We start from the raw sequence: 144179 nt of genomic DNA on the forward strand, positions 1-144179 counted from the left end.
TTGAATTATATGTCAGAAAGTAAGAATATCCCGTCTTGGCAATTATAATCATCAGGGCCACTTTATCTTGATACACATTTCAGAAGAAAATTGTATCCCTGTAAGGGAGAATGTTTTAAACACAGCAAAATACAAAATTTGTGGAAACCCCACTGTGTATGCCTAATAACTGCTATTTCAAATGTCTTGTTCAGAGAAGTGACTGATGTCCTAGAGCTAGTATTTGTAAAATTGCTGTTTTGAAGTGATGACCTAATGGTCTTGTCTCCAGGGAAGTAAGAGCCAGTCTTGAATATCTGATAAACATGTTCCAAAGATAGACCCTTTTTTCCCCATGCAGGTGAGGCGTTCCTCCATCTCTTCTAATGGTGTAACATATTTGGCACTCGTTGCTCTTAATAATCCCTTACAGGGTGGATAAAAGAAAGGTAGAGAAAAACTTTTTAGTAAGGCCCAGTGATGCCAATAATTGAGTGACACTTGAGGAATGCCAAGTTCATAGCAAAGTTTGCATGTAGAGTCTTGATTTGAATGTCTTGATGCAGGGCACAAAGTGAGAATAGGTGTTACACTTGCAAAGCTGGATGAGTCAATGCCAATTCAGCAACCTCTTTGCAGAGTTCAAGTTTGGGATGGGCCCAAAGAGCTCCCAAGTACATTAGCATCTTGTACAAAGTTGCATTTGTTCTTGAGAAGTGTGGTACAAGCCCAGCATCCTTCAAGGGAGAAGAGGCTGATTGTTTCTTGGGACTAGGCTACAATTTAAAATCATTAAAGGAACCCAAATAGGTGTATGCTACACTGAAGGTGGTTGTCTGTTGCTCTGAAATAATTGTGCTCAAAATTTACAGTATGAGCTTGGAAGCAGACATCTGGGACTCCAAGAGATGAAGACTTAAAAACCAGTATAAAGGTTGCTGAACTTGTTTGAAGATGTTCTGTTTCCTTCAGTCTAGGCTACGTCTTAGTTGAATAAACTACACTTCCTTAATGAACAAAAGGAATTTTTTTCTAAAGCTACCAAATGTAAAAGCTTGAATCAGATCTGAAGGTAGGAGGCTGAAGAAGGAATGTGATACGGTAGAATACACTTGGAAGTTTTAGTTTGCCAGCATGGTCTCTACTTCTTGAGTTGAAAGAGAATAAATCTTTGTATGTTGTTCATTAGTGCTCAGAATATAGAGGATTTGTTTTCATAGCTCTTGGTCAGAAAAAGTTACTTCCTCTGGAGGTGTAAGCATGGTGAACAGCATCTCTGAAGACTGTGGGAGAAGGGAACATACCTGAAGGTAGAAGTAATGTGAATATCTCCTATTATGGAGATAGGTGCATGTTCTGAGTTCTTGGTGAAACTCAGGTGAGCAGCTTTGAACTAAGACAATTTGGACTAAATGTACTAAATTCATGTCTGCTCACTCCCAAGGCTGCTCCTCCAGATAATAAATGATTTCAGTTTGGTCCTTTCTACTTTCATTTTGGTCCTGGGCTTCAGGGAAGGAGCATGAATTACTACTGCATACGTAGCCTGACTTCTCCAAACCTAACAAACAGCTGAAGACGGAAATGGAGAGGGGAGCACACAGCTGGGCAGTGGTCCAGAAACACACCAGATACGTGGGCTTTTCAGAATTTGAGACTAGCTGATACTCCCAAGTTTCTTGATGACAGTGTATCCCAGAAACACACTGCATGTAGACAAAACACCACTCTGCAGTTATAGCTTAATATTTAACCTACAATTTACCACATCTAAGCTGAATGGTGGTCAGTGGAGAATTTTCTACTCATCCTTGATACATGGTCTGCTAGGAACCTGGATGATATTAGAGAATCCTTTCTCTGTCTTATGAAGCAAAGTCTACTTTCTTCAGGAAAAAACCTTCCCTCTTGCATCTGAACTGCAGTGACCCCAGCTTGAGGTCTGTCTACAGCATCCACGTTCTTTGTGTTGTTTTAGGAGCTATGTTAACATATCTGTTGACATCCCAAAGACCTCAGTCTTCACTTGCAATTTCTGGGGTGGTGGTGGTGAAAATACTACAAGCTGGACCTTCAGAGAACCTCCGAACTCAAGATTGGACTGGAAGATTTGCAGCTTCTTAAGGGGAAGAAAGTGTTACTCCTTAAAGTTTGATGAAAAGGATAGTAAACTGATTTTCATATTAAAATGCCCCTTTATTAATATATATTTTAAAATATGTATTTGTGAAAGAGGAGAAATGTACTGCTTTGTGTTTTAAGCAGTTTATTTTGTGATTTTTTTTGTACAAAGATAAATCAGGTAGCTTATATGGTAGTAAACATTTTAGTCACAAATCAGAAATTAATTTATTGAATTTCAGAAAAATAGCAAGTGAGTGGTAATAATAATTCCCTATACAGTATCAGACCTTACTAGCTCCAATGCCTTTCCTGTCTAGAATGCTAGTTATTTAAATAAAGCAGAAAATAAAAAGCAAAGCAGAATTTTAATGGAGTTTTGCCATGCCTAGCAAAGTCTTACAAATAGTCCTTGCTTCTTGATTTCACAGTTTGTGCCTTTTGCAGACAGCTCAAAGTCCTCTTCCCTTGCCTCAGCATGCACTCTCCCTCCCCAAAAGACATTTGAGGGAAATTCACTGTGCAATGGCCAAATGTGCACCAGAACCAGTATTTGCATTTGCAGAACATCTGGAGGAACCACAAGTAGCTGTTCCTTGCCACTCTGGGAGAGGGACTGTGGCATTCTGTTCTACCAAGGTGTGTCTGCTGATGGGCCCACAGAGGGATCATTGCTTCTGCAGAAGCACCATTAATGCCAGTGCTAGAAGGGAAATGCTATATAATAATACATTGCTTTTTTTCTATCAGATATACCAACATTTTGGATGGCAAAAAACATTTGGCATACCAACAGGAAGTTGGGCATGTGTTCAATAAATGGCATAGATCAGCTGTGAGCTAGAAGGATTGATCAATTATGAGCTGTAACGAAGCTTGGGCTTGCAGAGGGCATGGTACTGAAGATCCACTCCTTAACCTCTCATTAAAACAATAATGTTCCTCTTGGAGTGGAGCTCTGCCATGGACCTATATGCTCCAGTTATACCACAAAATATGTAAGATATGGGCAAGCTGCCCATGTGCTCCAAAAAGCTATTTTCAAAAACTTAAGACTCATCCTTCCATATGAGGAGGAACTGTCCAGGTGCTCCCGTAGTACCACCTTGAGCATTCTGCCTGTTTGCACAGAATGAGATTTGTTTTGCTTTTGTCATGTATTCAGTATTCTTCCTAGGGAAATGTAACACGTTCTCTTTAACCATTATGTAAATACTTCTTTTTTTTCTGGACATCATTTAAAAGGAAGAAAATATCAGATTGATTCTGTACATCCTCAGCCAACAAATGGCAAACAAAATATCCTGGTTATGCAACTGGTTCTGTAACAGTTCCCATGAAGTGTCTGATGGAAAGACTTAAGTGCAATTAACTTTTTCAAGGTGACAATAATTTTGTTTAACTTCTACCCTATGCTGCTTTTACATACTTCATATTGTTGGAGAAACTGGTTGCTTGAACTAAAAATAACTCTATGGAATTCTGACCTGACAAAAACACTCAAGGCATTTACTGCTGTGTCCACAGAAGCTAAAAGCAATGGGCTCCAGGATAGCAGCTCACCAGTCACCAAAAGAAGCCTGATCTCACAGATCTCATCACTGTATCTGGGTTTACATGGTCACATTAAGTATCCTCAGAAAGTTTTCTTGGATACAAGCTGGCTTACAACAGCAACCCGTAGTTACAGTTAGTCTGTTCTCCACTTTTAACGACTTCTGCTGGTTGATTAGAATTTCCTGAGTACGTGAAGGCTTTAGGTTAGGACTTTTTTTCACTGTTTTTCTTTTAAGGTGGAGAAAAGGAATCCATCATAAATGAGAGTTGTATCCAAATGAGGGAAAAGGATAATAAATCTTCATAGACAAAAATGTTAAAATACTCTGAGACAGGACAAAAAAAAAAAACAATTTAAGAAGGCACTAACTCTAATAAAAATAATTTTGAATGCTATTTTGTTAACAGTTTTGTTCCCGGTGTTGCAGCCTGTCCCTACTAACTGCTACATAACAGAGGAGATAGTAACATTGGAAGAGGAGAGGGGAAACAACAAAGATGATAGAAGGTACAGAAGTGCTCTTATGTGAAGGACAATTCACTGGAGCAGGAATCTTAATTTTGGAAAAGACAATTTTTTCTTGTTGACTGGAGTATTTTGCTAAAATGATAAGCAGCAATTGTGCTGAGTAGGGAGTGATCTTTCACCATCTCTAGTAAACACAAGAATGTTTGGAGAGCTGTATCTTCCCTCACACAAATGCAAGTGGTGGAACTCCTTGCTGCATGGTTTTTATGGATGTTAAAGTTCCTGATTCTTCAAAAGCAACTTGAAACTTAGGAAATAAATTCTTTCTCAGGATATCCCCAAGATTATGAATCAGAGTAAAAGAATGTTCCAGGAATTTATTATTACATTCTTGCCATGCTTTTACAACTTTTTCCTAGTATCCCCTGATGGCCATCATCACAAACAGGATGCTCCCCCAGCCGAACTTTGGCTGATCCAACACAGTTGTTCTGTGAGTCCAGCATGTATCTATGATGAAAAACTTAACTAGCTTTAAATTCTTCAGGTCTCACCATAGTTTTGAGGCACAGGTGCTGCAACGGTTTGCAATGATTTAACAGAAACACATTTCATCTAACAGGGATTATCTTGACACCTTTTAATTCAGCTGAAACAAGGGATCCTGGCTCAAGTTCATCCTCAAACTCCCTACTTGAAAATTTTCCCCATTTGGGAAAATGTCAGCAGGAATTCCCCTCATGATCTGACAGTTATTTTCACATTGTGTATCCATGGCAGGGCTTTCTTTACCCCCATAGTAAGTCAACAGCTTAATTTTAATTTTGACTGAGCTCGTACATATGTGCTATGGCATTATTTTAGCTGTATGCATGAGTACAGCTCCTTATTCCTTTCACAAACTTTTTCTTACAAATTCTTAACATCCATCTTGACATTCCCCCATTTCTCCCTGATCAGCCTAGGTTTTGCAAAGGAATTAGGTTTTCCAGATCTCTCCTTTGCACGTATGACCAATTGACCTACTCCACTCAATACTTACGGTGCATATCCACAGACCTTGTTGTTTTTTGCTCTGGTGAATCAAGATAAAATTTCTGTGGACTACAGTTTTGCCAAATGTTACCACAAATAATAATATTAATTTCTTTTAACATGTTTTTAGTGTCTCCTGTATACATTTATTTCTCTTTTTTGTGCATATTCCTGCGGGCCTCTTATTTCTACTGTGTTGTAGTCACCTTCTACACCTTGCAACTTACTGCTCTATTTTTTTTCTTTTAATGTCCCATAAACAGTAGTATATGACTGAACAAATTATTTTCATCTCTAATACTTAAATTCTCTCCAGTGTCTTGTCTGTGAAAGAATTTCCTCAGAAAATTCCTTTTCATGTTAACAATTGGAAGAAAAGCTCTCTATACACCCATCTGTCTCTGAATCTTTTTACTTTCTCCCTAAGGGTTACAAGTTCTTCAAGGCAAAACTGACTCTAGAACATTGCCTGGTTTTTGTTCTTTTTTTTCCCAAATAGACCTTGTCCCAGTGAAATTCTAACACACTCTGTGCTCCTCAGCACCCTTCTGGTTTGTCAAGCATTGTTCCTGTTGGGCATACTAAACTGACCCTCTGCAAACTCCACTTGAAGTGGGTCCTTTTACTTGAATTTCTGTATTGAAACAGTCTCCTTGTCTTTTTTTTGCCCTGCACGTCTTTATTTCGCCTGGTATTTTTAGTCCTAAACACAGCCTGGTAGGTATTTTCATGTTTTCTAACAGAAAGACTGTATTTTACAGCCTCTTAAAAAAAAAAAAAAAGATGAATTTTGAGTGGTGTGTTACAATTGAAACTTCTTAGCCTTTTCCCTTAAATTTCAATTGCCTTCTAAATCTGCTTCTAAACAAACAACACAACTTGTCAGTCTGTGTCATTCCCTGCAAGTATGGAGACCGGTGATCTTCTACAAAGTGTTTTGCACATTTTTTCTTAAATCATTTTTCCCTCCCACCTGCCATTTTGCTCCTTCCTGCAGCAGCTGAACTACCCCATTCTTCCAGAAGAAAACTTGTGAGGGATTTTACCTAGAAATCCAAAGCCCCTGTTGCTGTATTAAGGAGGTACTTTTGGGCCCAAGTCATCACTTCCTCACCCAGTTTGCTTCAATCTGGTCATACTGAGGGTCAGTGTGTGCAAATACAAGAACCTACAACTACAGGCAGCACACATTCCCATACAGCTGGCAAGCATGGGTCTGTGAGTGAGGTGATTTTCAAATGCCATAAATCTTGACTATGAACAGTTTATTAACTCATTAACAGACAAATGAATATTACTGTATTTGTAACAGCAAAGCTAATTTTGCTTATCAAAGTGCTTATAATTATTCTCCTACCCAAACCAGAAATGTGCAGCAAATGGTCAGCCATCACTCTAACCTGAAGTTTCAGTGTTCCTTTAAAGGCCAAAAAGTATTACTAAAGGGCAGTTTTCACCTTATATTTGTTGCATACACTTGGATCATCTCAGGTGGAAACTAACTGTTGGTGGAGGCCTTATTTAGGCTTCTTGGACAGGGCCCACGAAGTGAACAGGGACTTGTGAGGAATAATTATAAAGGAATATTAATTCCTCTTGTTGGGTAAATATGAAGGATTAGAAATTGTAAATTAGCCTTGGCAACTGTATCCTTGAAAGAGAGAACTGTGTAAGGCCTTGAAAAGAGCAAAACCAGACTTGCAGAGTAAATTAAATGCGATTAACTGGTGAGAATCTGTATATTACAGTTCACTGTCTGGCTGATTTAAAAAAGGCATTTTTTAAGGAAAAAAAAACCCAAAACCAAAACCAAACACTTTGGTCAATACAGTCTCAGCCTTATAACTGATGTTACTTGGCCGAGAATTGTAGTTTTGTATTTCAAGTTGTTGAAAATCTGCACTAATATACTTCTTAAATGCCAGAATAGGCAAGCTTCTCCTGCCATCAAAGATAACATACACTAAATCCCAAACCAGGGAGAACTGGCTCCACAAGATGACGTGTGTGATCAATGAAAGATCCTTTTACATTTTAAATACTAAAATAAAACCTATCTTTCTAGAATAACCTGGTCCTGGACACATTACTTCAGAGCCCATCTCCAGATGCATGCTTTTCCCTGGCACTTCTCCACTTGACCACAAAACCTAAGAATGTATGTGAAGAGAGAAAGACTTGCTATTTCCAGAGAATGGATAAAGTTCTTATTTCTCAAACAATTTTGAAAAGCTTGATGTTGCCAGTACTTCCCTTTTGTTCTTCTATAGTTTTATTTTGTTGAAAAACAAACAGACATCAGCTGAGTCTTTCAGCATACCAGAACAATCTAGGGGCCATGGTGACACAGGGTGATGGGCAATGCCAACAGTGCTGTCTCCAGCAGAGCAGGATGGGGTAAAACAAATTGTTGTTGTGTCTGCGCAGCAGATGTAAAGTCTGTAAGCTGAAGGAAATTGCAGAGCTTCTCAGATAATGAGGTACAATTAGTGCCAGATGTGAATGTGGCAATGTAACAGTAAATAAATGCAATTCTGAACAATGAAGCTATAAATTAAAGAAACTTTACCTGAAGTAGAGAATGCAAATGGAAGCAGAAGTTTGACTTAAGCTTCTGCTGGTTTGCTGTGCAAGTCACTTCCTGTGTTACAGGTATGTGATGCTGTGGCATCTTCATGATATATTGTAAGAATTACAGATTTTTGGAAATTAGTCCTTATTAAAAGCATTGCAAGATAAGTGACTAAAAATCACAAGTAGTAAAGCTGAGGATAAAGTAAGCTGATAACAAAAATAATACATCTTAGGAAAATTAATTTCCTCTGAACAGACTGTATGGAGATTTGCTGTGTGAATGCACCTTGGTTTCTTCTACTAGAAAATGTGGACTGACATGAAATAATACTGTGCAGAGACTCTTAAAGAAATTCAAGCTGACCCTGGGCTTTTGCCAAATGCTCTGAGAAAGGTCAACATACTGCAGTCGAACAGCAGCGTTTCACCTACTGGAGAGGTCAAGGGAAGTGTTGCATAAACTGACAAAGCATCCGAGCAAAGATTCTGAAAGCTGTTTTCGGATTTCAGTTTCTAGATACTGACTCACCCTCCAAATACCAGTATTTTCTTACCAGTGTAGTTGCAGGGATCTCTGTGAAGATTTATAAACACGACCCATCTGAACAGATGTATTTCATGTGCCCAATGTGCCTGCGTGGGGTTTGTGCAAATGGACATACAAGGCAACAGCAACTTCTCAAAACAACTAAAAGCAGACACCTCTCCCTGAGTGGGTCTGTTTCCCATTTGCCACTTAGAAGGCCCTTTATCAGTATGAATTCCCAACAGCTGTTATATTTTGCCCATTGAACTGGTATTCCCATAACCAGTAGTATCTTATTAACAGAGACTGGAGTTTCGTAACGCTGAGTAACTCCAGAGCTGCTGAAAGCACTCCAGCGGTTTGAAACTCGTGACTTACAGTGTAACTGGAGGTGTTATTCGTGTGAAGTTGGTTTAAATCCTTCTCACTAGCGATAAATTATATTCCAGAATTCCCCTCTTTTCAATGTCTTACTCTTGTACACTTACTGATGTTAAGGTGGGCTCTTATTACATTTCCTACCCTGTTCCTTTTCTTTACAGCCAATTACGAAGCTTTGAGCGGTGTTTATAGGGTTTTAGTGTCCCGGTCACTAAATGATTTAGTTCAGTCATCATCCAAATATAGAGCATTTAATCAGACGTAGCACTTTCTGTCCGCCTGGCGCTGGGAACCCCTCGTTGTCCAGAACCCAAGTATTTATAACTAGGTAGGCTCGCTGTCATCAGAGCCCTTCTATTTACAGTGCCCAGCGCGCTGCGTGACACAGCACAGCTGCGGATGTCCCCGCGGGGCTGCAGGGCCACCCCGCCCGGCTGCTCCGGCACGCCGCTCCTCCCGCTCCGCCTCTCCCCGCCCCGCCCCGGCCCCTCGCTGCCGCCATCACGGGGCGCCGGTAGCGGAAGCGGCTCCGCCTCCGGCCCGGCCGGCGGGCAGCGGCCGCCATGGGGGGCGTGAGGGCGGCCGGGCGGCGGCTGCTGCGGCGGCTGCGGGGCACCGAGGGGCTGCGGGAGACCTGCCGGCAGTACCCGCTCTCCTGCTGCCTGCTGCTGGCGCTGGGCACCGCCACGCTGCTCCTCAACCGGTAACCGGGCGGGCGGGGGCCCCGCGGGGCGGGCGGCGCGGCGCCTTCTTACAGCAGTGTTTGCTTCCTGTCCTTTTCTTCCTACCCTCGAAGGTACTTGCACGTTCTCATGATCTTCTGGTCCTTCGTGGCTGGCGTCGTCACCTTCTACTGTTCCTTGGGACCGGACTCCCTGCTGCCCAATATTCTGTTCACGATAAAATACAAACCCAAGGTAAATATGTCTGTGATGAGTGTTGTGCTTTCTTTAAATGTAATAAGAATTTGTATGGAATGGCAGTTTCTGTCTAATCCTAGCTGTTTTCAGAAATATTGTACATCAATACAGCTCATATACTCCTGCTGACAGGTGTTTTGTAGCAAAAGGTGATGATTAACACTTCGGATTATTCCCGTGTTTCTGCATAGTCCCATCAAATCCACCTTTGGCTGCAAGGCCGATTGTTGGAGTGTCCGTAGATGTTGTTTCCTGTTCCCCTCATTGTACATTTTGAGCATTTGAGTAGCAGGCAGTGGAGAAATAATGTTGTTTGTTTGCTCTTTTACTGGGGCTTTTTCTTTCCTAAAGATGCCCTTCCTTTGGCAGGTCAGTGCTGAGTCTTCTTTGCCAGTGTAATCAAAATTCTCTAAGCGGTATTTGAAAGAGAAAAATACTCCCAAAGCAAATTGGTCTTTTCTAACTTGTAATGATTTAATGTGGACTTTCCTAGGACTAAAAAGGTATAATTGCAATAGTTCAAGTCTATGAGTAAGGCAAGTTTTGCAGAAAACCCAACTGTTACTCTGTTATTAGACCGATGATTGGGGAGATGAATAGAGATGTGAGATATCTGTGTCCTGGGACTTGGTTTCAGCGGAAGTGATTTTTCATTTTGGTTCAGTTGTTTTCACATATGATGCCTTGTTACCTTGTTTTCCTATTGGAAGAAAAAGTTTGTCTTCATTCAGTTCTCTGTAATAGCATGCTCTAAAAGGAAATTCACAAATGTGTTGGTATATTAATAGAGTCATCATTTTGGCAAATGTAAACTTGTCCAAATCTCTTAGCAGCTGGAATTGCCGGAGCTGTTTCCTCATGGTCACAGTTGTGCTGTGTGTGGCAAGGTCAAGTGCAAGAGGCATAGGTAAGTTACATCTGTGGCAGTGGTAAGGTTGGTGCTGGTGTCATTTTGCACATCACAGTAGGAAACTTGCAGTTGCGTATTGTTACATAAACTTTTCCATGCTCTCCTACAGACCTACTTTGCTTCTGGAAAACTATCAGCCATGGCTGGATCTGAAAGTGCCTTCCAAGGTGGATGCATCACTTTCAGAGGTAAGTGGTGGATCATTTCTTTAGTACCTTAAGGTTCTGTGGGCTTTTAGTACTTGTCTTTTAGACTTTTTGCTTCTGGTTCAGGAGGTGGTTCAGATGTACCTCCCAGGTATTTTAACTTGTTCATGTAAAAGTTAAATCAAAAGAGTGTTTGCTGGGAGCAGGGAGGCAAGGTGACCTGCTTTTAAATGTGGACTGCTTGTGTAGCAGTGCGCCTAGAACATAGAAGAAATGTCTGTGTATATGGGGAAAAGTATTGAAAACAACAGTTACAGTTGAGCAAGTCTGAGTCTTGAAAAGTTAAGGATTTCAGTCTGCTTAGTTTGGAGTAGAGGGTAAAAGTTGATTTGCTCCAGCTACAAAAGTTCTGTAATGAAGATGGTAATTGGATGGTAGGGAGCCTACAAGAAAGATGGAAAGAGGCTATTTACAAGAGCATGGGGGAAGACAAGAGGGAATGGATTCAAACTGATAGAGTAGGTTTAGATTAGATATTAAGAAGAAATTCTTCACTGTGAGGGTGGTGAGGCACTAAAGTTGCCCAGAGAACTTCTGGTTGCCCCATACCTGGAAGTGTTTAAGGCCAGGAGGGATGGAGCAACCTGGCTAAATGGAAGTTGTCCCTGCCTATGGCAGGGGATTGGAACTTGATGATCTTTAAGGTCCCTTCCAACCCAAACCATTCTATTAATCTATTTAAAATCATCAGACAAAGCTGTAACAAATTTTGTCTGAAATAAGAAATCAGTGAATTTACTCAAAGGAGAATACCATGTATATCTTTTTTTAGTAAGACTGTAAATCAGGAATTTTGTTCTAATCTCTTTAAAAAGAATTATTTGAAGAGCGGTTTTTCTTTTTATTTCCTTGATTGGTAATTGATAAATATATTGGCAGCTAAACAGATCAGCTTTGTTGTGTTTTGAAGCTAGGAAAATATACTAGCATGTCTGTAGCTTAATATCCATTTATTTAGAATTCCAGCTTTGGAGTTCTGTGGTAGGAGGATGAACAATTAGGCATGGCACAAGTGAGGATTTTTGTGTGTTAGTTCTTGTAATTGACAACGTGGTGTATGAAGTCAAAGCCATGTGTGTCTGTGGTACAAGCTAACACTTCAGTTCAGCTCTGTGAGGTGTTGTCCCAGGCATGGCCCACTGCAGGAGTGAGAGGAGAATGAAAACTTAAGGGAAGGAAGGGATGGACAGTTGAGGAATATTTTTAAAAAAGAACGCGTAACAGCTTGTTGACTTCCTTTTGTTGATTGAAGTGACTTCCTCTGTGATTTCAGAAGCAAACATTTACTCTTTTAAAGTTACTTAATCTATTATCTTTTTTAATAAGTTTAAGTGTATTAAAATGACAATAGAATTTCAATGGACTCTTCCTTTAATAATAGAATGTAAAATAAATGCTTCTGTGCATTCAATATTTTTAGGCTTTAGGGTACCAAATAGCTGTGGCAGTCTACCAAAGGATGTGGTAAATGCTGAAGAATTGGAAATTTTTCTGTTGAGCTTAAATGGGAATTCGATTCTGAAAAAGTTCTTTGTAGTATCTCTTTGTAAGTGGTATAAATAGATACCATAGTTATATTCTTGGTATTTTGTATCTGATCGGTGTTGCTGTAGTTCTGCTTTTACCAAAACAGTGGCCTTTTCTTTGCTGTTGCTTTTACTTCAGTGGCATGTCCCAGGTCCTGCTTTATTTAGCACTGCAAGCATGGGTTTTGTGTATCTATGCCATACTTCTCATTCCTTTACCTCCTTTGTGTTCTTAACTAGAGGGAGGAACTAGGTCTGGATTCTGTACCTTCCAGGGAGAGTGGGCCAGGGTCATCCTCTGTGATGGACCCAAACAAGTAGTCTGAGCCACCTTTTTCCCCTGTGTAGGACAGATATTATTTAAAATGAGAAATCTCATTGCAGCTTTTCTCTACTGTTTAAAAGGGCAGCAAGGGGTTCTGCCCACACCATATTCCTCTTGACCATCTGCTCTGAGGATGCAGCAGGTAATGCTGGCCTGGAATTGGATAGCCTGCTTCAGGCTGGAAGGAGAGACTGCTCTTACTCTCTTTTGTAGGTTAGTCATACATTAGAGAGAAGCTGATACAATGTGAACTGAATTAAGATTAATTAGATTCCCAAGGAGTGCAGAGTGCAGCCTGTTTCTAAAAAGCAGTTTCTTCAAATACTTGGAATAATTCTGGAATTTTTAATTATGTTTTAGTTTTTCTAGATTTTTTTTTGCAGGTTGAAGAATTTTGGCAATATTCTCATTACCGAATGTTTCTAATTTGAACCAAGTGTATAGCCTTTAAGCTTGTGTTTTCAAGTGCTTTCAGAATAATTTAATACGTGCTCAAATCAGAAGAAATCCAAGTTTTCCTCACAAGTATGGATTTTTCTCTCTTGGATTGTTATGACAGTTTGTCTCATTTTGCAAATTCTTAATCTTTTGCAGCCTTGTTTTAGTCTATCTAGTTGCTGGATGTGTTTAGAAGAATAACAAAACCTATGCCTGGACATTCCTCCCCGCATTTATATTTCTTCTTATAGTTGAATGCTAAACTGTCTTAACCATGCATCTGTTAATATTTTATAATTTGGGCTGTGTCCTGCACAAAAATAAGGCAGTGACCCAAGTATGATTTTGTTTCCGGTTTCTAATCCATTTTGCATTATGTTAGTTTCTTCACTGTTTTCTTTCTTTTTGAATTAGGACATGGTATCAGTTAGTTTTATATTGTATGTAATCTAGGTGCTACAGATTGTATAGAGGAGAATAGAATTCTGTTTTTTCTCTTAATGAACTCATCTTTTTCTCTACAATCTCATTTTTGCTATGTGGGAGATGATTGCAAGTCAAATCTGGGGAAAGTTGCTGAACTACTCTTGATCAGCATAATGAAAGTAATGTCTCACTGGATCAAGGTGCCGCTGTCTTTTGACCTCATGTTTGGTGTTTTTTTTTTTAATTTCTTAAGTTCTCAGGTTCTTGACTTGACTTGATTATGGGACTAGATTTTTTCTTTGTTGCTTTCTAAAAGCAAGATATAGACAAATGCATGACAAGAAATCAGTTATTGCCTGAATGTGCTCTTTGCCAGTCTTGAACTCTTGTAGCAGCACAATGGGCTGCATGCTTTCTTCTTGCAAATCGCTTGTTCTACCCTCAGGAAGTGGTCTCAGCTATCTAGTTAGGCTTTGTAATTGTCTGTCTCTTAAGGCTTTGTAATTGTTACTGTGGTTCATGTACCAAATCCTTGCTCCCTTCTATTCTAATTTGGCCCGGTAGTTCTGACCTGCTGCTGATTCAGTCATCACTCAGCTCCACAGTTCCTCCTCCTGACAGCTGGGGTCAGTTGTGTGGCAGTCCCCAAAAAGCTTGTCTCAGCAGCAAAGGCAGACTAGCTTGCAGTATTGCAGTGCATGCTAGAAAATAATTTCTCTCTCTTTTTTTTTTTTTTTTTTTTAAATTCAGCTGCTGCTTACATTGCTACCTGCTGCCTTTGGTTTTACGCTTGTAATCTCTTTCCAGTTCAAAGCTGCCCACGCATAGTAGAGCCAGTCATTTTGCAAAATGCTTGAAAAATAGGTAGGCTTTAAATGAAATGACTCATCATTTGTATTTAAAACTGGAGAATAATACTTTGCAGACGAGGAAATGGCTTATCATTAGCTGTCATTCTTTGAGGTGTCCTGTCTACTTTATTGGCATGTGTGTAGTATGAGCAATTGAGCCTGAATAATATTTTTGTTGTTGCTAGAATGGAACTGGGTGCATGTGTTCTGCTTTCCCAATGTTTTATGAAAGTGCGGTGGATGATGTGACAGGTTTTTTTCTGTCCAGCAGAATCACACTGCCACAGTCTGGAATGCTGATAGGGTTCAAGGGAAAGCAGTATGGACTGCACGCCTTGAAATCCAGTTAGTGGCAGTCAGTGGCTTATAATTTTTTGAGTTCTTGTATTTTGTAGTAGAGATGATTTCATACAGTAGCTTTCTTTTAACTTCTGTACAGCACCTTGGTGCAATGGATCATCATACTTAACTGCCTCTGCCATGCCATGTGTTTAGTAAATGTGCAAGTAGGAGCTGCTTTCTGTGTGTCCACACATTTTTTATTAGGGCGATATAGATAACTTGAGCCCTAGTAGAATGTGTCTTGCTTTCTGATATCTTGACCAGTGCTAAGTTAACTCCAGTAAAAAGTGCATTTTGAGTTAATTGTCTGTGCATGCTGTCTCAGTGTCTTTGGCTAGTGGGATTACCTTCATTGTTCTCTGGAGGCAATACCATAAAACCTGGTCTTACAGTGTGGCTGTGGAAGAGAAACACTGGCAAGTCTGTGAAATGGTTCAACTGGAGCTCAGTTACTACAGCATGGGATGAATCTCAAGGAGACTTTATCTTCCACTTTTAAGTGGGAACGGTCATCAGGTCTTGTACTTTTTTCCACTTTTCTTACTTACTTAATAACCATGGGAAGATGAATGTCAGAACCATGTGTGTTTTGCTTAGGTAAGGATGAGGTCTCACTGTTGGAAACAATTCTTCTAGTGCCTTCAGAGCCCTCTGGACTGTAGAGGAAGACAGGGCCGATCAGTTCTGTTACCACCTGATGAATTGAAATTGCAGTGGCACATTCACAGAAATCTTGATGGACAGGCTTTCAGTTCCAAAGTAGCAGTCATGAATGAAGAAAGCTGTTTCAAGAGGAATGCATTGCATTCCCTTTGAATACACTGTCTTGTGCTTGAAGGCTGTGCAAGTGCACTTTCCCCAAACAGAAGGTGCTCTGCTGCTGTTGCTCCTTATGGGGAAGCACAGAGCAAAAGTGCAGTGAGACAGAAAGAGGCTCCTTTAGACATATTTTTTCAAACCTTTCTGTAAGGCACTTCTTTTGAAGAGTGCACATTGAGCCTTGAAAGAGGTTTATTTTATTGGAAACTCTCAATGAACAAAAATAATGTCACAATACCTGTGAGACTAAGATTTCTTGGGAGTAAACTGGTGGCTAATGTAGTGGCAGTGCTATCAAGGCATCAGGGAAATTGGTTTAAGTAGTCTAATCTACTGCTCTTAAGTCCAGTGGTCTGTGATTGCTGTCTGGAGCTGGATGTGATCCCCTCTCTGGTGTCTGAAGAGTAACTTCTATAGAAGATTGTCTGGGATTTCCTAATCTCTTCTAGACTGGGAATTAAAGCATCTGTTGTCATTTCCCTCACCCTTCCATCCTGCTAATAAATGGAAATATGAGACTGGGGGGTGGGGATGACACAGGACAACATGATACAACATTTAGCTTACCCATCAATCATTAACACATGATGGTATTACAGTTTCAAGATCTATTACTGCTATAGCACATAAGGGTAGGAGAAAAGACATGGATGACTTTGTGTGGTCCATAACACAGACATCTAAAGTTATCCCAAGCTGCAAAACGTCTCCAGAGAGAGGGGGAAAAATAGCTGAAGTGGAACAATTGGAAAAGAGAAAGTATCTTATCAAATGTTAGTGGGTGATATTCTTACTAGTGAAGATAGAAAAAGAGTATTCATGAGTGGCTCAAATCTGAAGAGTTGAGAGGAATTAAAAAGGCCATGGTGTGTTTTTTATTGAGTATGCTTTTGTAATCATGAGAGGAGTAGAGGCATGTAGTGCCCTGAAGATAGTGTAGATTTAGTAAGTCTTGAATTCTTGCAGTGCATACACTGTGAATGAGTGCAGCAGCAGATCTTGTAATATTCTCCTGAATGGCACTTGTGTATCAGCTGTTACGTTCAACTTGCCTTTGAAACAGACTTCACATTTTTCTTTGTACACAGTGCTTTTGAAAAACCTTTCCTTCTACAGAATGTGGCAGAGCAGCCTCACATAGCACAGGTACTCTCTCTTACTACCCTCATCAGCATTGATGCTGTTGGGGACGAAATGATCTCTAAAGCACTGATTCAAATTAATGGCTGCAATGGGAGTAGGTAGTATGGGTGAAATCTTGGGGCTGTTGTGAAGGAGGAGAAATCTTAAGAACTTAATTTTATCCTTCTGTCTTCTCCTCATGATTTATTTTTTTGGTACTGTGACAATTTTCCTTCTCTTCAGAAGTTTTCATTTTACTAATCATGGTGCAAGCATTATAGCTTGCACCATGGTAGGTGCAAGCTATAATATAGGTAGGTGTAAGGAGAGGTGTCAAAGCTGCAGTCCTGTGAGCAGTACACTTGGTGTATATGGTGGTGGCAGCCCTTTGACTGAGCAGGGACTGTCACCTCCTCTGCTCCTCTTCCTTCTGTCACATTGAAAGCCAAGCTGAACCAGGGTGTGTCTTTGAGGAGGCAGCAATAGCAGTGGTTCATTCTGATTAACGCTGGCATGCAAAAGGCAACCACAGGCTTGACCTGTATGGAACAGGTTTGGTAGAAGAGATTCTCCTGCAGTGATCCATGTAGGGGGAATATACAGGAGCTAGGAGCATGATGGAAAAGGCCATCGGGGTACACAGTGGACAAGGACTTTGAGAAGTGCTCTGATTAGGACTTCAGGAGATGGCTGAACCAGGCTTTGTTGAAAGCTGTGATACAGGATATAGAGAAAGACAGATGGCTTTCATAGTCATAATTGCTTTTTATGACTTCTTTTGCTTTCTTTGAGAGTGGTGAGCATACAGACTAGACTGTCCCACCTTGAAGGTGGAGGAGAACTGGATAAGGTGAAGGTTTGGGTGGAAAAGGATGGAAGTGTGTGTAAGTGTAGTGTGGGTAACTGTGCCTCTGGGACACTCCATGCTACGTCAGAAAAGAACAGACACTGATCTGAAAAATTAGGGAAGGGGTGTTTGAGGTAAGATTACATGTTTCATAGCATTTGCCTGACAGTGGCCACAGCACTGGGCTCCATCTCACTGATAGTACTTGCGGCAGATGATTCTTGCTGATATCTGATGGAACCATCACTTTGATGTTGTTTGCCTAAAGTACTGATTACGATGCAAAATGGTTGATCTCACAACAAGACCACACCTTACATGTTTGTATGCTAAAGTTCTAAGATGTATGAATTACGTCTTACGAGTTTTGGAAGGTGTTCATGTTTTTAACTCTTCTAACAGGGATTTATAATAAACTGTTTACTTTGTAACATGGTTGTCTTTGTTCTGCACAGGTGCTTGAGTTGGTGCTGGAAAACTTTATTTATCCGTGGTACAGGTATGAGCTTTACTGAAATGTTACTATTTTTAATACCGTAAATATTTGTCAACCTAATTAAGAAATTGTCATCTGAAAATAAACATTTCTGTTTCCTTAGCGAAATACAAAGCATACTTTTAAGTGCTACAGTTTCATAATTTTATTGTCTCTTAGCAGAGTACAACAGACCTTTTAATAATTTAGGTATGATAGAAGTGATTCTGATTTCATCCTAAAAACACTTTTAGGTTATCTATTTTTATATGTTCATTTTGTAATAACTCTTACTTGGAAATAAATACAGATTGATGACCATCTGTATAAAAATTCAACCCATCGCCACCTCTGGAATTTACTTCCAGATGAGAAGCATACTGATCTATCACATTGCTTCAAAAAAATAAATAACTTCACAGGGTTTTAAAGAAAAGGTATTTTGAATACTTGTGGCCAACTTTTTGGAGATCATCTTGTAATTTTCTGAGTTTTAAGACTATCAACGATTATGTCGCACTCTATGAATAGATTAATACTGTGTAAATAACTTTAAAATAGTGAATAAAGAAAATACTTTGGCTGATTATTTTTTCTGTGGGTTTTTTTTTTTTGTTTTGGGTTTTCTGCCTTGTACTTTTATATATTAATTAGTGCTTTGCAGCACTTTGTAAGAAAGTATTAAAATATTTCTAGTCGATAATATTGGCATTAATCTTTTTAAACAACATCTTGCTTTAATTCCAAAGTTGACTTTTTCATTGGATGGAAATGTTCGGTTTGTCCTAAAAAATGCTTTCTTTTAATTTACTCTGTGTTGTTGGGTTTTTCTCAGTCTCTGGGATCTAAAGTTTTCTGGGCAGACTTCTTTGCCTCATGGGTTTTTGATTGTGGCCAATGCATGTCTCGCCTTTGTGTGTTGAGTGCTGAAGTGTTAAGCTTCACTGCTGATGCAAACAGCAGAGGGAGCTTTAACACCATATGCTGCGAATGCAAGCTGGAAACCTCAAGGTTTTAAACTTCCAAGTAACAGAAAATCAGGGCATGTTCTATTGAGTTGTTTGATAAAGTAACAAATGTAAGGCAACCATCTCCTGTACTGCATAAATAGAAAAGAGATTTTTCTTCTCTGGTGGAAGGTGTCTTCAATGTCTTTGTCATGGACTGACAAGGAAACTTGTTTCCCACCAATTACTTACCTCTCTGACACCCAAGACAGTGGAAGTCTGGAATATGTAATCTGGTGGGGATAGTAGTATACTATATGTATAATATACAGTTAGAAATGCAATGTAAAATATGCTTGGTATGGAGCCAACCAGCCTACATTCTGCTACACCTTGCTCTCTGGTGAGCAGTATAGGTGCTCCTGCATTGTCTTAAGTTCTGCATGGCTGCACCTCTGGATTTTGAACTAGCTCCATAAATTCATACCCTGCTGATCAAATCTAACAAGCTTTCTGTGAAACTGAAATATTGGGAGTTCAGTGACCTATGGTGGGTGCAGTGATATCCAAGTAATTCTACAGGAAGCAGCTTGGTCCTGAAAGGCTTACTGGTTTCAGTTTAACAGTAGTAATGTCAGATCTGATCCTATTTTAGTCTAGACATTCACATGTTTCCAGCATGGGTTGTGGAGGGACACCTGAACTGTGTCTCTGTGCCATTGTTTGAGGTCTGGTTTGGAGAGCATGTCACTTCTGGCTTTTCCTACTCTAGCTGTACCTGCACAGTTTGCAAAGCTCACATCACCCAGAAGAAAGGATTTGTATATTCAGGACATCCTTTTTTTCTGAGCTAATAAACCTCGACTCACTCAGGTTAATTCTTCACATAGCCTCTGCATCCAGGCTATCCTTATTTAGCAGTGTGGCTGGGTAAGCACTGGCAGGCAATTCATACTTGACAGATAGATTGGTAAAACAGTTGGCTGTGTTCCCTTGCTGAAGCAGTCTGGGCATAATTTCTTTTGCTAGCTGCTCTGCCTTTCAGGTGAATGGATTTTGTGGAGAAGCTAATTTTTTAAATTATTTATTTTTTTAAAAAATTTGGTTTTTGTTTTTGTGCTGTGCCAATTGATGCTGTCTTGGACATTAGTGGTACCAGGATGTATCTCAGTCACAAGCTAGGGCAGTGTAATGTTTACCAGAAGGGTGTGTTGCAAAATAAAATCACAGATTTTTTGCTTAGGAATAAAAGTGCTATAAACAGATTAAAGATATTTTATGTTTGTTTCATTAATAAACTCTGTAAGCATTTTTAATTTTTTTTAGGATAAAATTTAGGGGCAAACATCCTTAAATTTGCATCACTGTAAGGGAATGTACTTAAAGTCCAGTGAACTCTACTGAAATAGGTGTGTGTTTTTGTTTGTTAAACACCTATGTGTGTTTTTGTTTGTTATTTTTCAAAATATTTATGCTTGTTGTATTTATTTAAGTTTTTCTTCTACTGCATCAGAAGAACAGAGCATAGTTGTAAGTAATCTTAAGTTTGCAGAGCTACAAAGCACAGGTGTGAGTCTATTGCTTATGCCGTACAGCAAAATAATATATCTTGCTTATACCAACCTCATTTTCAATAGGAGAGTTTAAAGTTTGAATTAGTCACTCTGTGCTTACTAAATATTTTTGGTCATTGAGGGTACTGCAACTCCAGTTCTCTCAGATTCAGACAGAATTCAGTAATTACCACATTTTTGTAATACATTGCTATGAAAACATTTTTCTTTGGTGGCAAAATCCAATGTTTTCACATACGGAACGGCTTCTATTTTAAAAGCAAGTAATGCAAGAAAAAGTCAGGATTTTTGTTGAGTTACAAACCATAGGTTTACATTTTTATTAGCTTGTGACTTACTTTCTACATCTTCTTGAAAGGAGTTAGCCAAGTTTTGTAAGAATAATTGACACACAGAGGAAAAAAAATCACTTTGTTATTTGTGTATGATTTTCATTTATCAGTGGATATTGTAAGACGTTGCATGCAATAGCAGTTGGGTGTATCTCTCTTGAGACATTACACTCTCTAACTGTTTACAATTAATATTCCTAAAGTTCTGGGAAAACACAGCCAGTTTTTAAAATGCTTCCAAGTGAGTTATTTGGACTTTGCACCATGTCACTGGAGATTTGACATTTTACAGGTTCATGATGTTTTTTTCACCAGTCTTTAGTCTGCTGGTGATTAAAAGAACGTCTCTGCAAATCTATTGTGAGAATATGTGGCATAAAGTCATGTCCAAGTAGGGCCAGCCAAGATACTGGTTATCCAAGTGTCAATAAAATAACTTCTGGTCCAAATGACTTCATGTATCTTGTTGTCTGTCAAATACTAGTACTGTCATAATACAGTTTGTTTGCTAATCCCTTGGCAATGCTAATCCCTTTGGCAGTGTGGGTATTTTCTAACCCTATTGCTTGTAAAATGTCAGCTGCTGATCTTAAACCAAACTTTCCCCTGCAGTGTTCTTATCTGTATGTAATTAGCTTTTGGAGGATGGTTGTGTTTCTTATGCCAGGCTGTTTTATTTGAGGTGTTTTTTTCATGCAATTAGTTGTGCACTTTGACTCTTAGGTCACTAGTATCTCTAGTATTTGCACCTTATGGTTCATCTTCAACAGGACTGTGAATGCCCTATAACCCATGCTAAAATTGCTTTAAAATTTGGATGCTGAATAATGTAAAACGTTTTATGCATAATTTTTTTAAAATGTCATGTTGTTGCTTGTAGTGATATTTTTTAAACACAAGTAATCCTTCTGCTTAGTACATATTCACTCATTTGTTACCAAAAGCTGTGATGGCTCTTGCCTATGGCCATTAGGTAAAACTGGATGCAACTTCCTTTGTTTTGTTATTATTCAGCTGTTATACTGCAGTTTTACCAATATATCAGTCATGCTCTAAAGTTCGTGTTAGTAACTGGTAGATTTTTGGTTTTTCACTTGTATTTTGTGGAATGCTGGCATCGTGATCTCTTTTTCCATTCAGTTCAGTTGCAGTTTCTTCATCTAAGACTTAGTGTATTTCCTGTTTTCGTTCAGTTTTTTGAAAAAGTCATGGAGTTAGGTATTTTTCTTCCTGAATCATGTTTAATTATTTTTACCATGATTTTTCACTGAACATATTTTATTGCAGCAGATGGAAACTGGCAAGCCAGATAAAAAGTTTAGATGACATTTTGACATAGAGATTTGTAAATCTATTTAAATTCTTCGTTTCCAAGCAGAAGCCACTTTAAATAATTTGAATTTCCTTTATGCCGTTAAATTAGGATGTGTTTACAAATGTAGAAACTATGTAAGATTTTACTTGGTCAAAATTATGCAGATAATGTATGAGAGCAGGAATTGGTATATCATTTCAATTTCCTGACATTTTTCTTAAGCCATTGTGTGCAGAGACACAGTGGGAATTCTGTGTATTTTCCTCAAATAGAAGACTGCTGACTCTCTGGTAGCTTTCATGTAATTTCAGTTCATTCTAATTGAAGTGTCACTGTTGAAGGTTCTTATGCTTTTAATAGTGCCAAATGTATTGTGGTTGGATTAACAGAAATGTATTTTATTCTGTTTTCTCACATGCCACGCTTTGCAACACTGCAGAAATATTACTGATGATGAATCCTCAGTGGATGAACTGCGAGGGACAATGCGGTTTTTTGCATCTGTGTTAGTTCGGAGAATTCACAAGGTAAGGTGACTTAAAGGTGTTAGTGTTGGTTTTCCATCAGAAATAATTGACCTTCACAGATGACTTATTCCAATCCCCTGCCATGGCAGGGGCATCTTTCACAAGAACAGGTTGCTCAGCCAAGTCCCAGAGGATGTTGAACACTTCCAGTCATGAACCTTCAGAGATGCTTTACAGCTAGGAATGGGATAAGCTTCAGAAGGAGGGAGTAGATACCCCAAAGAGTCCCTTGTGACTCAAACCTTTCCCCAGTTCTTGCAAATGAATATATTTTTTACACCAGTGCAAGGCATTGTTAAAACTTTGTGATCTTTTAGCTGTGTTTTGGTGACTTAGTCAAAGTGGAACCGTTTTGAAAATTACTGAAAAACAGCTGTTACAAAATGGTGAGCTGCATACCTGTCTTGCAGCTTCTGCTTGCTTGCCTTCTTAAAATGCAGACAAGGTCCTTACATTGTCTGTAAAGAATAGACTGCCATTAGTTGACCAGCTTACCATAAGAATTAAAACAGATACCATTTTTGTATTAATGCAATTCTTAAGGAACATTCTAAATGCTAAAGATTAAAAGTTTTTATTTGCTGTGTTTAATCTATTAGCACATACTTTTTTGTATGTGCTCTCTTGTTAACAGCACAACTCTTTTCTGGTAAAGTGCTTCAAGCCTGTTTCACAGGAACAGCTTCTAACTTTCTGGCTGTCCTAAGCAGAAAGGGCTCCTAACTCAATTTCCAGAATTAGTCAGTGCTGGCCTCTCTGTTGGAGCCACTACTATAAATGTGTGTCTTTTTTTCCCTTCCTTAGTAACAACAATATTTTCTGAGCTACAAGTTGCACATGTACCCTGTCATGACTTATTAACAGCCTGATCCTCTCCTTGTTAAATATCAAATCCAGATGACTTTCTTGTTTACTCTAAATCAGGCATGCTGCTTTTTAAAGTGAACATGTGGGAAGATTAGGAAATATCCATGTATCCAAACAGCCATTGTATGGAGGTGTGAAAGTGGAATAAATCTTTCAAAGTGAAAATCTGTTCCAAGGTCTCAAAATTTGGAGTTGCAATACATTCTGGTGTTAGTTGCATTGTTCATGGATCCATTGTTGATACAGAAAGTGATCATGTCTCCTCTGTTGATCATGTAACAAGGTATTTAATTGGGTTATCTCAAATGAGCTATAGCATCTTGAAGTAGAGTGTTAATTTACCATATCTGCCCTTGACAGTGAGGATTTAAATGTAATATATTCAATTCTCTGGGTAGACAATATGTGCAACAAACACTCAAGATGTGTGCCAGTACTAAGCACTGCTAGGGGACCTACAAAATAAAGTTAATCACAGAAATGCATACATTGAGGAGAAATTCATCACCATCAGTTGTAAATAAAATAGTCAAATACCTTTGCCCAGCAGCTGTACTTTGTTTTGGATTTATTATTAAATGCTTGAGAACAATGGTTCTGGCTAACAGAGATAAAATGTCTAAATTGAGGAAGAATTGTATAAGAAAAAAGAGGCTATTTTTTCTATTTTTTAGACCATATATATTTTCTTTTGCCAAAGAATATTCTACTTTTGAATTGAGACTTAAAATTACAAATTGCTTCAGTGAAAAGAATGATTTTGTTTTCTGTTTAAAGCTGCCTAGGTCAAAGCATGGTTGTTGAATGAAGTAACAAAGACTTCAGGCCTGTTAATTATTAAATGTATGCTGAAATGCTTCAAATCTGGATTTTCCTTGCTGTGGACTGGTTATGTATTTTGAAGGGAAAGGGAAGGTTTTCCCTTTGTGTAGTGTGGTATAGATAGCCCTGCATCTGATTGAAGTTTTTGGCAGAAGTTTGCAGTGTGTACTGCAATGTTGGTAACAATTTCCTTGGCTGTGCTCTTTGTTGAGTTACCTCTGCAGGAAGAAACACTGCCCTATCCCTGTGTTCCGTAGGAAACTCTTAATTTCTAGGAATTACTGTTGGAATGTGAGGCACAAAAGACAGGGTTTTCCATTGATAAACAGAAGCTTGTCCTTTCTTCCTTGTAAATAGGAGCTGACCTTACTTTTAGGCAGCTCTAGTGAATTGTGCTGGCTTGTCTGGGCTGGCCAGGTCAGGTCATAGCTGTGCACCTCAAGTCTTACAGGGGAGTATGCAGGAATATGTAACATTCTCATTGTACAATTGAATAAAAACACCAACTTTTCTCTCAGCTCTGGTAGCCTTTGCAATTGCATTGTCTCTTTCCTTGTCTGGCAAGATACTGTATCAAGGAGGGATTCCTCCATCGGGAAAGAAACTTGTTCAAAATTCTTAGATTTTGAACATTTACAGCTGTATGTTTTTGCATCTCTGAGATGTCTCTTGCTTAAAATAAAGAGCATGCCAAGTGTAAATCACTTTCTAGATGAGTTTCTGTGAAAACTGCTACTGTTGATAAAGAACAATCCCTTGAAACGGTACAGGCTGGGGACTGACTGTCTGCAGGGAGTAGCTCTGCTTGCTGCACAGGCCCTGACCCCATTGTAGGCTGTGAGCTGAATATGAACCATCAGTGGCAGCTTAAAGCACCACCAGCATCGTGGGCTGTATTGACAGGAGCAGAGACAGTCAAGCAAAGTGATTATGTGCCTTCACTTGATGTTCTTTGGATGGCATCTAGGATACTGATCCAGTTTTGGGCTCCTCTTTACCAGAGAGTGGAGCAGGTTCAACCAAGGGGCCACCAAGGTGATTGGGGCTGGAGGAGATGACTGTGTTTAACTCAGGAGGTTTTCAGCGCCAGGTTGGATACAGCCCTGAGCACCCTGACCAGAGCCTGCTTGGAGCAGGGCTAAGACATCCCGAGGTCTGTTTGTGCCTGAATTGTTCTATGATCTTTCTTCCATTTTTGTAGCCATCAAAAAAAAAAAAATGCAGGACCCTAATACAATCCTTGATTAAATCATACGTGTCTTTTGTTTGGCTTATGGTCACATGGTTTTGTTGTTGGTACTAATGGTCTTTTGACTCTGCAACTCAAATTGTCTTTTGGTTCTACCATCACCTGGGGGTGACACTTTTTCTGCGTGTGTGTAGGAGGGTTTCTCTTTGGTTTTAGTCCTTGTGGACACAATTGCAGAGTGTTAAGGCACACAAGTATTAGAAGCAGAGTATAGTTAACTTCATGCTTTTGTTGAGGGTCAAATCTTGCCATAGAACTGGGCTTCGTATGCTGTGAGTTGGAAGTCATGCTGCCTTAGTGTATTTATTGCAGTGAAAAAATCATAATGGGAATAAGTTGACAATAAACGTGTTAACAGCGTCATTTATGGCATTTAGTTCTATGTGATGTTATATCCTTTGCCCAGAAGAAACAGCAGACTGTCAGCTCCTCTAGACAATTTGTGGATTGTTTCTTAATGCTTCATTTTATGGTTCAAACTGGAAAATATAAGCAAAGTAATATGTTTGATAGTTGTCTGTAATATATTTTGGGGGGAAAAATAGGACAATTTTGGTTTCATTTTAAAACATTTCTTTAGGTGGACATACCAACTGTTGTAACAAAGAAGATGCTCAAGGCAGCAATGAAACACATTGAAGTAATAGCCAAGGCCAGGCAAAAAGGTAATGTCAAGACTTAATATGTTGTCAGTTTCAAAGGCCAAGTATGGATATTTCTTTATGCACGTTTGAAATTGTATTGCTATGTCTTTTTATCCTTATGTCCTTTTTTCAAAAAAAAGAGGTCCTTTTGCATTTTTCTTTTGGTGGTTGCAAAGGCAAGTAGGGAAAAAGTTACAGTATGTGTTTGTACTCTCTGTTTTGATTTTTATTGGCCCACGTTGAAAATACTTAATTTTTATCTCTGTATGGGAGTGAACAGGAATGTGGGTTTTGTATTCAGAGCAATCAAGATCATTTAGCAATGCTTCTAGAAGGCTTTCCTTTATATTCCAGGTAAGCAGTTAATAGATGAAAGGGTTTGCACATCTGTGCACTGTACCTGGTACCTTATAGATAGAATGATTTCAAATCTGCATTAGTGAAGTTGTAATATATTGAAAAGTTAGGTTCATGTTTGTAAGCCATGGAGAGACTTTGAGCAGGAACATATTTATTATCCAAGTAAGAATATCTTCACAAGCCTGGTGTAAAAATTATATTTAAACTGCACATTGAAGACATATTTGGATACACTTGCTGTTATTTTTATTTATTTTTGCTGGCTGTGTTCCACAGTGCTGTATCTACTAAATGTGGTTTCATTCAGCTTTTAAATGTAGATGTTTACTTTAACTGGAGTCATGAACTTTTCTTCTTTCCCTCAAAATGTCTCCTTGATATCCATAAATACATGCCAGTGGTCCTGTGAGTAGTGTTAATGATTAAGATGAATAATGAGACATAGCGTAATCACATTGGATGTCTTTCATGGCACAGCAGCAATTTCAAGATACTAGATAATCTTGCAGTGCTGTTTACGCCAATTTTCATGTTTCCTCTGATTTCTGCCAAGGAGTTGGAAACACTTCAGTGGCAAAGAACTGTATTTTAAATGCACAGCATTGAAAATACAGCCATTATTTGTCAGTGTTTTAAAGGAAAATACTTATTTCCTAAGGCAGATATGTGAAGTAGCAGCTGAAAATTACTTTCAGTAGCACTTTCTAGTAAACATTAATAAAGCAGTAACAATACATGGTTCAGAAGCATCTTTCAGACCTTGCTTTGGTTGCTAGTTGAGCCTAGCCTTTTCTCTTTATTTTCTAAAGCCTTTTTCAAATGATTGCTTTTAGGGGGCATTTCCTTTTCTCCTACCCTTGTTACCCTTGCCTCTCTTAGTAATTCTTATTTACACAGGCACCTCCACGATTCATTACCTGTCCATGCCAGAGGGTGCATTCCTCCTGTCTGCTTTTAGTGACAGCAGCTAGGCAGATTTATCAGGTGATATGTATTCCTGCATCCCCCACGTCAGCTGATACCACTCGTGGTTTTTTGGTGAAGGCCAAGCCAGCAGGCTTCTCTCATATGCTGGGAACAAGGTTTAACCTCCAGGATAACTGGGAAATACATTACATACCTCAGCTGTGCCAGGTGGTGATGTTGGCACGAGGCTGTGCCACATTGCTAGTTCAGCTACGTGAGATTTATAACAGCTCAGTTCTTGTCTTCCAAGTGATCTGAAGAAATATAACATTGTTGCTTCTAATTAATGTCTACAGTTTTTAATCTGGTAAAGCAGGTATTCTTTCAACTCCACTGTAATTTAAGAGGCAGTACTCTTGCAGGTCCTCATGAAGGTTTTGGCTTGATTTATCCCGTGTTTAAAATGTATGTTCTTTCACATTTGTTTTCGAGTGTTCTAAGCAGGAAACAGATACTACAGGATTGAGTAAAAGTTTATGTTGATTTCAAATTGTGTTGTAGGCCAAAAAGATAGGAGGTCATGAAGAAGGTCAGGAAAAAGGCAATTAGAGGCAGACTTTGCACAATGCAGGTTTTTTTAAAATCCAGATGCTGAGTTCTTACGTTTATTATATGTGTATATATAATAAATAGAATAAATGTAAGTTTATATTGTTTTATATATATTTGTATATAATTATAAATGAGAAAGCATTCTGGATACCATGCAAACTGCAATTGTTTGGTGAAGGAATTCTTATTTCAGTGTGTGGTTTTATTTTTACGTATCTAGGCTTCAAAGTCTAAGCCAAGGTTCTTTTGTAAAGCTTCAACATTTTATCCTTTTGGCAGTTGCATATGTACTAAAAATACTAACTTTTAAGCTCAAATGAAAAGCAATTGCCTTGTGTTTCCCAGTAAGAAAAAGCTGAAGCAACTCTGTAATGCTATTTTTTTACTTTCAGTAAAAAATGCAGAATTTTTGCAGCAAGCTGCTTTAGAAGAATATGGACCAGAGCTCCATGTTGCTTTGAGAAGCCGAAGAGATGAGCTTCACTACTTAAGAAAACTTACTGAGCTTCTTTTTCCTTATATTTTGCCCCCCAAGTCAACAGAGTGCAGGTATATAAATTATTTAGAATTGTATTTTTTTAGGTATCTGCATACTATGTAGTACAATAATTCTGGAAAGTGAAAGAATGAACTTCGAAGTCATCTTCCTTCTTACGCCATTGTTAATAATTTTTTTATTTGTCTTTAAAATAGCATGTTTGTGGTATTATTTAATCCTAAAATGTTTCCCAGTAGTATATGACAGCATTGGAAATTCTACTTAGAAATTTATGCGATCAAATACTGCTTTGGATTTTTGTTTTCTTTCTTTTATTTTCTTTTCAGATCCCTGGCTCTTCTGATTAGAGAGATTCTCCCAGGTTCTGTTTTCCTTCCCTCAATGGATTTCTTAGCTGACCCTGTAAGACTTTGGAGCACAAAAATAATCTTAATTTGTTCAAAATTACTGTTTTCCCAATAAGCATGTTTGGTAAAGCAAATGATGCACAGTGACTTACTTCCTGTGCATTTTGACTAGAGAAAAGAAAAAGGAATCTTGTGGCCAAACAAATTGTTTTGTTTGTTCAGACAGCTAGATTGAGTGTTTAACTCACGGAACTGACTAAAATAACAGTATTTGTATGGTCTCTTAAGAAATGTATTTTTCAATGAAGATCTACAACACCTATCAAATGGGAGAATGTTGTGCTAGTGTAAACATCTTCAAATTACTATTGCTACATTAAAAAAGGGCTCAATTACTTGAACTCTTAGCTGTGTGGATATTTATAGCAGGTAAAGTAAATCAGCCTTTTATGCAGCTGTATTAAAAACGATATTCTCCCTTAATTCTGCAAATAAGGGGGCATTTATTTCTGAAGATGCAACACTGTCATCTTTGTTTTTATATATGCATATATTTTAATTGGCAAAATTACAGTGCCTTATGCAGGCATCACCTGGCTGCAAACAGAAAGTACTGTAGTGTGTAAGTATTAGTAGCTCGTTAGATCTGCACTTACAGTAAAAATACTTTAAAGAGCATTCTTCTACTGGATAAAGAATGTTTCTGTGCAGGTCTCTTCAGAAATTCCCTGATTTGTATACTTGAGGAGACCATTGAAGGTCAATTCTCAAACATGTATTTCCATGCTTTGCTTTTTAAAAAGTATTTAATATACTCAGGTTTAAACATGGGTATAACAGTATTGAAATTATTTTAATCTATTTTGTTGAGTTTCTTTAATGTTAATTTTATTTGTTGTGTTGTGTTTCTTGCAGGACACTGTCAACCATTTGCTGCTGATCTTCATTGATGATAGTCCAGTGAGTACAAAGTTAAAACAGTGGCATTTTGTTCACCCATTAAAGAAGCTTTCTTACCCAATTGTCATTTTTTTTCTGCAGCCTGAGATAGCAACTGAGCCTACTTCTTCATTGGTTCCATTTCTTCAGAAATTTGCAGAGCCAAGAAATAAAAAACCATCTGTAAGCAGAAGCAACATTTACTTCCTTTCCTGTTTTGAATAAATGTTTTACTTTACCTGCTGATTTTGTTCTACCACTCTTTGCATTATTTATGTACTCGCTGAAAGTTTGAAAGTTGGCTGACTGCATGTTTAACCTACTCAGGTACTGAAACTGGAGCTAAAGGAGATCAGAGATCAGCAAGACCTGTTATTTCGTTTTATGAACTTCCTGAAACAGGAAGGGGCAGTCCATGTGCTGCAGTTCTGCCTGACTGTGGGTAAGATTACAAATGTGTGCTGAAGGTATTTGATGATCTAGAAATCATGCTAATAGAAGACTACAATTTGCATTTGGGTAATTTAGGAGGAAAAAAAGTCCTTCTTATGTCAGGAACAACTTCATGTGTTCAACACATATCCTTACTGTGATAAGGAATAATTTGGTTTCATTGCAATATATTTTTAGTAATAATTTTATTAACAAATCTGAATTATAATTAATAAGAAGGTATCACCTTATTATGTAGTATTTTGAGATGTCTTATGTTTCTTTTAATTTTGAAGTTTTGCAAATTACTTACCTACTGGAAAATGAGTTGATGTTATAGTGTGCATCAAGATGCTATTTGTTTGCCAGACTGATCAAGAAATGCTTTTTTCTTTTCTTCTCAGAGGAATTCAATGACCGAATTTTGAGACCAGAACTATCAGATACTGAAAAGATGTCTCTTCATGAGGAAGTACAGAAGATTTACAAAACTTACTGTTTGGATGAAAGCATTGACAAAATTAGATTTGACCCTTTCATTGTGGAAGAGATTCAAAGAAGTAGGTTGGAATTTGAAAGGAATAATGTACACTGGAATTTAAACCGCGTTCTGTAATAAAGTGGAAACAAATTTTGCTGAATATCATCAATCTTTTTTTGCCAGTTTTAAAAATTGTTTTCCCCTTGCTATATTGTACTTAGTCCTTGTTTTGTTAATTTCTATATTTTATTTGTAAGACTTAGAGTAGCTTGCAAAGTAATTGCAAGTTCTGACCAGAAAAGAACTTGAACTCCAAATGCCTTTATGTATATCTTTTTATATTCATACTTAAATTTTTTTTATAGTTGCTGAAGGTCCATATATGGATGTTGTGAAACTTCAAACTATGCGGTGTCTTTTTGAGGCTTATGAGCACGTACTTTCTCTGCTTGAGAATGTTTTTACTCCTATGTTCTGTCACAGTGATGAGGTAAGTGAAAGATTTGAAGAGTAATCTTAAAAGCAAGATGGTATTTTTTTTTAGGATATGCTATTTACAACAGTCATGTGTATTTGGAACTGAAAAATATGGTTTCATTTTCCACTTCAGTTTGCATTCCAGAGCTGGACCAATCTCAGTAGGCAAATAGAATTTATTCCAGTCCAACATGACATCACAGAATAAAATAAAAACTCTTCATTTTTTGATGTAACAATTTGTGTATATCATAGCCTTTACAAATTCCTCTCCACCCCTTCTTTTATGATTGCAAATCTGGTGCAAAAGTAATCTGCCTGATAGACATAGAACACAATCTCTTTGTTTACTTTTAAAAATATAACAGTATTTAAAGGTACGAAAGTTGTATTTATGTTCTTTCAGCATTGTGGATTCCAGCAGCTAGAAGTCCAGTGTCTGTTTTCAAGGAGAAATTTACAATGTATTTAAGATTGTTGTGTGATTGGGTTCTAAATGCCACCTTAAGAATTCCCCACTCTGGGCTGACTTTAGCTGCCTAAAGCCTTCTAGTTGGACACACTTCCATCACAGGGATGAGTCTGAATTCATGTCCCTTTCAGAATTTTGTGTAAGTCAGGTTGTGTGTTAAGCTTCTCGCATTTACTTGTGGCATAATGTATTGATTTGTCCAGGGAGTGGGTACTTGCATTGCTTGGCACTATTCTTAATAAAAAGAACATTTCTCAAAAATTGTTTTGATGGTCATCTCTCCCACAATAGCTGTAATGCTCCAAATGCTTGATTTTTTAACAAGGATGAGACATAAATTTTGGTGCTTAATTTTTATTTCTGTTTCATGGTTTTAATCTCAAGATTATGTAAGGTTAAATAAGTAGTCCTAGGCTCATGTATTGATTATTTTATGGTCTGCCCTTTTCCAGATTAAAATTCTAACTGCTAGATTATGGTCAGCTTGGTTTTTTTACTTCAGTTCTTGTTTCCTGAATTTTGCAGTGTTGTTGCATAGTAGCCTTTACCTCAGCTAATCCAGTGTTTTCTTTGATACCTTATTTGCCTGCTACAGTACTTCAGACACCTTTTAAGAGGAGCAGAGTCACCAACCCGCAATTCAAAGTTCAACAGGTAGGTAGAATTTTGTAAGTGTTTTTCTTTGGTTGTTAGTTCAAAGCATCAAAATATTAAACCATAGGAATTTTGCTACTGCCTGATACTAATTTAACTAAAATTTTAGCTGTACTTTTTGTTTCTTAATGAAGAAATTACATACTGAAGGTGCAAGCAATATTATGCAAGATGTCTCTTCTCTTTGAAGCATTTTGCGTTAAAGAATTTAAAATGTGATTTAGATCTCAACATTTGAGAAGAGGGAAGGAAACAAAATATTGTGCAGTGTGAATTAGATAATGCAAGAATAAAGTGGTGATTTAATTGACTGTGTATATATAATACCATTTTAGTGGTGCCAAGCTGCATTGTCTTTGAGTTCAGATGGTACATGGATAGTTACAGTGTACCCTACGTCTAACCAGCCTGGTTATTCATTGGGAATCTCCTCTTATTGTGACAAGGAGGATTTGTCATTTCTCCTAAATCAAATGTGTTTTCTGGCCCCAAAATCTATTGCTGAAAGGTAGCTTCAGAAGCTTTGTTTCTGGGCTTGGGCCATATACTTGCTGACCACCTTCAGGCTCCTGTGGAGGAGAAGAGGCTCTCCTCTGGTAGGGATGGGTGATCTCTCACTCTGGGCTTGGTTTGGGTTGATAAACCTTGAGGTCTCATAATTTCTTGTGTTTCACTTTTTGTTGGATGGCTCTGACAGTCGTGGACTAGCCCAGCTGAATTTCTCTTATGTCCTAGCCAAAAGAAGAAAAACTTCAGTGAGACAGTCTTTAATTTGGATAGACTTTTTCTTGGTGTGAAATAAGATCCACGGTACTGTGCAAAATGCTGTTTGTCATCTTCTAGAGGAGTAACAGTGATTCATCTCACCTTTTCTGCTTTCATTAGAGTTATACCTCAGAGCAAACCTCTTGTTTTGCAGCCTACTGTGAGATTGTATTATTGGGACATACCTTTCTTCCCAGCTCTTGTTCTTCAAAAATCACATGATTGTTATCTTTATTATGTCTCCATTGGTGCCATCTTCAATGTAGTCTTTACAGTTTTTGTAGGTCCAGGACTGGAGCTTTGGTGTAGTGCTGTCTCAGATTGGTGCTGGCAAGCTTCTGCTTCTTAACAAAGAGGTGTGGAATGAAGGCAGCTAGTCCAAGCTGCATTCCTTTCCTACATGGTATTCCACTAGGAAGGGTGACCTTAAACACACTTCACCTTCTGCTGAAGATAGCTACAGGGTTTCACCTAGACCTTTAAATCTGCCTTCTGGTCTCTTCCCCATAATTATTCATGTCAGGAGTTGGAAGCATCCTGTCATACTCTTCTTAAATTTAGTTAAAGTATGAAAACCTGTAGGTCACCTTCTTGGTGCTTTGCTTTTAAAAACAGAAAGGGGGTAATTACAGGCCATCTCTATCCAAAGTTTTTGAAATGCATCTCTGGCTACAAAATAAATAAATTTTATTTGGGGACTGTTGCAGCATTTTCTCAAACAGCATCAATAGCATTACTGAAAATGTATCTGGTTTATATTTTAGAACAATTTGAATGCCTTCAGTATATATGCTGATTTACAATACGAGATACTGTGTGTTCCTGGAGTGGTGCCTCAGTGACTGTTTCCATGAAACAGAGGTCCTATATGCAAGTAGTTTGCCTGTTGCTTTGGGATTTCCCTCTGCAGAATTGTGTACAGTCACTGCCAAGGGGGTGGGGAAAAAACAAGGTTACTTACAGAATTATTCCAGATGTTATTCCATATATTTTGTCTTGCCTTCTCTTCCTTATTCTAGCATTAGTTCCATTTGAAAGAAATTACATGCAAAGATGAGTTTTGTTTCCTGTATCGTTGATGTGCTTTGGTATGGATACTGTGTGTGTATTGCACAGGTACTGCTGGTTAAAAAATAACATCAAGGAGTAGGTATGAAATCCCAGTGGAATGTGCATGGGGGTAATGTGTTGAAACATTTCCCTTATTGCAAGACAAGAAAATTACAGTTTCTAGAAAATATAGGTGGGAACGTAGGAAGAAGTGACTATCTGTGTGATTTTTGGTTTGAATCACTTCTTTGAATGTACAGAACAGTCATAGCTTTTTGCATACACACAGGACAAATAACACACTGTGAAAACTCCCAAGGCAATGGGTGGGGAGTGTCAAGTGATTCTGGAAGGTAAAGAAGTTACATTGGGAGTATTCTAGTAACTTGATAACTAACTATAGTCTGTAACCTAATGTTTAATCGGTGTTGGCAATGATAACTGATGTTCTGAGTTCGAATTCTGTCAACTTAATTTAGGTAGCATGGAAGAGACTACAAGAATTCTCTCTCCCTCTCTCACATTTATGTACTTAGAATATATTACTGCATTATTTAAATGTAGTCTGTGTTGTAGGTCTAACAAAAAAAGAAAAATTACTATGTAGTATAAATTCCCAGATTTCTGGATAGCTGTATATCTTTCTTGATTTTCTGCATACCATAACTACAAACAAATAGACACATCCTGGTTCCTCATATTGGGATAGCAGTGAAATTAAAGCATTTTTCAAGTTAATGGACCAAGTAGAAAAGATACTAATTATTTCAGGGAATGGTTGGTAGTAAAACCCATTAAGTTAAGATATAGTTCTATGCATTGTAATAGTCACCCTCATTTCTGACCTGGTAGGTTATATTTCCAGTTTCACAGTTAACATAACCAAAAACAGTGTAAGAAGTCTTAAAATCAGATCCTTCTGTAAAACAAAATCTAAAATTTTAATATTTTTAGCCCATATCAGTTTGTCCAGAATTCAGTAGCTCCAGTGATTTAAAGTCCTGTGTATGGTGACATTGTTTATAGTTAATTCATTTAAACATCTCGATTGGAATTACTGGGTTGATGTCTGAGGCATTGATTTTATGTACCAGGTTATGTAGAATGTCAAAAATACATGACAGTTCTTAAAATCTGTGAAATAAAATTTTTTTTGAAGATATTTTAATTTTTAATAGTGGCTCTTTGTATACGTAATACAGAGGGGGAGAGGGCATGTATTATTACGTAAAGTAAGTCCACAGCCTTTGGACTACAGATTGTATTGGCCAAATTAACTAGATTCCTACATGACTTCTGAAGATATGTAATAGGAAAAGTAAGCTGCCTATTTGGCACTACAGGTAACTCCAAGAATGGAAGTTGTTCTCTGTAAATTGGCAATTGCTTGTGCTGAATCTCTTGAAAGTTTCGATAACTGATGTTTTAAAGTCAAAGGCCAAGCTTATGATGATGAAATGTGCAGGTAGTGTTCACATTTCACTTTCTTAGGATTCTAGGTCAGGAGCTCCTAATTGTGTCACCTCTTTTGTTAATCCATGGTGATCATCAAAGCTGATTTGATTTTGTTGGGACAGGTCTGTCAAATTTGGATTTGTTTTGGGGTTTTTTTGTTGGTTTGGTTTTGTTTTATTTTCATTTTCTGCTGGGCTCTGAGGTAATTTGTTTGCCTGTTGTTGCAGAAGTAGCCTGAGTTTGGATGACTTACGGTAAGTCTATCTAACACTCAATGAATGTTGTGTGTTAGTTGTGCTGCATCTCTCATGACTTCATCACAGAGCTTTTATAACAGTAATTACCTGTTCATTTTATTGGAAAAGACATGAATGTCTTGTCTGGACTGAAGTGCATTTCTCCTCACAAAAAGCTTTACTCCCCATGTCCTCTTCACAAGTGTTTAGAAATTGCTTAATTACTAATTTCATGTGTTTGCATTACATTAACATTGTTTGCTGTACATTAACGTTGTTTGCTGTTAACTGTCTGTTGTCATTTGTTTGAAATATATTTGCAGAACTTGAAAGTTTTTTTGTTTGTTTTTTTTTAAACTGGTGACTGCTAAAATTTCCTTTACTATGTGTCATATTTCCAGATCTTGTTTGAGGTTTTATCACTTTTGTGCTGGTTTTACCTTGGGCAGCTGTATCAGGGGCGGTCATAGTCTAACACTGCATGCACATATAGCCATTTTATGATTTTTAAGCACTCAAACCCAACAGTTGCCTAATTTAGTTCTCTCTGCAGCCTCTCTTGTGGCTGTTACAGGTTTGATGACAACATATGCTATTTTTTTATAACTTGCAGTAGGTAGTATGTGACCACTCATTAATGCCTTAGTAGCTGTTCAGTGGTGTGTTTTCTCATTATTCTTGCTTCTTTAAATACATGCTATCCAAACTCAGAAAACAATCTTTTCTTTATGGACTTTTCCTTAGAATTTATCAGAGCCATCAGTATGACATAGATTGCTCGTACTATTCTAGAGGGGAAATTATTCAACTTAATTTTTCAGGTTACAAATCGAGGTAATTAGATGCTTTTATATTTAATATGCCAGTTCACTGTGTTGAGCTATAACTTGCTTTATTGTTGAGCAGTAGGGAGTTCTTGAGATACAAATGCAGCTCATTGATTTCCAAGTGCAGTAATATGTTCTCAGCATTTCTCCTGTGTGTAGGGATTTTAGTTAGCCAAAAGGAAATGGTACTGTGACTTCACATGCGTGGTAATATCTGGCTTGTCTGATATATACAACTGGTCTGGTCCTTTTTGACCCAGAGAGTCTCACAACATCATTTGTCAGCTGCATAGCCCTGGCTCATCACCTGCCAAGATCTGTTCAGTGCACTGAATGAGGCAGGTATCCTGTGGGAAAATGATTTTGTAACCATCCATGATTAAAAAATACCATAGTGCACAGTGGACTGCCACGGTCTTTGGTCTGCAATTCCCTGTTATAGAGTGAACAACAATTTTAATTTTTTTAATGTTAGGTATGTGTTACTTTTGGACTGTTTGAAAAAAAAAAAAATTGTCCCAACTTGTTGTTGTCACATCATTCATCAGGAATGTTGGAGCCTATAGACTCTCCACAAAGGACCCTGCTGAGAAAGCAACTCTAGGATGGTGGTCTAATAATGCTATTATATGAGTTAGCACTAGAGGGAGTGGGATACTTTTTCCAACAAGTTTTGGACATACATGTATTTGTTGACAGTAGCAGAGTTGACAAGTTTTAAAAAAACCTAGTCTCTGTTCTAAACTGTCTACCTCCTCTCATCTTTGGTCCTTCATGTCTTGAACCTGCCCCTATCCTAGTCCCATCTCCTTCCTTCTACCTAGCCTTGAGGTCTTTCTTCTCTTTTTGCTTAGCCAGTGAATCTATTAAATTTTCATCCTTGCACCTTTTCTTGGTATGTGTTTTTCTTCTTGCCCAATTTCTTCAGAATGTTGGTCATCCTGTTGCCTGTCCATCTCTGCTAACATCCATGGATTTCTTTTCTGTGCTCATCTAATGTGATTTGCACTCAAGGATTTTTGCCAAACCAGTCCTGTGTTCTCTCCATATGTTGTGGAGAGTGTCCGTGTACCCTTTCATTCACCGTAAGAGACTGTGAAGAGACTCCCATCCTAGTTTGTCATTTTGTACTTGTCCAGTTGAGTGATTGCTTTTTACTCACATGGTGTAATCTTTGGGCTCTGCACTGGGGCTGGAAGGATTGGTTCCTAGCTGTCAGGTTGAGTTCTGCCTCCATAGAGCTCAGTACAGGTACAGGTGGATGCTGCCTTCACCTGGAGCTCGATCAGTATGGGAAAGAACTGCTTTGAGACTGAGTCCTATCAAATCACTGGCCTTGTGCAAATTAATGTTTTTGGTCGAACTCTTGAGAACTGCACAAGTTTTCACAGGGATGATGAAAACTTCCTTTGAGGTCAAGCCAGAAGTCTGAAATACTAACCTTCCAGAAAAGCTAGTTTTGTCTGATTGAGGTTTGAGGTTTTTTTATCCCAGTGTTGAAGCACTTGAACAAGATTCTGGTAGGTCCCCAGTGTGAAACAGCTCAGTTCAGCACAATAATGTGTAGTACAGGGTGTTTAAAAATGTAGTAAAATCGTTCAAATATGGATTTAGATTACAAGCAGCCAAGCAACCTTGTCTTTGCATAGCAGAGATAATTAAGATAGATGGTGCCAGTCTGCTTTGGAGCTGATGATTATATGAGATAGAAAAAGCAAAAGATTTGGAAAAACAGTGGGTTAGTTACACAACTTTAGTAATGTACACAGTCTGTAAAATTGTAAACAGGAAGCTCATTAGTAACATGCACCTGCATGTTTGGAGTCAGCAGTTGTCTGCATGGTTTTACAGATGATGAAGATGCTTTACCTGCTGATGGCTGCTGTTCTCTTTATACTCCCTCCCAGTAGTCAATAGTTTCTTGTTTTAAAGGAAAAAGAAACAGGATTTTTTTGTTCTCTAAAGTACTAATTGTACTTCTAATATCAGTCTATAAATTTGTTCTTAATGTTTGGTTGTGCAGTTTACTGTATTGGTTTTTAACTTGTCTCTCAACTGTATATATTGAATCACCATAAGTAGCCTCAGGCTGATTCTGTATTCAACAGAAACATTTTTCTTTCCAGAACTACTAGCATTTCTATGCAAGAAATAATCTTCAGTGTCAGGACTTGTGTAAGGGCATAAGAATGATAAATATATTATATCAGGAGTGTGCTTCCTGCCCAAGTATTTTTTTTGCCTTACCTTGTGTGTTAGCTTTTGGGTGCTTTGTCATAAGTGGCAAGACTTTAAAAAGTCATCATCTTTCAGTCAGACTGGCTCTTCGAGCCAGGATTTTTCAGTTGCGTCTGCTTCCTCTCATGCTCAGTCTTGCTTCTTGCACATTCCTTTTGTTTGTCTCTACTGTTTAAAAACTGAGATCTATCGTGAATATGTGCTTGTAAAATTCCATTTTTAAGATTCCAAGGATCTATGCTTGGCAGAAGGATAAATATTTAAATACGAGTACATGAAAAAGGACAAAGTTAATGACCTACTTGATGTGCATGCCTGTAAGCAATACCACAGTTTCTGCTGTCAAAACAAAATTGTTTTGCCTAGGTAATTGTTTATTCTGTGTCATGAATTACTAGGATACTATTGTAAGAGTTTACTTGTGGTTAAGCATATGGGATTCCTGTGTCATAAAAGTGTAATCAAGAAATTTTGCTGCTTGATTATTTAATTTTGATAATTGATTTTAATTAAGTGGAACTGTAAATATATTGGCTACCTGTTTATAGAGTCATTTATCTGCAAATGATGTACACTGGCCTAATGAGCAGCTGTGTAATAATATGCCTTGTGTTGTGAACTGTGGCTTCTGTAATTCTAGGACCACACAGAAGAGAGGAGAATCATTTGGAATCAGCAAAATCGGGAACAAAATAAAAGGTGTATTCAAGAGTTCTGCAATGGAGGGAGCTATGTTGCCTAACTATAACTTAAATGAAGGAGAAGATGACTTTGTGAGTAAAATCATTACATTTTACTTGAAGTCTCTGTTGGGCTTGGGGTTTTTTTATTCTCCTTTGCTCATTTGAAAATGTTACGTTTCTGGTGTCTTTGCTGCATAGTTTTCGTGTGTTGCCTTCTGATTAAGTTGCCTTCTCTTCTGTGTATTCATTCACAAGCCAAGGTCACACTCCTAGTTAGAGTGTTTCTGAGCTTGCTGCTTTAGTACAGAGAAGTACCAATAGTAGCAGTGTCAGATATTTTTGTAAACAATGATTTTTAATCTAATTTTGGATAGTAAGGGGTGCATAGGATTGCATGCATGGCTCTTCATCTGAACCCTGCCACAAGACCTTAAAACCATAAAGAACGTAGTGGAGTAATTGCTGTCAAGTTGGTCTGTGATGCAGCATTTTCTCTAAAAATCAGGAGCCAGTAGTCTTTTCTCATTTGTCTTGGGTGTCTCCCTCAGCTGATGTTTTTCTTCCATGCTAAACAGCCATGAATGGAACCAATGGTAGAATTTACTGCACGGGACATTGTTGTCTGAAGTACAGTTGAGGGACAAATGGAAAATTTGGAAAAGGGAAGAGGAGGGAATTGGTTAGAAGCAGAGGTAGACTGTACCAATTAAAACAGAACTGGGGATCTGTGTTTGGATCCTTACAGATTGAAGAAGGTGTTATGGTGATGGAAGATGATTCTCCTGAGGAGGCTGTTACCACCCCAAACACACCCCGCAACCTTGCCGCATGGAAAATCAGCATCCCATACGTAGATTTTTTTGATGATCCCTCCTTGGAAAGAAAAGACAGAAAGGAGAGAATTCCTGTATTCTGTATTGATGTAGAGAGAAATGATAGAAGGGCAGGTATGCAATGTTTTGGATAAATAAAGTATCATTTGAAAGTGAACTCATAATATTCTGGTGTGCTGTATTGTGATGGCTCTTGCAGTGTGTTTGTGTATGTGTTCTGATTTCAAAATAATGGCTTGAAAGTTCTAAGGAAATGAGCTTAGGAGAAAAATTATCACATTTAGCATTTGCAAGCTGAGAACTGGCTCTTCAGCATGAATCAGTTCTATTTAGACTTCCTGCCAAAGTCTGAGATGTTCTCTTTCCAAAAATACTTATCCTAAAATTTGTATTAATAACACCTGGCATATTTTTCTTTCCCCCCACTCTGAACTTTGGAATAATGAACAACAAATAAGTTTTTATATAACCTTAAGATTAGTTCTTAGGAAATGCAAGTATTGTGCTGATTAGGAACCATCATGGCTTGCAGTTAGTTTGTCAGTATCTAGGTAGCAATACATTCATATGGAGTGGAGGAAGACAGCATCATCCTAAGGCTGCATTGATTTGTGCTAGTGAGACTAATAGTTCCACAATGAGCAGGAAGTATTTAAGAGGTATTTAGTGACATCTTCCAGGATTAAGAATGATCAGCATTCAAGATGGTGGTGCAGAGGACTGTATTCAACAAGTAGTATTTCTGTAAATCATTTGGTTAAAAGTTTGAAAATAGATCTAAGAGTCAGCTCTCATAAAAGTTTCTGTACTCTGATGTTTAGATTGCAGGGATCCCATAAATGAGGTGATAATTTCCTTGCTAATACCATATCTGTCTACCAGTTACGCATTTTATGACTAAAAGTACCTTTAAGTTGATGTCACTACAATGGGGGGGCTAATGTCATTGGGGTTTTTCTTATGATAATCCAGCACATGTTTGCTGTTGCTAATTTGTCTCTCAGGTGGCATAAAACCTGGTTTATTTTTAACTTTTTTTTTTTTCCTCCAGTTGGGCATGAACCTGAACACTGGTCTGTCTACAGGAGGTATCTTGAATTTTATGTGCTTGAATCAAAGCTTACAGAATTTCATGGTACGTTCTCCATCATCTGGAAAGCCACTTTTCCTCCGCTGTGATTATCATTCATTGCTGAACTGAAATTTAAAATAGTAAAATCAGTTTTTACTCCATTAGAAGAATAATTTCATCTCCTTGATGTCTTTATTTAGGTACATTTCCTGATGCTCAGCTTCCTTCAAAGAGAATCATTGGCCCCAAGAACTATGAGTTCTTAAAATCCAAGAGAGAGGAGTTTCAGGAATATCTGCAGGTATTGAACAAACATGTGGAGCAAAGAATATTCTAAAACTAATGATGTAAAACTAATAAAAGAATATCTGGGGGGGGGGGTTGTTTGTTTGTTTCCAAGTAACTTTATAGTTAGAGAAAGAGTTCAAGTGGGCAGTGTTAAAGTTTCACGACTGAAAACAGAAATCTCATGCAAATGACAATATCTGTGGCAGTGTAATGCTCTTTGAATATCTTTTTGCTATACAGAAACTGATTTTTAAAGTACTTACACTTGTTTTGTTCCTTCTGTCTCAAAGAAACTTCTGCAACATCCAGAACTGAGTAACAGCCAGCTTTTAGCTGACTTTCTGTCCCCTAATGGAGGAGAGACTCAGTTCCTTGATAAAATGTTGCCTGATGTGAATCTTGGTATGTAATATGCTCCTTGTTTATGCTAACAAATAGCAATACTGTACATGCTGTGATTGAATTCTGAGATTCTGTGAATGATAGTAGTAATGAATCGATAACTCTTGTGAATATGGGAAATAAGAACTCTGCTCCTTCACAGACCTTAAAATTATAGCTTAGAGAGCAAAATATGCTGATACTTCTTCCTTGAAGAAAAAAGACATTTTGAAATTACGAAAAAAAGTGTTGAAGTGGTTGCTCTTGAATTTTTGTGTCAGCAAGCGAGATGATGAAATTTCTTCTAATAGATTTTATAGTTCAAGAGAATTTATGGTATTGTCACAAGTCAAATCTGCATGAGTCAGTATTGTTTGCAGATGAGATGGTATAAACAAGTATAATACAAAACCACCTTTGGATTTTAATTTATTAAAATCTGCTTATTTTATTCTGAATATAATACAATATTTGATATTTCTAATATTATCTGGTGTTAAGATCTTCCCTAACATTAACTGCTTAAAAGAATTTGAGGTAGCAATGTGTGTGATACAGGCAGGTCAAATGGAAATTGAGAAGTTCTAATGTCTAATGACAGTAGCTCATAATAAATCAAAGAAGTAGACTGTAGTGTGACTTGGCTGCAATGTAGCTGTCTCAGAACAGTGGGCCTGAGCTGGCTTCCAGTCACTGTGTGCTCCTGCTGGGGCAGCCTTTCTCTTAGTCTGCTTTAGGAGTTGTTGAATCAGATTTTGGTTCTCATCTTTCAGTTGAAAGGTTCTGGTTTTGTTTCAGGTCTCCATGCTAGAGCCAACTGTACATCCTTTTTAGAAAGCTTATAATTATGGTGCTTACTGTAATGCATTTCTTATCTGAGACTGCTTCACTTCCATAAGCAGCACTGTAACAAGTCTTGGCATTTCAGTTGGGATTTTTGTGAGAATGAGAATTTTTATTATTATTTGATCATTGCACATACTTTCCTGTGTAAATTCCAAATTTAATGACATGTAGATAAGAAAAATATTACTGTAGCTGTAGTGCTTAAAATAAAACTAGTCCTAGACACTTTGATTTTTCAGTATTCAAAGCTGCTGTGCCATATCCTGATAGCTTTATAGGACAGAAGAGCTGATCTTTAAGGCCACAACTGTAACCTGTCCAGTTAAGAAAATTCTGCTCACCAGCATTTTTGAGGCTGGACCCCTCCAGAATCTCTCCAGATTAGCTGATTTTTCCATGGAAAAAGGAGAATCTGAGTTATCTTGACTTCTTCTGTGATAAGTGTTTATGATTTTATGAAGCAGTTAAATACAGGGAATTTTGCTTGTACTGGTGTTGTAGCAGTACAGTTACAGTGTAGTTACAGTGCTATAGCTATTTGTGCTTAAGCCTGTAGAAAAGTTAAAAGGTAGATCTACAGTACTTTATTGTGAGTTTTTTAAAATATTCAGATAATAATATCTGAATTTTTAAATATCTTTTGTTGGAGCATACTAAGCACTAAGATAACAAGCTGATTATGTGCAACACTATTTTCTTAGGTTTTTGTGCCAAATTAAAAAAAAAACCCAACAGATTTTAAAAAATTACTGTGTTTTTAAGCAGCTACTAGACAATGAGACTACTAGACAATGAGTACATAAAATGTAGCAGAGCAAAATGTCTTTCAAATCAGACAGTGATAATGAAGTTTTTGTTTGTTGTTTCTAATTACAGGTAAAATCATAAAATCTGTTCCAGGAAAGCTGATGAAAGAGGTGAGTAAGTCTTTTAGGTTGCCAACATCTCAACTTCAATAACTAATTTTACAAGAGTACTAACTTACAGGCTAGTCAAAACTTGGTTTGAATTTTTTTTTTTTTTTGTGTGTTAGTTTTTATCTTGTAATTATGGAAGTGACAGGTCACTCATGTCTTTTTTTCAGAAAGGTCAGCATTTGGAGCCATTCATTATGAATTTTATCAACTCCTGTGAATCTCCCAAGCCTAAACCAAGCAGGCCTGAACTTACCATTTTGAGTCCCACTTCTGAAAATAACAAGAAGGTACAGTAAATCATGTTCCTTTCCCATTTTACAGAAGTGGGGAGAACTGAGCATACACTTTCTCTCATACAAGGGAGTTGTCTTAGAACTTATTAACTAAGATTATTTCAAATGAGGCTAAGCTGGAAAATGCTGTCTAGGAACACAGACACCAAGGGTGTTCAGTCCAAAGGCCAGACCAAAGGTAGACTGGAAAGTGTAACACTTTCCTACTCCCCAGATTTGTGTGGCACAGACTGCAGCTGTTCAGTTCTGCAGTTTCACTTTTGTTGTGTCACACGAAATCTTTGTGCAGATGTGCAGCCTTCCAGTTCCTGAAGGAAGCCTACAAGAAAGATGGAGCAAGACTTTTACCAGAGCATTTAGTTGACAGGACATGGAGAAATGGAGCTGAAAGAGATTAGGTTTAGATTAGATATTAGGAAAAAAATTGTTACTGTGAGGGTGGTGAGGTGCTGGAACAGGTTGCCCAGAGTGGTTGTGGATTCCTCATCACTGGAATTTATTTAATGCCAGATTGGATGGAACTCTGAACAACCTGGTGTCCCTGCCTGGAGCAGGGGTTTTGGGAGTAGATGATCTTTGAGGTCCCTTGCAACCCAGGCCATTCTGTGATTCTGTGCTGTAAGTGCTGTGCAGTGGTGGGGCAGCTCACTCCAGCTGGTAAAAGTGAATGCCAAATGTCTGTACCAGGCCTGTGTGAGCTGCCTGTATAGAGTGAATGTGGAGATCTGGCAGGCAGCTGAGGAGACCAAAGGTTAGTGTTTCCTGAGTGCCCACATGCGAGAAGAGCATGTTACCTCACAGCAAGAGAGTTCTTCAATTTTTTGGTAAATGGTAGTGAATTTCCAGCTTCTTCTTGTTTTGCCACAACGTTCTTATGTATCGTGTCTGACATGGACCTGTTTATTCCGGTTTCAACATGCTGAACTCTGCTGAGATTACAGTGCATGTTCCCCAGTGCTTGTGCTGCCATGAGTAGGGTATACCCAGGCTCCCTCTTCTTCAGCAGGCTGAATGAGAAATGCCTGAAGGTCTGTCCAGGCAAGCCCAGTCAGAAATGTAGCCACTGCTCTGACACCTCTTCTACACCCTGCTTCCTTTTGAATGTTCCTGGTGCGTGTGTATGTTTGTGTGTTTTAAATATTGGTGGAAAGACTTCTGGTTAAAAGTGCATGGTGAATGTGGGCAGTCAACCCTGGTACAGCCAGGAGCAATTGGATCTCATCCTGTATCAGATCCACTAGATTAAGAGTTACCAACCTGCCTGGTTAAAAAACCAAGTGAACAAAAACCTCTGCTCCCCCCTCCTAGGGGCACTAGCAGGATATCTGGCCATATTTCTGTTCTGAAGGTCTTACAAACAGCTTGATCATCTTCTGAACATACTTTTGTCACACTTCCCATAATAGGTCAGGACTTCTTAGCTGATACAGACTTCAGAAAATTTGCCAATAAAGGCATTGTTCTGCTGGCTTGTGATGGCCTGCCAACAGCAATAAAAACTGCTTTTGGGATACCAGCAGTATAATACATGTTTTTGAGTAGCTACTTGGAAGAAGATGTGGTCACCACTGAATACACTGACTGATGTGATTCAGATACTGCATACAATCTTTCTTCTCAGCATTTTGGTATAGTCCTCTGTACTTTTTAAATGAGCAGAAAGAACAGGGCAGGGTTTTATGCCTCTGGCTGTAGATATTATTCATAGTCATGGTGCTGCTTTTACACACTTCACACCTGTGCTGGATTGTATGGGTGTATGTTTGCATATGCACTTAGCATTGAGTAACTTTTTCTGTGAGGCACTTTATGTGAGCATTCATGCTTCCTTTGCTTGTTTTTCCCAGCATGATATGATTGTACAAGGGATTACTTTGTTCTTAATACAAGCTTTTTCTCTTTCACTGGCTTCAAGAACTTGACTCCCATTATTAATCAATACTAATTCATGGGATTTCCTCATTGTAAGCCTTTAAAGACCATTTCATGGTTATAGTCATAATTGCTCTTTAAGATTAAAGACACAATAATGATGGCACTGAGGTTTGTGTTGATAATCGCAAATATTAACATGCACAGAAGCATCTAAAGCAAAATCCTGTGCTTATCTGAATTGTGACTATAATCTCAACTTCTGTACTAGAAAACCCAATTGAGTGTTTTTCACTTGTATTTCTTCTGAGCCAAGAGTCTTGAAAGTGTAAAATATGGAAGTAGAGGTATAACACCACTCTGTGTTATGGCTGCTGCTGTGCATTGGAGATTGCATTCTGAAATGCTTTCAAAGTGTGGCTCTGATTGAGGAACCATTACTGTTTAAGGTGCCACAGAGATTATCTGTGTATGGAAGTACCTACAGTATTCAGAAGATGGTGCTCTAGTTTGGGGTGAAAGTGGGAATAGCACTTGGAAGTCAAAAGGCTTTGCCCTAAGCTGGCCTTCATGTTAGATTTTTTTTGTAGGTTACCTACCAGATTGCTGTTGATGATTTAGTTTGGCCTCCAGACACACCTCTGAACCTATGTCTACATTGCACAACGGGCTGCTTTGAGTTGGCTCAGAGTGTATCACCTCTGTCAGGTCATGGAGTGTATCTGAGAAATAAAGGAGGCTCTTGCTTAAGTTATAATACTTTAGCTAAAATTTTTCTGCTTTCAGTATTGAGGAGGATGTTGACTTCAGTTTATACAGGGTTTTTTAAACAACATACCAGGGACACTTCCATACACAAGGTGTGAATAATTGTGTGTTCCTTTTAGGTTTGTCACATTACTAGTCATCCACCAGCTCATTAACCAAGCATATTTGCCGTTTCATGTAATTTGTGAAATAACTTGGTGGTGTTTAGTTTGAGTGAACCTTGTGAAGGTAATACCAGCAGCTCAGCACTTAACAAAAGAGAGGGTCTGAAGGAGTACAGGTCAAAAACCTGACTCTTGCCAGATGTCCTGATGTAATTATTCTGAGAGTCCAAAGCATTCTGTTTAGAGACTTGCATGATTCAGACCTTGTTGTGATTTGCAGGTTTTATGGCTTTGTTTATTTCAGAGAGAATTGCTGTACAGAAAGTGAACCACATATAAGCAAATTACTTCCTGTTCCTTGGAATAAGTTTTAATTTGGGAGTGATAAAGAAAAACCTCTGTCAGTTTTTTTTTAAGCATCTTGTCATAAACTTTTGAACTTTCTTGTCATTGTTTAGATTAGTTCGTATAAATCCTATTTTATCTCTAGATTAACTATTTTGGGGATAAGATAATTTAAAATAAACTGTTAAAGGAGATTGCTAGGTATTGAATATAGCGAGTGTCAGGATTCAGAGACTTTTTCTTTCCCTCTGCTGGGACTCACAGACATGGGGGCAAGGGAGGCAAGGACTACTGCCTGGATGGTTTGGACCCTTTTGGTGTGTAGGGAAGAGCCTCTTGGGATTTTGCAAGAATTAGAATATCTTTTGAGAAAGAGGGATCAAGGAGGAAGGCAATAACATAGAAAAATAGAAGGCTAAAGGAATATAACTGAGAAATGAGATAAGTGGACAGAAACCCAAATGTTAGTAACTTAAAAAGATTCATGAAGTTTTTACTATAAATAATCAAGTTGGCAGGGGAAAAAGGTATTTCTCTGTGTAAAAAACTTGTATATTTTGTCCAGAAACCATTGTATTTATTTCAAAGTGGAAGCCAGCAGGAACTTTAGGAAGAGTTTAGTGCCATGGGCTTTAACCCTGTGATTTAAGGCAGATAAACTCCATATCCTTTTAGTAAACTCTCATTTTCAGAACAGGGTGCATCAAGTAAATCAGAGCCTGTGATAAAAGTCTAGATGCACAGAATCATAGAGTTGTTTAGATTGGAAGAAGGTAGTAGGAACAAAAAGGCTCATGAATTAATATCTCAATACTGATTTGTTCTGAACCCAGATATTTTGGTTGTTGTATATCTTGGCAACATGTGATGTGCTCTTTATTGGAAAGTGAAGAATTTGAAAAACAAAACCAGAAACAATGAAACAAAGCAATGCCCCTGACCATTTCTTTGAAAGCTCTGGAAAGAAGCTATTTCTATAAAAAGAAACCAACCCAAAGATCTGGTGGCTATCCTTTCACCTTTGAATGCAATGATTTCAGTCTTATGTTTCTATTTTTAGCTCTTTAATGATTTATATAAGAACAATGCAAATCGGTCTGAGAATACAGAAAGACGACAAAATCAGAACTACTTCATGGAAATGTTGACTGTAGAAGGAGTCTATGACTACTTAATGTATGTTGGTAAGAAGTGATTTCTCTTAATTATTCGTATACTTCATGCCAAATATCAAGTTCACATTCTCTGGTAAGAAATAAAATTCTGTTGTAGGACTGATATGTAACTCAGCAGTTTCAAGGTAATTAATATACAACTTAGTAACACAGTCATTCATTAGAAGACTTTATTGTGGTGCTAAAATGTCATTTATCATTCACCATTGCTTAGTTGCTTTGTTATGTCTCCTTCTTTCTGGATCTCAGTATTATGAGCTTATGGGAGTAGGTCCCATCCCTTTTCTCAGGTCTACCTAGGCTGCTTGTAAACTCTGGGAATTGGAATTATTAAATTTATAAAAACAGCTAAAGGAAATATTTGATAAGCACTGTGGAGAATACCAACATTTTCAGTGCTGCGCTAACAAAACTGAAATATTATTTTCATGCTTGTAATCGTTGGGGTTTTTTTGTTTTGTTTTTTCTGTTTGTTTTGTTTTTGTTTGGGTTTTTTTTGTTTGTTTGTTTTGTGTTTTTTTTTTTTAATAAATGATTCCTTTGTCATTTATATTAGGAGAACCTCATATATGTTGCTCATAGATGTTGCTGTAACTTTGCAGGAAGGGTAGTATTCCGCATTCCTGATTGGCTGCATCATCTCTTGATGGGAGGAAGAATTCTCTTCAAAAATACATTGGAACTGTACACAGACTATTACTTGCATAGCAAGTTAGAACAGCTATTTGAGGAGCACCGGTTGGTTTCTCTGATAACACTGCTGAGAGGTCAGTAATAGCTGTATCTTTGATGAAAAAATACTGCTTTCATCTGATATTTGAAATAATTTCTGTGAAGTTTCTGAGTGCTAATTTTGCAGTGCTTGACTAATGCCAGTGGAGTGTTAAAAATCAAGTGGGCTTGGACTAACTTCAAAGCTTGTTGTGAAAAGATGTTGAGTCAACCATGTTGTCTGTCAGTGATTACAGAAAAAGAATTATCATGAAAAGTAATTTCCTGAGGTGTACAAGGAACAAGAAAAACAAAATAAAGGTGGTTTAGTGTATTAACACAAGTGTTTCATGCAATCTTTAAGTTACTTCATATGTGTTCTACATCAGTCTTTTATGGTTAATTTTTTGGTTCCCTTTGTTATAGTTGGCTCTTGAGACAGCTTGAGTATTCCTGACTTTCAAATAAGGGAAGGGGAAAGAGGCTAAATTTTTTTTAAATAACCTCACAACTGTAAAGTATTACCTTGCCTGCAGTCTGATCTAAACAATGTATCTGGCCAAAACTTGGAGTCAAGACAGCTCTGTCCTTATCAAACCAAAAATGAAGCTCGTGAAAGCCAAAAAAGGAGTGGAGTAAGACTTCCAGAGCCTAAAACCTAAGCTAAAGGCTAACACTGAGCACCTGTTATTTCTGATGAATAGCAATTCCTGTTTTCTCATTCATAGGTAAATTTGAAGTTTTTGAGAGTTCCAAACAGTGTTTTAGCACAAGGTATAAATACTGCTTACAGTTTTGAAAGCACAAGGGAAATTCTGAGTGAGATCATACCTAACGTAAAGTAGGATTGATCCAAACTTAGAAGATAATGCTTTAAAACTTTGAAAAGAATGGAAACAAATTGTGAAATAATGATTGTCCTCCAGACAGGTGTAGTATTCTGGATTTGATCAGGCAAATATAAGCAAAAAGCGTGATCTGATAAGGCTAAAATTCCCTTCAAATCAAGATCATACAAAGAAGTAGCTCGATTTTGAAGCCACAATTCCAGATACATTTCTATGTTAGTGATGTGTAGCTGCCTAAAAGTGTTTGTTTGTTGGTTTTTTTTTTTTCAATATGTGTTCTCTGCAGATGCTGTGTTCTGTGAGAACACTGAGCCTCGCTCTCTCCAGGATAAACAGAAACGAGCAAAGCAGACTTTTGAAGAAATGATGAGATACATTCCAGGTTCTCTGTTTTGTGACTCTGTGTATGAGTGTGGTTAATTATTCAAGCAGATATTTAACCCAAATACTGTCACATTACCTTTCCAAATCAAATAATACTCGAGCTACTGAGCTTTGAGTTGACTGGAATGCTATGTGTAAAAACCCAGCAGTTCAGTTTCGTCACTTAAGTGTTGCTGACTAAAGTTGTAGCATAGTGATTAATAAAGACATGCTGGTGGAAATCAAAAGTTTTATGCATGTACTTAATAATTTATTCATCTTTGGAGTGTTCTATGGTTTGTATTTTATCCAGATGAAAATTGGGTTAAAAAAGGCACATAGTGAAGCTTGAAGGTACATCTGAGCTCACCTTACACTGTACAAACTAGAAAAGAGGGACCCATTTAATTGAAAGTAATTAAAAAAAAATCAGCTTGTAATTCATTTAAAAGTGCATTAGAACAATACATTGATATTGTCAATGTGTTACAATTATTTGGGTGTGCAGCCCTGAAGGAAAGGGAAAAGTATGAACCGAATGTGTTTGTTTTTACATTTACCATTTGAAACAGAAAAAAAATGAACTCTTTCTTTAAATTAAACTGATTTTTTGTCTTGTTAATTACTGGAGTTTTGTGACTGCATGGTAAAGCTGCTTTGCAGTGCTTCCTCATGACTTGTGAATTTTTTTTGGAATTTAATCTAGATTTAATAGGCAAGTGCATTGGGGAAGAGGCTAAATATGAAGGCATCAGGCTTCTGTTCGATGGACTGCAGCAACCAGTGCTCAACAAACAGGTAACTCATAGCATGTGACAAACTTGTCTTTTGGCACAGTATTTCCTGAAGTGAATGTTTGGTATAGCAGAGGAGTCTGCTGTTATTTGGAATTAAGAATAAAATGCTGTCGTTTGCCTTGGAGTGTCCTTAATTTTCTTTATTTTCTTTTAGTTAACTTATGTTCTGCTGGACATTGGGATTCAAGAACTCTTTCCAGAGCTGAGTAAGGTATGTACTAATTCAGTTCAAGAACTGCAGAATTCTTCAAGCTGCTACTGAGTCTGGTCACTGGTGCATTTTTGCTGTTGTTCCCTATGACTAATACTATTTCTGAATTTTGGGGAAAATACATATTTTTCCAATATGTTGAAATGATTGAAATCTGGGTTATTTGTGTTTTGGTTAACTAACTCTTTCCAAATCAGCTCAGGCCCATTTGTTTAGCATGCCACAAGTCCAAGCTGCCTTTCAATAGAATTGGGCAGACCAACCAGTAGTCAGGATCTCTGTGCCTTTCTTTTTGGTTGATTTGTCTCCACTCTATTTTATGCATTTCCCAGTTTAGGAAGGGAATTCTGCATGCAAAACCCAGGTCAAGCTGCAGTGTTTTTCTTGAGAATATCTGTCAGGAGGGTTTCTTACCTCTAGTTTGATCAGTGCCATGTTAACTTCAGCTATCCAGATAAAAGAGAAAGAATCTGCTGGACAGAAATTGCCATATAAATGCATATCATTAGGTTTGGGATCCATATGGTATTTGTTCTTATGTATATCAAACCTTCACAGAATTTTACAGTTTGGTCTTCATGGTAAACAGGAGATCCTCACTAGTTAGCTTGGTAGAAAAACAAGCCCCCAAACAAATAAAAATAAGCCTCTCACTAACAATAAATGTTCCTTGCATGACCCCTGTGTCTGAGAACTGTGGAGTGCCAGCAGTGATTTGTTTTGCATGACAAACAGAAACAAATACAAGATACTGGGACAAGCCAGGACACTTCCATTGTTTTCACTGAAATGAGGCTGGCTCAGCAAGTCTGACCTACTTTGTGCTTCAGCTCTGTAGCTGCCCTCCTCAAGCCAGTGCTCAGACAGCTGAAAACAGGCAAAAGAAGACTCAGCTGACCAAGGGAACAAGGAAGTAGCCTGGGAACTTGAGTGCAGAAAAAAAGACCTGAGTTAGTCCTGCTGTTTTACTCTGCTGAACTGGTTTTGTATCACAGCAGCTAATTATATATACACATATATATATGAACACTGGTCTTTCTTCAGTTGGTGATGGAAAAAACTGAGTGGCATTTAAAGCATTTAAATAGTCTTTAAAGTACTGGTCAGGCCCAGAGGGTGGTGATCAATGGAATGAAGTCTGGTTGGAGGCACGCCAGTAATGAGGGAGTTATCCAAGAGGTCAGTTGTGGCTCTTGTCCTGTGTAACATCTTCATTAATAATCTGGGTGGTGGCACAGAGTGCAAGGCCTGATGATGACACAGAACTGGGAGGAGTACCTGGTACACCAGAGGGCCCCCAGTGTAAGACAGGCATGGACATACTGGAATGAATCTGGTGGAGACCCATGAGGATGATGAAGGAACTGGAGCATATCTCCATGAGAAGAGGCTAGAGAGCAGGGACTGTTCAGCCTGGAGAGGAGAAAGCTCAGCGGATCTTAGTGATTTATGTAAATACCTGAGGGGTGGTACAGAGAGGGCAGAACTAGTGGTGCACACTAACAGGACCAGAGGCAACAGGCACAAACTGAAACACAAGAGTTTCCTTCTGAACATCAAGAAATGCTTTTTCGCTGTGAGGGTGACCAAGCACTGTCACAGGTTGCCTGTGGAATGCTCTTCCTTGGAGATACTTAATAGCTGTCTGGACATGGTCCTGAGCAACCATCTCTAGGTGGCTCTGCTGGAGGTCTAGACCAGATGACCTCTGGAGGTGCCTTCCAACCCCAACCACGCTGTGATGCCATAACTGTGTATGTTTAATGGGGAAAAAGCTATTTTTCTTCAAAAACAAAGCAAGAAAAGATTATTTCATATAAATCAAGACCATGTTTTCTATTAATCCATTCTTTTTTCCTGTGTAACCGTGACATTGCCCAGCTGCTCTGTAGTGTTTCATAACCACCTGCTGAGGAGGGACCTCTAATGCTGCCTTTGCTCCTGGTGAAATGGCAAAGTTGAGGTGTGGACTCTCCTGTCCCCTGTGACTGAAGCTTATGGGGACAAAGGGAGGGAATCACTGGCGCAGATTTCAGTAGAGGAAAGGAAAAAAATACTTCAACTGGGAACTCGAGCTATTTCCTTATTTCACATGTACTGAGAGCAATACAGAACAAAGTGCTGCATCTTTGATAGTTGGCAGTGGGACCTGGTTGTCAGTGTAGCAGGACTGAGAGGGGAAATGCAAGGTGGAGAGGGTATGGGTGAAGGAATGGCAGTGGTTTTCATCCTGAGCCCTAAAAATATTTTCCCTACATCACTGCAAACAGATTGTGAAGCCACTTGGAAAGAGAATTGTTTCTTCCTAACAACAGCAGTGGGGAAATTTAGAAGTAATGTTTGGCTGGTTCCTACTTAGCTATCTGTTGTATTGGAGAGGAATCAATCCAATGCCTGTTCTCTCTGTTCAGCAGCTACTGGTCCTTTTTGAGTTGCTTCATAAAAAAATGTGTTTGTAGTTACAGTGAAGAACAGAAAAGTATTTCAGGCCAGTCAGCTTTTAAAGGGGAAACAGCATCCCAGAAGTTTTGTTTTGAGCACTGCTCCTTTGACAGGAAAAACAATGATGGGAGAGATGGGAAAATTATCCTTAGTGGGGATGTCAGTCTGCTTCCCACTCTTGAGATTGGTATCTCGAAGGTATTTCCTGCTACACGTACCAGTGCGGATATATGCTGGATCACTTGATACGTGCAAGTGAGCAAGCTCCAAGAGCTGACAAATTCTCTGAGATAGTGTAGAGCCTGTCCCTTGGGAATCTATCAGACAGGATACAAGAAAAAGGGACAGCTGAAAGGGAAGAAGCAGTCGTAGCAGAGGAAGGAAAGAAATCCAATTGAAAAGATACCTCTCCAGTACCATTTCCAGTGCAGAAAATTGCTGTGTTAAGAAAACTGTATTTAACAGTTGGTAATGGGGGAGGTGAGGACTTGTAGAGAAAGGAGGAAAACACCGATTTTGAGAAATATTATTAAAACCCATTAGCCTTTCTTTCTCTTAACTCTTGTTTCAAATGGATGCTTTCAGATATCATTAATCCCTGCAGCTTAGTTCAGTAATTTCTGTATAAATGCACATTATCAAACTTAATAAGTAAATTCTGCCCTCCTTCCTTTTTTAACAGGGTCCAAAGGAAGCAAGCTCTGTGTCAAGTTGGATGTGAATGGACACCCAGTAGGATCTGCTGTGCACTGCTGTAATAGACATGTGACATTTTAACATTGACTTGTATATTTTGTTGTAAATAACATAAAATTAAGTTCAAAAAATATCTTTATGCAATAAAGACATTAAAATCTAATACCAATTGCAAGTAAATAAAATACCTGTACTTTTTATTTAAAATTTGATTTAGCTATTATCAGTAAAAGTTAAATTAATTTCACCAAAATCTCTCAGTGTATGAAATTACAGGATGACAGCAAATTAGACAGCTGGGCAATCAGCCAACTTATGCTTTGCTAAAAGAGCAATTACTGGATGTCTGCGTGAAAGGATATGTAGAAAAATGGTTTGGGAGAAGTTGCAGAATGCTCCCATTAAGTTATTTAAAACTGTCTTAACAAATATATACTTTTCTTAACAAAAGTATATGATTGAATCTATTGTATAGAAATAGTCTCAGAACTATCTTTGGCCTTTGTCTTTCTTTGAGCATGGAAAATCACTTTTTTAAATCTAGTCTTTTTCACACCTGACCTTCAAATCTAAAGCCCTCTTAAAATAATAATGGATGTGAAAAGTGGTTTTGACTTTTAACTTAGCCTTTCTTTTTCTGCAGTTTCTTATCTGGGTTTGTGAGGTTTTTTTGACATCTCTTTACAGGCTTAGAAAAGAGGACGGGAGTCTGTTCACAGGATTTTAAAGAAATTATTCAGATAAAAATGTGTGGAAGATTTTTTTCTGTAAATCCTAATTTGTTGGCCCAGCCTTTATAAAAGAGATTTTAAGAAGTGACTTTCACGCATGGATTTTTAACGTTTTACTTGCAGAACAATACAGATACTTTAATAGGCATTCCTTAATTTTTCTTTTCAAATACTCATTTTCTCTTCTTTTACAAACAAGCCAATTTAACGCAGCATTGGTGTTCTTTGTCAATACAATTTGTGTTATTTGTCTATATTCCTATTGCAAACCTTTCCCTTCTGTTTGTCAAAGGAGGGTAAAAGTGCTCTCTCCTTTCTGGCTCTGCCAAAGGAGTTGTTGCAGCTCTAGAAATTGGTGTGCAATATAGCTCTGTCCCTCAGTGTCCTCTCTGTTACCAGTTTTCTGTTGATGGGGGGAAGACCATTCTGTAAATTAACAACTCTGGGAGGAGTAGTGACAAATCATCAGTGCCAGGGCATAACTCATAGTGTGTCAAGGTCAGTTTGTCACTTGTCTCCCTCTTCTACTACCCCTTAATGCAGCTGTGTAGTCCAGAACTCTTCATGCACAGCCCTTGAATGGATGTGGAAATGAATGAGGTCTTGAAATTTCAACATACTGAATGTTTGTCTTAATGTACCTTCTGCTTGAAATCTGCTGGTGCAGTGAATGGAAGAGGCAAGTAGCTTCAGTGTTTTTCAGAAAAACATAGCAGGTTTATTCAAAACACTGACAATCAGTTTAAAACAGCGTTAAACAACTCTGAAACATGTTGATGTCAAAATTCTCAGTGATCATAGAAAAATAATAATTTTTCCCTCATTTATAAGAAATAATTTCTTGATGTAGCATGAGAAATGTACACTTAGCATTTAATCTGATTTCATACTCATTAGCCTGTCTCTTACAATTATTTTTTAAAATGTGGCCTTCCCACAGAAGAGGTATGATCACAGTTGTCATAAAGCCAGGTTATGCTGTGAACAGCCCCATTACCTGACTGTTTCCAAAGGATGCCAAAAGTGCTGCAGGACTCAATGTCTCTATCTGACATTTTCTTGGAATGTTGCTAATTATAGAGTAACAGGCATGAATCCTGTGCTTTGTTCTTTGGAAGAGATAATCTAACACATAGATTGTGTTCTCACTCTAGATAAAGTCCCAAACTGGTCATATTTAAGAGTGAAGAATACTCCATTTGTTAAAATTGATCAAAATCATGTCAAGCTTTCACTGCATCCTTTATTAATGGAAAATATAAGTGTGATGTTTCTTTTTTAAAAGTAAAACAAAAACTTTAAAATTGCATATTAAGTAGACCTCATTATTTTAATAATGAGTTTAATCCAGCTCTTTCAGGCATTGATGTAGGTATGATAAATATGACTGGAAGCAAAGTAGAGAGATTGAATACCTCAACTGAGTGGAGATCAAAGAAAGGGATATACATATATAATAAATCAATTTCTAGAAGCTTGTTTCTGTTGCTGGGATCAGGTTCTTAATTCACTATCTAAGGCAGCTAAAAGAATTTGACAATTTTGAAGTACCCCATTTCAGTCTGTTGTTGTTTTATGATTGAGCAGTAAGTATTCACTGGAACTTTGCTTTTTGACACCTGAAGCCAAATTGCAGGTACCTGCTGATTCTGACCAAGAGAAGTCATGGGTTCTTCACCCTTGTCCTGCAGAGTGCTCCAGTGGCACCACCAGGTTAGAGACAATGGAAGGGGCTGCTCACTGCTGCCATGCAGCAGCCTCACTGCTCAGTCAGTGTAAGGTGGAACAGAAGAGAACAGGTTTCTTTTCCCTTCATCAGTATCATCTCTCCTCCTGTATTCCTCCAAACAACAAATCAAGTGTGCAAGAATGCTACAGTGACCAATACAGAGATCAGGGTGAGACTTGCTTCAATAAGACTTCCAGAAGAAAATTTTATTCGACCTTCAACTGCTGGGTAAACTCTCTTCATTCTCTGGAGGTAGTGGGAAACAACCTCAATATCAGGTTCACCTACAGAAACAAACAAACAGTGTTCTCTGCATCAGCCAGGCTCTTAACCAAAATTTAAGGACTTGCCTAAATTCCAGTTTTAACTCAAGAATCAAATTGTTTGCTATGGTTTGCCATTCTGAATCCACACATACCTGCAGTGGTTTGTAGCAAGAATTTTTTTTTTTTGTATTTTACTTATATTTTACAAGCAAATTTTCTTTGTATTGTCTGGCTTGTTTTGTTTTGAATTTTTTACAATGGTATTTTCCAGTCAGGTAGATTTAGAAGTTTCCCACCTGTTTGGAGTATTGAGCTGTAGACCTGGCAAAGGCTTATACTTTTTCAAATTTAACTTTACTTTTTTTAGGAGGTATTTCTACTCTGGGCACTGCTCTGTGCACACAAAGTATTATATAGGCTTTCTTCAGAGACTCTTTTCAGTCACTGCTGATGCCCATGCAATAAGCCCCTTCTGATCCAAGCTTTTATAATCCTGAAGCATAACCCTCCATCTTAACAATTATTAGTTTTACCCCTCTGTTGTACTGAAAGACTTTACCAGAACCTTACAGGTTGTCCTCCTTTCATTATTCCTGATGATTTGTCTCTCTGTATTTACTTTTGCATACACAGACATTTAATGGAAACTATAGTCTCTCTAAATTTCAAGCTGTAGGCTGAGCTTGTTTTGAAGCACCAGTGCTACTGAGAATCAATTTTAAATTGCAACACATGTAGAAACAAAAAATTAGTCTGTAATTGCATATTGAAATTATTGCATCATTTCCCAAAAGAAAAACTTTTGGGGTAAAAGCATGCTTTCACCATCCACAAGCAGAAAATACAAAAATAAAATTCTGCAAAAATATAGATGGGCTCCTACAAAATATTTTTTTAAATATAGCACAGAAATAATGAATTTTAATATCAGATTTTTTTAAGTTTCCCTTCATCCTACAAGATGGACAATGTCAATTGTACAAACGTGGAATTTCTAACACTTAACATGAAACTTTAGAGGACCTTAAGCCAGCATTATAAAAGACTTCCAGCTCTGTGGTGTGGTGTCTGTGGCTCCCTGCTTTCTGCTGCCTGCAGAACTCCCGAGGGTCCCTGGTTTTGGCTGGGCAGGCTGATTCCCTCAGAGCAGGTTGGTATTTTTCCCCTCACCCTGTGTTGCTCACCTGAGCTGCATGTCCTTTAATAGCAGAGGTGATGATTGTGACTTTCCAAATACTTCTGTACAGTGGAAATTTAAGGTCTAAAGAAAATGGCACCTTTCTTTTTGATGCATTGTTCTGTAATGGGTACAAGTGCAAGGCAGTATAAGATGTACTCTCCATAGTGTGTTTTTTGCTGTTTTTCTGGTTTACCACAGTCCCAGAACTGCTCTTTGAGCACTGCTGAATTGATAAAGATGTTTCTCTTCGAAACTTTTGTGGTTTAACTGAAAAAGAATAGAATTGCTGCCTACAACCAAATCTGGCAATCCAGAGCTGTCAGATTAGAAGCAAATTTAATCATCCAGTAAAGGAAAAAAGTTTGCGGTTTGTACTATAGATCTTTTAACTTGTGGGAACTGTTTCTCTGCTACCCTGTTAGTGCCCATACTTACCTGGACAGTATCCCCCTTACCTTTACTATATCCCAGATTTTTGTCTTTGAGCATATGGTAGCCATCTCCTCCAAATAACATATAGGATGGCAGAGTCACATTGTATATTTCATCCATCTGGAGTGGGACATAGGCTGGGACTCGGCAGGCTGTGCAAAGCACTTCTAAACTAACAACTCTGCTTCCTGGGGCTCTGGAGAGATCGTAGACCACGTGGATGCCTACAAAAATACACATTGGAATGCCACTTTGTGCAGTGCATGTTGAACACACAGGGCTAGAAGCAGCATTCTCCCTCACCTTCAGCTGGTTCTGTGCATTACTTTCTGTGCCTGAGAGTTGTATTGTTCTGAATTACACCAGTTAATGCCCTGTTTTCTTTGTGCACTATTCAACATTTATGCAAGAATATTCAAGAGAAACAAGAATTGCTGAAGCACTGTCCCACCTCATTTACTTATCTGATTGTCTGTTCTCATCACTACTCCACAGAAGGAAATTACTAGTCATGGGATTGGAATACTGCAAGATAAAAATACCTTCCCTTATTTCTGTAGTTGCATGCTTTCTCATTCCCCTGGCCTGTTGGCTGAAATTACTTTTTTTAAAGGCCAACCAGGTAGCCAGCCTGACACTTGGTAGCTGTTCTGGATAATAGGCACTGTCCTGAAAAAGCCAGACCAGGGCTGTGTGCTGCAGTTTCTCCTCACTGTAGGAGAAGCAACATTTCTCCTTTTGAGCCTTCCTTGATCAAGGCCAGGGGAGAGCCAGGCCCCCAGAGCTACACTGCCAAGAATCTGCAGATGAGGAAGCCACTAAAGCTTGTTCAAAGCACTGAGGCTCTTCCAACCCTGGCGCTCTTCCTGCTCTGGATCTTCCATCCTGAATCCTTTCCAGAGCTACTGATTGTCATCTTTTTCTGCAAGGAGGCAAGCAAGCAGAGCTTGCTCCTGTTTTACCATAGAGGTACCTAAGAATGTGGGGACTTACTGGTGAAAGTAATGGGTTGTGTCTGTGGCATAGGAGGGATCACATAGTCGGGGTATGTGGGAGGAGAGGTATGGAGGGAGGGAATGCATCAGCTCCTGCCTTTGAAGTTTAGTTCTTCTGCTAACTAAACAATAAAATCTGCACTATATCACAGAGAGACCAGGAATAAACATGACTGTAGCCTAGTTCACATCTGGATAAACATATAGGCAGCTGCAATTAAAGATATGAGAAGATTTTTAATATTAACTGTTCATCCATAAAATATTTAGAAATTCACTGGAGCAATTCCATAGCCCACTTGGACAAACCCTAAAACTGTCAGCAATCATTAGAGAATTACACAAAACTACTTTGGTAAACTGAAATTCAGCACAGCTATCCAGTTTGGAGTTCCAGGTAGGCTGCCAGCTAAGAACTGAAAACTGGAGTTTGTTGTAGCTGTTTATAGAAACAGCTACATTTAGGGCTACATTAAATTATATTTTGTTCTAGTTAATTGTGGCGTTAAACTAATGGCAGGTTACAATTACGGGTTTGGGAAGCTTGGGAACACTGTCCCTGCTGAAGGGAGCAGCAATGGCCTGGGTGCTGCAGTAGCTCAATTAAACATACACAGGATAAACAGTGTCTGCTGGCTGGCATGTGTGAGGCACAGGGCAAGGATGTGTGGCCAGCTTGACATTCCAGTCTTAAAAAGAGGTTTCCAGATGTAATAAGAGCGATAGGAGGGACGGCTGTTTTGGAAAACTGAGAAGAGAAGGAAGGAAGAAAATGTACCTCCAACCTGCAGCAGCTCTCCGCTTCCTTTTCCGTATCTCCGCACACTGTGCTCAAAAGCTTCTTTCAGAGTGGAGCCTTTCAACCTCACCATATCAAAACGACCTCCAAATGGCAAAACAGACAGCAAATCTTCCATGGTAATGCTACCTGAGGGTAAGAGACTTTATTCACTTCTTGTTTGTTTTTTTTTTTTTGCTGTTGTTTACAGAATTATTTTGGGATTGTTTAACATCAAGTTTTTGACATGGAACATGGCAAATACAGCTTAAGAAAATAAGGGCTGGTAGAGGTGAGAATTATGTGTTGTCCCAGTCAAAGAACCTGCATCTTTTACTATCCAGCAAGTATCAAGACCAATAAATCAGAGTTTCATGTAACTGAATGTATTGCTATTCAAACAGAGCTACTGAAAGAGATGACAAATTACCAACCTGAGATGAAGAAACACAGCTATTCATAGTATGTCAGGCAGTTTTTCCAGTTGATTAAGATTTACTTACATAGTCCTACAGAAAGATTTAGCTAAACTGAAAAAGCTGTTTGTTTTAAGCTACATTTATGTGGTATCAGGAATATAAAAACTAAAACCTTAGCATTGAGAAAAACCCAGAATTTACTTACTCTACAGCAGACTACAGAAGGCTCACAGTGACCATATCGGATGACCCTGTACAGCAGGAGACCTTTCTTTGTTCCAAGGCAGCAAAGAGAGAGGGAAATTATAAAAAGCATTGTGTACAAACAATGCTAGAGACTTCTATCAATGTCAGCCTGAGTGCAGTTGTGCTCAGATTATGGATAACCATTTGAGAAAGTTTGAAATAGATTCTAAACATTGTGCAAACCCCATCAAACAAGCCCATAGCTAGCATTCTGTTCAGGCTAGAATAACTTGATTTCTCCTTCTTGACAAAGCTGTATTCAGCTGGTAAGTTTACATACCATTAGTGCTCTGTTCATCAATGGGTGACCGTATCCCTCCTCCATTCAGGATGCACATTGAAACGTGGTTCCATGTCTTTTTATCTGGACGCCCAACATTCTCATAAAGCTACCAAAGGAAAATGTTTAAACAGATTTGATCTTCACTTACTAGAGCCTTGGGAAATGTACATCAAATATAATCTGAGACTGAAAAGAGACAGAAAGGTTTTATATCTTTTTGACATTGCCTTCAGCCCCATTGTAAAATATTTGGTTATTAAAAAACCCAAACAAGTATTTTGCTTTTGAAAAGTCTTAACATGAAAAATACTTTTCTGTACTGAACTCTCAGGCTCTCAGCTAGTCTGTGTGTCTATGGCATGGTGAGGCAGGCCAGCTGAACAAAGGAAAGATGATTTTTGATTTCAATGACTGTGATAAAGATAAATGATTTAAGCATATTTGGAAAACTAGGAAGTGAAGAGGACCTTAAATATTTCTGTGTATTAAAATCACTTAGGGGAAGCATAAATGAATCATGTTGCAGGGAATTACATTTTTTCTGCTTCTCCGTGCCTGGTTTTTAATATTTGGAATGGTCTTGGCTAATTAGAAAGGTGTAGAACAGTGGAAGAATGAGAAATAGGCATATGAGACCAGCAAGTCTGCTCTGCACAGCAATGTGTCTCCAACAGTCCAGTGGCAAGGCTCTGACAAAATGCAAGGACAGGGTAATACTTGCTTGTGACATCCTTAGGATTAAAGAAAATGGAGACTAGATATTTAGTCAGTTGCATAAGGATGGTAAGCCTCCAGTGCTAATCCTCAGAAATAACTGGGTGGAACACGAAAAGGCTGAGAAAATGAAATTTGATAACAGAAAGGATGGGCTGGTTTTGATGCAGGAATGACTATGAGCATAACTCTTCTGTTGCACAGAGAGGGAAAATACAGGAAGCACATGCCAGAAGCCTATAAAATGAAGAAGGGCATGTGGAGTCTGGGTAGGAATCTGTGTGTTTTCTCATTTCAAGAATGATAAAAACCCTAAAAGATTCAGAGAGAGGTGACAAGGATGGTCAAAGACACAGAAAAGTTTCTGCATGTAGAAAGATGATGTGGACTGTCTGACCTGGTAAAGAGCAAATGGAAGGAAATATTTGCGAAGGCTCTAAAATCATGAGCGATGTGAGGGTGCACAGGGAGCAAGTGTTCCAGCACAAGGATCACCACTGCAGCAGTTATGCAGGCAGTGGGCAGCAGCAGGCTGCACACCAAGAAGAACAAGGTCTGTGCAGCATGTGCAGGTCTGTGGTGGAACACCCTGCCACCAACTGCTGGGAAGGCTGAAGGCAGGCAAAGGACAGTGGAGCCACTCTGCAGGAGCTAATCTCTGCTCTCTTCCTCCCCTTCTCCCTCTCTCTCCCTGTTCTTGTTTCTTGCCCTCTCTGCAAGTTCCAATTGAGCCAGTAAATATCAAGACACCACGTCTGCCTAGGGGAATCCCTGAGCTGTAAGCTGGTGGGAGACATGGGCAGATCTGAGTACAGCAACTCCACAAGCTTGTCTAGGACTACACTCTTCCCCCACCGTCCTCACTCAGTCATTCCCCGAGACAAAACTTTGGGATGAATGATCCTGTCATCTGTTCCAGGTGGGTCACTTCTCTGCTGCACCCCTATGTGAAGTGTTTGTGACCTCTGACTTGCAGCTGTGTAAATGCTTTGTGCCTCCAGCTTAGTCATCAAAGTTATGCCCTGAGGCCAGATCCATGCTTGGGTTTGTAACTCACAATCGAAGGATTGCAACTTCCTAGCCCTGAGCTGAGGCAGCTTAAAAGAAGAGCTCACACAGTGCTGTTACCAATTTCACAGCCTTTTCACATCTGAGTTCCTTTAAAGTCCTTTGTAAAATGCCATCTAGGCCTGTCCACCTTCTATTCTGAGATTTTGGGCTACTTTTTGAGACACATCACCAAACTAAAAGGACCTCTGTTTCAACCCAGCACAGACATTCAGTCAGTCTTCTGCAATTCTCAGTCTCTCTGAGGATAGCTCTAAATATTAAAGCTCATGGAACGGGCAGGCTTTTTTTTACCTTTGTAGCTCTGACCTCATCAGCAGATAGGTAAACAAGTGTAGAACTGGTAAGCAAAGAACATGAAGAGAAATCTACATATCTACTGATGACTGCAGGTAGTTGTCTAGAGACATTGATTTAACTAAAGCAGAATTTGACCCCTCTAAGACAAATCATACCGCAAGAAAATCTTCTGAAAGACTACAAGGTTACTTTCTTTAAGCTTGAAAAGTGCCAAAGCATTTGTTCACATTTTTTTCAAACAAAAATATTAAAAAGTCTAGCAGAAAAAAAAAGCAAGAAGCTGCAATTCTAGGAGAACTGTATGCAGAATTCCCAAACATTAATCAGATTTGGAAATTAGCCTATGAAATAAGAATTATTTTAAGGATTGCAATAAAAGCAGTAAGATGAACTGAATAAATAGCTTTGGGGACATATTTAAGTGAAAATTTGTGTTTATTAATTGTCCCTCAACTTTCCCTTTACGAGAAAATTAATTTTCTGGAAACAGTCACTTTAGCGAATGTTTTTCCCTGAAACACTCAAATGAAATGGTGCTGCTGCAGGTCAGTAAAACATTCAAACCCAGGAAGTTTATTAACTTGAAGTGACTTCTTGTAAAAAGACTTTTCTGATGTTGTGTGACTGTTAAAGCCCCGTGGTGCCTCTCAGAACGCAGCAGGGGCTGGTGGCTCCTTCTGGGCTGGCGTGTTCTGTGCCCGGCTGGGTGCATGGCCTTTCCCATCCTCTCCTTGCTTCAGCTGGCACCTTTTGGGCTCTTCAGGGGGACAATTCACGACAGCAACTTGGCAGAAAATTACCCAGGTTTGTTTTCTGTGCCAGTGCATTAAAGTGGCAGCGGAGCCCAGTGAGTAATGAGAGGGCAGGGGGTGAATGCTGCAAGCAGGGGCCGGCAGCAGCAGAAGGGCAGCGGAGCTGAGCTCTCCTCCTTGCTTGAGGAATGGGCTCTTAGATCAGACTGCCATGTCTCTTACACGTGCAGCCCCAAAGCCAGCTGTGAAAAAGCTCTTCCCTATACACAAAGAATAAATTGGTCCTTACCCTTTACAGCAACATTCCTTACAGCCTCATTTCTGCCAGGTCTTTCTAGGGACAGACTACATGTTAACACTGTAGAAAAGCAGGCACAGAGCTTTTGTGCTGATAGTTTGGATCTGGATAGCTCTGGAGTAACCCTTAGATGTAATTGCCACCTGCGGTGGAAACATCTTACCACAGCATCACAAAGCAAATTTCCCATGTTACATTCCTGGAAACGGCATGCCTGGCTTGTACCATTCAGGTAAACGCTAGTTTTTCCTATCTCTTCAGAATAATTCCCCAGGTTTTCTCTCCATTTTTCTACTTCTTCTTTAATGTGCTCATCTGTAAAGTAATATAAAAATGTAAAATAAGAATGACACATATCTCATATTAATGACTCTTCAGGGAACACAAACCTTAGGAAAGAAAATGGTGTTCATGATTCTAAAAGGTTACACTTTTCCCAAAAGCTTCTCAGGCAACATGGCAACTATATTGACGTCAAACAAAGCCTGTAAGGGGAGAAGGCAGGAAGGACAATCAAGGTAATAAGCCAATCCAGCAAGGTTATCTCCTCTGCACTTTTGCCCAGTCCTGTTCTAACCTCTGACTGATGGAGTTTCTATTACCTGCCTTGACACGTGAGAGAATTTTTAATATACAAGTGAGTTTGGCCTTTGGCATATTTTTTTTCTACTATTTGTAATTTTCTCCTTTTAATGTTGCGCTAAAAGGAAAATGAGCTCAAATATCAATGTCAAGGAATAAACCCTTTATAGAAATCAATTCTCTATGCACATCTGTCTCTTGGGTGAAAATTTAGTTTTTTCAGGAAAAACCCCCAAAGATACTTGTATATGCAGATAGATATCAAAACTATTTTATATCAGCTATTAGTTTTAATCAATTTGCTCACACCTGTCAGAAGGAACAATATTTATAAAATAAGACCACCAATGTATCTGAATTTTTACTTTTACTCACTTCAGAGAGAGGATTGTAAAGTCTCTTTACATTGTCTCTTTACATTAATAGGTCACTGAGAATAACATAGTAAATATCTGTGTACAAATAATTTTTGAAGGATATGTTTTACAAATACTCAGACAGAACTTAGGCTGATAAAAGCTCAGAACTTCGTACAGCAAACACTGGAAAAGAAACAGAGACTAGAGAACCAGCCCCAGGTAATCACAGAGCTGACAAAAAAACTTGTTAACAGAGCTCAGATGGAGTTACAAACTAAAAGCAATAGAAAGACTTTCCTCCTCTCACTTCTTTAAATGTTTCAGAGCTGAAACGTTGACTACAATTAACACTGAAAACAAGAAGTCACGGGTTTGTATATTTTATTTGCATGTTGGCAGAGTAGTTGGCAGAGCACTTTAAGTTTTCCTGGAACATTTCCACTTTCCTATATTGCTCTAAACTCTGTTCTGAAGAACCCAGCCCCTGGCAAAACACTGTTATTTAGTCCTCATAATCTTTTAAATCACAATTACAGGACTAGCTAAAACAGGTTCTACAAAGGGGTTAGGTATTGTATCACCTGAACCCTTACAAAAGGGCTTTCAGGGATTTTAAATAGATAAAAACACACTCTGAATACGTGCATATTCAACTGTAACACAGCAGTGAACCCTACACAGAAAGAGCTCAGAAAGAAAGCTGAATTCTTATTCAGTCATTGTATTTAACATAACAAAACCTGAATTGTAGCAGAGTGCTGCAGGCAAATTCAAGTGTCTAGTCCACATACCTTCAGGAAGACTGCTGTCCAGCAGAATGGGGTTTCCAACTGCTTCAATGACATTTCCTTTCTTGTCAAATGTAACATTTAAATAACCAAGATATTTTCCATAAGCATAAGCTTGTACAACTGGCACCTTCCTGCCATCATCTGAGTCAACCATGAATGGATATGGGCCAGCTGGCAGCTCAGTAGAGGGTGGAGTGCCTGCACAGAACAAGCATGACAAGAGGGTCTTCAGCTCATGTGACCTTCAAGGAATTACTACAGTGGCATTTCAAATGTTTCTCAGCCTTTAAAAACCCAAATAGGATAGGACAGAAACAGCAATGACTGTATTGGACGACAAGGCCACATTTGATTGTTCAGTTATTTCGTAAGAGACAATGTTCTTTTCAGGACACAAACTGAAATAACTACCACAGTGTTTTTTAAGTTCTGACAGCACGCTCCTCCATGGCATCACATCACAACAGCAACAAAGCAACTTTTCATTCCAATTATTGCAATCTAAACCTCTCAGTAAAGCAAACATACTGGCCACTGGATGAAAACTTTATTGTTGAGCCTTCATACTATGTTATTCTGCATCAGATAGAAAATAAGGATCTTAGTAACCCATACATCAGACTTCTCAATCTGAAAAAGTCCAAAGTATTTTTATTGTTAGTTCTGTGAATTTGTGCATACAGATATTATATTTGTGCATTCAGATATTATATTGTATATTAATTATATATTATATATTATATATTATATATTATATATTATATACAGATATTTATATTATATATAAAAATACAGCTGATTTTTTTTTCACTGTACCAAACAGCCTCCAAAATTTCAGACAGGCTGCAAACCCTCTGCAAAACCAAACTTGATTAGCATTAGAGTTGTGTGGTCATGGATTTAAAACCATTATCAACCTGCAAAGTCTGAAAGGTGGTTTGATGAAGGACTTGGAAACAGATTAAAGCAAGGCACTGGCAGAAAAAAAAGAGCGCAATTGGCATTGGTTACCACAGCATTTAGAAACCACACAGGGGCAGAAAGTGGCAAAGAAAACTAGAACTGCACAGCACAGCTCTTGCTTCATGGGTACCAGCCTTCTCCATGTCTTCTTGACAATATTATCTGAGTAGTGACAACGTCATCTGAGTAATATCTCTCTCTGCTGTTTTTCCTGTCATTATGTTGACCCCACTGTCAGACGAAGGTTGGGCAGCTCTGGGAGGCATCACATTCTGTGTGACACCTTGACTACAGAGCGCCCTCAGAGCCTGCTGCTTCCACCTCTCCCAAAGGTGGTGGCATTTCCCATCCATATGTTGGTGACAGCTGGGGTGCTGGCAAGGCACGGGCACAGGTGCAGAGGACATGGATCCAGAGGAAAGCAGGCTCTGCACTTCCACTGCTCGCAGTACAACTAGTTTCCTTCCATTTACAGTTGTTTACATAATACTAAATCCTAGGATAAGCAGCATGACAAATACTCCTTCTAGGACTCAAATACGATTCGTATTCCTCTCTAACCCCTCCTATTCTCCAGGGAGAACAGCTGCAACAAACTACAAGCTGAATCAAACTTACCACAGAACTAGATTTTCTACTTTTAGCCAGGCCAACAGAATTAGTTTCTTGGAGTGCCACTTAACTATTCATTTATCTGGGGAAGGATTTAAGAAATCCTGTATCTAATGAGAACTCTGCAGCCTTTATGCATGCAGGAGTTTTGATTTCTTGACCTTCTGTAGTCCTCAAATGAACAAAGCATTAGAAAGTTATTCTTTCTAGGCATTATTTTAGTTTTTATCAGCTGTGTGTGGCTAAGCGCTTGTCCAGAGTCTTTCTCATTTCTTGCTTTCTAAAGAAATACTTTCTGATACTGATACTTCCTTGAAGGACTAATTATCACTATGACATCATTCCCTTGTAAAATAGATGTGTTCCTTCTGAAATGCAAAGTCTATTCAGTGCATCTTACCCCCAAAGAGCACAGCACTAGAATTCATGTTCAGTCAAAGCAAGAGATGCTGTTTCATTACAAATGCACAAACTCATACTGGGTGAGTAAAGAACCTGTAAAAGTTTCCTACCTTCTTACTCTGTTCTAGCCAACAGACTACATTTTCAGAACAGTTTCTGATGAAAACCAGAAACTGAACTGCTCTAACCCAAAACTACCATTGCTATTTGAGTCAGTTCTACAAACCAAATGCACACCTGAACAAGTCAGGACAGTATTTGCCTTATAACCGGTGGATAAACTGGAGATTGGTACATCTTAGAGACAGGTTGGACTAGTCCAAGATTAAGCACTTACACTAAGGCTTCTCTATGGAGATGTCCTCATGGGCAGTATGTCTCTAAACCTCCATGACAGACAGAACAGGCTAAACAGCTGGCACATCTCCATTTAGACTGAGCTGAAACATTTTCCCAGATTCTGCTGCCAGTTATTGATTACACCTCTTCATTTAAATGAGAGCTTAAAGGCTTAACATACACATAGAGACATGCACAAAGACATTTCAAATCAGATTTTACTCTGCAGTGAAATCACCTCCACAGATGCAGCTGTTTCGCTGTAAATGTTGGCTGATGGCTTTGACTCAGCAGGGAATGGCTCACAAATGCACTCATGATGCTCCTGAGTGGGTGAGCATGTCCTTCACAGCACTTGGGATAAAAATTATATTCTCAGACCACGTTCTGTCAAAAATTGTATTTTGACTAAATAAATAGACATATATTTTTGGTGTATCTCCCAAGACATTATGTCTTTTTTTATTTTTCTCACCTTGCCAGTATTAATAAAAAAAGCAAGACAGTCTTGTTTTATCAAAACAGTAGAGCCCTTGGAAAAGGGACAAGAACTCGCTCCCAGATGAGATCTTTAACACAGAACGTGCAGAATCTCATGCTGTGTGCTCTCTCTGGCCTTGTGAGTTTTGGACAGCTTCAAATGGGGAGGGTGCAGCACCAGGACATAATCTAGTCTGCCAGCAGGGAATTTACTCTTGGGATGACAAGATACGTGCTTGTGAGCTCCTACAGATCTGGACAGGACATGAACTCAGATGTCTCAGCTCCTGGAGAACTTCATATCACGATTCTAATTTGTGACAAGTGGCACATCTTTGGATCACACTGAGTAAGGTATTTTGACCACTATGACTACCACTGTGAGGCACAAACTCTCTACAGGCATTGCCCAACAAAACAAATGTTGCAAAAAAATCTGGATTCCACTGTGTAAACCCACAATGAATGCACACTTCAAACATCCTTGTTTTTCCCATCTCAAAAAAATTCAATAAAATTGCAGACTGCACACCAAGACAAGACCAAAGTGTCTGTGGGACGTGCAGGTCAGTGTTGGAATGCCCTGCTACAGGCTGTTGTGGAAGTTAAAGGCAGTCAAGAGGAGATGGAGCTAGCAGATATCAAGACAGCACTTCTGGCTTGGGAAGTCCCTGAGCTGCAAGCTGGTGGGAAACATGGGCAGATCTGAGAAAAGTGTCCCCACAGGCTCATCCAGTCCCCTCACCCATCCCCCTTGGTCACTCTTAGACACATAGTATCGGGATGGTCCCTCCTGTTGTTTGTTCCGGTTTGGCCACTTCTTTGCTCCATCCCTATGCAAAGTGTTTGTGAGCTCTGACTTGTAGATGTGTGCTAAAATGCTTTGTGCCTCCAGCTTAGTCATCAAAGTCATTCCCTGAGGCCAAATTCAAGAGATATTCTGATCTGCCTAATGTATAAATTCGGCATGCAATTGTTTCCTTTTAACAAGTGAGATAACAAAAGGTGAGAGTCTAGATAAGACAAAATAGGCATGTGAAACAGAGAGATGAAAAGGGAGAGGATGATGGACAGTGCAAACCTTTTAAATGGTTAAGTTCCTCAGGTATTTGATGCTATCCCTGTGACTAGGGCACGTGGGAAATTTTTCTGAAAATTACAGAAAGTTCCCATTATAGTCTCGACCAGTCATTAAAGTTCCTGCTAAATTTAAAGAACTTAAAAAATTCAATCAAACAGAACAAAAAAACAGCCTCTCTTTTACTTGTGTCCTTATACACCGGGGAAGGTAAGAACATTGGGGAAGCTGCTGAAGGTAGGTTTTGCCTAAAGTAGCATTACTGCTGGAGAAATCAGATCAGCAGTGTCTGTCTCTGGAATGTCATCTTCCTCTTGAGAAAAGAAGAATAAAGTCAGAGATTAAAAGAGGGGTTGAAATAAACAGACAAAACTTAGGGAAAGTTTTAATGGCAGGGTGAATGAAGACCTATGAACATAGAACCAGATTACAGAGAAAATCAACACCAGTATCAGTTTTGAAATCTTCTACGACTGGTTTTTCTGTTTAAGTCACATAATGTTTAGAAGCAGACATCTTATTTACTCCGTTATAGGTGTGAGCTTGAAACAGCTACAGTATGTTTAGCAGTAATTTACCAGCATTGCCACCTTTGTTTCTCTTCCCCACTTTGTAGAGGCCACCTTGAACATCCACAGCATTAAGGAACCTCTCCGTGAGTTGCAGTACTTGGTGCTGTTCTGAATTGGTTTCTTCCATGGCAGTTATGGATACATACCAGCAATCAACCTGGCTAAGGGCAGCCAGCAGTGAGCTACATTGGTGGAAGTTCTCTGAGTTTGAGACAAACAGTTTCAGCTCTGCTTTAGAAGCAACATTTTAGTAAGAAGTAAAATACCTGTATACAGAAATGTGTTTGTGTGTCCTCCAATCACAACATCCACTCCTTTCACTTTTTGGGCAATGTTTTTGTCCACAGTAAAACCAGAATGTCCTAGTGCAATTATTTTGTTCACTCCCATAGCAGTAAGTTTATTCACTTGCAGTTGTAACGATTCAATTTCATCTTCAAAGATTACATCTTCCCCTTAAAATAAAAAAAAAGAGAAGAACTTACTTACAAAATACTTTAATTGGTAGTTAAAAAAAAAGGTAGTTTATATCAGATACTAGTTCGAATAATTAATGGAACTTTGAATGGCAGTGCCTTTCAAATATCTTCAGCTGGTTCAAGCTCTTGATCTGAGCTGATGTTCTTGAGTCTCTTAGGAGCACCTGTGTGCTTAGACTAATACAACATTTCTGCAACAAGCTGTATGTACTTGCCTAGATGAAATAAGTTATAACTCCATAAAAACATTCAGTGACACCAATTGTTGGATCAAAAATTGAATGGCTTTTGTTATTTAATTAGAGAAAGGAAACTAGATGTGTCAGTGTTTGCATATAAACACTTGCATTCTATTATAAATGTTTTTTTCTTCCCAAACTGCATTTCTTTGAGATCTTCTATCTTGTCCCAAGTTAAATCTCTCTTTTTACTCCACACTCATCTTGTTCTTTCCTTTATTCCCCCTCCCCAAGGCTTTAAACAGCAGCTTCTTCAAAGTCCTCCACTAAACTCTGAATTGCCTTTTTGTACAAATTATCTCACTGAATATGAACCACTCTCAGCACAGCACATGTCTGAGATACATTCTGAAATGACAACATAAGGAACGGAAAGTCTAGAAAGGAGAACACTAATCTGGACAAGAATGTTGGGAAACTGACAATCCTTCTGCAAGTTTGCTATGCCTGCTGCAATTACTCTAACATGACAAACAGTTACATGAGCACTAGACAAACAGGCACTTTTATCCCAGGCATGGTGGTTTGAGTTGCACAAAAGGACTTCCTATGTAAGAAGTTAATTTCTCTGACAAAGTTTTAAGAGTAGAGTTTAAGGAAAGATTCAACTGACTGCAAACTTAGACGTTCTGGTGAAGAACACTGAGTGAGTTTTCCATCAGTTCCTCCTCTACCTAATTCCTCTCCTTCCTGCAGAGCATTTTAATCAAATAATTTTGAAATATGCCTTTAAATCAAAAATCTTACATTATTTCATAACAAAAGGAGGAGTGAAATGAATTCACAATACACTGCAAAATGTTTCCGGAAATGAGGAGGAAGCTGCTACAATGGAAGAGATAAAAGAGAGTTACATAAATTGGTTTACCACCACACCCATTGAATAGTTCTGTTAGAGCCAGAGGGAATCTCTGTTCTGCACATTGCAGAGTGAATTGTGCAGTGCATCCCCGCATTTTCTTCCTGTGAACATCTTCTCAGACTCAAAGAATCATAAGTTAATTGAGGTTGGAAGGGACCTCCTGGGGCCATGTAGTCCAAAACCCACTCAAACTAGGAACTGAAAGCCAAATGAGGATGCTCAGGGTCTAGTCTGAGCAAGCTGAAATTCCACAATCTCTGGGCATCCTGTTTAATGTCTTAACCATGCTCACTATGACAAATTTTTTCCTTACTTCCCACCATAACTTCCTGTGGTACTGCTTAAACCCATTGTTTCTTGTCCTTTCTCTTCCCCTCTGGGAAGTGTATGCCCCTTTCTTCTCTGTAAATTCCCTCACACCAGTGGAAGACTGAGCTTGGTTCCCTCTTAGCCTTCCTTCCCCAGGCTGAAGGAAGCCACTGGCTTCAGCCCCTCTTTGTACATCCTTGTGCTTGGCAGCAGCTGGGGCTGATGCAGAGCTACTGGCAGAAAGGGAAGCGAGACACAATCCCTGAGCACAGGCTCTTCATGTGCTCCCCTCAGCACCACGGACCAGCTGCAATGGCCATGCACCCCATGGCATGGGGACCAGTTCTGCAAAGAGAGCTGAGCTCTTGAAACAAAGAGCAGGAACGAGCCACTGATGAGCTGGGCCAGCATGCAGGTGCCTGTGGGCTAGCTTCTGCCATGGCATGTAGCCAGATGGTCTGTGACAACCAAATTGTTCCCATCAGCACCAGCTCTGTTGCCGCTCTACACCACTGCAGCCTACAATTGCACCATACAGTGAAGACATACTATTGATCTTCACCCCACAGAATCATGGGATGCCCAAGCTGGAAAATGCCTCTAAGGTCATCGAGTCCAATCATTAACCCAGCACTGCCAAGTCCACCACTAAACTGTGTCCCTAAGTGCCACATCTACACCTCCAAGGATGGCGACTCCAGCACTTCCCTGGGCAGTCTGTTCCAGTGCTTCACAACTCTTTCCATGAAGAAATTTTTCCTAAAATCCAATGTAAGCCTTCTCTGGCACAACGTGAGGGCATTTCCTCTTGACCTGTCACTTGTTACTTAGGAGAAGGACACTGTTCCCCACCTTGTTACACTGTCCTTTCAGGTAGTTCTAGAGAAAACATATTAAAACAGACCAGCCTACTTTCATAATGAGGGGAAAAACAAAGCTGTCCCATGCCAGTAAGCCCATCCCTCTCCCAGGACTGCTATGTCAGGACAGGCAGACAGCAGAGCTTGGGTGGGTCATCCCACTCCCAATCTACCCACACACTGATCTGTTGTCTGCCTTGCCCTCAGAAACAGAATTCTGCTTGGGGCTGCAGGGGCTTCTTGCACCCCTTCTCCACAGCCTAGCCACGGCATTGCACACAGCTTTGTATCCTAGTCATCTGAGTATCTGATGGAATTGGGATGAAATGGGCCAGCAGGTTTTAAAGTTATACAGTGGGGAACTATAAGAGCACTTATACAGTGCTCAGTTCTCTAAGAAACCATACAAAAAGCACTACACTGCTTAGCAGTCATCTTGGCCTTTTTCAAAACAATCTGAATTGAAATAACTAATTTATTGCTCATGTCAACATTGCACTTCTCTTTCAAGATATTAAACTGATGTGGCATCCTCTTCTCTTTTTAGATGAGGTAGAGTTTCAGAAAAAACATCCAAACTGTGCTACGACTGAACAAGGAAAAAGAACCGGCAGCATGTTAAAAATATTATGACAGAATAAAGTGGAATAAATGCAATTTAAAATTCTATTTTAGAAAACTCTGCCAAGTTGATAGTTTTAATAAATAGTTTTCTGCCTATAGGAATACAAAGTACCTTGGGGATTACATCTTATATGAAAAGACAGTGGACCAAACAACATTACAAAACTAAAGCAAGTGGGCTGGCATAATCAAATACTAAAAGGACAGCCTTGGGATTATCAGTTCAAAGCAAATACACAGACGACTGTGCTGTGTGTGAAGTTACGAGCAACTCTTGCAGGATATGGAAAAATCGGCTGGCCACTCAGCTGAGACAGTTGTATATAGCAAAATGGAGAACTCCAGAAAAACTGCCAATTGGCTGTAATCTATAAATGCATTCCCCATCCCTATGGTTTCCAAACAGCAACATCAACAGCACCTTCAGCAGAGATTAGCTATTCCTTCCCAATGGAAACACAGAGATTTAAGGACTTTATACTCTGTTCAAATCTGTTGATAACCTTTTTGAGCAGTCTATGAAAAGTACGAGTTGTAATTTCATAGTTGTGTGGAAGTTTTTGAGATTTAACAACAGAAGAAATCACACTCACAAAATACTTTCACAGAAAGCAGTAATGTAGGAATTCCTGTTTCAGCATTCTCAAGCTTCCTGTTTGCCTTGAGAATGCCCTAAGAGTGTACAGCATGCCAAAGCACATAGAGGCAGAGAAAATAGAATTATCTGGAAGAAATGTGTAGACATAAGCAAGGTGCTGAATTTAAATTTCACAAGGTCCCTTATTAATTGAATATAAGGAACTAGGCTGATAATTATTTAGCCACCAACCCACAACTGCCATGATTTTATCGGTCTGAAGGATTGCTAGGTCATGGGCAACATATAGTCAAAGAGTTATATTAACATGTCCTGAGTTCACATTTTCAAAGCTTCCAAATGTTCCTCCACACACTGAGAAGGCAAAGCAGAAAACTATGAAAACTATGATAGCTATAAATGTTGCTGTTAGAATTTGCTCTGCTTTTTGCCCAGTTACACAGTGGGATATACTTCCTTAAGGATGCTTCAGCTCCATCTATGGAGCTAAAAAGACTTCCCTTTTAACACTGGTTTTTTCCTAGCTGTGGTCTCTTACAATGTCTCAGCATACTGAGGCATTGGATATGATGTCGAAATGTTACTGGAAATGTACTCAAGTGCTTCATAGAATCACTCCAACACTATCTGGATTTCATCTTGTGTATTTATTTGCAAGACAGTTAATTTGATGATCTCACCGCCCCAACACATGTGTTTGAAGAACTGCAGCAGTTTTATTAATTCCTAATTGGGGACAATATTGGCTATCATTATTCAAGCTTAGCATAACATCAGATATCTACCCTCACACCCTCAGGCACAGGTAAAATTCCATTGCCTACACAAAATACAGATCAATTTTCTTTTTTGTCAGGGGCAAAAAAAGAAAGAAATCCAAAACCACATCACTACAAAATAGAAATGGGATCAATAAGTCTATACAAACCTCAGATGTCCATTTCTGGACAGTTTAAACATATAGTATTGGAATAAAAAAGGACAGGAGGAACAGTTTTCTATTATAATACTTCTTCAAAGTACTGAATATACCTATTGTCGGGAAAACAATGCATTGTTTCTTTATTACTAATCAATGGAAAGAGAAATAATAATATGAAGTCATTTTTCAATGTGAAAAAGTTTTAAACCAGCCCTTAGAGAATCCCTACTGCAAAATCCAGGGAAGAAACTTTGTTTTTGTCAAATGTGGGCTGAGCTTTGAGCAGGCAGTGACTCATATCTCCTACAGCTGATTTAAATGTGTTTCTCATTCCAGTAGACCATTTTATTTTACTAAAAAACCAAACCCAAACAAAACCCTCATCAAACCAAACTCCCTGAAACATTGGAAAAAATAGTCAGAAATTGAAAAGCCTTTTTCCTCATCAACTCTAATTTTACTCATGAATGAAGCAATTGTGGTAAAAGCTGAACGTGTGTTCCTTCTGTAGTCTAATTTCTGCAAATATTTTGAGAGGCTAAAAACATCTTGGGCAACTTTTGCTTCAAAAACAAGTATGAAACTCTCCTTGTTTTAACTCAGGCTTGAGCATGGAGAGATCCAAGAGCAAAATTTCAACACACAGAGCAATGTCACACTTCATGCTAGAGACAAGCTGTATTCATTTTTAAACCTTTGTTTAAATGAGTAAATAACAATAAAATATTATGGAATAGAATTTAAAAAACCCGAACAAGAATAAAGATCCCAATAGCCCAGGAGCTTTCCTGCAATCTCACTTTCTTATGTTCTTAGATATGGTCCAGGTCTGTATAAGAATGGGTTTTAGTGTTAGCAAGCCTTTCTAAGGTTAAAAATTGAATATGAGTAAATATGGATAAAATAACAGACTTACCACTTTTCAGCTGAAGACATTTGTCTTTGGATTCAAAAAAGCAGGCAAGGAACAAAATAGTAACAAAGGACATAAACTTACATGAAGAAAACATACCTGGCTGTGAAAGAAAGGAAGTTTCCTTTGTAGTGTAGCCAACAATTCCAACTGATTCTGAATCAAAATGAACTATTTTAAATGGATGAACATATTTCATCATTTCATTTCCTAATGGAGTTTTCCCTTTAATATTTGCACTCAGGACTGTAAAATTCACATTTTTAAGAAGAGGATCCAATAATCCACTCACACCTTCATCAAACTCATGGTTACCCAAAGCCTGTGAAAAGTAAGAAAAAAATAAGAAACCCTACCTCAAATATTCAGTGTCAATAGTTTCATAAGTAATATGAAAAGGTATGGTTGAGAAAACAAAGTCTTTGTTCTGTGAAAGAAAACCCCAACTTGTCTAAACCAACACATTTCCGTTTCTCACAAACACAGAAATGGTTTGGTTACTTTTTCTTTCTTTTTTAGATGTAGGTTTTTGGTTTTCAGATTCTCTTACGTGAATACAGATGTGGAAGTTGAAATCCAAAACCTATCTAAGTGTTTGTGACCGATACCAGATTAAAACTCACTCATTTTTCATCCTGTAGCTCTAAGAAAGAGAATTAACAATAACCACAAAGGAAAATATATATTTTTTCTATGGAAAATACGTTGTCTAAATACTGAAGAAAATGCTAAATGTCAATGACAATATTTGTTATCTTTAAATAAAAGGTGCATTTTTAGACCTTTATGTTTGGACTACAGTTTTTAAAATACATTTATTTTGCATTTAGTAAAGATTCTTCTGTGCTTCAACATGCAAAAAGAAAATATAATTATCTAGCTATCATCAATATCACTACCTGCATGTGGAAGATCTAAATTTATCAGTTAAGAAGAATCCCCACAGACAATCCATAGTGCATGTGTGTGCACACAGGTGGGTGTGTACTTAATGCTATGAAGCGTCAAGACTGCCAGACATCACAAGCTGTCCAGCTTACTTATTAGCAAGGTAATACCAGCCAGATGAGAAGGTTTAGTTTTCCCAGGCTGGTTAAGCAAACGAAAAGGGACTTACCTCGAGGGAAATTTCTCCTGCCTGCCCCTTTTTCCTGTTCAGCCTAAGCTCCCACATGCCTGTGCCTGCAAGTTTGGTCGTAAGCCAGCAAAACCTCCATAGATGGCATTTTGCAGAAGCACAACACATACAAGGACTTTGTAGGTGTTAGAGAAGGAAAAGATGTACCTACAGAAACATGGTGATTGTGTAACTTGGTACACAGTAACTTCATACAAGGTTTTGGGTGTCAGCTGGAGCAAAGCATGCAAGAGGTGTTAAAGCCAATGGCCCAACTCTTCCAGGCAAAAGTGTGCTCTTAATTTCATTCTGAGATTAAGTGGGGAAAGCTGCATTCATCATCTCAGAAGGCTTATAAACCCTTCTGTTCTACTTAAACAGCCCACACACCCAGGTATGCTTGCTTCAACTTTTATTCTCCAAATGGATGGATTAACCCTGATCATGCTCCAAACCAAGCAGGACCCTGAAGCCACCACAGGCATGAGAGCTCAGTATTTCAATCAAGGGATTGACAGTGCCTTTCCTTTGGGACAGACAAAGGCTCCTGACTCCTTTAATCCTCACAGGCAGGTAGTCAACGGCTCTGTGGAAATTTCAGGATATCAGCAGTAACTTGCATTGGGAATCAGCTGCTCCTGCTGACACTGGTGAGAACACTACTCACACCCTTGGGAACAAGCCAAATTGTTTGCGTGCTGCTGCAACACTTTTCCAAAAGAACCAAGAACTATCTCTAAGAAAATCCTGACTTGGGAAGACACAATGCACTCCAACTATGTTCCATTCCTAACTGTATTCCAATGGCAATCTAATTTACTGGAAAAAAAAAATACAAATAAAAAGAGGGGGAAAAAAAAAGATGACAATCATTTTGATGTCTGGAGTTTCTGAATTGGTGTCCATGGACTGGTAGAACATATCAGAATGGTAATGAGCTGTTTCCTTTTGTCTGGTGCACTTGCCTTCTGTTCCTCCTAAGTATGTCATTAAACCCCAGCAAAAAAGGTTGCAAATGAATTAAGAAATCGAATTAGATGTAACTGCCACCAGCTTGTTGGGAAAAACCCCAAAATCTAACTGAACCAACCACTTAGAAAAGCTTGTTTCTTTCAGCTTTGTATCTTGACCTTGGATTATTTCATGTCCATTAGGATACTAGCTTTAATCAAAACTTTTCCCATGGTGTAGGAGGTCATAAAGTTTCTTGTTCATGAGAAATCACTGATGGCTAATAATACATTTTTATTTTTGATGCAACTCCTCTGAGGAGGAAGATGTGGACCATTTTGTGTTCCTATACTCTAGCTAACCACCCTTACACTCAGAGGTGTAAGGACTCTGTACCTGCGAAATACCTTCTCGCCAAATCTGAATCTGTTGGCCTGTGTAAGTAAGTCACAAGGGGGAATAAATAAAAATATCCAGGCACACAGCATGTGATTATATAATCCTCCTTTTCACAAGGTGCAAGTTTAAAAATATTTCAAAATCAGGACACAAATTAACAGAAGGACTTGAAAGTAAAACTTTTAAGTAAAGTAAAAGAAGACTTCCATCACCCCTCCAATTACTGCCTTTGAGGTAGTATTTAAAGTGGATTTTAGTCTTAATTACAGCAGAAAACAAGGCTAGAGCCATGAAAATTTTTGGAAGGCAATGAAACATGAGAAAACAGGCTGAAGGTGATAACAGGCATAAATGAGAAAAAGGCAAACTTAAAAATGGAAATTTCTCCTATTTGTGGAGCAAACCTCTAACCCTTCCAGGCTGCCCTAAATCCTCCTGTGCCTCCTGCCCGCATCCTGTAACAATTTTTATGACTCACACTCCCTCCTTCATACTGTTTGTAATCCTAGCCCTGTATTGCACTTCCAAATATTTCAGCTAACTCCACCCCTTCTGTCAGAGATGTGACTTCCCAAATTTTTTTAAAGAAACACTAGCTCACCCTGCTCGGTGTGGCTCTTAACTTGCTCCCTGTGCCTCCCCAGCCACCACCCCCACTGCATAGTCCCCCACAGTCCACAGACAGAGGAACTGAAAGATGCTGCAGCGCTGCCTGACACTCAGCATCTGTTCCTCAGGTGCTTTTTAGCAGAGAAAGACCGAGAAGCTACAGCAAGGTTAGCACCTATCCTGCCATCTTCTATTCAGATTATAATAAGCAGCACCTCCACAGAGAACAAGTGGTTGACAACTTCAGTTAAGGCATTCACATCTGGCACAAGCCTCTGGCTATCTGGTATGGGGGGGGTGGATCTATTTTTAAAGCTTATTCTGATGAAAAAGCTCATGGGCTCTCCTAAATCAGGTGCTTCCTACATAACGTGATTCTAAAACTGAACTTCAACATTGTCTGAAAGAATTTCTTCTTGTGATATGATCAGGAACTGTACAGGCTCGCAGCTGCCCATGAACCAGTTAAACCAGCAAACACAAGACTGAAAAATGACAGACAGCAGAAAGCTTTGTGAAGAAAGGTCGGAAAAACCACCTCAAGCTATTTCTGTACTGCAGAACCCCATGGTACTTGCCAGCTCTCAGTGAGGATGAGCCCTGAATGCACACACTCCTCTCCATCACCATTGAGAGGAAAAAACCTGTTAATGCTAGTTTCACAATTAGAAAACCGTTCACTAGGGCATGTGAACTGGGGCAGTATCCTTCACAGAGCTGTCTGTCTGGTGCTTAGCCTAGGACAGTGCACTGGGGCATGCCCTTTCCTTCCACAGCTGTCTTGAGGCAGAGGGAATTTTTACCTGGGAAGGAAAAGTCTTTTCCAGACAAAGCAAAAAAAGAGGAAGACAGAGAATGTGTAATGCCCAGCAGATTTTCACCTCAAGCTGTCAATTGGGATGAAATAAATATGCAGTCACTCTTAAACAGCAGTCACATTCAAACATAATTTTAATCTCTCTCCTTTCTGGGGCTGAACACAAGCAAAATAAGCCACTGCCCTGAGACAAAGATTTAAAGACATGGAGTGACATCTCCCAATCTCAGCCACGAATTCTACCATCCTTTCAGCACTTGGACGACCAAAAGAGACAAAGGTGCAGGATTAGCAATCTCTGTTTCCTCACTGATGTGCTATTACAGTCCCTGGGCTGCTTGTCCACAACACCTTATGCCCTGTCATGACCATAGCTCTGACGGAACTGGACACAACCAGGCTGGGATCGAGGAAAGCTATAAATCTCCACTCCTTGAAACATCACTGACAACATGTGCCATCTGTCCCTTCCCGCAGGACCTAAGCGGGACAGGCTGCGAGCCTCTGGCAGGGTTTACCCCTCCGTCAGAGCCCAGACTCTTCGCCCGGCTTTTGCTGGGATCGTCTTCGTATCTTGCCAACCCCTTCCAACAGACCTTGTCCAGCCGCTTGCTCGCCCCCAGCCCCTGCATCTCTCAAGGAGAACTCCTCCACTGCATCACCCTGTGTAGCCTTGCCATCAATCTCCCGGTTTCTGTCTACCCGCGGGGCTGCCAGCTCAGGACTTAATTCAGCCTGGACCTCACCACCAACCACGTCTCTTCCCCTCGCTTGCCTCCCAGCTGTGTTTGCCCACGATTTTAGCATTACCTACAGCCCTTTCTGATGCAACTTTGCGCACGGAAGGAGGCGGCAATGCGAAAAACCGGCAGCGGGCGAGGAAAGGCAGGAATAGACCCAGCACCCAAGGGGAGAGGGGGGAAGAGGAAGGGAGAGGGGGGGAGAGGAAGGGAGAGGGGGGGAGAAGGAGGGAGCGGTGGGGAAGAGGGAAGCCCCCCACCGCGCCTCTCGCCGTGCCCACTTTACCATGGCATCGTAGCGCAGGAGGTTCATGAAGTGGGCCGCCTCCCGGCCCTTGAAGCGGGAGAACCACACGGTGCCCTGGTACTGGTCCCCGGCGTCCAGCAGCAGCACGTTGCGGTGCGCGGCCCGCTCCGCCGCCACCCGCGCCGCCCTTCGCGCCACGCCGCCGAAGCATCCCGGCACTCCCGCCGCGCAGCTCCGCGGGCCCGCGCCCTGCGCCTCCACCCGCCCGTGCACGTCGTTGGTGTGCAGCAGGGTCAGCCGCAGCTCCGCCGCCGCCGCCGCCGCCGCGCACAGCCACAGCCACAGCCACATGCACAGGGCTCTCGTCCGTCCCGCCATCCCGCGGGGGCTGCGCGCCGCTCCGCCGGCCCGCGCAGGGGGTGGCTGCGGCGAGGGAGGAGGGCCGGGGAGCGGCGCGGCGGGGCGGGGAGCGGGCGAGCCGCCGGGGACACCGCGCAGCCTGCGCACCGCCCCGGGGAGCCTCCGTCTGGGAGCCACCCGGGGTCAGGCACGGGCTGCCCGTCGGGCGCGGCAGCCGCAGGTGCTCCGCATCTGCTGGGCGTGTGCGAGGAGGGATCGGCGCGGCCGCCCGGGGCTACCGTCTGTGTTCCTGTCGCGCCTCGCTGCTCAGTCGCTGTCCGCCCGTCCTCAGGGCTCTCCGAGCCCCAGGGCAATGTCCTGTGCCCTCGCACGTCCCGGTCCTCGCTGTCCCACCGATGTCCTTCACCCGAAGACAGCTGCTGTCGGGCTGGAGACGGGCTTTCAGCCGGCTGCTGGAGGTCAAACAGGATGAAAATCCAGCCAGCAGGGAAAGGACAAACTCCAATGCTCACAGGAAGCCTTGGTGAATGTTTAGTACGCTGAAAGGAGTTTCCAAGCCTTCACATGGAAATGTTTGCCTTTCTCCTCCTCTTTCTCCAGTGATGCTTAAAATAAGGACTGTTATTTCAGCCATAAAAAGAGTTACACTACTTTAAGAGTTGATTTAATTATAGCTCTAGTGGTTTTAGTGTAGAGTCATGAATTGCTTTCAAGACTTTCCTTCCGTGGCTAAATGCAAAGCTCTTAGTTGTGGTTTGGCAAATGCACGCTGAGGGGAAAATGTGCCAATGCCTCAAATAAACAACTTGTTAGGGGTACAGCATGGGGTGACCGTCACTTGGGTAAATCAGACTGACTGGGGGTCCCACCTGCTCCTTTAAGTCATGCATCCACAGTGCAAGTCCACATCTTCTGCCACTATTAAAAGACAAAATTATCTGGAGAAAGAAATTTTTCAAAGTCAATGTGCTGTCACTTCCATACGCTTCCTTGAATCTTCTGGACAATCACACATTGTAAGGGGTGACCGACAGGTCACTTTTTCCCTTAAAAACATAAGCTTCTCCACTGTGCAGAGAAGTAGCGGTTTCTTACAGCTTTACAGAAGCTGAAGGAGCTGCTGTCTCCTTTCCACTGGATGATGTCATGCCCCAGTTTCCTGGGTACCCGAAGTCCGCGGAATGGAATCTGGACTCATTTGGTTTGCTTGTTTCCTCAGATGGCTGAAAAGTGAATGAACCTGTATTTTCTTCCATGATGGCTATGCTCCGCTGTCCCCGTGCTTCTGTACGTGACTTGAATTAAAACAGCTCTGTGGTGTCTTGTTATTCCCCTGGTGACTGCACTGTGCACTGCCCACCCCACCCCAAGGGAATCCTTAATAGCATGAGCTACACACCAGCAAAATTTGGAGTTGTTCTACCTCCCCTCCTTTTCACATCCTCTTTGGCTTTGCTTCCCTCCTCTGCTGGTCTGTGCTGACAGCCTGACTGGCATTCGGTTCAAAGCCACAATACATATAGGTGTCCACAAGGAGGTGCCTAAATATACTCTAGTTTGCTTTAAAATTCTCTGGGGCCAATGGAAATCTGGTTGGGATAGTCATGGACATTTAGAGAGGGATCTGGTCACCCTGAAGTATACATACCAGCTGGGACTCATCATTCAAACAAAGGTGCCGGTTTTGTTTGGTGGTCTCCAGGTTGCCGTCTAGTAAGGAGGAACTTGTGCAGGTCTTGTGCCACATCTGCCAGCCTCATATACCAGATGTCTGGATGTCTGGCTATCTGGTTTTGGGCAAATGAGTGTCTCATGTCATGGCTGGTGTGATAGATTACTCTTTGGAGTACACTCCCTGTAGTGACTAGATCTCTGTTGACTTGGTAAGTTTGAATGGCTCACAGTATGTTGAAAGTAAACACTGGTCCTGAGTTTAGCCAAATCCACTTCACCCTGATCCAGTGGCCCTGCTCTAATCTGCTAGACAAATAGCAACACCATCATTACCAAGTGGCTCAAATCTGCTAGGAAGTCAGATGTGTGAGAAACAAAGATAATTCTCGCCAGTTGCTCTGCTTCTGGACGTTCATGTGCACCAACACCATTTATCTCGTTGGCATCTGTCTGGCCTTGTTTCTGCTCCTCATCAATCCCTGTCCACAGCCACAGCATTTCTAAACAGATGCTTGCTCAGCCCACCGCAGCTGTGTGCAAACGCAGAGACACAGCAAAACCCCAAAGGAAGCAAGAAGTACTTGTATACACAATATTGTCTTTGGCTTGTACAGCACAGCCCTACCCCAAACACCAAGAGCTCTTCATGCCAGGAATGGGCATGCTTTAGTCTGGTTGAGCAGAGTGTAGCAGAAACAGCCTGGGCAGTCCTGAACTGACCCTGCACCTCAGGGAGCAGCGTGGTCAGTGGAGCACTCATGGGGGGTCACCCTGCTGTTTGTGTCTGCTGACCTTGGCTGTTCATGATGTCCCCCTTAGGAAGCTTCTCCTGATTCTGTGAAGGTCTCATCTCATGCAACATTCATTTATGAGGGGATCAGATGCATAAATAGGCATCCTTTTGCTGTGGGAAGGGCTCTTTGATGATGCTGTTTTTATCCTGATAAACAGCTTCTTGGATATTAACTCAAGCAATAAGAAGGAAAATTTGTGGGACTAGCTTTGTGCAAAAATGGCCTGCTCCAGAACCGTGTTGGGATGCCCAGAGCAAGGATACCTGAGCCAAAGGATGTGCTACTAAAACAAGATGTCACTGGATACCTAATCCATCTACTCCTGTCCCTGCCTCTCCAGCCTATCACTGATGCTTTAAGGAAAAAAGTAACATTGTGAAAATGCACAGAAATAGACCTGAGACTGCTGGAACTGAAGAGAGAAAAGACGAGAGAGTGTCAGAGAGTGTCTGTCTAGCAAGTCTATGAGAAAGAGAGAGAGCTAAACAGAGGGAAGAAAAAGGCTTAATGTGTATACTGTTAGTTGATTCCTTCCTTTCTTCCCATCTCTGAAATAAGTGGTTAAGACTTGCTGCAGGATGTCAGTGGCACATCCCACGACAGTGGAGATTGGTCTTCATATTCAGCACTGGCATATATCTCAGAAATGCTCTTCTGACATTTCTTTAACCATGTCTAAAGCTCTCACACAGGACTAGCTGTGACATGGGCAAATGTTGCAAACCTTGGTTGGTGAACTCCTCAGCCAGCCAGCAGAACCTTGAGAGAGAGAGCATGGGTAGTACCTCTCTGTTGTTTCCCTCTATGAAGTATTGTTCCATATTGTTCCTCTAGGTTACTCAGCAGAACTGGATAGGAAATGAATTATTGGTCTTACTATGCAGGCCAGCATGCAACAAAGGCTAATTTATACATCTTGACTTTAGGGTTCAAATGTTTCTAGCAGAAATTTCTTGAGTGTCCACACAGGGCTTCCAGGAAAAGGCTTGTTTTGTCACTGTATTTCTTCTTGGCATCTCCGTGCAGTGCCTAGCAGCTCACATCAGATATTACAAAATACTTGGTTTCCAAGTATTTTGGAATGGGCCAAGACCGGGCCACTCAGCTGCACTGGATGAGGAACTCAGAGCACTTGAGTCCTCTCTTCAGGGACTGGCTCTGAGATGACTAAGAGCTGTCACAGACCCTGCCAGCTGGGTAAATGTCCCACATGTGTGGAATTTCTCATGCTCTACCACAAAAATTCCAGGGTGGTCTGGCTCAGCATTCTACTAAGCTGCAAAGAATGGTGATTCACAGCATTTCTTAGCTTGGAGGTATTATAGGAATAACCAGACTTCCCTCTTCAGTCTTGACACAGGCTATCCTTCTAGCTGTGTGATGGAGGGTGTCTGAGCTGAGGTCAGTCACTTCTTACCTGAGTGAGAACCCAGAGCAATGAACTGTTTCAGCTGACTTCAGAAGGCTGACAGGGACACAGAAAATGTCATTGCCTTCTCATACATCTCATCACCTCCATGCATGGCTTCATTTTGCCCCAGCTCTCATAATCTCTGAGACATGCTGTCATTGCTTTCCCAAGGCTGAACAAGAGTGTGCCCTCCTTGGGTACACTCTCATGCCTGTGGCAGTGGCCTCTTAGATATGTCTTAGAAGACAGTATGATCCCCCACACTGTTCTTTCCCTCAGTAAATCCTTTGGACTTTATTCTCTTTCCATCCTGGTGCAGTGGGGATTCTCATCTATTGTCTTTCCCCCATGTATCTTAGAAGTATGAATTCTCATTGCAATGTTTAGTCCAAACAGACTCAGTCCCTTTTGACACAGCAGTATTTTCTACATTTCTCGATATAACATTCTGTGGTTGGAAAAGATTGGAAGGAGCCACAGTGGGTAATCTGGTCCAATCTCCCTGCTCAAGCACAGGATTGCATCCAGATGGTTCTCGAATATCTCCAGTGAGGGAGACTGCACAACCTCTCTGGGCCATCTGTTCCAGTGCTCAGTCACCTGCACAGTAAAGAAGTTCTCCCTCATGCTCAGGTGGAACTTCCTGTGCATCAGTTTCCGCCGATACTACTAATTGTTGTTAGCCTTGTGGCATTAACTGGTGTTATATCTACTGCTTTATCTCTGGTATAGTGATTTTAATTTAATAAAATCATAAGGTACTTTGCTTTCATTGAGGGTAATTTACTAACTACTTCGTGCATGCAACTGAGGAGATAGGGAAAGGAGAGTGTCTATATATTGCCCCTAATTTTTGGAGGAGCTCTATAATGAGGTTTCTCAAGCAGTATGGCTAGTCAGAAATGTGCAAAAAACTCTAGAAAAGAGGCTCCTTCCTTTCCACAGTAGAGTAGAGGCAAGTTGGAAGGTACCTGTGACTAATAGCATCCCTTCCAGCTGGTAAGAGACAGTCATTACTTCTTCCCTTAGAATGGAACAGCAACCACATGTGGTTGTTTGAACCCTGTGCGGCTGCTGAAAGCAGATTTAACTTCCTCAGTCTCTGTTTTCATTCCCATGGTATCGGCATGTAATGGTTCTCTGTAGAAATTTCACCAGTACTGTTCAGACCTCCTGGATGCAGTGCCAGATTCAGCCATGGATCTCTGGCATATACTGCTGCTTCACTTCTACTTGACTAAAACCATTATGATACTGGTATTATGAGTATTTATTACCTGTTCTATAGAAGCGCTTAGTTTCAAACCCAAGAGGTGTCTCAGATATTAGGTGTTACACAGACAGCACATAAAAAAAAGCCCTTAGGCCAGAGTTTACAGTACAGGTTAAGAGTACCTGGAGCAGGCTGTTAAAAAAAGAACTGTCTAGGGAAAAGTGTTGGGTAGAAAAAAAAGGGTCTGGAAAAGATAATGCAGGAATCTAAAATAAAACAAGGTTTGAGATCAAAGTTATATTTTACTTACACCTTTATTATTTGGTCAGAAAATAAAGTTTGGAAATCAAATCCACTGGATATCTGGTTATCTTCTTGATGGACCTGTTAAATTGTGTAGTTTTATATTTTGCACCTGCCATTAATAAAGTATGTTGATTTTCACAAACAGTGTGAAACATCATAGTAATTTTTAAGCCATGAAGCAAAATACCTAGTTCTTAAATAAATTTTCTCTGAGAAAGCAGCTAGTAAGTAGACACAGAGAGACAAGTGCCCTGCCTGTCACGGACACCTACATTGGAATGAAATCCCTACTGACTGGAGCAAGTCTAGATGACTAAAACTAGGTTGGATAAATCCCACCTTGGCCATGCAATATTAATTTCACTTTACTGTGTGTATGTGTTATGATCAGGTTTTAATGAGAAAATAATAAAATATGCTTTCCAATTGGACTTCTGGTTCATTTGCAAGATGGACTATGGAATCCCTCACTGCTGTACATTCAGCGTTACCAAAATGTTACTTAATTTCTCGATCACTTCTCTGGAGTAATGTAGTGATGTCACCATTATTGTTTTATAAATCAGGGATTTATGCTGCGCAGAAATTAAGATTAGAATTGTCACCTTCCCGAGCTTCAGTCTCCTAAGACATGGCTTTGCAGAGTACTCAGGTGGGTGTCGTCCTTGTCTGAAGCACAGTACATTTTCAGTTGTAGCCTTTGGTAGTCCTACACACTAGCAAACCACTGACCCTCAAGTCATGCACCATATGACATGATCACCACCTAGAAAATGAAAGTGAGTAAAAAAAGCAGAAGAAAACAAAAGCTACTAGTGAAGTTTCGCTAAGTGAATTGTCAAATATTACGGGGAACCTAGGAAGGTGCTAAGGTGCTGAAGTAAAGTGCTGTTATTCAGGGTTTGTCCAGTGGCTCTAACCATGACACTGTCCTTCTTCCATAAACCTCTCTCCTCATGTTTTATGTCCTTTGTATTTCTGCCACAAATGAGGTATAAAGGGAGAGAAGTCACCCTCCTTCCCTGTAAAATTCTGATCACCTTCAAAACAAGATTTTCCATACAGAAAATGAAGCAGAATTCCAGTGGAAAAATACCCAGGCGACCATGTGCTTCAAGAACCCTTCATAATGCCCTTTCACAGTGGATTGGGTAAAATGCTGGCATTGCCTGACTTTTCCAGATTTGACTCTGTGACCTTAAGAATGTCTAAAAAAATAATTTTGTCTGCAATGTCCTAGGTTTTTAAAGAAGAAAATGAGAAGAAAAACAAAATCAGAAGTTCTATCAGATGGCAGTATCTTTTTATGTCCACGATACCATAGTTGGCTTGAAACCTCTACATCCACAGTATTGACTTCTTCCTGGTGACTTTTTTCAAAATGACAGACAGCAAGAGCATGTTTTCATCCTTGATAGGACAATATTATATCATGTCAGACATGGGGTTTCACAGAGACTTGCAGGAAGCAGAATAGTGCCACATATGCATCCCAAGGTTTCTGTAGAGATATGGGCTTTACTGGTTAACAGAACATCCTCTCTGCTTATTCCTTCTCTCTTTGATCCCACCTGCCTCATCTCTTCCAGAATGATTTTTTCATTTCCTGTCTCTGGCTCCAGGTACTAACCCCATTCTCTTTGCCTGTAGTTCCTCTCATTTCATTCTCTGCTCTGTCCTGTGAGTTCATTTATTTCCAATGTCCTACCCTATCACCAGGCTACCAGTCAACTCATTATTTCTTTGGCTAACCCTCCACTCCTCCCCATGTATCTGGCCTGGATCTTCCTGGCTCCCACTTCTAGTTCCAGTCCCAGATTCTTTCTCCTACTTTCCAGCCCCAACACATTTATTGTACACAATCACTTAAGAGCATTTAAGTATTATTCAAAAGTCATAAATGGAAAGGTATGATAATTTTTCTGAGAGATTTATTTGTAACAGACACCTATTATGCAAACAGCCCTCGTGTTCATCATGCACAATTCATCCAGGGTAATGCTGCACTCTGCTGGAAGTGTCCAGTTCTGCCACTTGCATTTTTTAGTCTGCTTTCCCCTATTTTCCTTCAATGAGTTTGCACTTTTCAGTAAATTTCTACTTTGCAGCATTGATTTCCATGAAATCTGCCTGACATCCCTCTTTCTGATTTGACTTCCATTATACTCAAATTCTAAGTCATAAGAAAATCAGAGGAAGATAAAAAGACCTCTGACCATCCAGGTGTTTCCTTTGTGTTTGCCAGTCCCCAGTTCTGCAAGTGCCATCTCCTGTGAAAATTCTCCATAGTCCAAGCCCCTTTGACCAAACATCTCAACTATGATAGGCTCCAGGCATCTTTCTGTAGTTCCTCTTCTTTAGAAGCACCGCTAAGGAAAAGTCTGCATGAAATTTGCAAACAATCAAGGACTCAACTGGTCTAATTAAAACAGAATGTACTAAGAATGTATAGGAAAACCAGAATGGACTGAAAGGACTTGTCTGAGTGAGCAACTAACTCAGTTTACTCAGTAAATGTCAGGCTGCAGAGGTACATCTTGGATTCATTAAAAAGGAAGCAATATCTTACTTGTCCTCCGCTCCTATCCTCGGGCAGCTGTCAGCAAGACAATCTCTTCCTTCCTCTCCTTTCTGATCCTCTTGACTACAGCATCTCAGAGACACAGCCTCCAGTGTCCAACATTTCTTGCCCCTACTGCTCCCACAAACACCGTTCCTTTATAGCCTGTGACCACTTTTGATGTTCCAGTTGTGACAGATTTCATTACCTTATAGCATAGGCTGGTCACAGTTGTATTTCAACAATGAAATGTCTGCACCATCTGGGATAAGAGTCTCTCTTCTCTCTACAGTGGTTAACACCTTCTAACATGACCCTCATCCCTGCCCCCTCCAGCTAACTCTGGAGTTATATTTCCCAATTTCCTTTCTCAGAACTTGGCATTTCAAAAGCCTCTTTGATCTTGCCATCACCTCGGCATGCCTGAAGGGTAAAGATGTATAGACCATGGTTTGCATGTCAGTCTCCCCTCATTCAAGGTGTTGGACTGGCTAGGTCGATTTGTCCATAAAGCAACAAGACTGGTATTTTCATATAATTTTGTTATTGATATTTCTCCATAACACCAATGAATTATTGACAAATTAAAGTCCATCCATCCCAGTGGCTAGGGAATTCACTGCGTTTTGATCCATGGAGTTCTGTTTCTGGACTGCTTTTAATTCTGCATTTCTCATATCTATTGCTTTTGATTAACGATTGCCCTGAATTGTCAGCAAATCAAAAGAAGATTTCAGATCAGGAGAATGACAAGCAAAACAGAAAGTACAACACTGCCCTTCTGACTCCTTATTTATGGCAGAGACAGGTATGCAGAATCTGAAAGGCCTCACCTATAAAGACTAAGTCCAGTCAAACTTTGGAGAATAAATTTAAACCATGTGTTCACACAGGAACGGTGTCATACTACTAACTGATAATACCCTGATCTCTTAAGAGTACAAATGGCAGTAATTTTGCTTCTTCAGTGCTATGCAGCAACAAAAGGCAGTATTTTATTCTACAGAAACCCAGGACAATTTCAAACTATAAAGTTTCCACCAAATGAAAGCCTCAACAATCTGTAACTCCCTTTCCCTGGCTCCAGCTCAGGTACTTTCCTTCTGACACTGTTCATAACATAAGTACTTCGCCAAAGGCCATGAACATAGGAAGGACCTAGTAGACATCTTTTACTATATTATTCTGCATACTCATGAGCCAGCTGCTGTTTCTGAGCTATTTCCATACCATTTAGCTCCTCTAAGAAAATTTCCTCTTAGCCCAACCCTTTTACCACCCATCTCACATTTTGGAAACAGATTTTGTTTTGCAGATGTTACTGCCATAGCTAAGCAGTAACAGCAGGTATTGCACCCTGCTACATCTAGATACCATAGACATAGGGATCTCTTGGTATTTGTGATGCCAATAATGTTGGTGATATTATAATGATGATTATTATAATGACTATTATTCCACTGGACCATGCTTACACTTGGAACAAAATGTTAAGCTAAAAGGGTCAGTTCTTATTAATATTGATGGTAAAGTGTTTTGAAGAGATGCTAAGAGCATAACCTGTTTCACCTCTTAAATTGAAACTTTTTTTAATTTGGAAGTGCATATCATTTGGAATTTTAGCTAATTTGTGCTTAAATTGGTGAAAAAGTTTTAAGGTCAAAATAAAACTGCCTTCCCATTTTTTAGTGGACTTGTTTTATTTTCTATTCAGATTATTGGTTCATGAAAATATCTAAACCAATATCCAACCTATGGCTGAACACCACCATGTCAACTAGATCAGGGCACTGAGTGCCATATCCAGTCTTTCTTTTAACACCTCCAGGGACGGTGACTTCACCATCTCTCTGGGCAGCCCATTCCAATGTCTAATCACCTTTTCTGTGAAGAAATTCCTCCTAATGTCCAACCTAAACCTCCCCTGGTGCAGTCTAAGACTATATCCTCTTGTCCTGTCACTGGCTGCCTGGGAGCGGAGGCTGAACCCCACCTGGCTGGAACGTCCTTTCAAGGAATTGTAGAGAGCGATAAGGTTCCCCCCAAACTTCCTCTTCCTCTTCCAGGCCAAACACCCCCAGCTCCCTCAGCTATTCCTTTTAAGACACGTGCTTCAGACCCTTCCCCAACCCCACATGGGAAAATACAAAAACCCCCAAAATTAATGTGGAGGGATACTGAGGCCAGAAAGCTGGGTCTGGACTCCGATGGAGGTGGATCAAGTTCTGTGAGGTGCCAAGGACACAGATGGCCTTGAGGCTTGGCATGGCGGTGTGGGCGGCAGTGGTAGAGGTGCGGGAAAGGTTTATAGCATGAAACTGGGAGTCCTGCTCTAAAACCAGCCAAAAGACACTGCCTTAGACATTTTCATGAGCCAGTAATCTGCATAGAAAATGCAGAAATAAAGAAAAGAAGCCTACTAAAAAGTGTAAGGTATCTTTCATTTAGACCTTAACAGTCTCCCACCAATGCAGCATAAATCAGCTAAAATTCCAAATTATTTCCCAGGCCGCTTCCCCGCCTTTTCTAAAGGGCCTCTGAGTGCCCCAGGATGCTCCGGACACTCGCTGCCCTGCGCTCCGAGCAACACGAAGCGAATGTGCGGCGGTGCCGGGGATCAATGCCGGCCCGGCCCTTCCTGCCATCGCGGTGCGGGATGCCGCCGGGGACGAGCGCCGCGGGCAGCAGCCGCCTCGCCCTCCCCGGCCCCAAGTGCCCGAGCCCCGGCTGGCAAAGGCGGGCGGGGAGCCCTCCAGCTGGGAAAGGCGATGGTTCTGCGGGCTCCGACTTGCAGTAGCTCGGTCTTTGCCCCGCCGCCTCCCCGCAGCCCGGGGTGATCGCGGCGGAGGCTGAAGCCTTGGGACGGAATGACCGTCGGGAGCGATTGCGTGGAACTTTATTAAGCGGCATGTGGATACTTGGGGGTCGCGGGCAGCGGAGGGGAAACAGCAGTAGGTTTCCCCTTCCCCGTCGCTAGCGGGGCAGTCGCAGCGCCCTCCGTGAGGACCCGGGGCCGGGCAGGAGCGGCTGCGGGCAGAGCCGCACCCGGGAGGGCCTGAGCACGGCGCCTGCCTCCTCCCGCTCTCGCCCCGGAGCATCCCCGGGATGTAGAAACCCCTCAGGGGCAAAGGGTGGAGCAGTTAATCCTCAAACGGAAGCAGAACGAGTGGTGGGAACCCCCTTTCCGTGGAGGGAGAGCCCTCAGGGGCCTGGAGGCGCTCCCGGCAGCTCCTCCGGGGCTAGCCAAGATGCTGGGCTCCACACGGCAGGGCCAGGGCTCTCCAGAAACGGGTTTACTCAAGAGACGCCTCATACTCCATCCAGGTCAGTGTCTGGATAGTACCAGTCTGAGTTTCAGCTGGTTGCAATTCCATGTGGAAGATGGACAGTCCAATCATAATACGCAAGTATTGCCTATTTCAGAATATTTAGGGTTCTTTGGTATTTGTAAAACTCGAGTAAAAGCTGTCACAGAAAAACTTGTTGCTGGTCTCTTTCATCCAAAGCTATTATCTCCTCCTGCTTTCCTCATCAGAGGGAAAATCTAAAAATGACATTTGGTTTAGATCTTAACAATAACAATAAAATAAGGTAGTGGTGAGAGAGCAGATCTTGTGTGTATCTCTGCTAACAGGGTGCAGCAGGCCTAGGGCAAAATAGCTGCTGCCTTTGTACATCTGTGGCACCAGTGGAGACATGGGGAAAATGCACTCAGCTCCCTGTTCCCCAGCCACATCCCTGGATGTCACCCGTCTTTCTTTGCACATCTAAGGGGATGGGTTTGCTCTGAAACTTGTTGAGTGTTTGCATTTGTCACTTATTAAACAATGTACAATTCTTAGTATTTTGCCTGACTTTTTAAAGTGACTTCAGGTTGTCTTCAGGATTAGTATTAATTACTGTTAACCCTAAGATGCAGTTTATGAGTATTGTAAGGGCTTGGTTATTTGAAATTTGCATTTGTATCTTTTTTGGTGTATAATAGGCAAAGTGTGTGGTTGAGACCAGTTTGAGGGGATTTTGTCTCACCAAAGGCATTAGCTCCAGTCATGCTACTCCAGTAGAAGGGAGAGATGTTACCATGTAGCTCAGTAGTTGTCTTCACAGAAAGCTCCAAGCATGTCATGCTTCTCCAGCTACCAAATCAGTTTGGGAAGGGCAGTTGATACTATAGGTGATGGAATTTAAAATTATAAGCAACCCAAAGATGCTTAATACCTGACAGACAGGTAAAGTAACAGATGAGGGAGGAAAAAAGTATTTCCTGTTTCTCATAGTTCTGTTGTGTTTGCCTAAGGATGTAAATGACGAAAAATTTGCAGAGAGAGTTAACATGTTTTATTAGGTTAGCCTATAGAGCTAGAAGGAGACATACAAGCTCTTGGGCTCTCACATGCACATAAGCACTTCTTAAGAGAGTTTACCTGTTTTCCCCAGATACATATTTTTTGATATTCAGCTGAATATCTGAATTTTCAGGTGTCTGAATTTGTCAGTCTTTCAAGGCATTTCTCAGAACTTGTTACACAAATTTTGTAGTTTATGTATTAAATTTCTTTCAATCTATTTATTTTAAAACTAGATGTATGCATATGCAGAGCCCTGATTGCATCCCTAATACCAATATAAATTATGGAAATGGAAAGAGAAATATGCAAAAAGTTATTTCCAACAAGACAAAGTTGGTTATTGTAGCAGTTAAGCATACAGAAGACTGTAAATATATAGTGCAGGAAGTGAGAACATCTTGTATTGTGTAGACGATTTTGGATGTGCCATTTTCCAGTCTACTCTTACTTCCCAGTAATAGCTGCTATCCATCAGAGGGCACTCCTGATCCTGCAAAGAAATTGTGTGGTTTGCTAGAACAATAGTGAACAGCCAGACTTTCCTAATCTGGAAACATGCTTTACATGATTTATATCCCATTGGCATCTGGATTATGAGTCAACAGATGATAAAGTCAGATATTTATGACACCTCCATTTACCACCCTTTACAGCACAGTGCTAAATATCATATAACTGATGCACTTGATTTAAAAGTCACTTGCAGCATAGTAGTTCTAGTGATTTCTTCACAATTTAATATAGTGCTTAGCTCAGGCTGTGAGGGAAGTTTGCTAAAAGCAATGATTAACAATAGGGCCTGTGTTTCTTTAGCAATGTTCTTAGTGTCCATGTAAGAGTGTTAGTTGGGGTCAGGACGCAGAGTCTGGTGCAGTGCAGTCTATTCTTACTGATATTCACCTGGGAGCAGCTTGCCTGGTTGTGTGTGAGAGAAGTCAGATAGGTTAGGTGTGTGATTAGCAGAAAAGTTTGGTAAGCGTTAATATTTCCTTTCTTATGGTCTGACCCCCCTGTGAATTTTGCCTTATATGTCTTTTTTTGTGTGCCCTTTTTTCCTGTGAGAAACATTCCTAAAGTATGGGGTTTTTTTTAAAATGCACTTCTATCCTCTCTTTGAAGGGGAGCAGTTTTTTCTCCTTGCAAAAACAAGAACTTGAAAACAGTGCAGTTTCTGAGTTTAGAACAGAATGTTCACAAAACCAACAATCCAACTACCAGAACTTTTAATTTTCCCTCTCCATTGAGAAAGGGATTGCCTGATGACACCTCTGACACTAAGAAAGGCATAAAAAGTGGGGGAAACCTGTTAAACCCTTTTTTTTTTACCTCCAGCCTGAGCCTGGGTATTAGCAGGGTATTAGCAGGTTTGCTCCTTGAGAATTTGCAGCCTCATGCAATTGGTTATACGTGGTCTCTTCGTACCCATGTCCAGACTGCACAGGGCAATATGCAGGAAATAGGAGCATATCCAAGCAGAGGGAACAGCAGGCATTGCTCACATGCCTCATCCACTGGTTTCAGCAGTGTTGAAATTTCAGCAGCTCCATGCTGCTGGGATGGTACAACATGAGCTGATACCTAGCTTGACTCAAAATCCCAAATCCAATCCCATCCTATCAGTGTGTCTCCAGGAAAGTTCTGGAGAAAATTTGCTGGCTTTTGCCACTGCTCTTCTGTCTCAGCTGATGGCTGGAAAGCAAGTGTATGTAGGCATCCAGAGAGGTAGTTTTGAAGTTGCCTGGAGTGCAAAAGGGAAAGGTATCTCCTTCGTATTGTCATAATAGGCATATTAAATTGCACTTTACTTCTCTAGAACTAATTTTCATGTTAAGGCAATGGGCAAATAACACGAAAGAGGTCTGATTACTTATTACTGTGTCTCATATAAATGACAGAAATACCCAGTATGAGAGGAGAATTTGCTTTTTATGACTAAAACTCTCTTGTTTCCTCTATATAACTTAGTGTTGAGTACTTTGGGTTTTAGGAAGTGTTGCTGTTGAGTCAGCTTTCTGTTTCTGTTCACAGCGTAGATTCAGAAATGCTTTTAACTGAGCAAATTCATCTAGAATATTTTGTGGCTTATTGAAATGTCTTTACTGATAGCAAAGAATATGAAAACAAAGTGTGGGTTGGGAGTACATGCCAAAAGTATATTTCTCTTTAAATGGTCAAATATTTCCAATCTGGGAATAAGAAACATTTTTAATGGCCTGGCATGCGCACAGGGAACCACCTGAGGAGTGTGTGTGTGTATACACTGCACTCCCAAAGGTTGATTGGAAGCGTGTAGGAACTGATAGCCCCTGGACTGGGTGGGATTTGGCCTGGATCAAGCATGCATGATGGCTAAGGTGAGGAGAGCCAAGCAATTGTCACCTGCTGGCAGGATACTTGGACTCATTGCTTCGGGCCATGTTCAGATAACCTAAATACCACCTCATCCCCTCTTCCTAGCCAGTGGGGGAGCCAGGCAGCTTTGATGTCTTCTGGAAAGCAGCCCAGAGACTATAACAAAGGCACTGAGCAGGGAGATACACCTAAAGGAATAGGGAAGTGGAGTTAATATTACTCAGTAGGAAAAATGGACAGAATGTCCTGACATGCTGAGAACTGAGATTTGGGTGGAATCACAGCTATCAGAATGTGGTTCTTCTGTTCAGTAGTTGTCTCTCCTACGTTAAGGAGGGAAGTACACAGCTGAACTGCTGAAGAAGAGGCCAAAGTCAGTCACACTGCTCATGAGAGTTAGTACCCACCATAATCATGGAGTCAGGGGCCAAGACCTGATGTAGACCATGAGTTTTGTGTGATTAGAAAAACACAGACCTCCTATTTTGACATGAGTTCTATCCTTTCCTTAGAAGGACGGTACAACAGATTTTCTGTGGTTCAGACTTACATATTTCTACCTATTTGTTTTTGACTTTTTTCCTCCATGGGAAATTATGACAGAGAACTATTGCAATTACTTGGCTAGAAAATTACTTTAAACTGTCTGTTGTTGCTGTCTATTTTGAAAGTATTTCTCTTATCAGTGTCTCCTTTTTTCCCATATTTTCCTCGCACTTTCACAAGATTTATTAAATGCTTGCCTGCTGGAAAGAGTTGTGCAGGGGATTTCTGCTCCTCTTAAATCAAGGGCAGCAGTCATAAGACTTAGACTGCATCTGATCATAGAGCTGTGTTTTATACTTCCTTGAAGTGATCCATTCATAGAGAAAAATGATCCAGGAATATTGACATTGTTTGAAATTCAGAGGTAAAATCCACCTGAAAATGATCTCCAAGGGATTTACGTGTGGTTATGGCAGCCATAATAGGCCTTGTGATCTGCCACCCTGTGCTGTCCCCAGAGCAAAGTTAACAGAAGAGAGTTGTTGGGGCACAACGATTTCTGCTATCTCTGAGCTAGGGTTGGTCACCTCTGAAACTGGCAAAAGGCACGACATGGGGCACTTGGTGTCTTAGACTACCTCAGCTGGGCCTGTCAAAGCTGGACCATAAATCCTAAGGAGAGTAAAGGGGTTGTTTCAGTGACAGTCTTCCAAGCAACCCTGATGAAGCTGAGCTCATCCTATTTTTCAGCACTACAGAAATGATGTGTTGGCTGAAACACTGGGGGTGCAGAGATTCTGGAGGGCTCCCAAGGTGTCCAGAAGCCTGGAGGATGTGCCCTTTACAGCAAGGTGAAGGGTGCAGTGCTTGTACAGTCTGATGAGAAGGCAGCTATGGGCAGTCTGCTTGAAAGCAAGCTGTGGAGATGATGACGCCAAACCCTTCTTGGTAGTTTCAAGTGGCCAAAAAAGGGTCACAGCATCAAATTGTGACTATGGAAGTTGAATGGAAGCTAGGAATGTTTTTTTCACTTTGGAGGGTTGTGCAGGATTGGAGGAGGGTACTCAGAGAAGAGGCAGAATATCTATCCCTAAAAGTTTTCAGGATTTGACTAAACAAAACCATGGGTGATTTGTGCTGGTGATAGTCCTGCAGACAGGCAGTTGAACTAGATCACCTCCAGAAGACCCCTACAACTTCAGCATTTTGGTTATTGTGTGAACGATGTAAATTTTTTTTCATGGACTCATACAATCAATTAGGTTGGAAAAGACCTCTGAGATTGAGTCCAACCTTTGGCCAAACTGCGCTGTGTCAACTAGACCATGGCACTGAGTTCCATGTCCAGTCTTTTCTTAAACACTTCTAGGGATGCTGACTCCACCATCTCCCTGTTTCACTGCTTGACAACCCTTTCTGTGAAGAAATTTCTTCTGATGTCTACCCTGTCCAACCCTTTTGCTCAAGACTGACTTTAAAATATCATATTCTTTGCAAGAGGTGATTGCAACCCAGGAGAGGTGTTTTTTTAATTAAAAAATGTATGGAAAAATGTTCACAGAAAACTTACAACACTGCTTCTCAATGTTTTAAACAATGCTAGTGCAGCTGTGGGCTTTGATTAGAATTATTTTCATTTTGAATAATCTTAAAAAATGAAGTTCTGTCACTTAATTCACTTAATAAAGAACTTTTCTTTACTTTTCTTTCATACCACTGAATAAGCACTGTAGTTGATTAGGTATTTCTCCCTATCCAGTATGAATAGCTGCTGCACATGCATGTGTGTGCATATATAGGATATCTCTAAAAAGGATAAATGCAAACATTTTTTTCACTCAGCAGACTGCTAGCTCTCAGTTGCCACCTCATAACTATAAATAATAGCTTTGGAGTTAGGTATATTTCAGACAGAGGCACAGAAAGAGCGAGTAAATAGAGTTACTTTTTTTTCTGTGTCATTGGCACACCATTGTTCCGCTGTGGTCAGTGGTAGGATGTACAAAAAGTATTTCAGATTCCATAGGAACCTGTTTCGTATTTATACTAGGCTAGCATCATGTGTTACTCGACTGACTGGAGGGATGGGAATGATAACCTGCAGCTTTCTTGGGCAAGAAGGAAGAGGTGCTCTTCCATAGTTAATAAAGAGGCAGAAACTTGAAACAAAACTGGACTAGGATATATGCTTTTAGAACTTGAATTTGCCTACATCAGCTAAGTTTTGTCATAGAAGAAGTGCAAAGAGGAATGTGGGAATGCTTTCACCAGGTTGTCTTCATCTGAAAAAACAAAGCAAGAAAGTCATCAAATGTTAACCAGAAACTGAACATCAGCCACTTCTGTGAGTCTTTAAATGTTAACATCTATGGAAAGAATACTATATTGCTGTGGCTTTTCCTCAGTGCATTTGCAGGAAATGCCAAACTTGTAATGCTCTCCAGTTAAAGACATGAATCATGTGACAGAAGGAAAATGCCATGTAAATAATAGATTTTCTTCATAAATTTTTTTGAAGTTATCTTTTTTTGTTTGTTTGTTGAAGTCAGCTTTTTGCTATAATCATTTCTCTGGCATCACTAGAGAAGAGCAATGCAGTACTTGCACGCAGCAGTACTCTGGCAGTGTCCTGCTGCTCAAATGCACCCCAGTTTGCTCCTGTTGCATTAAGGGTATTTTAAAATGGGCCATCATTTACGGAATCCATTTAAACTAGTTCTCAGCTGGCTCTGCAACACATCTTTATTACCATTTCCTCTGCCGCATATTTATCCTTGGAGAGTTACAAAATGCAGAGATGAAGTGGTTGTTCAGGTTCACTGAAACGCACAGGAAAGATTTTCACTGATAATTTCAAACTCTGTACTAACTTCATGGAAAATATTTAATATCATTAGTAATCTGGCCATATAACTCCCCGTACCACTTTATGGGATATTTTAATGCAGTTTTAAAGAAGGAGAAGTCATACTTGAATCTGACATTACTTCCCTAAAAATTTTGGATACTTTTTTCATAATGTTAACCTGCCGCCTGAGATTCAGAGAATAATTGTGGATTTCTAAATTTATATCATGGCAGATTAATGCTTTGCAGTTTGTCTGCATGAAGTTGAATTGGCAAAGAAAGTGACTATTCTGTTATTACAGGGATGTCCATTCAGCTCTGTGGTTGATAAGTGAACTAATCAAGCACAGAAAGTCATAAGGAAATACACATCCATTGGTTGCACAGAAATTAAGAGCACCATATGCTCTTTTGGAATCAATTACTTTAAGTCAGGTTTCATTTAAGATTAGTTTTCTCTTTTAATACATTCTCAAGGAAGTTTTCTAACACCAGTAATGGAAGGGCTAAATGACCTGCTCAAAAGTCACATTTCTGCTTATTTTATGCTTTCACTCTTATCATTAAGAGAATTCTTTGGACACATTGCAGTAGAAATTGCTGGTGTTTTATAAATGTATCTGTAGTTTCCTATTTATTTCAGTACCAAAGGACCAATGGCAGTTATGTACAGTAAAGCAAGTTCTTAACGCTTAAGTCTGGTCCTGTGTGTATAATAAATGAGATCTACCCCGAAGAATTTGGAAAGCCAGGAGGTTGCAGGGTTAGCCTGCTATGAAATACCAGGGGACTGAGGCCCTGATCCCCAGTCCATTCTTATTTGTAAAAGCACTTCAGCACATATGTATCTCTAGGCATGTGTTTAAGACCCATTGACATCAATGAGACTTTAGCTGATGCTTAACCTCTGAGCATATGCTTAAGTTTCCTGCCGAATAAGGAGGGCCTTGAGCATATGCTTAAAAATACCCTGCTGAATTGCTGATCTCTCTCAGGCCTCTAGCCTGCCCCAAACACAAACCCTTACTTGCTCCACTAGGTCACTTGTTTTGGCTTGGACTTCAGATTTTTTCTGTTTTAGCATTTCCTTTTCACTCAGCTGGCCAGATCTATTTTCTACAGCCCCCATTATCACACACACATGGTGTTCATTATCACTCCACATTGCTCCACATTACAAAGTCGAGTACCCAGTTGGTTAATTTAATGCTTTCAGTGAAAGTGTTATCTATTTATAGTTTTCTGCAAATTTAAAATTGTATATGGAAAAGGCTGTTGTCAGTTAAACAAACATGTTGTTTATATCCAGATGCTGCTGGGATAAAAACCTTTCACTATAATCTTTTCACACTCTCACTGTGCAACATTATTACTGTATTAGATGGGATATTTAAAAGGTTCCAAATATCCATTGTAGCTCTCTCAGGCTTTGGATAAATTGTAATTACTCTTGGCCACAGTATTTAGTGGAGAAGATTTTCTTACCAAAAATACTATTTTGTTAATGCTGATTTTTTATGGTGTTATTTCATTTCCACTGGAAATTTTCAATTTCCCGCAGCAAATACATCCAAAAGTGCTTTTCATACTAAATCATGTTTCATAAATAAATATTTTTGAATCACTTTAATTTATACTATTGGGGCTTTTTGGCAAAACCCCCATGTATTTTAAATCAAAGTGAAAGTAAAACACTCCTTTAAAATTCTCAAAAATTTTCCATGATAAAAACCTGCAACTTCAAAGGAAAATTTTCAAATAAAGATTTTCTTTTTTTTGGTAAAACATTTCCCATGAGAAAAAAAGGTGCCAGTTTCCTTTTACTTATAGTTAACAAGGCAAAATTTACCTGGTGTCTTTTACTACTAACTAGAAAAGCTTATGAAAGAATAACCTAAATATGGGCTGACTATTTTGAATTTTTATGCAGTAATCATTTTGTTGGAGGATCGACTGTGCTGATCCAAGTCATGGATGTGAAACCCACAAGATTCATGGGTCTCAACATAAATGTTTCTTAGGTCTAGTAAAAGCTCTGAATGTGCCTGCAACTCATGGTTTTCTGTTAGAGTATAGAATAATCTTAGCACACACCTTGGTGCACATGAAAGGATAAAAATTTCCCAATTCTAACAATTATCTTTGGAAATGAAAAAGATAATTTACTTAACTGTTGTTTTCATTATCCGATGTCCACTTTTGGATGTTTGCCATTGAATATTCATGACTACAATGGTTTCCGCTGCACATACTGTTTGAATACATTTCTTGGACGAATCCAGAAAACCACCAATCAGTGAACTGAAACTCGAGCTCCTACTCTACTTGTCAAGAGATTCTGGGTCCTCACGTTACATCAAAACATAACAAACTGTTAAGACCATTTCATGCCTTGTTGGCTTCAAATAAACCAGAAGCACCCTCAAAAAGGTTTCCTCCAACTTTCATTTGTCGGCATCCGAATTTGCCAAAATTCAGATGTTCTGCACGCTTTGCTCTTGGCTTCAGTGACTGCAACTTATTAGTAGGGCAGTGGATTTTGTTTTCCTTGCAAAAAAGGAAGACACTTTCTTTTTGCACTGAAGCAGTGTGGTTCAGGCATAAGGGGGCATTTGTATTTTGCTCCCCACACAGGCCCACATTGTTAGCTTAAAAGGGTTGTCCCTGGCAGATGGAGTCCAAAGCCTCCATGCAGTGAGGGAATTTGTAGTATTGCTGATGGCACATGGGTTCCGTGCGAGTGCCAGGAGCTGTCATGATCAGAGTGGGGATCTTCCAGGATAGATGGAATCCAACACATATTTTATAAGATTTGAGGACAGATTGGATTCTTAATTCAATGAAAAATTCCTTCTGCCGCCTTTTTTTTTGCTGACTCAGCATATTGTTTGCAGCTGGACTGGAGTGGGAATGCCTGCATAGAAGAGTTATATGACTTTCTGGAAAAACTAACTAATATGGAACTAATTGCAGCCCACCCAAACCTAGCAGGAGGCCGGGTTTTCCTTTCAATTAAAAGCATTCTGCTAGAAGGCAGCGCACAAGATCTGATGTGTGTGTTCTGATGAACACTTAATAAGAGCTTTCATGGGCTTTGAAAAGAAAAAAAAAGGCCTTCAGGAATGAAGGCAAATAGGCCATGGAATTTAAAGAAAAATATTAACTAAGGGGTCCAATTCCAAACCAGAAGCTGGGAATATCTTCCTTGAAAAGAATTTCTCATCTACTAAATAGATCTGAAAGGAAAATTATAAAGACCATTATTAATTGGACTGTTCTCATTTATTAAAATTTCTATAGCAAGCTGGCACTGCTCATCTTCTCAATAACTCTTCTTAGCAACTTTCTGGTTCCTGCAACTCTCTTGCCTATTTGCAGGTGAAAGACACTGACTCCATCCTCGTTGTAAGACACATAGAGTTGGGAGAGCAATTATCTGTTAAAACACAGGGAGCTGTGATTTAGGACAGGAATTTTACTGAGGATAGTTCAGGAACAGCTTGGCTCAGTTAGCAATTATGTTTGTGCTCTTACTACTCAAATTACTGACAAAACCAACTCATCCCCACAAGGCTAAAGGATTTAGATTAAATATGGTAGAGGGGAACTCTTCAAAGCATGCTGTCTTGTCTTCCAGATGGTAAAAATGAGGTTTAAAGCTGCCTGCTGTACAAAAGAAATTGTGAGCAGGGAAGACAGGAATGGAAATGAAAGCTATGGAACAGCAGGGGGAGGTGATGTGATCTCTAGTGAAAGATAGGCATTTCTTCTAGAAAGAAATGGTGATGACTGAATGATTTACTCTCATCAAGTGGTATAGAGATCTTTCACAAAGGGCTGGAAGACAGGGAAGAATAAGAAATGCTGAGGGAGTCTGTGTAGAGCTGGCTTCCAATGGGAAAGGGCCTGAGGAAGGCCCATGGTGCTGTGAGGTGCTGGTGAGGAAGAGCACAAGGTGTGTGTGGAAGGTGCTGGGCAGACTGAAGACTGATGTACGAGAAGCCCCCATGACAGGGGCCTACCAGGAGGAAGGCAGGAATCTGCATACAGGGAAAGCACAGCAGGAACCTGGTGGGTTAAAAGTGAGGACCACAGCACTATTGGTGGTCTGGCACAGCCGTGGTCAGGGGGAACCTGTGGACTTACTGGCATTTTTGTGGTCCCACTGAAAGGAGCTGGGCTACTCCACCATCATAAACAGCCATTCGCACCCTCCTATCTAGCTCACTATTTGGGGTATTGTATGGAGAACCTGTCCTCTTCCTCTTTTAGAAATGTAACCACTATTTAAAACATACTTTTTCATGTTTTTTAAGTGAAAAGGCCCTGCTATCTACCGGGAACCTCTGGCTGTCTTTGAAGAGTAGTGTTTGAATAAGGATTATTTTCCATCCAGTAATAACGGAGGAAGATGTAATCTTAGTATTGTGGTGCAAGTTGCAAAAATAATTTCTGCTTGCTTGGTAACTTCATCCTTTGAAGTATCCAGATTCTCTCAGGGGTGTATGTGACCTCACCTTCTAGTTACCAAACTTTTCCAAATGTCGGATTACACTCAACACCAGATTAGGAATGTGCTTGACATTTCTTTATAAGGTGCAGGAAAATATCTGGGTGGAGATGAAAGCAGATACAAGTGTAACTGGGATACTGGAATAAATTATATATTGCTACTATTACACTTCTCTTCCTGTGTTTCAGCCTACCTTTGTGCTGGATCTTTGGCTAACATTCAGTTGTCTGCATACTTGCTGAGAATTCGTAAGAAATTTGTTCATTATAAATCCAAATCACCTGAGAAAAGGGACTGCAATGGTTTACTCTGTAGCATTCACATTCAGAAAAGCTGACAGTCTATTTTTACACTCTTGACTATGTATACATCCTTAATTGCAGGTTGTATATATATTGCTGGTGCCGTTGAGTTGCCAGTTTGATGACTGTGGACTACTGGAAATGCCAGTACAGTGTTTGAATTTGCTGCTATTTGTATCCATAATTTATGTGTGGAAAACTGTAGAGCGGCACCTGAAAATGCTTCAAAGAAATTTTGTTTTAAAATCATAAATATGATGAATACTTTTCAGAAGAGTCAATGACCAATAATGCACCTCAGCAAGATGTATCATCTGTCCTTCACCAATAAACCTTTTTAAAACATTGAGACAGAAGTTCACCATTTGGAATAAAAAAGAAACAGGAGTTTGCTGGAAGCTATGCAGGGCTACTCTATAGGAATGCTGAGCTCTGGTCATGACATGAATAATAGAGGCATCATCAAGATAATAATCTCCAGGCATTCAATATTTCTCATTCATTCTTATTCAATAGCATTCCTATGGTGCATTCAGTATTCAGTTGGCACGGCTTATGTTAATACATTGTTGCTTTTCTTAGGCAGAATGGGTCTTAATATTTATCATAAACGTAACTTGTTTAAATGAGTTCAATTCAGTGAGCTGAAAAATAAACCAAGTGTGTCTGTTGAATGCTATTTGCTGGTTTGTTTGCTTTTCTTAGTAAGTTTTGTACCTATCTACTGCTTGCTCTTTTTTCCTGATCAGTGCCCCCTTTCCAACTGGGGGTGCAGTTAAAGGGACCATTTAATTAATCTCTTGCATCTTAACCTCTTCCTTATTTAACCCTTCTGCACTTGCAGAAATGGCCATTGCCTGTACCCTTTCCTTACTAAGTGCTGCTCCACTTTCGTCTCTTAGCAAGTTCCTTCTCTCTGGCCGCTGTCTCGCTACTTCAAGGAAACCATCACTTGTGTCTCATTCTGGTTTTTACAGGCAACAATGCATGTGCTCTCTCTGCCATTTTCAGGCCTTTTTGTCCTTATGATGTAGTAGGATTATCTGATTATCGACAGATATGTGGTTTTACCTTTTCATGGTGTCTAAATCAGAATCAATGTTCTTGTGTGAATGAGTTTGTAGCTGCTCATTCACGCTATTCCCTTCGCAGTCCTTGAGTAGCTGAATTCCTCTGCCGGGCCTCAAGTCTTCCATGCCAACAACACTTCAGCCCAATGGTCTGCTTTGGCTTCATACTGCTTAGTATCTCCAAAGGAAGAAGCTGTGACCTATGGACATTTTTGACAGTGTAAACATCTTTTTTCTTTCCTTCCAAACTGTTAGGTTGGACATCAGGATGAGTTTCTTCATGGAAAGTGTTGTCAAGTGTTGGAATGCCCAATGCATTGGCTGACAAGAGAATTGGTGGAGTCACAATCCCTGGAAATGTTCAAGAAATGACTGAATGTGGCGCTTAGTGTTGTGGTTTAGTTGACAGGGCAGTGTTCACTCAAAGGTAGGACTTGATGATCTTGGAGATCTTTTCCAACCCTAATGATTCTGTGATTCTATTGTTACAGCCCCCATCCACAGCTCTTCTTATCTGCTGCTGGCTAGTGGGAATGTAATGGTAAATTAGGTGGGTTTAGTGCTGGGGCTCTGCTTGCCTGTGTCGATACCAGGCTGTGGCCTTGTGTTACCACATCATCTGCTGTCACTCACCCAGGGACTCCCAGTATAGTATATAACAACTTATAGCTTATAAGACAGAAGAAAATGATAGAGAGTATCTGCAGCTAAGTAACAATGTGGTTAGCAGACCATAAGGTTGAAGGCTGAGCAGTACTTGAGATTTAAATATTTACTCTTTTAATAATTTTGAAACCTACCTGCATCTTTGGATTACCTTGTACTATGCTTTGTCTCCTGAGGCTTTAGATATAATCTTGATTTCTGAACTGGGGGTTGTTTGAGCAAGGGGTCCTCAAGTGTTTCTTGAAAAGCAAAAGCAATTCACAAAATGACCAGATGGCCACAATGGTTTCTTGCCTTGTTCCTAGGAGAAGCACTAGGGTGGGGGGTTGCATGTGTGCATCTGAGATTCAGGCAGTGCCTATGGTCTCACCCTTAATGATCTGTGCCACTTGTCAGTTAGTCCTGCCCATGCAATAGAGACAGAAGCACCTGCAGATGACAGGAGTAGGCAAAACACTCCAGCCAGCCGACCCTGAGGAAAGTGGGTGGCTCAAAAGCATATTGTGGGATCACTGAACCTGCACATAACCTGCACAGTGGAAGTTGAACCCTATCCCTGGCAGAAATTTGAGATTGACTGTGAGCCTGTTGTTGCTGTTGACCTGTCTTCCAGGGATTATGTTTTTGTTTTGTTTTCACTATTGGGCAATGTGCCCTACTAATCTATAGTTAATTTTGAAGCCACCGTGAGGTATTTTTGGAATGCAAAGAGGCCATTTGATTTCTTGTACAAGTATTTAAGAATGATTGCTGACTTGTGACTGCTTTTCAAACCTGAGGGAATATTCCCAAGAGCACCAATATCTGCTGATTAGTTAGTGTTGATTAAAAAATTTGGAGAGGAATGACACTTGTGATACTGTAATTGCACATCCTGATAAACAGACCTGGCTGTAACTGGGACTGAGGCATTCCTCATTGTATTGGTTTGAAAACAAACCAGTGGGAGATCACAAGTCAAGATTGAAATTAAAAATAAGTGAAATAATACAAGGAAAAGCACTGACAAAGTCAGATACAACCTAACACCCTGTTAGGGTGGTAGTAGCAGTCCAGCTGAAGTAATCCAGTTGAAGCGGTAATCCTGTGAAGGTCTGGTCTCCAGCTGAAGGTCCAGTGGTAGCTCTTGTCCTCTGGGAACCCAGTAGACAGGGCTAGCTCAGGCAGTTCCAAGGCCAGGTTATATCCAGGTGGGAACACCTGGCTCCTCCCTCCTGGGCAGAGCATCCCACAATGGGATGAGATAAGTCCATGAGTCACACGGTGGGTCCCTGATGGCCCATTGTCTGTTATCCGGGGTGGGTCATTAGCAGGTGATAGCAGCTAATGGCCCACAGCTGGTGGTAATAGAATACTTAAATACATCTATATTGCAACCTAGGACATTCATACACAACCCTCTCAGTCTGAGCAGTTTAGTAAAAATTTTTGATAAATTCTGCTTCTTCAAAACTAAGAAATAGGGAGCAAGGATAACAGTGACAAGGAATGGGAATCTCTTTGGGTTTAACAGGCTGAGGTCTGGTATTTCAAAAGATCCGGAAGAGAAGATCATAAGTGGATTGACAGGAGCACAAAACTATTTGTGGCAGTAGTGGAGGGAGGAGACCAGGATGGGTGTAGTTAGCTTTGGGGAAATCTTGGGGATGGATATTCATGTTAGGCCAGTGGGGAAAGTTCTGTTCTATATCTGCATCTAAAGGAGCTGTTCTAGACTAACTATGGAGAGAGCCAAGAGGAATTAGCATCTCTAGGCTAAAATTAGCTTTCCTGGAGTCTGCTTTAGGAAATGGCTGAGCTCATCTACTCCACCACTTACTCCAAGGCAATTATCTACATTTACTGCAGCCACTGATGAAAGCTGTTCGTAAAACTCTGTTAACAGATTGGGACTGTTGAATTTCCACTGCACCACCTCACTAGTCTTGCTAGAGAAATAAATAAGTCTCTAATGTCTAACCTAAACCTCTTTTGCTGCAAGTTCAGAGCATTTTTGGTCAATTCAAAATCAGACATGTTCATGCTAACTGGTTAATCCCCTTCACGCTGGACTACTCTATCTTTAAAGTACTATCACAATTTTGTAAATCAGTCTCTTTTTTTTTTTCCCCTAGACTTAAATATTCTGCATTCCTTCAGCAATTCCTATTTTTCCTCATATTTCTAGATATCTTCTTCAGACTCCCCACAGGAAGTTGGCATTTTTTGTAAAGTGCTGTGTCACATCTGACATTGAGATGTGGATGGGAAGAATTATTGCTTTTTGACAATGTCCTCACTGCTGCTCTTTAAAGAACTGGACTCTTTTTTTCTTTCTAACCTGTTAAAATGGCATTTCTTTATGGCTGTTTTCCTGAACCCCATCATTCTTTTTGCTCCACAGTCACAAATCCACATCCGCCTTCCTTACCCCATCCCTTCCTACTCCTTAGAGTGGAGTCCAGGCAAGTCCTGTCCTTTTTGCTCCAGAACAGATACAATTTAAGAACTTTCTGGGAAGGAGTCAGCTCATGTATCCTACACATCTAGACATTAGGTATCTAGACCAGATGTCCAGGCTGTCTCTCCAGTCAGTGGATAGGAGCACTCCCAAGAGTGTTTGACTCCATTTAGAATATCAGCCTAGGATTAATAGCTCTTGTCAAATATTTATCTCTGTTCACTGACTATAGAAGTGTCTGAATATTTGGCCAACTTGAACAGGCCTTGTAATATTCCTTTTTCAGCTAAAGGCTGGGAAATTCAAAACACTAAATTACACCCTTGAGGTCATTTTTGTTGTGACCATCACAAGCTTTGCCATGTGAATTTTCCAATGTGATATTATGCTGTGCTCTAATCCAAGACAGTCCCAATAGTCTTCTCCCCCTTTTAACATTGTCCAAAGACCTTAAAGCAGCAGGTCTTTCTCTGTTTGGACTTCAGAAAAAGTGTATTTGTTCTTAGTATGTAAGACTTTTCCCCTCCGCTGAACAAACTGTAAATTTCTCTAAATATGCCAATTCTATATATCATCCAACGGTAATGAAATCTTTGGATAACACCTTAGGCTCAATGCTCTTTCCCCCGTAATTGATTAATGGAAAAGAGGTGGTTCATTGCCCAACATCCTCCTTTAGCCTCTATAATTTTAGTGCAAATTTACATTTACTTATTTTAAGCTCCTCCTGTGGCTGCCCTCATTTAACCATTCCCTGAGAATTTCAAATCCAAGTGTCCAGCAGTTTTGGTTTAAAACTATGCTTATCATGTTAGCAAGCCAGTGTGCAAATATGTGGTTCTTTGTTAACAGGAATCTTCGGACTGGAGGGGAGATATTGGAATGGTGGGCCACTGAGGAGAAAATTTGCAGAAGAGGTCAAAATACAAGCTTAAACCTGACTTTAAAACTATCCCCAGAAATTTGAAAAACAGAATTAAACCCAAGTTTCTACCCAAAATTATGCCGTTCTGGCAAACCTCTTCACTAAACTAAAGTAAAATGCTAGTTTTTTTAAAATGTTAGTCAGCTCACATGAAAAGAAAAATCAGTTTTATTTTAGCAAGATAGACTTTCTTGTGGTTTGTTTCTGATCTCTTTCACAGTGCGCTGATGCTTACAGAACTTGACAGCATAGTAGAGAAGAATTTGAAAGTATATGTGAAATATAAAAGAAGAGAGTAGAAGTTTGTCACTGGAACTTTTGTACTGTAGTAGCTTGAAGCAAGGTTTTTCTTTATTCTAAAATTAGTTTGAGTCAGAGCGATCTTATAAGAACAAACCTGCATGCCTGGCAACGATCTATGTGATTTCCATCCTGCTCCAGTGTGAAATGTTGTGTTCTAAGCAGGCAATGAAATTCTCTAATGCTCTAATTTTTTCCGTTGGCCTTAGGAAAATGTCAAACCTGGTTGTGATTGTACTTCATTAAATAAAATAGCTGCTAAACAGTATTTCATAGAATCACAGAATGGCTTGGATTGGAAGAGACCTTACTTTCAATATATTTCAGTTCATATCCAGTTACTAGAGAACTGGCCCCACCTAATGCATCCCATCAGACTTAAACAGCTTAACAGTTTTAATGCTCTGCATCGATTTCAAAATTTCAGATGGTTGTTCAAACACAAGATTTGCAAATAAGATATGGGACTATGTTGGCTCCTCCTTGCAGAGAAGCAAAGCTGTTTGCAATTTCAGCCTCTGTGTCACATCAAGCTCTTTGGAACTTTTTCTGTTGTACCCAAATCAGGTCTAAGCTCATTTGTGAGTCCTTCTGCCCAAGACTCCTGATGGATTCACAGCTGGTCTCTTTTGATGGCAGAGGAGTCTGTTGTATCCTCTTTTCTTCTGTACTGCTGGTAGCCCTGGGAATATAGACCTTCTCTGTGTTTGAAAAATTGCTAGCTAAATGCTGTCAGTGGTTTAGTAGACTACCAAGAATGACATGCATATATATTTTACTGATTACAGTTGTGCCAACTGATGGAGTTGCTTAACAAATGAGCTCATAAGTCTTTGAATTCAGGTGTGAAACTAACTGCTTCAGAAAGTTTTGTAAAAGTTCACACACTGATTTCCTTGCTTTATGTGTTAATATTGCCTCTGTGTAATCTGTGGATATCAGATTAGGCTGAAGCCTAATTGTTGATCTGGGAAATAATTCTTTTACAGGATGTCTCCTACAAAACTGGGTCCTTAATTTTGTGAAACAAGAAAGTTTAAGTACTTAGATACTTATAGATACAAATAGTCTGTAGGTTTATTCTCTAATCACAAGCTAGAAAAAACCTGAGCATTTTTGTCACTTGAGAAAGGCTGAACTTATGAAGAACAAGTTTTTATTTATAAGTGGAACTCAGAATATAGCTCATTAAAGTAGTTTACTGTAAGACCACGAAGACCAGACTCTCCATAAATTAACATGGCTTCACTGAATTCAGAGAAGCTGCATCCATTTATACTAGTTGAGGATGACAAATTTCCAAAGCCTGGAAGTGGGTGGAGGCATGACATTAGTTCAGTATTATTACTTCAGCAAGGCCTTCTACACATATTCCTACCATGGGACCACCATGGAGCATTTGTCTGAGGAGCAGTTTTGTCACATCAAACTAAATGAGTTTCTGTTGCGGCTCTCAGCACTCAGTCCCATCAAGGCCCCTCACATGGCTGCTCCAGCATACAAGAATGCATTCAGGAAGGGGCTGTGATCAAAGCTTTGCTGAAGCTGGGAGTCTGGACAGAGGACCAGAGCAGTGCCACAGAGCAGCACACCCGGGGTGTGTGCTCATGGGGGAAGGAGGAGGTGAGCTGGCTACAGCTGGGGGGTGTGGATTTCAGTTCTGCTCCAAGTTACATGTCTTCACTTGTGTTTCCTTCAATGCAAAATTATGTTTATGTGTCTTTAATTCCCTTTAACGATTTGCTCTAATTTGTCTGTCTTTATTATGCTTCATAGAAAAAATCCAAACTCTATCAAAGAAAAAGCCAAGCAAACTGAATGAACTTGCCTGATGTAGGTTTTTCACGAGTCAGTGATTGACATTAGCTGTAGCCTTGGCCTTACTTAGTTTTTCAGACTTTGCTGAGGGTAGAGATAGATCCGAGGTAGTTTCCTGCTTCAGGTTGCAGCAGATGACTTAGCTGGAGTGAGCTACTCTCTCCCCAGAAATGAACTTTCTGAACATGAACTGGCAATTGAGCAACCAATTTCATGAACCAAAAATGCTGTCAAAGTGTTCCCATTCACACTTCCTGTCTGCATGTACAACTGGTTACCTAGGGCTGGCTGTGGGACTGAGACTTCCTGGGAGCTGATTCATCTCACTGTAGTGGCAGAAAACAAGACCAGCAAAGAAGTGGATGATTTTCTGCCATGTAGTGAGTTAAATTGCCTCAGCAAGGGTCCCGTGAGCATCACAGTTAGCACAAGAGAAGCGATGATCAGATGTGGCTGGGAGTAAGAGTGGGAGCAGGCATCAGATACCCTCTCTAACTCCTTTTGGGAGCATGCTCAGTTGGCCTTGCTGAGCATGGAGCTGTAAATTAGTTGCCTGGAGAGTTTTTAGGGAGAAGAGAGAAGTGCCTGATTAATTTGAGTGCCTAATGGGTTAGACAGTTCTCAAAAGAAGGCAGAATGGATCACTCTTGGTTTACGTGGGTTTTAGAGGAAGAAGTTTCATCTTTGGCAGGATTTGAACAAGCCAGATCCCACCCTGGAAGATCTGCTTATAAAACAAACAAAAGAGTTGTTCTGTGTTTTTCACTGGAATGCCACTAACTGTGTTAATGACAATGGGGACCACCAATAGTGTGAACTCCCTGTTCTAATGCAATACTTCCAGGCTTCTTTATAAGAGGCATCAAAGGCGAAAAAATTCTGCATTAGCTCTATGGGAGCTGTGTGCATACATCAGAGGGCAAATTTGGCCCCCAGTGTTCTCCCTGCAGTGAATTTGAGTCTCTGATAGCATCAGTGTAAGAAGAATAGAGCAGTAGCTTAGGAGGCATGTGGCATTTCCTGGCTGGGTGCAATGGATTCCCCAGCTGAAACCAATAAAAATCAGTTCAGGAAGAATTTTTCAGAAAATCGGTGGTGAAAATGACAGTCTTGAAATGCTCACACAATTCTTGCAGCTGTGGAGTCCTTAAAGTCAATGAGTTCCAGGAAAAATGACAATAGTTCTGGAAACTTTCCCATGACTGCCTCTGGGCAGGCATTCAGAATAGCTCGTTTACTTCAACGATGCTAATTCATTAATCATTAGAATACTTTTGTTCAGTTCCCTTTGAAGTTGGCCACAACTTTTCTTTTCTCCTAAGATGAAATGTGGTCAATTATATCCATACATGGATATAACACGGGGCAGGTTCTTCTCTTTGACAAATTATTTACTAGCTTTGTCAAACCAGACTTCTCGCTCTCTGATGTTTCTCAGTTGTATATACTAACGAGAAAATGTTGCATGTTGTCCGGTTTTGCTGTTAGATCAGCTTTTATTTCAGCTCAGTCCTTAATGTCCTCAGTTGCTGTGGTACACTTTGTTGTGATTAGTCCATAATTTTCTCATTATAGGACACATCATTTTTTGTGCTCACAGCCCACTGTAGCACTACCCTTTCAAAGGCACAACTAGTACAGCAGTACCCCTGCTCCAGGGACTGATAGGCTTTGATAACCTCCCTTGCCTTTCCTGCCTTTCCTTCCATTTTGGAGCTGATGTGTGACCACACTTTAAGCCAGATGGTGTCACAACATCCTCTGAGAAGACCTAGTCTTACCTAGCCCCTCTTTTCCAGCAGGTTGAGCCCTCCAGCATTGCAGGTGGACTAGAAAGAGCTCACTCTATCTCTCCCAGTCCTCTTCAGCATATCTGGGCTCTCCAACAAGCTTTCTCCTCTCCTGCGGGTGCGGCTTCATGAGGCAGCTGATTCAACCCACAAACTTGCTGCTGGTGAGAGGGGCGGGCCTGTTCCTGAGAATATGCTCTATTTATCTCTCTTCTGTCATCTCTGGGATGTGTCTGATTCATTAGCTCACTAAAGTGGTGAAAAGTATTCACTTTTTCTTGATTTGTTTTGTTTTGTTGGGTTAGATTTCTGCCAGTGTAGTGAGTTAAATTCACTTTCCAAGGGGTCAAATGAATGCAAGAGCTGGTGAAAGGGGAGGGTAGATCTCCATAGCTGGCAGCAAGAGAGGGAGCTAACCCAATGTTGGTTAAACCGAGCTGTTTTGGAGAAGGATGGCAGCCACTGCTGCATATTGCATGTTCCTTCAAGCACTTGCTACTTTGAGTGTCTAAGCAGAGATTGACAAAGAGTGCCTGAATTGTGGATCTGAAGAAGGTTCAGGCCTCAGGTGGGTGTCGAGCTGTTCAGGCAGTTCATCCTGAAGTGTTTCCCAGTGGTTGTCCAGAAGTGAATTTTGACAGGCTTCAGGTGAGACCTAAAGTGGGGCTATCAAGAAGCATAACATTCTGCAGTTTTAGAAATTAGTGTCTAAATTCTATCAAATGTCCCATTTGGTTGTAGGTATTTCTTCCTTCTGTTCAGAAAAGAAAGTTATGGTGGTGAGGATGACTGTTATAGTAGGATATCAACCTGGTGCTCATAGGCTCTATTTGGACTTACAGTTTTAGCATGTAGTGCTGAAAATGATCCACAATGGAGGCTCAACAAATTCTGCAGTAGGCAAGGGAGCTCTTCACTGATATTCTGAGATATGACAGACAGAAGAGCAAGCTTCTATTTCACTGTGATGTTAGAGACCTCAGGTACTCATTGTTTTGGGGACGGCAATATTGCCACTGAAAAAACAAACAAACTGTGAGCTCCAAGGAAACCTGCTGCTGCAATCCCAAGCCCTGAAGGGGTTTACATCTTATTTTGAGGTTGTGCTGGATCTCAGCTAGATGTTTCTGCATCTCAACTAGTCACTCAAATTCAAGAGAAGTAGACAAATAAGGGTACATGAATCATTCCCTATTTCACTTGTTCATCCTACAAGATCTGTGTTTTTTATCTGGACAAACATGGATTTTATGGATGAACCACTCAGTGGATAACAAATTGGCTGGATGAATTGGCTGTCTTGCTCAAAGTGATGAATGACGTTCCTCAGGGACTGGTGTTGGGTTGGGCGCTGTTTAACACCTTTGTGTTGGTGACATGAACAGTGGCACTGATTGCACCCTCAGCAAGTTTGCTGATGACACCAAGCTCATGGAGCAGTCAACACATTGGATGGAAGGGATGTTATCCAGAGGGACCTGGACAGGTTGGAGATGTGGGTTTGTGCAACCCCCATGGAGTTAAACAAAGCCAGGTGCAAGGTTCTGCACCTGGGTCAGGGCAATCCCAGGCACAAATACAGGCTGGGTGGAGAATGGATTGAGAGCAGCCCTGAGGAGAAGGATTTGGGACTGATGGTTGATAAGAAGCTCAACATGACCCAGCTATGTGCCCTCACAGCCCAGACAATCAACTGTGTCCTGCGCTGAATCAAAACGAGTGTGACAAGCAGGCTGGGGACATGATTCTGCCCCTCTTGAGAGACCCCACCCAGAGTACTGCATCCAGCTCTGGGGTAGGTTTAGATTAGATATTAGGAAGAAATTCTTTTACTGTGAGAGTGGTGAGGCACTGGAACAGATTGCCCGGGGTTTTTGTGGATGCCCCATCCCTGACAATGTGCAAGACCAGGTTGGATGGGGACTTGAGCAACCCACTGTGTAGTGGAAGGTGTTCCTGCACGAGGCAGGGTGGTTGGAGCTAGATGATCTTTATCAGCCCTTCCTACCCAAACTATTCTATGATTCTGTGATTTGATCATCATCATCAGGGGCAGTATTGTCATCAGTTTCTGTGTGAATCATTCTGGAGAAGAAAAAGGCAAATTCACCAACACTGTTATTTTATATATAGGAGCTATTTGTGTTCCTGGTGACTGTGTTCACCTATTTCTGGGTAAACTTTTGCTGTAGGAAGGTTGTATATGTCTTTGTTTTAATGGAAGGGCTGAGAGTCTGGGCAGATCTACAGGTGACTGAATCCATGCCAGAATTCTAGGTCTGAATGGAACACTTTCCTGGGGAGGAAACACAGAGGTTTGAAATTAACACTGTATTTCAGTGTTAATTAGATTAAAAAAAAAAGAAAAAAAAAAAAGGAATGACTGACTTTACTTTCACTAATCTCCTCTAGAAAAATTCAGGCAAATTAATTTATTTTAAATGCTTTTGCTGCGTGGTTGAAATTCTGACCCTTAGTATCCTAAAATGACACCTTCAGGACAGAAGGACTAGTTAATTCTGACTGTTTTTTTTCTTGTGAAATTTTGAGGTGAAATAGTTTTTGTAAGCTGTTGGCATACTTGGGAATTAGCTACACAAAAAGAGAAGTTCAGGAAGTCCTTAAATCTGTTTTCTTTCCTTCTTTATCGTGTTTTGCCAATTACAGTGAACTCCTGACTTGTGCCTGTGGAACATTTGACATTTCGTGCTATATTTTCATTGGGTACACTTTTCTATTTGCGTGCTTTTTACTGTATGGGAGGAAGTGAGATTAATTTCCATTATAAACAGAGGTGAATTGATTATACATTAAGTGGACTTACATTTCTTTCTCTCTTGGGTGTCCTAGGCTGTTCTTTTCCAGCATATAGAAGGTTTTTTTTGCTTCTCTTTTTCTTAGTGTCTTAATACCACAAGAACTGCTGAATAAACTGAATTGGTGACTGTTTGGTCTTCCAGACATGTGACTATTAATTATGAGAATACACAGGTCTCTCAGAATTACATATATATATATAAAGTAAAGTAATGGTGTTAAATATTTCACCCTCCTTCATATAACACAGACACCTAACACCATGCCATTTGTCCCGGTGTTAAATGATCTCTGTCAAAATATTGGCTAAATACAGTGTGGGCAAATGTAGATTTGCTAAATACCTCTCATGTTTTTGATATGGCACATCAGATAGGTTAAGCTTGTCTTTGAAAGGAGAAGCAGCTCTGTTGGCATTTTGTCATGAAAAGTGACTTACACATTTGCTGGAGGGTAAAGAGGGAGAAGAAGTAAGCAAGAAGTACCACTCAGAGAGAGAAAGAGAAAGCAAACCGCCCATTTATCTAATTTGGTGTTATGGGATACTTTGGCCTCTCAGGGGCCATATTCATGCACCTGATGCAATCAGCCACTCGTGTCAATGACTTCAAGCCTGAGAGTTACACCCATCTACATTAGGGGATGGAAATGTTCCTCAAAGAATACCTAACTCTTTGGGACTTTGACCTTTAATCTACTCTGCTTTACCATTTGTTTTCTGACCAATCCCATTGCTGTGATTTTATTCCAACTGCTGCGAAACTTGGCTTGTAGTGTACTGGACCAGGCAGGCAAAGCAGAGATAACTTTGTGAATCTAATTATTTAAGAAAACAACTATTTTAGTTACAGAATAGAGCTGGTTTTGCTCCAAATCTTAATTCTGACTATTCACTGTTATTGTTTTTATTAGACTAACTGATAAAATAACACAGACAAGATTTCAGGCATATGAAGTCTCTTTCAGATATGAAGCAGAAGCAGCAAATGTCAAGGGTGTAATTCATTGCATGAGTCCGTGCCCCATTCCATGAACACTCGTTCTTCATGCCAGTCTGTGTCTGCTGACTCCTGTGTTATGCTGACAGAACCATTTGCAACAGCTCTTACTGAATTTGATCAGAAAACTGATGCAGGTGAGGAATGGCTGTGTTTTCCTTCTAACTTCTCAGCCGGGTGAGCTCTTCGGTGTATTGCTGCCTGAGTGCTTGTGCTTGCATAAGAGACAACTGAGTGTAAATCAAAACAGGTTGACACCAAGCCAAGGGCAGGGCCTGGGCATGCCATCTCTAGCAGTAGGCTGTGTTCAACACAAAGTCAGAATTTAGCAGTATGATGTAGTTCTTGTACTGATCTCAGCTTATATTGCAAAGAAGCGTATCCTTTGAAACTATTATTTATCTCACCTCTCTTTTCAGCTCAATTTGCTTGTCCTGGCAATTTCACTTGTCTGTTGTGACCCACTCCATGTTTCCCTGCTGTCCATTCCCCGCCTTTCTAGTCTGTTGTGCAAGTTTTCATGTGATGTCACCATATTGAGAACTAGGAAGTCCAGGTATCTCACCATTCTTTCCTTTCTTCTGCTCTTGAACATTTCTTGTTTCTTGTGCACATTATCCTCTTTTCCACTTGTACCTCTTTTCCATTCCCTTTGCAAGTTTTTCCTTGAGTCATTCTTCTCCAGATTTGTTTTGTGATATCTGCCTGTGTCTCCCATTGATTCCAGGAGGCTCTGAGGTTAGTCAGAACCTCTAAAATGCTAAAAATGGCATTGTACTTGCAAATGCATCTTGTGAAGTGAGGTGAGAAAAACCCGCTGGAAATAATTTAATGGCTAACTCATCCTAAATGGTCCAGCAGGGCACAGTGTTCACCTTCTCCCCTTTGACGTCTTGTCACAAACTCTATTGCTTTGTCACGCTATTGCATAAAGGATGAGAACTGTGCTGTAATGGATTTTATCTGTCTGTAGTATTTCTCTGTTTAATTGTGTCCCTACTTCTGAAACTAGGAACAGTACATTCCTGGGAATTATGTTTCTGAGAAACAACGGCAGCACAAAATGGCAAGCTGCACTGCTGGGAGTGACCCTTTGAAATAAAATGAATGTTCTCTGACATTCTTTCTCTCTTCATTGTAGCTTAACTGGCATCAATACAAAGGTTTACATCTGTATTAAAGATGTTGGTGATTGCTGAATGCATGATACATGAATAGCCATTATCATCTGCAGAGAGTTAGTGTACTATGCATATAATCAATCAGATTTTGTTCATGTCAGGAGCTGGCCAGCTCATTACAGCCCATATCATATTAACCCTTGCAGCGGAGTGATAAAAGGCAGAAATATTCTGCAACAGGCCAAGTGGTCATCCAATCTACCTACTTTTTTGCCTGACATCCCCATAGGAAAGCAGATTTATAAGACACTGACCCAGACAGCCTGAACACTTTCATTTAGCCACTCATGTCTAGTCTTGAGTCTATTTCTTACTCATTCAAGAGGGGAGTTTATTTCCCACTCAGCACTGTCCTGATATTCAAATTCTAGGCAATATGGTACTGTATCTGGTCAGGAAAGAAACTTTCCTCATCTGACATGTTGTTATCTGCCTCTTGCATGATGGGCTAGGGCGAAAAACACTCACTTGGGAAGTGGGAGGTGGAGAGCAGGAGGCAGAAGAGAGCCTGACTCTAGTCCTTCACTCTGCCTAGGCCAAGGGTGGAATTGGGATATCAGATCATGCTCCCAGGGCTCTGTTGTTTTATCCAATGACAAATCCTTGAATGAAAGTAAAAACAGAATTGAGAGCATGGCCTGGAAGGACAGCTTCCTAATGTGCACACACTACAGTGATCAGCAAAATGAGCCAGTAAATAATAGAGGAAATTATGCAGTTTCTGGAAGAGTTAAATAACACTGATAAAGCTATTTCAGCTCTTATATATATATATATATATATATACACATATATATTTGAGGAATTTTATCTGTTATAAAGGATAATCTATGTGGCATCAAAATCTATGAAAGGCCTTGATCCCTGGGTTTGCTTCTGTACTGGTGCTTCACAGCCACACTGCTGGCTTAACTGGCCACATCAAGCTTGGGAGGAGACATGGCTTAAGCAACAGCTGGAGAAAAATTATCTGATCTGTAAATCTGTCATTTTGCCATGACCTTTTCAAGGAATATAAAAAACCAAAGAACCTCATGTTTCAACCAGAGTTAGTTTACCATGATTGTGGCTTTCTGGGCTCAAGTCATTGCTAATTTCCATGATAACTCTCAGGCTCTACAGGATACTGAATGTGCACTGAGTAAAAGTCCAATGCACGTCTGAGGAGTCCAGGGATGTCCTCAGACATGTGCTCCCACCTCTTGAGTTGACTGTGCTGAGATCTGAATCCCTATAAACAGCCTCTTAAAATAGCCTTAATTTTTACAGCAAGATGATGACATATTTGAAACTGTAGTCAGCCTTTGAAGCTGACAGTAGCAAAGCTGAAGCTTCTGGATCTGCAGCTCCAGACCATGGCACAGATGCCTGCTCTTCACTCTGCATTTGGTTTATAACTGTTGGCATAATTTTTGTTATTAGAATTTCAAGAATAAGAAATTCTTCTAATCTAAACAAGTAAAATAGCACTATAAATAACATTTAATCTTCATTGTGACTAAATTAAGTGAAGCAAGACGTTATTAAACACATTTCAATTCATTGCCATAGCTTCTCTTAAATTTTATGTGAAGCAGGAAGCTGCAGTTAAAAGCAGGGAGAGACAAAAGTTTCTGACTGAGCCAAGGATGTGGCACAGCTGGGAAAAAAGTAAATATAAATCTCAGGCAGAATATTGTTAGCAGAGGCATTAAACAAAAGAGGAATTTTTCTGTGTTGTACCAATATGGCCTTAGCTGAATTCTCACACAATTTTATCTGCTTGTGTTAAAAAAACACAAAAAAGATTAAAATTGGAACAGGTGCAGAGAAGGGTGGAAGAAAAAGCCTTCTTCAGCAGGGCAGACTAAAAATAATTGATATTTAGCCTGATTGATGAAGGCTGATAAGGGCTATAAATAGTTCATTGATGTATTTTGTGGGTTAGGACAATAGAGAATAAGCACAGTTTGGAGCTACTCAGTCTTATCTCACTCTGGAAGGAAAGCACAGGGCTGCAAATTGATATAGATACATTTAGGCTGGAAATTAGAAGAGCATCTGTAATAACTGGATTGTGTCCTTTTTCTTTTAGGACTAGTCCTTTTCCTTTTAGGATTAATGCTCAGTCCTAACCAAGCCTTTACCAATTGGGAAGGGGCCAAGAAGCAGGAAACAGTGTATTTAAGCCAGGAGGAGAACTGATGAAAGCTGAAATGACATGGCATAAAGGCTGGGAAAAGATTGCTACAGGATGGGGTAGGGGAAAATGAGTGCCCATGGAAGTGGATGCTGTCTGGTGTGCTGGATTCTGCTCAAAAAGGGGGGGGTAAAAGAGGGAATGCACATCACTCCCTGAAGTTGCTGTGACCCTTGTCACATCCCTCCCCTCCCTCCCCTCCCCTCCCTCCCTCCCCTCCCTCCCTCCCTCCCTCCCCTCCCCTCCCTCCCTCCCCTCCCCCTCCCTCCCTCCCTCCCCTCCCCTCCCTCCCCTCCCTCCCCTCCCCTCCCCTCCCCTTTCTTTTCAGCAAAAGGCTTCAAGTTTCATATCAAGCTCTGATCACAGTAAAAAAGCTGGACAGAGCCAGTTGTAATGACGACTGCCTGTGTGATATTGACATACAGCAGTGTTTGATTGTGAGGTTCTTTTAACCTAGAAGTGCAAAAATGCTTTGTGTATTAGTAAGTTTACACATCAGTATTTCATTCACTGCATGGAAATGGGTGAGAAACCAGAGAGCCTTCACGTTATGTGCCGGAAACTGTCTTGTGAAGACCTCTTTCAAGCTTCAAGCACTTGGCATCGTTAGGTTTTTAATGTCTCTAAGAATTACACAGGAATGGAGAGAAAACTCAGGACATTGCAGCTAGAGCCAAGTGCAAATTTCTGGAGCTATTTCAGTAGGAGTGGCAAAGAAAAAAATTCCACGTCTGGAGAACATCTCATTAAGAGTTCACACCTGATGCAAATTGGAAGTATAATTCCATCAATGTTGCTCAAAGATTGTTTTTAATTACCTGTGGAGGTTTATGCCTCCAAGTTGCCAGTCAGAGGGCTGGCCGTGTGGGGAGGGACAGCCTGTACTGTTTCACTCATGGTGACAGGAAGATCAGCCCATGAGCCCCTGCGGCAATGTATGCGCCAGCAGAGAAGGTCATTGGCCCGAACTCCTCCCCTGCCCCTTTCCCATATATAGGTTGTTTCTAGACTGTTCCTCTTTGTTCCCCTCTTAAGTTGTACAGCATTGGTTGGTTTGAATTATGTATCCTCCCCTCTTTTGTAATCATTGGTTGATACCCCTGTCCCTCTTCCCTATGGCTTTCCCGGTTGGCCTGCGTGCCAAACCCGTCCCTCTCTCCCTCCCCTTAAAACCCCATGCCACTGGGTACTCAGGGCTTTTTGAGACCAAGTGCCGCCGACAGCTTGCAGCCTCCGGAGCTCCAGACCCCACACCCGTCCCCGCTTCTCTGCCCCATCTCTCCTTCCCCGGACCTTCCCTGATGCGCCTCATAATAAACCTCTGGAGAACCGCAGACTGCTGGCTGTGCGTCCTTTTGCCGCCGCGCCTCCCTGCCTCCCCGCCTCCCTGCCTCCCCGCCTGCGTCTCTTCTACAACAATTACCCTTTTATCTTTTCTTCCCATCTCTACAGCTAGTTCTAATCCCCATGAATTTGCTGGAAGAATGGATGCCACTAGAGCCTCACTGGCTTACATGTCCTGAGTGTCTCTTGTTTCCTTGCCAAAATCTCTTTGGATTTCTTTTGGTATGAAATAGTTGCTTGCTGTGATATGACAAGATGCATATATAGCACATAACGTATAACATCATTGCTGTTGTTGGATGACCTTCTGGAATCAGTCTGAGACACCAGAGAGACACTGGTTTATCCCTATATTATTACATACCTGAACTCATTTTTCAAACCCTAATTGTTAAACAACATTAGGAAGGTTGTTTAACAAGGTTGTATTGTTAGGAAGATATGGATTCACATATAATAGCCCTAAGTGAAATTAATAATTTTTACTGGACATTTCTTATGTTAACTATTCCATAAGCAAAGCAAAAACATCCCATCAAAACTCTCCAAACCAACCTCCTGTTTAAACACTTGTATTTTAACTGCCCTGTGATAAAAGCTTATCAATGCTATGAAAGTAAAATAATGCCCAGAATCTATAATGCTGTCTACTTGAAGAGTAAGTTTCATGGAGCCATCTTGAGTCTGCAGCATCTAATGGGGGTTTCTTTGACACTAGCCTGAATAGTAATAATCTGAATCTACCAGAGGTCACACTAATTATCTCCTGCATCTGAACTTCAATGTTTTCCCTACCCTTTTTTGTGTATTGTTTCTTTCAACACTGTTCTTTTCATAGTAGAGCCACTGGACGCATGTTGAAGCATATTATTTCTCTATGTTTTTATATGCTGTCATAATTGCATAAAGTATGTTCATTTTAATACAAATTAAAATAACCCCCAAATGTATAGTTTTAAGATGCTTCAAAGTTCTTTCTCCCAAGCAAGAATGACCAAGAAATGCACATCAAATAAGTAGGGACCTAGAAGTATTTTGCTGTCTAACAGACTTGTTGACTTTTGTTAATTTTTACATTTTTTGCCTGGCATCATTGAAGAGACTGTCCAACATTTGGCCGGCATATTTCTCACCTGAATTTAGGTGTTCAACACTGCAACTCAACTAGGAGTTTCATCTAAACTGTCTCTACCACTGAAACAGGTGATTTTAAACAGCTGGTCTAGGGTGGGATGTCCCACATGCAGAAGCATTTCCCTCCCTCTTTTGACTACATCTAGAATTTAATATGAGCTTTGAATAAGCACTTAACTTTTGAACAATCACCTTGAGGCGGCATGTAATGAACATGAAATGATTCAGTAAATGTGACTGTGACTCCAAGGTATTCAAACCTTTTACCACAATCTACTGAGTGTTAATTATGGCTAGGCCTATTTTAAGCTCTAATAATGATACTCTCGGTAATTATTACTTAATGATACTACAGACTTCATAACCTGGTCATGAGAAGACTGTTTTTTTAGTCTAGCTCAACAGTTTGTATGATAGTAAAAAAAAGTATTTTCTTAACTTGTATTAGTTATGCTATCTCTTGGACAGCATATACTTGAGATAAATAAGAAATGGGCAGTTTGCACAGATTAAAAACATGTGATTTGAAACAAATATGCATTTAAGAAAAGGAAACATTTGGAACTTGTTAACTTTGTGAGCACTTCTTGCAAATAGATATAATTCTAATGGCCTTAAGAATCTATGCAAGGAAGAGAAGGACTTTATCTTTGTTGACCTCAGAAACAGAATGATTGGCAAGTATTGGGACTTAATTTGTTGGAAAACAAGTGATCTCATGGTTTAAGTGGCTTTGTCAGTGAGTGCAGTAAGAATTATGAAGATGCAAATCACCGGGAATGAAAGAAATTTGGTTCCACATCATTTTATTGTCATGAATGTTTTCAGTAATGTGTTTACTCTAGTATTCTCTATGCTGATGTACAGAAACATCTGTTAGTCGGAGAAGTCCAAGTTTTAATAATTGTCTTGACAAGGCACAAAAAGATCAAGTAGCTTGCTCAAGGTCACACAGAGAGTGAGATTTAGTTTGTGTTTACAGAGAAGTATTGCTGGATCCCAGCCTTTTATTTCGCCAGTGGAGTTCATATTCTCCTTAATATTTAGATCTTGTTCCATATAGCACAGGATTAAAGCGCTTGTGGCTACGGCTTCAAGACCTACTGCTATTTAAGTTGGAACCTAAAGCACTTCTATTCAGAGTGCAAATTAAAGATATTAGATAGAAAAGTAAACAAACCATGATTTTGTAATATGTAGCTCTAATCATTTGGAAAAGTTAAGCTTGCAGGGGATAGTACAGCTGCTAGCAGCATAATAAGTAATGTGCAGTATTTTAATCCTGCCATTTAGAAACATTTTTGACATTACTCCTAGACAACTAGGAACAGAAAAAGTTCTATTCTTGAATTATGTATTTGTTATTTAACACACCAAGCTGGTAGGTTTAAAAACACATTTTAGTCCTAATCTCCTTACAATTTGCTATTTATTAAAAGAAGAACCTTCACTTTGAGTTTTTTTTTAAATTAAAAATATCTCTAAATAAAAGGAATATTTTGGAAATAAAAGTATTTCTTTTTAAAGATGGAATCTATGACTACTGGAATAATAATTAATTTTAATAAAAATTTAGGTGATGCTGCAAAATGTAAAATTTATTGGATATTCATTTCAATTAGAAGTAGTTTGAAAAAATCATTGCTGAGGAATCCAGCACATTGATACAAATGCATAATATCTGTGTTTAAGTCATAAAACCATGAGATTTTTCTTAGCAGTTCAGAGCAGGGGCTCCTTTACCATTGTCGTGGCTCCAACAGTGGCTTTAAGTAGATGCTAGGAATGAGCAGGAACAGGACAAGGGTGTGCTGGTACTGTCATAAAACTTGCTGTACTCTTCCAGTTCCAACTATTCTGTCAGCTCAGATGTCCTGGATTTGTAGCTTGTGTATTTTGTAATCTGTGGATCTGACCATTAGGCATATCCTGCCTTCCCTGGTGATGATGTACATGTGCCTTATCTACACTGCTCCTCATCAACTCAGCCTGCATGAGTTTGCAGGCTGCAGCCACATCCTGCTTGTTCCAATTGTGGCTCTTACTACCTGCACTCGATGGCCTTTTGATGGTGCTTTGTAGTGGAAGCTTCCATGTGTAGTTGATCCCTTCTACATGTTATCCAGAGCTGTAGAGACACCTAAATTTTCAGTATAAACCAGCCTTTTAATTTTCTGCAGTGATTCCCAGTTCTCCTCAGGTTGTATCTATTTGTCTGTATTTTTTACAGACAAGAGGCCCAAGAGGCCTTTTCATGCTTTTATGTTTGCACTACTTTTAGTGTTTAATAACCCAGTTCTCGGCTTTCCTGTCAGGTCTGTCTAGGGTCATTTTTATTTGGATTACCTTGAGTTTGTTGCCTATGAAGTAATCTTTAGGCCATGATAGAAGGATGATTCACTTTGAATTATGTTTGATTAACTGTTTTTCACTATTTTTGTTTCCTTGTTTTTAATGTCCCTAATTTAATCTTATTCTTAATTTCCTCAATTAAAAAATACGATGCTATGAGTATAGAATCTCAGGTTCCCAAATATTACAATGACAGGACTGAAAAAGGGGTAGATATTTTTAGTACATTAATATTACAAATTTTAAACAACCCTGGTACCGTGCTGAAGTTCTGTGCACTGTTTCAGTTCCTGTTCCCTTTATTTTTTCAGACAGATGGATCTGAAAAAATAAAGTGCAGTGGAATTGCCAATTCAAAAAATCTATTTCAGTTATAAAGCTTATCCTGAATAAATAGCTTACTTTTCTCATAATCATAAAATTAAAAATAATATTTCATCCTCCTTTAATTTTAAGGGTGATGTTGGCAGCTTTCCACAATATTCTCCAAAACATTCGCCTTCATCAAATCTCAGGCTGTGGTGATGTATTTGGCACAAGCACCAAACAGTTTGGCAGAAACAAATCCTGACTCTCCCTGAGCATTCATTGCTGTGCTTGTGTCTCATCACTCAGTTTTCTGATGTGTCTCTGTGTATAAGTTGCAGAGATGCATGGGTAGATGTGACTGATATTGGAAAATATGTCTTTAAAGTAAACGTTGCCTGCCACACTTTATCCATTTCAACACTTAGATGGTGAAAAAATAGATGTAAAAGGACTTGGAACATTGGGTAAGAGTCTTTTCCATTGGAAAGGAAGGTGAAGTATGGTATTAAGCACTGTTGGGGAAAATGGCTCAAATGGGGAGATATAGAATGACTCTTGTCCAGAACTGTCCTGAGGAACTCAGCTGGCCAAAAAGAAAGTTTGTTATGCTTTTGAGAAAAAAATTTCACTGCCAGTCTAAGGCATTGGAAAACCATGAATCAGGCCTCAGAAATCACAAGATTAAGAAGAAAAGAAGAACTTCTAGCAACAGTAAACATTTGAAGATATTTGTACCCTGTTTTTTTCAGTATGTCATGTACATTGCAACATATTTTCCAAGTATTCTTCTACATCCTTGAGGATTAACAGATACTCTTAAAAACAGAGATTTTCACCAGGTAACATGACTTGAAGAGCTTGGGTTTTGTGAAAACTACTGGCTATCAGAAACTTGGATGATACATTCAAAAGGGTTAGCAATAAAGAGTAAAAGAATGGGGAAATGAAGTACAAAGGCTTCAGAAAGCTTAAACTGCCTCTCTGAGTGAGCTGACAGCACTGTTACTGAAATTAAAGTGAGGTTGGCCAGATGAGAAGAGACTGTAAAGATTTTATCGATTAACCTTGTGCAGGGAACACACATCTCATTTTTCCTGGTAAAATAGAACAGGCTCCAAAGAGTAAAATGTGGTGATTTAGAAAACCGCTCAAAGGAAAAGCAATGACAGGATTTATGGCATTCCTAAAAACACAGAAAATAACTAAAACGTGGGAATGTTGTCTCTGTCACTTACACAATCCTTGCATTTTGATAGTCTTATGTAAAGATCTTATAGGGCAGAAGCACAAAACCCCTCCAGATACGTTCTTTTCTGTTTCCAGAATTATCAAACTCAGCAATAATTTTTTACAGGCAGCTGGGAAGAACAATGAAGAGCTGTATAAGAACAAAATTATCTATTTTGATGACAATTACTACCCCGAAGTTCAGAAAATTAGGAGACATACTGGAACTAAGCAAAACCATCTCAGGAAAAGAAATAAAGTCTTTCATTTCATAATCATCTCAACTAAGATGAATATTATTACATAAGAACAAAAGGTCCTAGAGAAACATTGCCAGTGCTTGACAGTTCAGGCATTGTGATTCTTCAGAGAGAAGCAGCAGAAAGATTAAACATCCAGTTTGCAGTAATTAGGCTAACATCTAACTTTATAGCAAATTCACCTATAATTATTAGATGTGAGGCCTGACATACATTGGCATTCCAGAAAGAGAAGCAGAGAGAAAGAAATGAAATATGAAGTCCGGATGCTCTACTATGTCCAAAGAGCAAAAAGGACACCCAGGGGAGGAAGTATAAAGCTGCCTTTTTCTGAGTTGAAGTGTTCCTGCATCCAGACCCTTCAGGAACTTCCAGCAAACTTAAGGCTGTTTGGGGTTATGTATTATCTGGCAATGGACTCAAGAGGCCAATAAAGCAGCTGGGGATCAGCTTAGAGAAATACTATCTCCTGTGGAGGCAGCAAGAAGAAGGGGAAACCCTTAACCTAAATTTCTCATTTTCTAGCAAGCATAAGAGCATCTCTACAGCTGTATGAATCCCTTGCAGATTGGATATGTCAGGCTTAAAAGCAAGATCTTTGGGCTGTGGAGCAACACCAACAAAATAAGCAGCAGGTTTTATAAACTCCATGTTTTACTCCATTGTACTATAATGGTACATTTAATAACCAAATGTTAAAGATGGATATTATGGATACCTGGAAGGGAAATAAACAATGGGATGAAGGTATTAAAAAGAAAAGGCTGTACACTGAGTAAAATGTCCAAGGAAATACTGATAGAAGAAGGGGTAAGTAGAATCAGGGACACACAACCTATGTCAATCCTGTCTATTTCAGGCTTGTCTTGTTCCTTGTTTTCTTGTTCTGAAAAGTAAAAAAGCAAAAATTAGCAAAAAAGGTAAAATATGTTGCAGCTTTCTGAGCTGTTTCTCTTTCCTTCATATTCTTTTAAGGGGGAGCAAAAGTTTTCTGAGGAACCTTCTGGGAAGGCAATTCTTTTTCTACTTCACCTGTTAAAAATAGTAGTTATAGCTCTCAGCCTGCTGATCCTTGAAACCACACAGCTTTTCTGCCCAAATGGTATTGAGTTCAGGGACTACTGGCTTAAGTTATTTGCTGATCCTAACCAAGTGTTTTCCCCAGGTCAGGATGACTTTTTACCCAGAAAAAATGTAATTGTAACTAAATTCTTTATTGCACTGTGCTGAATACATTTGTATTGCTGTATCAGGAACCTAAACCTAGAATTAAAGAGTTGCCTATTTCGAGGGGGTCCACCTTTTTATTTTTTTAGTGCCTTTGCTTCCAGCAGTAGCTCTGTATCTACACATTAATGAACAACACAGCCCTTCTGTCTTTCATGTAGGACAACAGTGATGGTGTTTTTTCTTATTTACATTAGTTTATTTTTCAAGAATATTAACACGAGTATATAGATTTTTGTAAAAGATTTAATGGCTCATTTATGAAGCACGAATACTGAGAATTTAATAAGTGACATTTAATGTTTTTAGGGTTGTGGTGAAAGAAATTTTTGATATTATTCACATAGAAAGAACTTAAAGAACTGAACATCATGGAACATCTACAGTATTAATTGCCAATTAACCTCTCTGAGTGTGGACTCCTAAAACTCAGATGCTAGGAAGAGGAGAAACACCTGAAATTTAGTCAGCAGGTTGTGGGCTCACACTTCTGGACCTCCCCAGCTGTGCTGTAATTAGTTACAGGGGCATGAACACCAATTTTCTATGCACTAAGCTCAAGACACAGCCAACCAGCCATAGAGACTTCAGGGCTGAATAGATTCTGCTTTGTTCAAATATAGCTAATACAAGCAACACATCTGCTGGTGGTTAAAGAGACCTCAGTGTGGCTGGGAGACAATGTATTGTAAATTGTATGAGCAAATTATTGTTGGCTCTGTCTATTACTGTGACAGTAATAGTGTGTAAAATATGAAGCTATAGCCAAGGTCAGGATGGACAGTATCTCAGTGAGTAAGATACTAAGGTATGGCTTTCAGTGTTATTCTGGTCAAATAGAAATTTATGCTTACAGTGTTTTTTTATGTGGCACAGCTTACGTCTCTGAAGACAGAAGAGAAAACCATGCTGGCTTTAATTCTCAGTTGATTTATTTAAAGATAATAATAGATACAAGTATCCCTGTATAGATAGCTATTTCATGTGGAATATTTACCCCTGTTCTGTACAGTCTTGTCATAACAGTGCAAAATGTACAGAAGAATTCTGCTTATGTGAATTTAACAGATGACATAACTTATTGGTGCTAAGATTTGCTTGTATCTGAGCTGTCAGAAACATGAGATCATCCTTCTTTCTTGTTTAGGCTGACCTTTTCCTCTAGAAAATATTTTAACCATAATTTCCATTACAGTCCTGCTTTAGGCATTACGTACATGAACAAAAAGGACAGAGCATTTTAAGGAAACAACACTTTCATTCTCCTCTCCAAACCTGAAAACAATACCTATCCTGACATTCCACATAAAATGGAAGAAGTAAATAAAGAGAACAAGCTAAGCTAGCAACCAGTTGTGAACAGTGTAATAAATAAATAACTGTCTTAGCACCCCAACTGAGAATCCTCGAGCATGCTCTTCATTACTTGCTTCATTTATTATTCATCTTATGTTGCAAGACAGGCTCATTACTTCTAATTTCACAGCCACAGTTTACCACTCATTTTGGTTTACTTTTAACTGTAATATGTTTAGTTACGCATCCAAGGGTAGCAGAGCAGAAGGGTGAAAGCTCAAGCAACTTGATCACAAATTGTTCAATCTTGAGTCTGAACTCAAGAATGAGGATTTAAAGCAGTCTAGAGCTAATTCCTAGGCTAACCTAAATACTAAGCTAGGCCTAGAAAACTGCACACTTTGGAGTTTGATGGTGGGAATCACTACCTGGTTCCTGCAGGTAGTTTTATAACAATTAATTTTGAAGGTAGAGTAGCATAGTGACTTCACTGAAAATTTGTGCACTTTTGGTTTAGCGATGCATATTTTTAGGAACACAGCAGTGCCAACTGCAATTGTTCTCTACCTGAAATTCTTGAATTAGTCATATTATCTGATACCAGATGCCAGAGGACAAGAAGTGTTGGAATGCTGGAAAGCTGACTGGCCCAACAAAATGTGATGTTACTGCTTTCTTTATTGTGTGGGCGAGGTTGAGCTCTTTCCTCACATCATTGTCTGGCTTGCTGACTTTTCTCGGTCTGGAGTTCTGCTTAGTAACTGGCCTTCCAGCAGTCTTGCTCTCTTGTGCATGTCTTTGAAGTGTTTCAGTCACTGGATGTTTGCTGCCAGGCTCAAATCTCTGAACGGAGGGCTAGTAATCCTACACGATTCCTTGGTATATGTTGTCCATTGTTTTTTTTAGCCTCTGACCTCTTTCTTGGATAGAGTCAGACCGCTCCATTCCTAATTAAATGCTGAAGGCGTGCACAAGTCCAGCCTTGCCTCTCGTATATTAGATTGCTTGTCCAGACTCCCTCTTCCTTAATGGTCTCAAAGGGAACTTCTGATTTCTTCTTTTCTCATTTGGAGATTCTAATTTCTTCTTTTCTCATTTGTGACTTCAAGCTTGTGTGGAAATTTGTCATGATCCTTTTGTCATTTGTTCACTTTCCCCCCTTTCTTCTTGCTTTGTACTGCCTTCCTCTGCTTGATCTTTCTCTTTTGTTTCTTGCCCCCATAATTCTTTTGATCTCAACCCATGGATGAACACCTGCTTTTCTGAGATGCTGAGGTTGGATATTGTAAAAGGCTTTTGTTTCCTTCCTATTTGTCTGATCTAGTCCCTCTGGGCTAAAGTTGTGAGCAGCGGGCAATGCTGCAGAAAACACCTTTGCAAACTACTACAATAAATTTAAAAGTAGTTAATAAGACAGCACATCAGCAGAGCTCATACAGTGCAGTGGTCAAATTTGCAAGTGAAACCTTTCCTACCTTTCTTATCAGGGTATACCACCTCTATCACTTGGACAATCCTCAGATTTGGTGGTGCTCCTCTGATGAACCCCTCCAGCACAAGCCAGTACTAGTGTGGTCAGAATGAAAAAAACTAGCAGTCAGCACCACTTCACAAATATGTTGTTACTCTCTGCTAGGGAATGCGAAACCTAGGTCAGCTCTCCCCTCAGAAGAATACTGAAGGAGAAGGGCATTCACCAACTTAACGTAGTAAGAGTCAGTTTCCAGTCTTCCTTTTGAAGCTGGACTGCTCTGTGGAAATAAATGCAAATTTTGTGTACTTTGATGGGTGTCTCTGAATCAGAGTGAGTGAGCGTAACTTGGGGGAGGCCAGAACTGAGCTCTAATCAAGTCTTCCAGGCCTGTACACTGCTTTACCCAGACTTAAAATCACAAATGAATAGGATATAAGACACTTTTTGGTAGCATTTTCTGCTGGCTTTCCAGTATGGTCCCAGTTATCAATCTAATCTTCACCTGCCTGATAGCTCTGTGCTGAGCATAGAGAGCACCAGTGGCTGTTCAGAGCTGTGGAATTGATACTAACAGCCATGCAATGTATAAGATAGTCATCATTTACCTAAGTCTCTTTGTGGGTCAAGCCCTGGACGTCTTATTAAAATAATAAGAAAAGACACGGAGAGGGAGGCAATCCATCTGCAGTCCTTGGAAAGAAGTTTGTTCCTAACAGTGGTCCCAGCTTCTCTCCTGAAATGGATGATGCCCTTCTCTTCACTTTTGTAGCTCTGCCCAGTCTGCAGCTTCTGCTCTTTGTTTTTATTTTACTCTAATGTTCTCAGTTGCCAGCTGGTTCTCTCATCCCAGTGACTGGATCACAAGGCAGACTAGGGCTGAGAGTGACATACTGAGCAGTATCTCAAAAGGTAGTAAATAAAGGCTTATTTATTCAAAGGAAATGAAATACATAATAATGAACAAATTCATTGATTTTACCTTAAGAAAATAAGTCTAGTGAGATTTATTTGAAGTGTAGTTTTTCTTTTGTAAGTGTTTATTTTTTAAAAAAGTGCATGGATGCCAAAGTTCCAGATTTTTTTTAGAATAAGTTCATGAATTTGTCAGATGCGACTTTGAAGCTTTTCCCAACCTTTTGAAAGTAATAAAACTGGGTGGATTCAGTGCCTCAGATGGAATCTCCTAGACGTAAAATCCATCTACCAAGGTGTTTCATATTTTCTAAAAGCCAAAATCGTGCAAACTGCAGCCCAAACTACGAGGTGCTTGTTAAGCGTAGGCAGAAAACAGTGTCAAATGTTCTTTAGGCTGCCTTTCATAATCACTTGTTGGCTCCACTCCTGCAGGACCTCCTAGAAGGAGGTCTTGGCCATGTTCTAAAATAATACATTTACCCGTAAGCAGCAAAGGCTACAGCTGCAGCCTGGTGTTTGTGTGAGATTTAAACACCAATGGAAAGGTCTTTTAACTTCTTTGAATTCCTCATTAAAATGGTGGTGTGATTTTCTGCAGCCACCTCAGCTAAGAGTAGCAGTCCAACAAAGAAGCGCTGGAAGAGATTGATGTTATATAATTCCCTTTGAAATGTGGCAAACCGAGGAATAAATTTGGATCCCCCATCAAGAAAAACTGGAGCAGGAAAAGTATTTTCACCACTAGCTGCTGTGAGGAGAGATTCTGTGGGAGCAGCACTCCAGAGAGGAACTGGTGGTGAGAAGTTCAACAAAAGTCTGTAGTCTCCAAATGCTGCATGTCTTTGTGGGTGCTGCTGTCTTCTTAAAAAAAACCCCAAACAACAAAACTTTCTTAATTTTTCCAGCTAGGAAAAATATTGTTTTTTTTAAAAACTTATTGTATAAGTTTTTAGCACATGAGCTAGTCTGCCTTTGCCATCTGTTCAGATCTCTGGGAACTGCAGAAAAAACAGGATAAGAGCATTAGGGATGTATATCTATGTGTATGATTACGAACAGGTTTAGTTGTCCAAGGAATAATGAAAACCAATGGCCTGAAACTGAAGCCAGACAAAGACATATTGGAAATAAGACACAAGTTTTTAACAGGGAAAAGACTAGCCTTTGGAAAATACCCCTGTGGGGAATGTGTCTCTATCTCTGGGCATCTTCAAAGCAAACCAGTGTCCCGGTGCCAGATCTGCATGCTGCACTCACAGGAGTCAGCCAAGCTCAACCTGCTGAGCCCAGCACAGGAGTAACTGTGTGTGATTTAAAGACCTGTGAAGTCAGACCATGTGATCCAGATCTAGCACATTCTCCCCACTTTTTGAGTATGAGAAGCTTTTTAAGGAAAATAAGAGTGTTGAGATATATCCCAGCTTAAGACTGACAGGCTTGACTTTTACATCTGCTTGCTTTTACTAGATGTGTAATGACATAGTTAAGAGGTATAGTAAATAGCTTTATTTCAAGTCTTCTAAGGTGTATGAGCTTCTGAAAGCAGAGTCCCAAGTCTCACATGAACCTGATTTGTGGAAATTTCCTGAGGCAAATATAGTCAATTTTGTAACATTTTTATCACCTATTCTAGACAGTAACAGACCTCCTACCTGGTCCTTGTGAAGTGATAGTACATCTACCATATGGAGAAGGCCTGAATCTGTTCTTGGATGCACAATGTAGGATGGTGTGACACACTCAGGTGAGCTGAAAGGGATGGGACCATCTGCTTAGCATTAGGATGAAATTTTCAGTCAGACTGATAGTTAATATTGCTTACTCACACATGACCAGAAAATACCACCTGTTTTCAAAAGCTAAAAATAAAAAAAAATCTGAGTTTTACATTCTTGCAATGGTTATTTTGACATGAGTCCATGGTGGCAGCAGATGGGTCAGAATTGGATGCAGAGTGAGTGACAGCTGTAGAAATTAGCCCTGTTACTAGAGAAAGTACTTAGAGTGATAGGGAAAAGGAAGTTCAAAACAACTGGAATTACAAATGTTATTTTCCCTAACATCTCTTGAACAGAAGTATGTGCTTATATCCCTGGCTTGGAGGTGAAGTTTAAAAGTGTGTTTGATTTTATTTTGCTCAGAATATCTGGGTTTCTTCTGTTGCTGTGTCCAAAAGTCTTTATTAGATTTATTTTTTGTACCTCAAAATCCCTCAAACTTTCTAGATGTTGCACAAATCTGCTTAGCTTTGCAAAGCTTTTTTAAAGGATTAAATCATTTGATGTTCTCTTGACTTTAGAAAGGCCGTAAGATGTGTTTAATAGAGATCTTGGAGTAAAAGTGATAATTTTTTTATAGAATTAGGGAAAGAAATCAAATTGTGGCTAAGAGGAATATTCATGTTGAGAGGTAGATATTGAGCCTGAAAATTTGTACGGCTTGTGAAATTGTGGTTTGGGTTGTTTTTTGGTTTTTTTTAGTGTGGTGTTGGGATTTTTGGTTTTGTGTTTCTCTTTGTTTGTTTGTTTGGTTTGGTTTGGTTTGGTTTGGTTTGGTTTGTTTGTTTTTTGTGGAGGAGAGAGTTAAAACACATCAGTGCCTATGAAAGAAAGTATGGTATGTGGTAAATTATCACTGTGCAGTGAAAAAGGGGAAGAGGTCTGCAGGACTTCACTCAGAATTTTATCGGCCTTTATATATTTCTGTCCCAGAAGAAGATGTATCTGGTTGGGAAACTGTGGTAGGACATGTATGTGGAGTGTAACCACTGGCGTGAGTCCAGTAGATGTAGCAGTCAGAAGGGAAGGAGAATCCAACTGTGTAGCTGAGGACATTACCCAAAGAAACTTTGGAAATAAAGGTTGCCAAACTGTAACACTAAAAGGTACTATTGTAAGAGTTTAAGAGCAGGTGTAGAGCAGAAGGAGGGTAAGTGTGTGCAACACAATGTCTACTCACATTATTATGTTCCACCTTCCTGTTTGTATTCAGTAGTGCAAAGCATTCACCATATCCTGGCCTAAAATTCTGCAAAGAGCTTCTGTGCTTTGCTAAGCATTTATGACAGGTTGTCTTAGGGGCTGAGCACATTTCAGTGGTGGATGAGGAGGTTGCTGTATATATTGGCCACATGTCAGCTGAAGTTTGTAAAACACTTTGGAATCCTTTGGGCCATAAGTCCCAGTAATGTAAGGCCATTATCATGTTTGCTAAGAAAGCTGGATTTGCTGCCAAAAATGACAAAGTCTCCTTTAAACTTTGAAAGACTGTAGCTAGACTCTCCATTAAAATAGGGCAAGAACAAAGTAAAATGGGACTAACCAGTAATTTTTGTGTTGCTTTGGCACTGCCTCTTCTCTCCGTAGGCAGTGTTGATCCTATTCCTTTTCACCTTCTTCCTCTGGGTTCTCCAAAGTCCGTGGCTATAATCATGGGGTGGACTTGGCAGCAGTGCGTAGGACCTGGAATGTGTTTTTCCAGCAGCCGTGTCTGGCTTTGTGGCTGACTTCTTTGGCTGACGCCCCGGCTGGCTCTGCTGGCAGACATATCTTCTTCGGGGGCTGTTTTGGGTTCACAGGGCTGTCAGCTTACTTTCTGTTCTGCCCTGGATGCTGTTTTCCTTGAGTCACACTTCCTTTCCTTTTTCTTTCTTTCTTTTTCTTTTTTTTGGAGGGCTGTGTTTGTGGACAAACTTTCTATCTTTCTATTATGAAAACACATGATACAGCAAAAATCTTTCCATATTTCAGTGTTCTTGTAATTGTTTCCCTGGGAACCAAGTGTAAATGTGCACATTTGCTCAGCAAAGTGGCTGCTGCTGTAGACGTGGTCATTTCCAAATAAAGCTGCTTGGCTTGGGACCTTCTTTAACAATTTTTGCCACGGGTAATGTGGTGAATCTCAATTTCCATGACAAATAGTGCCCTTTGCTGAACTGAGACCTGGATCTGCAAAGGTATTTAGGTGACTAATCATTATGTTGGTGCTTCACTTCCACTGACTCCTGTTAAGTGCACTAACTGCTTTTAAGAATGTGGGCATTAAACCTTGCAGACAGCCAGAGCCAGCAGGTTGTGATGGTGATGCCAGCTTGGCAGGATGGGTTCTTTCTCACAGTCCTGGATTTCCACCTGTTTGCTCATTTGTTGACTAATTGCTCTGCTGAAGTTTTGGTAGATTTCTGTGAGTAGTGTCACCAGTAGATGAGATGGTAAACTGAAAGACCCTCATTGGATCCTGAGGAGAGTTCTCCACTTTTATTTTTTTAGTTTTTTCTGATATTTTGAAATATATTTTCCATGATAAATTTTCTTTTTCTCTCTCACACCTTTCTTCTTTCTTTTCCTTCTTTTACTTTCTAAAGTCATTCCTTCAGGGATGGACTGAAAAGTAAGAAAACAAAAAGCTAAAAAGTAAGAACACTGTGAATACCCAAAATACTTCCATTTGAAAAAGCAGACTCTGCTTTTTAGAAATGCTTTGAATGGAGAATGTTAGTAGCTGTAATCTTGGTAAGTGGATTGAAGCAACAATTCTCAATCTATGTTCAAGCTGTTTTTTGGAAAACAGAGTTTCCCTAAGTTAGATACTCTTACAAGCATTTTGCCTTTTGGTGTCTGCACCCCTTAGCTGAAGCTGTGAGCATGTACTCTAGGCCGCATCAGCATGTCAGCAAAGCTCCTTTGGCTTGTACCCTCTTCTGGCTGTGGACTCTGGTTCCTAGCTGTAGACACACTTGTTTACTACTGGCCTCTTATTTTATCAAATGAGACTGCTCTTGATATAATCTCCTTTCCTGCATTGTTGAGTTGCTAATTGACTAGCATGGAAGCCAATCCCCCTAAGGACTTCTGTAAGACCTTTGGCACAACCCCCGACAACATCCTTCTCTCTAAATCTGAGACATATGGATTTGATTGGTGGACTGTTGGATGAGAAATTGGTTGGATGGTCACATCCAGAGGGTAGTGGTCAAACAGTTCAATGCCCAGGTGAAAATCAGTGATGAACTGTGTCCCATAGGGGTCTGTACAGGGACCCATCCTGTTTCATAGCTTCATCAGTGATATAGACAGCTGGACTGAGTGTACCCTCAGCAAGTTTTCAGATGACACCAAGCTGAGTGGCTAGGGGTGCTGGTGGATGAGAGGCTGAACATGAGCTTGCAATGTGCCCAGAAGGCCAATTGTATCCTGGGCTGCATCAAAAGAAGTATGACCAGCAGGTCAAGGGAGCTGATTCTCCCCCACTGCTCTGCTCTTGTGGGACCTCACTGAATCCAGCTCTGGGACCCCCAAAATAGGAAGACCTGCTGGAGTGAGTCCAGAGGAGGGCCTCGAAGACAGTCAGAAGGCTGGAGTAGCTCTCCTACGAAGACAGGCTGAGTGAGTTGGGGTTGTTTAGGCTGGATGGGAGAAGTCTCTGGGGAAACCTTATAGCCCCTTCTAGTACCTAAAGGGTGCCTACAAGACAGCTGTAGAGGGACTTTTTACAAGGACCTGTGGTAACACCACGAGGGGGAATTTCTCTAAACTGAACGAGGGTCAATTTATACCAGATATAAGGAAGATATTTTTTATAGTGAGAGTGGTGATGCCCTGGAACAGGTTTCCCAGAGAGGTGGTAGATGCCCGGTCCCTGAAAATATTCAAGGCCAGACCAGATAGGCTCTGAGCAACCTAGTCTAGTGAAAGATGTCTCTGCTTATTGCAGGGTGGTTGGAACTCAATGACTTTCAAAAGTCCCTTCCAACCCAAACTGTTCTGTGATTCTATGTTTCCCATGTCCTTTATTTGGCTGATCTTGAATCTAATTATTTCCCAAGCAGATTTTTTTTGGAGGGGAATTTTCCCTGGAGCTCACCTGGAGTACATTTTTATCTTTTGCACCTTCTAATCCATCTCTAAAACACAGAAGCAAGACTAAGAGGGAATTAGTAAATAATGATACGGCTTTGTTTAAGAGTGGTGGGAATATCAAGTTACTCTTTTGCAATTAAATGGCAATTCCAGCTTTTTGACAAGGAACAAACTTTTCTTGTTATAACAGCAAGGCTGTTATAGTAGCAAAGAAGTATAAAAGAACATTTTCTGAAGCTACAGAGGAAAATAAGAACCCCTGAATTCTGTATTGCAAATGCAGAAGATACTGGTTTTCAGTTGGTAGTTCTGACTTTGTGTTTTAAACAATTGCTTAGGAAGAATTTTGTTTGTCACTTTGTTTTAAATGTGCAGTGCTATTGGTTTTATTATTTTGAAAAATATCTGAGAGAAAATACTTTCAGGAAGTGTTTATGAGTAAAGTTTGCATAAGGGGAGTATTTTGTTTGCTCTAACATTTTAGACAAGTGGGGTTAATTGAGGTAAATGGCTATTTCAGTTCAATGAGTGACCACTTGTCTTTTGCATTTTGATTTATAAATGTCGTAAAGCAAGATATTATCAAACAGTAATAGCTGTCAAGCTCTCTTTACAGCCAGCCTCAGATAGAAATTTAATTTTCTTTTCAGTGATTTGCCTAGTTTACTCTTGAAGTTACTAGGAACAACAAAATTCCTGCTGCTTTTCCTCAGATACATATCTCTAATTAACAACACTAATTTTTAAGAATTTCCCCTAATATATTTATTTTCTATATTTTTAGTTACACCTTCTTGTACCATGCTGGTTATTTATTCTCTTCCTTGGTGTTTACACTCTTCAGATACTTGAAGTGTTTAACATATGGCTTTTGGACATTGTGCAGACAATCAACCATCATTCCTTTGATGTCTCTTCATAAATCAAACACTCCAGCTATTCAATTATTTTTTATGGATTTTTTTTTCCCCCACATACCCATTATTCTGTTGCCTTTTTCTGGTATTTAAATACCCAGAATTGTGAAGAGATTCCTGCATATAATCCCCCCCAGAGGGAGGCTGAATCATTCACCATTCACTAGTACAGTATCTGTGACCACATACACAGCTAGCTATGAACTTCAGTTTGGGTTGCTCTCTCGCATCTCATAATTTGGTGCTTTGTAGCATGTCTTAATGAGAACAACATTTTGGACTGTTTGAAAGCCTGAATTAATAAATTTATGGTATTTAGAAATTTTAGAAGAGTTGCTGTAAATTAATGATCACAGATTTGCAAAATAACCAACTGCAAATAAGGACTAAATGTGATACTGCAATGTCAGAGAAGGAGATCTAAATAAGACAAATGTTTTGACATGGCATGAAGGAATGAGATGTAGTATTCACATACACTGAAGGATAATTGGTAGTACTAATGATTCAGAAAAATCAGTCTGGAAGAATCTAAGACATCACCTCGTCTATTATCCTGCCTAGAGGCAGGATGCAGCATAGCTGTGTTGCTCCTGATGAGTTTCTGTTTTCCAACCTGCATAATACTGATGTTTGATTAAAAGCTTTTTGCTGCTTGAAATGACAAAATTGATGAAATATGGGGCTGGGACCTGGATCCACCTGCTCCTTGGAACAAAAAACAAGACGTGAAAGAAATATCATTACTATGTGGCCTGTCAGTATTAAGGTACTTCTCTAGACACAAAATATTTGAGCAGTCATAATCAATGCTCTTGAGAATGACTGTCTGGGAGGGAGATGCTGACAAGAAGAAGTACTATTAATTCAACAAAAAAGGCTTTACCCGTGCCAGAGACCCAGTGGCTGATAAAGCAGATTGCAGTAGTGCTTTGCTGATTTGCAGCATCTGAAGGTCTGTGATTTATGTAGAGTGAGTTTGTTTGAAAAATAGAGAACTGTGGCATAATTTTTGCATCAGCTCCTTACATGTATACCCAAAGTTTCCTCTGAACTAACTAAACTTAACTTGTAAAATACTATCAATTAAAAATTGTTCTTACAGATAAAAATAGTAGGGCAAGATGTAAACCCTGCAAAACTGCCCTAGAAGTACAGTAAGAAGTTCTTTCTACTTCAGTTATATTTAGAATACAAAATTATTTGGGGGGAAAGGGGGTAAGTACATTGCAAGTGATTTGTAACTTTTTTGATACTTCAATTCCACATTCTAGCTTGTGTCAGGAAATGCAGGGAGGCATCATGGAGGAAATGTTACCCAAGTCTAGAAAGTGTTTAATGGTCTGGGAAATGGGCCAAATTTGATATTCAAAGCAAAACATAGCACATCTTTTGAAAGTCTCGGAAGTATTCCAGTTTCCATGTAAGTATTACCATTTACAGGAAATGTAGACACATGGTTAATTCTTATCCAAACCCAGACTAAATTGAGGAATAAGTAAACACAGTTTTAAAAGTAGGTGCTAAATTTCTCAGTTTTGAGATGTGATTATTATGTTCAGATAATTACATGCCATACCTTCTCCTGATTTGCTGCTCATAATTTAGCTAATATTAATAAACTCTGTGTGGATGAGCCTGGGAATTTTTTTTCCAGATTATATACCCAGAAATCATACAAGAAATATGTCATGCCTCAGAGAAGGGTGCAATAGTTAAGAGAAATTATTTGGAATTTGTCCCTATCAAGTAGGAACAAGGTCATCAAATATGTCAAGAGTGTGAGCCAACACCCTCCCTGATGTTCCTTTTAAAAATAACAACAAAGGAAATCCAATAAAGTGGCACCATCACGTAACTCCATAACAGAAAATCACAATACACTGCCAGATAAACACGTAGGGCTTGGTTTACAAGCTAGTACAAGCTTACTACCTCACTTTAAGCACCCAACTTAAATGCCTAAGTAATGAGAAAAGTTCTTCAGGAAGTTATCTACAGTCAATGGAAAGCGATGGACACCAGTAGAAGACAATATAGGTCTTCAAGTCTAAACTGTAGTGTTGGTAGACAAAAATTCTGCTTCCTTCCCCAAATCAAACCTGAATATATATTTCAGCTAGAAAAAATAATGCAATTTACCAACTAAACTAAAATGCACACCTTAGCAGTCTGCTTTAATCACACAGACTGAAACTCTCCCACAGCCTTTTCCCAGTCAGCTTCACTGTGCAATATTTTGGAGAAAGGGATACTGATGCACAACAGACGTAAAAAGAAGTAAAATTAGACTCTGGGGAAAAAAGTGAGGAAAGAAAACTTCAGAATCAAGATTTTCTTACTTAAAGTGTTCTGTATCTAACTTATCTGTTCTTACTTAAATTGGGATCCAGCCATATTAGTGATGTGTGGCTAGCACAGGTTTTTCCCACGAGAATTCTTCTTGTGTTTTATAAATAAAGTTTGGATGTTATTGGAACAGTGTCCCAGAACTTGGACAGTGCAGGCCTGGCCAATCAGGCCTGGGGGAAGGCTTCTGACTGACCAATCTGGGTGACTTTTGAGAACTCTATATATGTGATGAAATCAAAACAATAAAGGTCATTCCTTCTTGCCACTGAGAACTGGTGCCTTCATTACTCTGCTAGCTGCTCAACAGCGACATCGATGGAATTCCTGGTTTTTAAAAATGAAGCTTAGGACTGTATAGAAGATTGTTTTATACTACTCAAGTTGTTTGAAACCCACAAAGTGGGATGCATGTTTCTGTATGTTGTGAATTGTATATGTACATATAATGTATATAATAATCTATTGTATTTTTCAAATATATTTCTGGTTTTGTAAGCCCTTGCCACCATTGAATCCTCCTATCTTGAGTATAACATAGGAAATAGGAAAGAAACTAAGAGTTGAAGCATCTCCTTCTAATAAACTAGGAACTTTTCCAAGGTTAACTGTATCTAGCAGTATGTACTTTACTAAACACTAATGCTCTACTCACATTTAATGTGCAACACCATGCTTACAGTGTCTCTATTTTGCTGCAGTTTTCTGTTCTAAAAATGGTATTTCTCCCTTGTAACAGCCTATCTAAATGTGGATAGTGCACCCCTAAGCTAGTCAGCTTCATCTCCATTTATATTCAATGGAAAAAGTGGGCATCCCCAGGGAGCAAATGCATCTGTGCCTGTCTTTTCCTAAAACAGAACCACAGAATGGTGCAGGTTAGAAGCAAACTCTAGAATTCATCTAATCCAGTTCCTGGCTCAAAGACAGGCCAGTTACTCTGGGCTTGTTCAGCCTGGCTTTTGAAAATCTCCTGGGAAACCTATTCCAGTGTTTGATCAGCCTTGTGGTAAAAAGTTTTCTCTTTTTGTGTGATCAGAATTTCTGATACAACTGAGCTCATACTGGCTTCTTTTACATCTTATTTTGTGCCTGTGGACCTCTGAGGAGAGGCTTCCTCTGTCTTTCATATTTCTTTTATGCGCTAGTTATAGGCCTCAGCAAGGTCGCCCTGAGCCTTCTGTTCTGAAAACTGAACAAACACAGTCCATGTAGCCTCTTCTTATGCATCCTGGACATTGGTCTCCTGCCCATCCTTCTGGCCTTCCACTGGGGTCAACCCAGCATGTCCATGTCTTTGTGGTACTGAGTAGCCTAAAACTGGGTACACTACTCCAAGTGCAGTCTCACAAGGGCCAAATAGAGGCAAACATTTTGACTTGCAGAAACAGTATTAATTCTGGCCAGTACAGTTCAACTAGGCCTTGCTGAAAAGGGACACTGCCAATTTGAATTCAGATACTGTCCATCAGGATGCCCTGGTTCTTTTCTGCCAAGATTTTCCAGATGCTTGAGCCCCAGCCCTTATTGCTGCATGGAGCTATTCCCTCACAGATACAGGACTTTGTATTTGCTTTAGCCCTCCTCAGGTTCCTATCAGCCCATTCCTTCAGCTTGTCCAGATCCCTCTGAACAGCAGCTTGTGCTCCAGCATATTGTGAAGAGACATCTTCATGTGATATTGTGACATCTTCACATGATATTGTGCAGCTCTATCACCTGTGAAGAGACTGAGCATCCTCAGTCATTAGTAAAGACTGAACAGTATCAGCCTTGACGAGGTCAAGGTGTACAACATATTTTTTTCTTTTGTTGTCCATGGAGCTGGTTATTTCATTACAGAAATCAGTGGGATTGCTTCGGCATGATTTGCCTTGCTAGATTCCCTTCTTGCTTTTCATGTGATCAGCAATGGATTGCCAGAGGATTTGCTCCATAATGTGCCCAGGGGTTGAGGTGAGGCTATTTGACTTGAATCACCCTGCCTGCCCCTTCTGAAGATGGGTGTGATGCTGACCTTTTTTCTGTCATCAGGAACCTCCCCTGCATGCAGTGACCTTTCAAAGATGACAGCTCTTTTTGGAATGATGTCATACAGCTCCCTCAGCACCCTTAGATGCAGCTGATCTGCTCCCATGGGTTGTATGTGCTCAGTTTGCTTAAGTTGTCCCTGACCCTGCCTTCCTCTACTGCAGATTCCACATCATTCCCGTAGACTCTGCTGGTAGCCTTCAGGCACTGCAATGCCTGGGACATACCTGCCTAGTGAAAAATGAGGAGAAAAAAAGAGATGGAGTACCTCTGCCTTTTTCATGCCTGTTGTCACTCAGTTGCCTACTCCATTGAGCAACATGCCCACATTCACATTAATCTTCCCCCCCACTGGAAGTATTTCTTTTCAGTAAATATAAAGACAGAGCATGATGATTAGCTTAGTCTTCACTGATTTTCAAAAGCCTAGAAACAGTGACTTCAATTGTATTTCAGCTCCAAATAAACCTTTGTTTTGTGAATGATTGTTGCCATTATCAACCTGTGCTGGGCTGTTGGCATTTTTGCCGTGGTTGATAGCTGCCTTCAGCAGCCCGGC

At 39.9% G+C, this 144179-nt stretch overlaps 2 protein-coding genes across 6 annotated transcripts; one reads left to right on the plus strand and one right to left on the minus strand.

Moving 5' to 3' along the window:
- The first annotated feature begins 9161 nt into the window (after window positions 1-9161).
- SNX14 (sorting nexin 14) lies at window positions 9162-54706 on the plus strand. 5 transcript variants are annotated; one of them, XM_085056391.1, is made up of 29 exons: window positions 9162-9345; window positions 9439-9559; window positions 10393-10469; window positions 10582-10660; window positions 17830-17873; window positions 22457-22544; window positions 26063-26147; window positions 28397-28553; window positions 28830-28905; window positions 29766-29810; window positions 29892-29972; window positions 30117-30231; window positions 30626-30781; window positions 31068-31192; window positions 32247-32305; window positions 35803-35829; window positions 39517-39649; window positions 40305-40506; window positions 41444-41535; window positions 41673-41765; window positions 42043-42154; window positions 43856-43896; window positions 44064-44183; window positions 48339-48462; window positions 49056-49220; window positions 50299-50394; window positions 51082-51173; window positions 51327-51383; window positions 54508-54706. In XM_085056391.1, the coding sequence occupies exons 1-29, from the start codon at window positions 9206-9208 to the stop codon at window positions 54544-54546; spliced, it is 2841 nt and encodes a 946-aa protein (XP_084912517.1). In that variant the 5' UTR covers window positions 9162-9205; the 3' UTR covers window positions 54547-54706. The 5 variants fall into 5 exon arrangements, with proteins under 5 accessions (XP_084912517.1, XP_084912518.1, XP_084912519.1 ...); XM_085056392.1 differs by having other exon boundaries at window positions 41444-41527; window positions 41665-41765; XM_085056393.1 differs by having other exon boundaries at window positions 10396-10469.
- Window positions 54707-55947: 1241 nt separating this feature from the next.
- Window positions 55948-82512, minus strand: NT5E (5'-nucleotidase ecto). Its single transcript, XM_085056401.1, has 9 exons — window positions 81616-82512; window positions 76796-77018; window positions 71157-71345; window positions 66445-66642; window positions 64876-65027; window positions 61578-61686; window positions 60633-60782; window positions 58883-59083; window positions 55948-57265 (listed from the first exon to the last, which is right to left on the minus strand). The coding sequence occupies exons 1-9, from the start codon at window positions 81952-81954 to the stop codon at window positions 57108-57110; spliced, it is 1719 nt and encodes a 572-aa protein (XP_084912527.1). The 5' UTR covers window positions 81955-82512; the 3' UTR covers window positions 55948-57107.
- Window positions 82513-144179: the final 61667 nt, after the last annotated feature.

The sequence above is a fragment of the Lichenostomus cassidix genome, chromosome 3 (genome assembly GCF_008360975.1).
Source record: "Lichenostomus cassidix isolate B80296 chromosome 3, HeHo_3.0, whole genome shotgun sequence".
Taxonomy (NCBI): domain Eukaryota; kingdom Metazoa; phylum Chordata; class Aves; order Passeriformes; family Meliphagidae; genus Lichenostomus; species Lichenostomus cassidix.

Coding starts and splice junctions, on each gene's coding strand:
- SNX14 (XM_085056391.1), top strand. CDS start 9,206: ATGGGGGGCGTGAGGGCGGCCGGGCGGCGGCTGCTGCGGCGGCTGCGG. Junction 30,782..31,067: donor TGTGGAAGAGATTCAAAGAA/GTAGGTTGGAAT, acceptor TTTTTTTTATAG/TTGCTGAAGGTCCATATATG. Junction 41,766..42,042: donor AGTTTCAGGAATATCTGCAG/GTATTGAACAAA, acceptor TCTGTCTCAAAG/AAACTTCTGCAACATCCAGA.
- NT5E (XM_085056401.1), bottom strand. CDS start 81,954: ATGGCGGGACGGACGAGAGCCCTGTGCATGTGGCTGTGGCTGTGGCTG. Junction 77,019..81,615: donor TCCTGCGCTACGATGCCATG/GTAAAGTGGGCA, acceptor TACTTTTCACAG/GCTTTGGGTAACCATGAGTT. Junction 65,028..66,444: donor GGACAGCAGTCTTCCTGAAG/GTATGTGGACTA, acceptor ATTACTTTACAG/ATGAGCACATTAAAGAAGAA.